The sequence below is a fragment of the Schistocerca americana genome, chromosome X, assembly GCF_021461395.2.
Source record: "Schistocerca americana isolate TAMUIC-IGC-003095 chromosome X, iqSchAmer2.1, whole genome shotgun sequence".
Classification (NCBI taxonomy): domain Eukaryota; kingdom Metazoa; phylum Arthropoda; class Insecta; order Orthoptera; family Acrididae; genus Schistocerca; species Schistocerca americana.
This window is the reverse complement of record NC_060130.1, coordinates 288865320-289009498: the sequence shown is the minus strand read 5'-3', so window position 1 is coordinate 289009498 and position 144179 is coordinate 288865320. Positions and strand designations below refer to the sequence as shown.

The following is a 144179-nucleotide window of genomic DNA, read 5'->3' as shown; positions in this document are numbered from 1 at the left end:
CTGCAGTACATGTTTAAAAATTAACGGTAGAAATTTAAAAACCATCATCATCCTAACTGAGTATTGGTCAATCTGCAGCTTGATAACATCGTCATAACAAATCGGCTCCACTCACTCACATACTCACCTGTTGCCTCTCACTGTCTCTTACTTCCTCACCCACACCATTTATCCAGATACGTCTCAAAAAATAATAAAAAAGTATAAAACAATGCAAATCAGAACAGATACTGTTTGTAACCTTAAACTCATGAAAACTCAGATGGGTGCTAATAACGTGGAATGTATCGACTATAAAATCGTTCAAACCCACTCCACCTCTCATCAGGCTACCGAGCGAGGTGGCGCAGTGTTTATTACGCTGGGCCCGCTTTCGGGAGGACAACGGTTCAAATCTCCATCCAGCCATCCTGATTTAGGTTCTCTGTGTTTTCCCTAAATCGCTCCAGTCAAATGCCGTGCTGGTTCCTCTGAAAAGGGCAAGGCCGGTTTCTTTCCTCATTCTTTCCTCATTCTTTCGTAATCCAATATTGTGCTCCGTCTCTACTGACCGCGCTGTCGACGGGACATTAAACTCTGAACTCCCTCCCTTCTTTTTATTTTTCCTTACCAGGCTCACACGTCAGTTCTCTCTCAACCAAAGGTTCTTAATCAGAAACCCCCATATCAGAAAATTCATGCCAGTCAGTCTTCTTGCTTTTCTGTTCTCTTGGTTTGTTGTTTGTAGTTCATATGGCTCTAAGCACTATGGGACTTGACATCTGAGGTCATCAGTCCCCAAGACTAAGAACTACTTAAACCTAACTAACCTAAGGACATCACACATCCCCATGCCCGAGGCAGGATTCGAACCCGCGACCGTAGCAGAAGCACGGTTCCGGACTGAAGTGCCTAGAACCGCTCGGTCACAGCGGCCGGCTGTTTGTAGTTACTCTTTTGACAGGTTTGTTACACCCTCCACTTCTTCCTATCATGTGCTAATCTTTTAAATCTTGTGCCACCACCTCAGTGAGGTATTTCGTGTGTTCTAATCGTTTAAAAATTAGTAAGTGATGCAACTGAGAATCATCAGGGATGGAACGATATTTTAATATTTATACACCTCTTCTCTCTCTCTACTGCTACTATCACTGTTAAGTTGACTATCCTTGGAAGCGTTAGTATTTGTTTCATAATGTTTTCACCGTAGGATACGGAGATTCAATAGATTTCGTAATGTATTTATTATGATCCCTTCATTTATTTTTAGCTTATATTCCTAAGAAGACAATTTAAAAGCAGTCAGAAGATATGTGCGTCATTGTCAATACTGGTTATACGTTGAAGTGGCCCATGTCTCGCAGAATTACACTTCTGGAGGAAGTTTTACTAATTGAAAAAAAAAAAAATCGTTCGTTTGTTACACAAGAAACACCTGCTTCGCAGTTTTCATTTCAGTTTTTGTATTATTGACACTTACTGAACAGTAAACATCTATTTATTTTGTACAGCATAAACACATTTCTCCGCCAAAAATACGCAGAAGTCGTGTGTTTGTGTCAACCTTTCAAATTAGGCATTCGTATTTTCAGGCTCTAGACTGAATGACTTTCGTGTTAACGAAACCTTTGTAGTAGACAAAGGCTTGTTCTTGTTCGCGGCAGTAACATGCAACACACCACGCGACTGAATTATTTAGCCATCGACGAGCCAGCTAGGAAACAGCTGCATGCGCATCTGATTCTCACGGGGGCCTAAGGGATTAGCTCTCAACTCCGCAGTTCAGTCCGCATGCATGCCCTACAACGAGGGTAAGAACAAACTCATTACTGCTTAATGAAATGAATTACATGCACTAAAATGAAATTAATGGATCGTAACGTATGAAAACAATGAAGATTCAGTGATATGATGATGTATTAGTGCAAACCGTTCCGAAATGCTGAACCAGAACTGTAAAGAATATGCAGTGACAAATGAAAAATCTCTGCCAGACGGGGGATCGAACCCGTATTTCACGCTAATCGCAAGCAGCCGCTACCTGGACACACCTTCAGTATTCATTGACACTGATGCCTCTACCTGCGATTTCCGGATCCTACTACCATAGATTACCCCACGGCGTTCGATCGTCGGACTGGCACTTAATTTCAGTTAATGGTACATACTCATTATTTCTTCTTCTTATTATTCTTCCTCTTATTATTATTATTATTATTAAATATTCCGATAATTTTTATTATAAAAAGGAAGGTATGTCGTTTGAGTGTATCTGGTTTCAGATATTAAGGAGTAGGTCGTCCACGAAAGCTCTTGATGATCATCCCCGCAAACGAAGTTGAAACATTAGGATTTTGAAGCAAAACCATGATACCACAGCATAACAGCCCTACAAATTTTACTTACTTTAATGGTTCTCGTCGTGAAAGAGCCATTTTATAATGACGCGATGTATCTACAGATATCATGTGAACAGTTTTCTCTGCCAAGTTGACTGGTCTGTTGGAGCTCAAATGAGCTTCCGATCAGCAGAAACAGATTCAAACTGTAATATAAAACCAGAGACATTTCTCTAGTTTTCTGCGGTCTACTCAATTTTAGAACGTTATTCATAGAAAACACCCAAATTCTAGCGGTATCTAGTTCTTCGAAATACATCACTATGTCGATGATAAGTCGCCCGTGATTGACGATTGTTTGATTCAATAGTTCGCGACACAATCACAAAATAACACCAGTTTCAGCTGCTCATTCAGTTACCTCAGAACTGTTAAGAACTCATCACTGTATCCGCCACGCACAGTTAGGTGGGCAGCGCAGTTATGATGTAGGTCTGAATACAATCTGCAGTTTTCCATATATATACTGCCTACCCAGTAATGATTTTTCAATAGATGTGAAGACGGTTGCTGTGAGGAACTGAAACCAGTCATATTTTGGGACCATTTTGTTGCTGTCCAGGGCATTAAATAAATATATAAAGACTCTAGATAATCAGTATTTCACACAAAAGACATAACGTAGAACTTAATAACACTTGATATACATCCGAAATTGTATTCCCAGACGACCTCTTATTAATTATTCCAATTAAGGCACTTGTCAACTTCTTATACAAGAGTAGTTATAATTATATACATGTATGCTAAACGATTTTAGGTGCTACTAACGTCGCTGAACTAAAAATTTACGGAGAAATATTTCTTATACTTTGGTGGCTTGCACCAAACAACCTACAAGAGATTTTACGGTTCACGCATTGGAGAGAGTGCGCTTGATGGACGGTCTTCATTCGCTTCCAACTTGCATTTACATACAATGCAACATGAATCCAGCATACTAATTAGAGGGAGGAGCACTTGCGGTTGTCGTTGACGAAACTTACATCTTACAGGTCAAAATAAGGTGAGATAAAAAGGAGAACGTCTGGGTTTTTATGAGGGCAGAACACTTCTGCGCAGTTATCTGCAGTAACTGTATCGGACAATGTCAGTGTGTGACGTGCACCAAGAGGAACGGAGTGCAAAGTGATGATCGTACATACACATGAGCCATGTGTAACAGGACCAACTAGTAGTAACTCTCATCAGCGAACATCCACCACAACGCATCATGGCGGCTGGAGTGATACAAGTGACGCCACAGCTCAATTAAGTTCTCGAACAGGTGATTTCTGCAACCAAAATCCGACGAGAACTAAAAATACTGACCACTGGAATCAGGAGACCATGTCCGTACTTGTGATCACTGTATTTATTCAGTATAGTCGCCCCCTGAATCAATACGTAGCTGAAATCGTTTTAAAAGTGTTCAGAAACAGTCACTTAGTACAACTATCTGCTTCGTAACCGGTGTCCTTTCATTGCCAACTTCATTTTGGGGAACAACCAGTGTTGAAACTTCAACGATCAATCCGCCACGAGATAACATTGCAGTTTGGAATTTAACACAAGCAGTCCTAACGGAACTGGGACACACTGTTTAGAGTACAGGATGTACCAGAATACCCTCGCCCCTTTCCACAGACGGGTAATACGCAGGAAGAAAGTTTGTCGATACCCGTCTATACAAAACTGTACAGTTGTTCAGTTTTATTAAGTAGTCATTACGGAAGGAGAATGATCAATTAAGTAATATGTTTCTTGACTAGTGTGGGAACGTAGGCTCTTGTAATTTATGAACTAAGGCTCTCCACGACTTGCAATGTCTGTCTCGAAGCATCTCTCGCTGTATTTCTGTGACGCTCTCGCTGACTAAATCGCGACGAACGGTCTACTTCCTCTTTGAATCTTATTCCTCACTTCTGTTAATAGAACTTGCTGTCGGTTCCACATCAACGAAAATAAATCGAGGTTTTCTTTTAAGCGGCTTCTTTCATTATGCTCCCTCTTTTAAATCTGAATATGAAATATATTTTTCCCCAAGTCTAAATTTATAATGTCATTAAGCTTAAATCGCCCAGGACAGAATTTTCTACGTACGTGACAGGTACGACTGTTTTTCATATCTGACCGCCGGTCGGGCAACCGAGCGATACAGGGTGCTTTTATTTTCTAATGTGCGTTTCGATACGTTTAAACTGAGGCCCATACGTCAGCTGCCCTAATTTCCAATCATCCGCAAGGCTACTTACAGTTTCTTAACGATACATGCCACGTCTTATATAATTCTTATTCCTGGCACACAGTCACGACACAGCAGTACCTACGGTGCCACTTTGAACAACGAACTGTAAACCATCGATGTGTATTCAGCGGAATCCGCATCTGTGAAATATATCACGTAAACTGAAGGAGGAGGGGGGAAAAACGAAATGGAAGGGATTATTGATTCCAGCTGCAACAGGACTTAGTGCAGCATTAGCGACGACGAATGAAAGTGTCTGCTGGACCGGGATTTGAACCCAGGATCTTCTGCGTTCGAGGTAGTTGCGTTAACCACGGCGACATCCGGAGACAGTGTTTATCGCAAATGCACGAACTATCTCGGCACGACTCTCTGCCGACCCACATACCCACCTAGTGTCACCTATTCGCAACCCCTGTCGGTGTCGTCCATGCTCGCTACTTACAGATTCTCGCAGGAGGACGGATGGCCGGCCTTTGTGGCCGAGCGGTTCTGGGCGTTTCAGTCTGGAACCGCACGACCGCTACGGCCGCAGGTTCGAATCCTGCTTCGGGCATGGATGTGTGTGATGTCCTTAGGTTACTTAGGTTTAAGTAGTTCTAAGTTCCAGGGGACTGATGACTTCAGATGTAAAGTCCCATAGTGCTCAGAGCCATTTGAACCATTTGAGGACGGATGTAATTGTGCATCCGCACTGAATGTGGTGGATCCATTGCCCAGTGAGGCGAATCAGTTATATATGAATGCGTAATGTTTGTTCATTCGGACTTGACCATATCTAAATCAGGTGTTCAAGTCATTCTCCAGAATATTTTGAATAAGACGAAATTGTGCGCAAAGTATGTTACGCACACCTTGACTCCCGAGAAAAAACAACGACGAGCGAATACTTGCCGCGACTTAAGTGAAATGAAGTGAAAACTGGGAAAACTCATCGTGGGTGATGAAAGTTGTCTTTCTTAGTAAGAATGTACCACTAAACGACAAGGTGTAGAATGGGTCTCTGATGGCTCGCAGAAGGTGCGATGTGAAGCGCGGGTTGAACAAAATCCCAAAGGAGGACTTTTCTGGTAGACTGGCATGTTTTATAAACGTTCTGTGCCTTGTACCCAATTGAGGGAAGCGGAAGGCCTCGTACAGAATACTTAAATCAATAAAACCACCATCTTGACTGTTTTCTATTTCTTTATTAATCCAGTCTAGAAACGTTTTGGACTGAGCTCATATCGTGGTGACTTAAGGTGTACCAAATGCTACTTTCGCCTGTGCACTGATTTATGATAAGTAGGAGCCCTCAGGCCGAACACACAGCTGTTCCGGTATTCATTAGCAATGTACCTGATTTTCAAAGCGTCTTTGTTTAGCTGTTTCAAAAATTTCGGGCAAGAAAAAGTCACATTAATCTCGGAAAACAACACGAAAATTGAAAACTTATTTCTACTATATTACGTCTAGTTTACTGCAATCATCTATGATGGTTACCACGTGTGTTTTGACTTCATTGAAAGCGCTAATGTAACTACTCCACGACTTGACTTCTAGCTGACTATAAACAAAAATTGATGGTATAGTTTGGTAGCAACAAAGATATTCGCTTTGACTAAAGAAGAAAAGTTGTGCGTCAAATACCGATGAAAGTGATCAATATAAAATGCGTTCTATCCCGAAAAAATTTCGAAATATACACTCACAGCTAAATGAGTACTCCAGAAGACATCTTACGGTGTGTGGAGAAGTGCACAAAGTCAACCACTACCACTTTCTCCCCATCTTGCTCTATTCATGAATGACACACGAGAAGAGCCTCTGTCAGTATGACACCGTATAACCTCGAATAACCCGGGTCTTAAGCTTGGCGGTAAAAAACTGGTAGTTACATGGAAGGGAAGAATTTTAACAGAAAATCTCTCCTTGACGTAAAACGCCTCCTTTGTAGAGCCTGCACAGAAACTCTACATCTTCGTCTAGGTAGATACTCTACAATTCACATTTAAGTAGTGTTTGTCAGGGGATTCACAGAACTCGTTTCAAACTACTTTTAGACTGTTCCAGTCTCGAATAACACGTGACGAACATGAAAGTCTAAATCTTCTCGTGCGAGCTCTGATTTTTTTTTTTTTATGATTATGATGCGCATTTCCACTTATGTAGGGGCCGTGCGGTTAAAGGCGCTGCAGTCTGGAACCGCAAGACCGCTACGGTCGCAGGTTCTAATCCTGCCTCGGGCACGGATGTTTGTGATGTCCTTAGGTTAGTTAGGTTAAAGTAGTTTTAAGTTCTAGGGGGCGGATGACCTCCGCTGTTAAATCGCATAGTGCTCAGAGCCATTTGAACCATTCGAACTTATGTAGGTGGAAGCCAAGAAAATATTTTTGTATTCGGAGGAGAAAGCTACTGATTGCAATTTGGTGAGAAGACCGTGCCACAACAAAAGATGCTTTTGTTTTAATGATTGCCACCCCAACTCGCATATCGTATCCGTGATACTCGCTTCTCAGTTTCACGATAATATAGCAAGACCTGCCCGTCTTTGAACTTTTTCAATGCCCCCATCAGCACTGTCCGACAAAGATTCCACAACGCACAGCAGTACTTCCGAAGAGGACAGACAAGCGTAATGTAGGCAGTCTAGTAGATCTGTCGCATCTTGTAAATGTTCTGAGAATAAAACACAGTCTTTTGTTCGACGTCCCCACAATATTTTCTATGCGGTGGTTCCATTTTAAGTTGTTCGTAACTGTAAGCCCTAGGCATTTAGTTGAACTGACGACAATTACATTTATGTGATTTACTGTGTAAGTGAAATTTAACGTATTATTTTTAATAGTTATGTGGAGGACCTAACATTCTTCGTGGTGGTAGCTGAAACTTTTCAGGCCATGCAGATATCTTGTCTAAATCATTTCACAATTTGTTTAGATCGTCTGATTACTTTATCAGAGGGTAGACGACAGCATCACCTGCTAAGAGGGCTGCTCAGATTGTCCACTAAATCGTTTAAGTAGATAAGGAACAACAAACGTCCTATATAAGTCCTTAGGGATCGCCAGGTATAGCTTCTGCTTCACTCGATGACTTTCCGTTACTTACTACACTACCGACCATTAAAATTGCTACACCACGACGATGACGTGCTACAGACGCGAAATTTAACAGACAGGAAGAAGATTCTGTGATATGTAAATGATTAGCTTTTCAGAGCATTCACACAAGTTTGGTGCCGGTGGCAACACCTACAACGTGCAGACATGAGGAAAGTTTCCAACCGATTTCTCATGCACAAACAACAGTTGACCGGCACTGTCTGGTGAAACGTTGTTGTGATACCTCGTGCTAGGAGGAGAAACGCGTACCATTACGTTTCCGACTTTGATAAAGGTCGGATTGTAGCCTATCGCGATTACGGTTTATCGTATCGCGACATTGCTGCTCGCGTTGGTACAGATCCAATGACTGTTAGCAGAATATGGAATCGGTGGGTTCAGGAGGGTAATACGGAATACCGTGTTGGATCCCAACGGCCTCGTATCACTAGCAGTCTATATGACAGGCATCTTATCCGCATGGGTGTAAAGGATCGTGCAGCCACGTCTCGATCCCTGAGTCAACAGATGGGGACGTTTGCAAGACAACAACCATCTGCACGAACAGTTCGACGACGTTTCCAGCAGCATGGACTATCAGCTCGGAGACCATGCCTTTGGTTACCCTTGACGCTGCATCACAGACAGGAGCGCCTGCGATGGTGCACGAATGGCAAAACGTCATTTTTTCGGATGAATCCAGGTTCTGTTTACAGCATCATGATGGTCGCATCCGTGTTTGGCGACATCACGGTGAACGCACATTGGAAGCGTATATTCGTCATCGCCATACTGGCGTATCACCCGGCGTGATGGTATGGGGTGCCATTGGTTACTCGTCTCGGTCACCTCTTGTTCGCATTGTTGGCACTTTGAACAGTGGACGTTACATTTCAGATGTGTTACGACCCGTGGCTCTACCCTTCATTCGATCCCTGCGAAACCCTACATTTCAGCAGGACAATGAACGACCAAATGTTGCAGGTCCTGTACGGGCCTTTCTGGATACAGAAAATGTTCGACTGCTGCCCTGGCCAGCACACTCTCCAGATCTCTCCCAATTGACAACGTCTGGTCAATAGTGGCCGAGCAACTGGCTCTTCACAATACGCCAGTCACTAATCTTGATGAACCGTGGTATCGTGTTGAAGCTGCATGGGCAGCTGTACCTCTACACGCCATCCAAGCTCTGTTTGACTCAATGTCGTGGCGTATCAATGCCGTTATTACGGCCAGAGGTGGTTGTTCTGGGTACTGATTTCTCAGGATCTATGCACCCAAATTGCGTGAAAACGTAATCACATGTCAGTTCTAGTATAATATATTTGTCCAATGAATGTCCGTTTATCATCTGCATTTCTTCTTGGTGTAGCACATTTAATGGCCAGTAGTGTATTAACTGTGTCCTTTCTGACTAGACATCACGAATCCAGTCGCACAACAGAGACGGTGCTCCATTGGCACGATATTCGCTTAGAAGCAATTTGTGAGGAACGGTGTCAAAAGCCACAGGAAATCTAGAAATATGGAATTAGTTTGAGATCATCTGTCGACAGAATTCATTACTTCGTGTGAATAAAGGGCCAGTTGTGTTTTACATAAAAAGCATTTTCTGATCCGTACTGAGTGTGCGTCAATATATCATATTTCGTAATATTGGAAAACAGTATACGTTTCAGAATCCTACAGAAAATAGATGTTAGCGACGTGTTACTGTTTCGGTCTTCAGTCCGAAGACTGGTTTGATGCAGCTCTCCAATCTATTCTATCCTGTGCAGGCCTCTTCAAGTCCAAGTAACTACTCCATCTTAATCTGCTTACTGTATTCATCTCATGGTCTCCCTCTACGATTTTGACGCACCACGCTTCCCTCCAATACTAAATTGCTGATACCTTGATGTATCAGAACGTGTCCTACCAACAGATGCCTTCTTCTAGCCAGGTTGTGCCGCAAATTCCTTTGCTCAACAGTTCAGTTCCTTCTCATTAGTCAAATGATCCACTCATGTAATCTTCAGCATTTTGCTGTAGCACCACATTTCATAAGTTTCTATTCTCTTCTCGTCTAAACTATGTGTCGTTCATGTTTCACTTTCATGCATGGCTGCACTTCGTCCAAATACTTGAAAATAACCGAGCGAGGTGGCGCAGTGGTTAGCACACTGGACTCGCATTCGGAAGGACGACGGTTCAATCCCGCGTCCGATCATCCTGATTTAGGTTTTCCGTGATTTCCCTAAATCGCTCCAGGCAAATGCCGGGATGGTTCCTCTGAAAGGGCACGGCCGACTTCCTTCCCCATCCTTCCCTAATCCCATGAGACCGATGACCACGCTGTCTGGTCTCCTTCCCCAAACCAACCAACCAACTTGAAAATAGACTTTCTGACACTTCAATCTATAATCGATGTAAGCAAATTTCTCTTCTCCAGAAACTGTTTCCTTGCCATTGCCAGTCTTCATGTTACATCCTCTCTACTTCAGTCATCATCAGTTACTTTGCTGCCCAAACAGTGAAACTCATCTACTATTAGGAGAACCTCGTTTCCTAATCTAATTCCCTCAGCATGGGTCTGTAATTCAGCGGATTACTTCTATTACCTTTCTTGTGTAATGCTGTGATCTGTGCAACTTTCCAGTATTTAGATACAGATCTTTCGTCGAGTGAGTGGTTCTATATGATTATTAGAAACGTACCTATCTCATCATCATACTCCGCAAAAAACGTTAACTGGCATACCATCTGGACCGGAAGACCTGGGTTTATTATGTGACTTAAGTTGCTGCGCTATACTGAGGATATCTACTTCTAAGTTACTCATATTGGCAGCTGTACTTTAATCGAATACTGGAATATTTCCTTCGTCTTCTTTGGCGAACAAATTTCAGGAAACAGTGTTTAGTAACTCCGCTTTAGTGACACTGTCATCGGTACTATTACCATTGCTATCGCGCTGTGAAGGTAATGAATGTGTCTTGGTGCTGGTATACTTAACATACGATAGAAATATCTTTGGACTTTCGGCCAGACATGAAACTGTTAAAGACATCTCGCATTTAAGTCCACGCTGAATTTAGAGTTTCGGTAAAACAATGCCAAAATTGGAAATTCTATGTTTTTTTAAAGAAAGGCAAGCTATTTTCGTGTTTTCTACAACACCCGACCTGTTTCGTGTTCCATCGGGGATCTGTTCCGTCACTTATTTACACACATCAAAAAGAAGTTTTGCATCACCCCAGTTCCAAGAACTCCTGAAGATAGACGTTGACTGTGGATATTGTATCACATACACAGTCCTTGTTACTGCTCAGAGATGTCACTAAACCCGCCCCAAGATGTAAACAACCATGCATGAGCAGTGCCTATTAGACGGAGGGAGTCCGACAGTCAATCAGTTCCAGTCATTCCACTAGGAAGGAGGTACACGGCTCGTGTTGTCTGTAGTTCAACCATGCCTAGACGGTCAATTCCGTGGTTCGATCGCGTCCGCATTGTTACTTTGTAACAGGAAGGGCTCTCAACAAGAGAAGTGTCCAGGCGTCTCCGAGTGAACCAAAGCGATTTTGTTCGCACATGGAAGAGATACAGAGAGACAGGAAGCGTCGATGACATGCCTCGCTCAGGCCGCCCAAGTGCTACTACTGAAGTGGATGATCGCTACCTACGGATTATGACTCGGAGGAACCTTGACAGCAACGCCACCATGTTGAATATTGCTTTTCGTGCAGCCACAGCACGTCGTGTTACGACTCAAACTGTGCGCAATAGGCTACATGATGCGCAACTTCACTCCCGACGTCCATGGCGAGGTCCATCTTTGCAACCACGACACCATGCAGCGCGGTACAGATGGGCGCAACAACATGCCGAATGAACCGCTTAGCATTGGCATCACGTTCTCTTCACCGATGAGCGTCGCATATGTCTTCAACCAGACAGTCGTCGGAGATGTGTTTGGAGGCAACTCGGTCAAGCTGAACGCCTTAGACACACTGTCCAGCGAGTGCAGCAAGGTGGAGGTTCCCTGCTGTTTTGGGGCGGCATTATGTGCGACCGATGTACGCCGCTGGCCGTCATGGAAGGCGCCGTACGATACGTGACTGCCAACCTCCGATCGACAGTGCAGCCATATCGGCAGCGTATTGTCTAGGCATTCGTCTTCATGAACGACAATTCGCACCCCCGTCGTGCACATCTTATGAATGACTTCCTTCAGGATAACAACATCGCTCGACTAGAGTGGCCAGCATGTTCTCCAGATATGAACCCTATCGAACATGCCTGGGATAGATCGGAAAGGTCTGTTTATGGACGACGTGACCCACCAACTACTCCGATAGATCCACGCCGAATCGGCTTTAAGGAGTGGGGCAATCTGGACCAACAGCGTCTTGATGAACTTGTCGATAGTATGCCACGACGAATACAGGCACGCATCAGTGCAAGAGGACGTGCTATTGGGTATTAGAGGTACCGGTGTGTACAGCAATGTGGACCACCACCTCTGAAGGTCTCGCTGTTGGTGGTACAACATGCAATATGTGATTTTCATGAGCAATAAAAAGGGCGAAAATGATTTTTATGTTGATCTCTACTCCAATTTTCTGCAGGTTCCGGAACTCTCGGAACCGAGGCGATGCGAAACTTTTTTTGATGTGTGTATTTACTTGGTATGAAATTCTCAGTTGCCGTCGATTCTATTTCTTTGAATTTAAGTAATGTGTGGTGTACACTTAGACAGTTTCGAATTAATGGAGACTCTTTCTTAGGCATGCGTAATGCAAATCTTTACAATTTTTTGTGTGCTTCCATAAATAGTTTCAGCATTTCCGTTACGCTCTAGCGCTAAATAAAGGAATGACGTGACTGAAATGAAAATATTGTGATAAGAGCTTATCCTTGATGACGTGCCCAGTCAGTCAGGAAGTAACTAAGAATCTCTCCAATGATGATTTTGTAACCTACCTTCTTCGTGGATGAAATTTCCTTTTAACACTTATAGCGCCCTTACAACTAGGTGTTTTATGGTTTTATTGTTTCGAGTGAGTTACTGTCTACAATGTAATCAAACGCTAATGTGCCGTCTTTTCTCTCTATCCACAATAGGATGCATTTATTTGTGGTGAGGGTCAAATGCCAGTTACTGCGCCAAATATTTCTCAAGAAGTCTTTTTCCATTTACCTTCAATTTTCTTACCATGTGCCTTCCGTACGTACACCAGAATCGTCCATCAACAGGCTATAGATGCTTCCGACGTCATCCAATGTATCATTATATGTATCGTGAACACAGCATATTTCCAGTGAAATTTTTTGCCTGAAGTTATCATTTCTCTCACCACACTGTATACTGACCTTTTATTGCAACACGAGAATTCCAAATAAGAATTTAAAGACGAAATGGGTTTAAGAACCGTGTAGTGCGAATCAAAGTAAATGAGGTCATTTTGTTTTGGCTACGCGTTCAGAGGCGTTTCAGTATCAAGCACAAGCGTCTCGCATTTCTCGCTACAGGAGCGCCGCAGTCTCATATCCCTCGTGGACCGAGTCCGCTCAATTATCTCGCCGCCACTGGTCTCAGAAATTGGCTCCGCACTGTTCGTCTCTAGAGCGCGCGTTTGCATTCGATTCTGCTCCCCGCGAACGACGTTAGCGTGGGTGACACCTGGAAACTTTGCCGCAGAACAAGTAGTTAGTTGGCCGTCGCAGGGGCTTCTACGGTGGGAGTCGCTGGCGCTGCTTTGATCGAGAGAGGTAAATTGCATCCGGCGGTCTGCGAACTAGAGAGCCACTGCTGAGAAAGCGCTTCCACGTGAGCCATTAATGCAGTAATTTGCGTGCCGCCGCCGGAAATAGGCGCCGGGCCGCGGGCAGCCGTGTGGGCGGCGCGCTGCCACTGCATACTCCGCCAGCGCACTCAACGTCATACGAGCAAGCTGCGCGTCTATTCTCCACACATACTAAGGAAGCGCACAACCGGCGGGTCCCCGATTTTGCTCTTCTTTCACAAGACTGAAGACGTAGCGAATATTGCTTTAGCGCGATAAAATTCGAGGGACAGAGCTTTATGAGCCTGCTGAATAACATACGCGAGTGTCAGCCATCGAACAGCGCCGTTGGCACAATCGACTAAAGGCCATTTCATATTGACCCTTCATGTGACGTCAAAACGTTCCACAATGCATTTCGAATGGCGACATTCACACAGGCCGTCAACGGACTGTCACGTCACGTTGAGGTTCTCGGGAAGAAAGTTTCGAGAATGGCGTCGTCTGCTAACATCGGAAGTTAACCTACCTGCACACGCTCATTCATTTTACAGTATCATATGAAACTATATGGTTCCAGAGACCTTTGTAATTCTGAAACATTTATGATGTACATATGCAGACTGAAACGACGAATGACAATTTGTACTAAGGCCGGGAGACGTATAAAGATAGCTTATACGGATATGGTGTCTGTTCTTTCGGACATGTCCGAAAGAATAGTCACCATATGGTTCAAATGGCTCTGAGTACTATGCGACTTAACTTCTGAGGTTATCAGTCGCCTAGAACTTTGAACTACTTAAACCTAACTAACCTAAAGACATCAGACACATCCACGCCCGGGGCAGGATTCGAATCTGCCACCGTAGCGGTCACGCGGTTCCAGACTGAAGCGTCTAGAAGCGCTCGGTCACGACGGCCGGCTCAATGGAGTGTGAAAAAGTCTCACGAAAGAGAACCTCCTCGCTAGTTGTGAAGCAAGGTAGCCGTGATTGGCGTTAAAATGATTTCCCACAGTAGGAAAATAACTTAAAACGAAATGGCCGTGCAATTTCGTCGTGGTATGCTGGTAAGCAATGTAGTGGGTGACGCGCAACATTCAGTAGTTATTGTGCGGGGCACCGCATCCATGTAGCGAGAGCAGCAGCGCGCGTAACAAACGGCACGCTGCGGGCTGCCTGCACAGCATATTTGCGCAGCGCGCCGAACATGCCCGCGGTATTCTCACCTGGCTAAATTCTTTCACGCGCCGCAGTTTTTGCACTGTAAACTTCCATGCAAAATGGATAAATTAATGTGGACGGTAATAATACGTCCCCACGGGTCCGCATGCACAAAATGTTTAGACGAAAAAGCGCACACACGGGCGTGACACGCTGGACGCACAAACAGATCACTTCGAAAAAATAATAATATTGCTCCACTGACTTCTGACAAACACTGGCACCAGAAATTTTTTTATTGATTTGGTACCACACCGTACCCCTCTAGGGCAATGACATACGGCTTGACATCACAAATACGTCTGAGTTACTTTAATTGTTACAGTATTCAACTTTTCCGAAGGCGATTAACACATTGAATTCGTATACAGAACAGTGCAATTCAAATACCAGTCCGGCCATTGTGTTTTCTGTGTTTTTCTGTTTACTAGTACCAGATGAGGAGAGTACCAGGGCGGGCCGTTAAACAAACCAAGCGTCGATTTCCTTCCTCATACTGGTCCAGCGATGCTAATATTCCATTTCGGATTACCTTGATGTTGGCGATACCTTATACTCCAATCTTTGTATGCACATGGTTTCTCAGGCTAAGGGAAATACTCATCTCCAAGCCTCCGATGTCTCAGGAACCGAATATTAAAACCGTGAGAATACTAAATATGGATCATGAGGATATTAAACTTTCAGTTATTAACAACCGATGAATGTGTAGCAGTCTCCCTCCAAGAAAGCAGTCAACCACGCATATTACTAGGTGGCTGACGTCCAATGCAGAAAACAAAGGAAATTTCTAGATCTCTTGGATAGTGTATAGGAAAGACAGATTAGACTCCATGAGGGATAAAGTGATTATAGCAACAAGAAGAAACATTAAACCTAAGGAGGTTTAAAATCACTCCTAACGAGAACACACACTGAAAGAGTGAATGGCAGTTGGGGATTTACATTAGTAGTTTCTAGGGGCCGCCATATTCAGTCACATCTGTCGTAGAGTCACTCCAAGTTAATCTACATCCAATAGCACCACAACCCACGGACTGAACCACAACAGTAAGAGATGACTAGTTTGTCTAGTATGGACTGGGAAAACTACGAATACGTTACCAGCGGTGACCATAAATGTCTTGTGAATTTAAACTGAATGCATTATGTACAGCTTCCTTGAATAACTTAACTGAGATGCAAGACGTGAGTGAAGCGTTCTAGATCTCCTGGCTGCATACACACAAGATATTTTCGAAAGCGACGATAAAGATGGTGAGAGCGTGGGTCTCAGGATCTTCGCCCGACGTTTAACGATTTCTCTGACGTTTCGCTAGCAGGAGTGACTGGCATTGCTGGTAGCGAGCCAGTAACAAGTCATCAGCGACCATACTGCCCAAAAGAGAGCCGATGATCATCAACATGAAGAAGTTAATCGAAAAGATAGAAGTCGTTAGGATCCTCCTTGATGTCGAATAAGACGAGGTGATAAAATACGGAAAAGTTCAATCTTGTTTTGACTTTAAGAAAACAGAGATTTTTCTGAGACGATATTCTGGTAAAAAATTATCTCGGTCGTTCTATCGCATTATGTTTGAGTGGTACCACTGGCTTTCGACGATTCACTCTGTCGTCACCGTCAGAAATTGATGTCCGCAACTCTTGCTGTACTGATATTTTCACTAATGCCGTGCTGGTACTATTTCTGTAATTGTAGCAGAATTACGCCAAGATCACGTCATCCAGGGGTCAATAAATGCACTCATACTACCAGATATTAAGGTGATGACTGACATGGAGGAATGTTAGAAGAATTGTCGATATCGTCGGAGGCAAACATCGCGGCATATTCATCAGCAGCCTCCCAGCACGGCGAGCTCGCTTCCATGTGCCATAAAGTGTGTGTTCATTATACAGATTAACGTTACCGCTGCATTTTAACCGTTCAGCTGATGAAATTTCATCAGTCAAAAGCTTGAAATACCCTTTAAATCCAGCGCGGGAAGATAATAGGTTGAATTTCACTCAAGACACTGCAGCTCGCTATGAAAGAGGATGCAGTGATACCATAAAGAAAACTTAATAGCAACTTGTGCAAACAGTAAAAAGGGCAATAAGTGAATCCTCAATAATTTACAGTCAAATTCATTGCTGTCAGTGTGCGTACAGGACATAGCGGACAGGAGCAGCAGCGCTCAAAGATTTCTTGCAAACGATGCTGCTGCATACAGGAAGTTATCGTCCTTCGGTGATTGCAAGGAAATGTGTAACACTTAGGACAGTATTTGCAGTGGAGTAATAAACTGCAGCTTTCTTTAAATGTTGGTATATGTAAAATAAGGCCTATAACAAAGAGAAAAATTCCGATAGTATCCAATTATTGGATTAGTAGTAGCCTGTCGTACAGTTCCAATATCGAAGGTTTTTACTACGAAACGATATAAAATCGGACGAACACTTCTAATTCTTGGTCTGGAAGGTGAATGGAAGACTTAGATTTGTTGAGAGATTTATGAGAAAGTGCAGCAAATATCTAAAAAGAACTACATACAAATTGTCAGAGTGTACAAATCTGAAATACGTTTCCAGCCTGATAACAGACATCGGAAGTTCAAATGGCTCTGAGCACTATGGGACTTAACATCTGTGGTCATCAGTCCCCTAGAACTTAGAACTACTTAGCCTAAGTAACCTAAGGACATCACACACATCCATGCCCGAGGCGACCGTAGCAGTCACGCAGACATCGGAAGAATTCAGAGAATTGCTGCCAGAAAATAGGAAGAGGAATACTGTGCAACAGTTTTACTGACCACATCGTTTATTTCGTGTACCGTGACTTTAAAATAGGAGGGTTTAAAATGAGTAACGAAACATACAGATAGTCAGTTCTCCCTTAAGCTCACACGCGACAGTCGACATGACGTCTCTCACTCCAAAGGCGACATGGCTCTAGATGGCAATAGTTTCGATTCTACATGTCTCCAAAGATCGAACACATTATGGTATTATCTGCTTTGGTATTCCACTGACTTACTCATTCCAGTATGTACTGTCACACTTATAAGTGCACTTTGTCTTCGCACGGTACAGAAATAACGCCCAGAGCGAAGTACCTTTCCCGAAAGCCGGCCGGTGTGGCCGAGAGCGGTTCTAAGCGCTTCAGTCTGGAACCGAGCGACCGCTACGGTCGCAGGTTCGAATCCTGCCTCGGGCATGGGTGTGTGTGATGTCCTTAGGTTAGTTAGGTTTAAGTAGTTCTGTTAGGCGCGTAGGAACCCACCGGGCACACACTTTTGAGTACCCCAACTAGTAGATAAGAGTGTCTGCACTACCAACAGAGACGTTCAGCTGAGCAGTGAGGTGTTTGTCTGTGTTCCGTCGGTCACCTCGAAAGAGAGTGTCCGCACGTTCCAACATTACAGGACTCACAGCTGTGTGCAGCCAGCCGGTACGTGGGAGATCGGACTGGTTTGTGCGACCTTGTGGCGATGACAGACGCCTCGCCCAGTAACTCACCGTGCTTTTGTTCACTGCCAGGTCTCCGTAGACATTCTACGTGCACCTATGAATATCTGCGATGCTCTGGTCTTTCGCCAAGAGAAACTATTTGACAGCTCTCTGCTTGGAATGCACCTCCGCTGCAGATGCCATTTTCAAGGCTACATATAGCGTCGCCACCTATCAGAACGTCATGAAACTATAGGGGCTGAAGTGGGGATATGCCACGATGTCCCACAACAAATACCGCATTTTTTTATCGAAAGTGGCCGAGAGAAAAAAATTGTTGCATTACTTGTTTAACGCCCCTCGTAACATTATGCGAAGTCAGTGGTGGAATTTTTGAAGATTCGGCTTACACCGTTTGAAGGCATTAGTTTGTTTCCTAATAGACGAATTCACCAATGCGTCCATGTAAGTGTTCCTCATTAGCGTAATACTTTATGTTTAAGTGTTAAACTCATATACCCGTTACCCTGTACCCAAAGACTACTCAACTCATTTCCATGAATCGCTTCCCTCGAAGATAAATTTCTCATCTAATCAAATACATAAATTTTCTCCTGAGCTATCCCGTATAATAATGACTTAAAATTTCTACGTAAAGACGAACGTCATATATTTGAACAGGAAGAGAGTGTGACCGAGATGTGTTATTTCGTAATTAACAGGCAAGACGTGCATATTCAGTTCCTTGCGCAGAATATTCAGCCAACTTTGATCACAAATTAGCAGAGGGCAAATTACAGAGTACAGAGGAAGCGCTGTCTCAGCCAGGAACAAAGCTGTCAAGACGAGACCGCAGCGGCAGCTTCATAGAGGCTTTGTATCTGCTCGCTCTGCCACGCAAGTTCTGTAAAATCTACCGTACTACGGTAGCACTGCCGACTAAGTACTGACGAAAATATCATCTTCAGATATTAACGGTGATAGGGGAAACAAGGAAGAACCCGACATCACCCAATTACAAGACTGGTGGTGAACATCTAGAGCACCCCAGGTTGCAGTTCTTGCGAAACCACCGTGGATGCATGTAATTAACTTGTATTCGAGGAAGACTGTGTGGCCGCATCACTGCACGGGTTGATACAAAAAGATTCATCCGCTTTCTCAAGACCATATCTTCCACATCAATGAAGGTAGAATCCAACTCATGCGAAGGACTATAAATTTTTATTTTCAAAACAACCATCCGATCTGGTAAGGGTACATTTTTTTATGTGCACGCACGTAAAACCTCCTTGGGGTACTTGTTACAACTACATCTCAGATCTGGAGCTAATGCGTTCAGTGCTGTTGCTATACGGCATCGCAGTGCACCCAAAGTTTTTGAAATAGGTAGGACATAAATGCACTCCTTTACGAACTCCCACAAAAAAAGTAACTGACCGTGAGATCCGTAAGGCCCTTACGATCTCCTCCTGTCTTTGAGGCAACTTTTATTAAGAAATGTTCTCACGCTCAGGCACCAGTGTTGGGGTGCTTCGCAGTTGTGCAAATAGCCAGATATCCAACGTTTTCAGGTACATAAGTCAAATAACAGTCTTTTTCGCAAGGAAAAAACATGAGGTCTTGGAGAGACTCTCTCATTCCCAATTATCGTTCCTGGCAGCTGCGTTCCTTTATTCTTAACTTGTGATGTCTCAGTTACCACATAAATGGAACGTAGCTTCATCAATGAGCACTAAACACGAAAGGAAACTTATCTTCCACCTCCATGCCCTGGATGAATTCGCAAAGCTCTAGTGCTGTTCAAGTAACTTACGGGAATCCCTCAGGGTGTCGTCGTCGACAACCACCGATATTTCGACAGGAGTACACCCAGCCATTTTCAAGCGAATTTGAAACTCGGTCCGAAAGAACAGACACCATATCCATATAAGTTCTGGCAATACCGGCCATGACCCTCTTCTTCTTCTGTGCGGATGCACACATATTCCCCGAACTCTTACGGGACTTGGTAAGAATGTCTTCCACGAGTAATGAGTGTGTTGGGGTGGGACACTACGAATGTAGTGTGTGGGCATACAAGGTGAGAATGTGGGTCTCGCGGGAGGCATGAGCGAGATAGTCCCTGCAGTCGCACTATCCACTGTGCCCTCGGTGGCTCAGATAGATAGAGCGTCTGCCATGTAAGCAGAAGATCCCGGTCGGGGCACATATTTTCACCTGTCCCCGTTGATATATATCGACGCCTGTCAACAGCTGAAGATATTAATATAATTCTAATTTCGTTCCAGACGGCTGCAGGTCACCAGTGGTGTCTGTTCTTTCGGGCATGTCCGAAAGAACAGACACCATATCCATATAAGTATATAAATATGACCGACGTCAGAAGTTATCGATAGTGAAATTAATGACAAATCGGTCAGGTACCACAAACTCTATCTCTCAGTTTTTCTGACAACTGAGAGCAGGATTCCACGCAGAATTTAAACAAAAACCACCATATCTACTAATAAGGTTACTTGCTTATTTAGTTTCAACAGCTTCCTTAATAACACTATCTCAATAGGTGGAAGTGCATGCCAGAATCTCCTTGTTGTTAAATCCTACAGGATGAACGGTGCCTAGACAATTTTCTGCGATGGTGGATTTGCTCGGATATTGTAAGCGTTTGTGTCATCTATGCTTAGTACACCTGTCCTCTACAGCCCTGGTAGTCCTACCAATATACGACATGCTGCAACTGCAAGGAATACGGTAGACACCCTCGTTACGCTAAGAAAGATCATCCTTTACGTATCCTGAAAGGACCCTGATCTTAGATAGTGCTCGAAAAACATACTTTACTTCATATTTCCGCAAAATACGACCAATCCTGTTCGCAGTGCTCCCTGCGAAAGGAAAAAGGTCGTAGAGTTTGGTGCCACCTCGGTATTATCATCACTCACCCGGTGCACAGTTTGTCGATACTGCAACGCGCATCTAATCTGTCTTTCGCTATAATCATTCCGACGAAAGGTGACTTAGAGATGGCCTAACTTAGCTGAAAAACTGTCAGGATCCGAGGTGACATTGACCCTGCAAACCAAGATACGAAGCACCCGTTCACGTTGAACCAGGTAGAAACGTCAGTGTGAGTAGGTTTCCTATAAACGGCATGTCCCAACGTACCACCCACCTTTTTCGTGACCAACACATCAAGGAAGGGAAGATAGCCATCCTTTTCCACCTCCACCGTGAAATGAATATTCGGGTGGATTGAATTCAGGTGTTCTGAAAAGTGGTTCAAGTTCTCATTGCCGTGTATATGCCGGGAGAAACTAAGGTCTCTAATGTTGTTGTTGATCACTATCGTGAATCCTGCATCGCTTGAAACATAAACGTCGTGTGGCTGCGAAGCGCTCCAGATACATTAGGAATTGCGTACTCCTGTTGGTAGTGTGGACTACGTGCGAAATTCATCTGAATGCGCTCTACGTATTTAACGAGCATAGGTGAGCAATCTGTGGAGTTCCCGTCCTAAAACAGTGTGTTGGAACCGCCGGTGTCATCGTGAATGCTTTGAGCTGTAGGAGGCGCACTGCCGCACTGTCGACTTAAAACACACCTCACTGTTTTGACTGAATTGCAGCTGTTGCAACGAAGAGCGCAAAATGTCTTTCGTTGCTGCGTTATTGCAATCTCAAATCGACGCATATAATGTAATGACCTAGTTCTATAGGGGAGACCCCATACAGGGAGCCGCATGAACCGGAAACTTACAACTGGTGCAAAGACAAACTTTTTGTTAGGACAGATAGCTTAAAATTCATCCAAAGTTCCTATCGTCATTAATGTAGAATCTATAGTCTCGTGAAATCTGATGAATCTTTTTATAATGACTTTTAGATGTCGCATAGCAATCATGGAAATTTAACAAAGATCACGACCCGTACAGAGGAAAGAAAGCCTGTCATTTTTCCCTCGCATCATACAAGAATTAAACTGCACAGAAAATCGCTAACACTGGTTCTAAGTATCCTCTTCAACGCAAGTACAATGGCTTGCGGAGCGTATAATCAGGTACTGTCGGAGGGCAGATCCGCTCGGTGGTCGTAATTTAGGTTTCAAGCGATTTCCCTAAATCACTTCTACATCGACATCTGTATTCCTCACGGTGCGTGGAGGAGGATACATGGTTCACCTATTTCGCTCTTCCCTTCTGTTTTTTCGTCGATGGATTGTGGAAGAACGACTTCCGGCACCTTCTTTGTAAATCTGAATTTCTGCTTTATTACTGTTATAATAATCAAGTTAAATGCATGTGGAAGAAAGTGAAATGCTTATTCTCTCATCCTCTAATCATGCAGCTTCGGAATTTTGACAAAGTTTTTATGTGGGCACAATGTTTCTCCTTTAACGTTTTCCACCTATGGTTGTTCAGTATTTTTAGGATGCCCTCTCTCTATTTAAACAAAGCAGTGACTACAAATTGGGCAATTCTTCTCTGGACCGCACCGACCCCTTCTGTCACTTAAACTTGCTGTAGGTTCCAGGCTGACTAACAGTTCTTAAGAATATATGTAACAAGAAATTTTTAAGCTACTCCTTTCGTGGATTTACTTTATGTGCTGTACTTCCTAATGAATCCGCCGACATAGGTTTTACCCAGAACTATACTGACGTGGTCATTCCACGTTACATCTTTCAATATGGGTCTCTGACGGATGAGAGTGATTGTACAAGTGATCGATCGACGATGATGAAATCAATAAGTAAAACTCTAATCTTTTCTTCTACTTACTCTCTACATAACATTATGTTGAGTGTCAGTTGACGTGTTCACGCAAAGCATCGATCACCTACAGGTCTTCTTGCATTTCGAAACAATTTTCTGATGATATTATCTCCACATTCACACCTGTAACTACCTTTTACAACGTGTCAAGCCGTTTTTATCAAAAACGCCGCGGCCCATTTCATGAGCCTATATTGAGCTTTTATTCGATAGCAATGCATAACGCATTTTAACTAATCTCAAGGAACCTCCGCTTGTCTTTCCACATGACAGAACATCACCTGCATGAAAATGAAAGGGCTTCATGGAACAATGTCATCACAAGGATTTCCACCAAACGGTCACCAATGTTTTTATATTTAAACTGCGCCTTCACAACCGGAGATAGCGCGTAATGATAACAGAAAAGATAGGAAAGTTTAATGAACCGGATAAGGCGAAGAAAATTAACTTATATCTGAAAATCATTGCTGCTTGAACCAGAACAAATATTCGTATTTTCACGTAACTTATCGAGCCTGTGACGGGTCTAAGTTCGGAGGTTCAACGGAAGCCAATCATTACGGATATTGGCACTAAAATAAATTTTATGTTAGTTACCAGAATGGTCTCTACAGACTGCAAGTAAAGAAATGCCTTGGTGTCAAGATGATAATTTGGTCCGTCAGGCATACATCGTTAGCTAGATTGAAAGATTGCGGCCCGCAAGTGAGAGATATACCAGTTGGGCACTAGATCCAACAACACCATGCATTCCGCTTGTCACGTATGCAGCTCCGAGAGAATACACGACAACTGCGTTAAAAATTTTGTACGTTACTGTCTCAATGTCGATATGAATTCAGAAATACAACAAGATCTAATCGATTCAGTGATAAAAAAACCACAAAAAAATCAGCAAGTGACTTCATCTACATACTGTGAAGCCTCCGTACAGCGCATGGAGGAAGTTATTTCTCAACAGTAGTAGTCACTCCTCGTACTACTCCATTCTTAGAAGAAGCGATAGATTAATCGTACATGACCTAATGTCTCTTGTCTTCGTCTTATTTTTAAATGTACTCAATAGAGTCTCGCTACAACAGTGTCGTCCTTATTCCGGCGATTCCCAGTTAAGTTCTTTTAGCATCTCTCGTACAATTTCGTGTGGCCTAGAAGCACATGTCCGAATTTAATAGACGTTTTCCGTTAGGCCGAACTGATAAAAATCGAAACATTAGTCCTGTGGTCTACGACAAGTCGCACTATAGTCTTTTAAGAGATTTCCTCAACATTTGCTGTGCACTTTCCTACATCCCTTGTGAATACTAAGTCTATAAGCTTATGTCTCACAAAGAAATTTTTTTAAGGTACCTTTCACTTTAAGAACGATTCGGCAAATTTATTTTTGATTAACTATGAGTATGGCTGCCGTACCGGTTCCTATAGTCTTAACATAAGGGAGGGAGTTGTGTGTACCATGTACTTGTGAATCGTGTGAGCTTTATTCTACGTGTTATAATTTATCTGTTTCTGTGTAGTATTTTTGAGGCGGAGATTAGGGACCAGCTTAAGATCAGCCTAAACGAACGCGGAAAGCCGCTTAGAAACCACACTCAGTCTGGCTGGTGAACCAGGAGAACGGTCGTTAATCCGCAGCACGCATTCGATCGGCATCTGGCTCACTTGCCTCCCTTGATAGACAGAGCGCCGCGCATTACGCTGTACGGACAGTTCTTCTGGATACTATCGTCTAGTTGAGTGTTATTTCCGATCGGTGTGCTGCATTTTACGTTTTGCTTTGTCCTTTTTTGTGCAAAGCGAAAAACCTAAGGTTCACTATTAAAAAATATGTTAAGTCAGCAACGTGGATGTCAAATGCGCTAAAAATTCAGCAACTGAACTTTCCATTATCATCAACTGAAAAATGCATAAGGGACATAAAAATAATGTATATGAAAACGAACAAATCTATAAGGCTAAAGTTAGAAGCTAAGAATGCGGTAGTGACTCTTACGAAGTTGAAATGGCTATAGGCAGCGCATTTAGCGAGATGAAATTGTGGTAGGTGCACTGTGGAGTTTCTGTGTGCGATTCTTCGCGATAAGGAAAGACCAGAGGACGACCTATTGTCGGATAGGTCCTCAGCGTAAGGAAACAGGCAGGGCAGAGTTTGATAAAGACTCTTGGAGAATAGGAGGGACGGAAGATTAGCTTTCAACGGTCAATGGCGAGGTTATTAGAGACGGAGCACAAGAGCAAATTGGAGAAGGGTGAGGAAGGGAATAATTTCTATCCTTTTCAAGGAACCATCCCAGAATTCGCCTAAAGCGATTTAGGAGAACGACGGAAAATCAAAATTCTTTATGTCTGGACTCGGTTTTAAACCGCCGTGATCGAGTATCCCAGTCCACTGGCTTACCACCTCGCTCAGTTTGTACGGAGAATTCTGGAAGAGGCCCATATCCAACAGTGGATGATAAACAAATTATGATGATGATGAAGGCTAGAATTAAATTTATACAGTCGCAGACATCGCAACCATTGTAAAATGAATAATAAAGTAAAACTAAGCTTCCCTCCACCTTCCTCACTACTGGTTTCGAAAACCCTTCACACCGCTTCTACGTGGTAACTGAACGATATGGTGTGTCCACAGGAATTGTGTAAGCTATTCAGAAGGAAGTAAGTTTATGGTTTGACGTCCCGTCGACGACATGGTCAGTAGAGACCGAGCGCCAACTTGGGTTGGACACGGATAGGATGTAGGAAATCAACTGTGGCCTTTGTGAAGCACTACCATGTCATTTTCAAATGTTAAAATGTGTGTGAATTCCTAAAGGACCAAACTGCTGAGGTCACCGGTCCCTAGACTTGAACATTACTTAAACTAACTTAACGCTACAGACAGCATTCACAGCCATGCCCGAGGGAGGACTCGAACCTCCGGCGTGAGAGCCGCACGATTAATGACATGGCGCCTCTAACCACACGGCTACTCGGCGCGGCTGTCATTTTCCTGAGGTCATTTAGGAAGATCACAGAAAACAAAATCTTTACTGGCCAAAGCGAATTTCACTATCGACCCTCTTAAATGCGAAACCGATGATTTAAATCAATGCGTCACCTGTCCCACTGAGGACGTACACAGACAAATTTTGAGATTCCGAAATTAGAGGTTGAGGAACTCTCACAACATGAGCGGTGGCAGATCTGACACCAGTAACACAGCTTCTATTCTGTGATATGCAGAGTCTTCCCAGGCAGTTTGACCATATTAATCCACTTGTTCGACACCTAACGAATTGGTGCTACGGTGTCAACAAAGACCCATTAAGATCAGCCATGGATGCTTCGTTAAAGTGACAGAGTCGGGAGTGAGTGGACGCTGTCAATGGTACTGCCTCCAAATTCCGTATGACAAGCTGAGAAACAAGTAATGGCTCACTGAGTGAGTGTACAGTGAAAACATGTGACACGTTGGGACTAGTACTTACGTACCCACACACGTAGCAAGACTATCGTATGGCTTATGCGTGGTAAAATCCTTATCGAACTACAGCACTTACACAGTTTGCGAACTGGATAATTTAACCTTTGCATGATTTACACTGCAGTGGACATTTTTTAATGGTCTCTTTTTTGGGGTTTTGAGTCTGTCCTGAGGCTACAAATTAACACAGTCCACTGCAGTGGGCACTCCCTATTGCTGTTGGGTCCTGCAAACATATGCAGCCTCATGACTGACTAAAAAATAAAATTGTGCACCACAGGGTTAAAAGTAGTTCAGTCTGCCCTACGTGACAGGCGAGTGAGCGTATTGCGTTTTGTGAGGTTACTGTTGTTGTTGATGACGATAAAATTTGTTTCGGCACCACGTAGCCTACTCCTCTCAGATTACAGCAACTGGGGCGCTAAACATAACCACCCCTTCCGATGAACGGGCCGCTAGCAAAAGTGTCACACGGGCTCTTGTCCCTGGGAGTAACTGCAGCCAGATTAGGAAGTTAACCAGGAAATTTTCACACAAGGTGGTGATGCCGTCCTCCCTTTGATGACCAAATACTGTGGAATGAGTGTCCAACCACCAAGAGTATATCTATCCATCTAGTGCTGGCAGAACTCCGTCACACCCGCATTCCTTAATCAGCTCGCCTGCAGGTAATGGTTCTAAGCGTATTTTAATTATTCTTTCGGTTAAAGCAGCTGTTGGATACAAAGAGGGAACACCGCCAATTTCATGGTAAGCGACATTCGTTCAATTAATTCTTTGACTACATTACTAACAGCCAAGTCTGAAACCCGCCATTCGTTTTTCCGTCTACATGCCATGATGAAGACACAACTGGTCGTGTTACCTATGCTCTCCAAACGCTCCCTATGGGTTGTGATTTCCATTCCTGTTTGTGGATTTTATTACTCATTTATGTGAATTCCTTTATTGTTTTCTGGCAACTATGTGGTTCCTGCGTCCGTTATGCGACATAACCGCCGGTTCAGAATTACATTACAGAACTAAGTGACGGATTTTTATCTTACGATATAGTCAGAGCGTCAACATACGTCGGAGGTATCATCATCACTTAATGCAATAAAAAAACCTACTAAAGACAAGATAGCCTAAATTGAGATATTACTAAACTATGCAGTCTGCAAAAATATTTATGTACTGAATGTGCGCTCAGTGAAAATGTATTTATGAGCATTCACACCCTCAACTATCTACCTACAAACGAAGTATTACCTAAGTTATAAACCGGCGAAGTCTGAACATCGGCGAAAGAGATATCTTCCACAGAACTGCAAAACAAAATCTGTCAAATTCTGGATGTAAGCGGACAAACTAATTCTGCCTGAAACGTGGCTCAATAGGTCAGCCAAGTCCCGATATAGCCGTATGCCAGTGACTGATACGGTCTAAGACTTCATTATAATCAGTACGTTAGGGGAAGCGGAATGTTTGCAATAGGCCCATATTTGATGGTGACGTCAGTTCCATTTTAGTGTGATCGTCAAAATAGGGCGCCTAGAACGTTTAACACGATCGGAATGATCATATTTGCGGGTGAGCAGAGTGTGGAATTCTGCGCGAATGCTTCACTGGCAAACTCGGCGACTGCTAATTACGTTTCATTGCAATTCCTCGTCATACGTTGACACCTTATGACACAATTATGTACTGTTTAACACGCAGAAATGTCACAGCCGTCGCGTGCCAACTGCATTTTAGAATCAAAATAGCGTAACCTTTGTGGACGCATAGGACAAGTAAGTTAAAACAGAAAGTTTCACGTTTGCACACGGTCGCTTGGCAGGAGCAGTAAATGAATCAACAAAAGCGGATAATGCGTACTTGACAAAAATTTTGCCAGGTTCTGCTGAAAAATGCAAAGATAATAATTTGGCATCTATATGATCTTCCACATTGATCTGTGTCGTATTTCACAATAAAATTAAGGAGAAAGAGAGCATTGCACCACTTTCGCTTAATTCTCCAATTTCAAACGCAATGAACGAAGACTTACAGGCATTAGAAAACGATGGAGAGGAACTTAATGCAACCTGCTAATACGGCATTCGCTCTGTAACTAGAGGTGGACCTTCGAGCCCAACCTGCGAAAATGGTGTCGGTTTTAAAGGTGTCGTTGCTGCGTGTCTATCATAAATTGCTAAAAAAATAATTCTGGTATGTTTCGTGGATCATATTCGCGACAGATAGCTATAATGTGCCAGTAGGTTCACAAATAAAATTCTCTTCCTCTGTTAAAACATGGCTACACACTGACCATATAATTGGACTTTTTAAAATAGTAATCTAAAACAAAATTCGATAAATGTAGCCACGTGACATGCATACCGTCTACTCAGAAACTGATCTATGGATTAGAAGGAGCTGTCAAGTAGAAATGATTTCAATTCGTTTATAAAAATACATTATCCACCAGCAGTTTTAATTCACGTGGGACGGGTCAAATCTTTTTATGTCAGCATACTTTACTCTTTTCTGTGCAAAGTTGTGGATAGTGCAGAATGTTTTTGTTCCTATTGTTATATTTGTGACTGATAAAATTATTTTCAAGTAATGTCTAATCCCTCATAACAAACTTCACAAGTGAGTAAATGTATTATTTGGGTGTTCTGAGAACAACTTATTTTTTAAACAGTTGGTTACTTGAATTTCGAGGATGGATAACATATATCCCTTACAGCACATTTATGTGCAATGAACATCTTGTGTTTACATGTAAAATTGATCCAGAAAATTATTCCATGTGACATCAATGACTGGAAGTATGCAATGTAAGCTATATGTGACTGTTATCGTACAAATATGCAATGCTTGCATTTTGTAAATCAAGTTACTTGGGAGAAACGTTGCGTAGCCCAAAGCCAATAAAAAAGACAACCATTTATTATTCTTTCTGGCATTTATTTAAAGTCTGTGCTTATCTTTAGTAAATGACAATTTTTACTCTTATAATATGCTAATTGAGTTCAGGGAAAACTCTGTGACAATAAATTTTATAGTAATCCAGAACTAAGTTACACATGGATGCTACTAGGAACAATGAGTGCCAGTTACGTGATATACGCTTTTCATCTACGAAGACACTACCGCCCAAGCTAAATCATAAAAATCTGTGGAGGACTTGGGAAGTCTAGTCAGTTCAAACACAAACTGTATGTGTTCAGAAAGAGTATGACTGATATAAACGAGAGCAAAATCGCTTCTGAAGGTTAACAACAGTCGTTGTATGTTCTTGAGGCATCAATATGCTTTTACAGTTACCAAACCACTGACACATGTGACCTCATGTCACGACGTTTTCATTGTACAGTACCTGCAACTACGTCTGTACTCCGCAAGGTCGGTATGGTGTGTGACGAGTGGTACTCTTCCCTGTTCCATTCACAGATGGAACGTGAGGAGGACTGTCGATATCTGTCAGCAGCAGCCCTACTTTTACATTCGTTATCACAATTCGAGATGTCTACTGGAAAAAATAATGTTCTTTTAATTTGCACTGGAAGAGTAAATATTAGCGGTCGGTCCACCTTAAACCACGTCGGGTAGATATTCCTACTCATTTGACGGTAGCGATTGATTCCAGAAACTGATGGTCTAAAATGAAGTCGATACCTTATCTTTTCAACTATTTACGATGATTAAATTGTACTGTATTTATTTAAGTTTATGGTCAGTTTCAGAGCTTTGTACCAAACGCTAATCATGTACATGTGTCGCTGATATACTCGTATTTTATTTTAGATACTTTTGTTCTAAGCAAAGAAGGGAAAGCAGAAAGGTGGAAGGAGTATATAGAGGGTCTATACAAGGGCGATGTACTTGAGGACAATATTACGGAAATGGAAGAGGATGTAGATGAAGATGAAATGGGAGATATGATACTGCGTGAAGAGTTTGACAGAGCACTGAAAGACCTGAGTCGAAACAAAGCCCCCGGAGTAGACAATATTCCATTGGAACTACTGACGGCCGTGGCAGAGCCAGTCCTGACAAAACTCTACCATCTGGTGAGGAAGATGTATGACACAGGCGAAATACCCTCAGACTTCAAGAAGAATATAATAATTCCAATCCCAAAGAAAGCAGGTGTTGACAGATGTGAAAATTACCGAACTATCAGCTTAATAAGTCACAGCTGCAAAATACTAACACGAATTCTTTACAGACGAATGGAAAAACTAGTAGAAGCCAACCTCGGGGAGGATCAGTTTGGATTCCGTAGAAACACTGGAACACGTGAGGCAATACTGACCTTACGACTTATCTTAGAAGAAAGATTAAGGAAAGGCAAACCTACGTTTCTAGCATTTGTAGACTTAGAGAAAGCTTTTGACAATGTTGACTGGAATACTCTCTTTCAAATTCTAAAGGTGGCAGGGGTAAAATACAGGGAGCGAAAGGCTATTTACAATTTGTACAGAAACCAGATGGCAGTTATAAGAGTCGAGGGACATGAAAGGGAAGCAGTGGTTGGGAAGGGAGTAAGACAGGGTTGTAGCCTCTCCCCGATGTTGTTCAATCTGTATATTGAGCAAGCAGTAAAGGAAACAAAAGAAAAATTCGGAGTAGGTATTAAAATTCATGGAGAAGAAATAAAAACTTTGAGGTTCGCTGATGACATTGTAATTCTGTCAGAGACAGCAAAGGACTTGGAAGAGCAGTTGAATGGAATGGACAGTGTCTTGAAAGGAGGATATAAGATGAACATCAACAAAAGCAAAACAAGGATAATGGAATGTAGTCTAATTAAGTCGGGTGATGCTGAGGGAATTAGATTAGGAAATGAGGCACTTAAAGTAGTAAAGGAGCTTTGCTATTTGGGGAGCAAAATAACTGATGATGGTCGAAGTAGAGAGGATATAAAATGTAGGCTGGCAATGGCAAGGAAAGCGTTTCTGAAGAAGAGAAATTTGTTAACATCCAGTATTGATTTAAGTGTCAGGAAGTCATTTCTGAAAGTATTTGTATGGAGTGTAGCCATGTATGGAAGTGAAACATGGACGATAAATAGTTTGGACAAGAAGAGAATAGAAGCTTTCGAAATGTGGTGCTACAGAAGAATGCTGAAGATTAGATGGGTAGATCACATAACTAATGAGGAAGTATTGAATAGGATTGGGGAGAAGAGAAGTTTGTGGCGCAACTTGACCAGAAGAAGGGATCGGTTGGTAGGACATGTTCTGAGGCATCAAGGGATCACCAATTTAGTATTGGAGGGCAGCGTGGAGGGTAAAAATCGTAGAGGGAGACCAAGAGATGAATACACTAAGCAGATTCAGAAGGATGTAGGTTGCAGTAGGTACTGGGAGATGAAAAAGCTTGCACAGGATAGAGTAGCATGGAGAGCTGCCTCAAACCAGTCCCAGGACTGAAGACCACAACAACAACAACAACTTTTGTAATTCCTCAGTTTCCCAGACAGATCTTGCGGCACGAGGGAAACTTGCCGATTCCTCGTGCTATAACCCGTACGACCCTTCCCTGTACACGTCTGCGTCGTTCGTGAACAGTATCTGTGGCCTTTATCGATCTTCTGGCAGCATATGACAACGTCTGGAGGGAAGGAATGATTTATAAGTTACTGAAAATAATTAAATGCCGCACAACAGCATCTCTTATTAATAACTTGATAAGTAATCGATACTTTCAGGTTGCTTGGATGAACGTAAAAGCTTAATAAGGACACTAAATGATAGTCTTCCACATGGCTCAGTTCTCTCATCTCTCCAGTTCAGCCTTTATATTTCTGACGTTCCAAAGACATCTTCAAGGAAATTCTGCTATGCAGATGATTTCGCTCTGGATTGTCAATCAAAATAACTTGGTCAGTCAGTGGAAACACTAACACGGCACTTAGCGGACGTTAACTTATATTTAAAATGATGGAGACTGAGGCCCAGTACCAATAAGAGCGAGGTTTGAAAGTTTCACCTTAACAACAAACTAGCTAACGCTGAGCTCAAGATGCAATTTGATGGCAATATTCTCCGTCACAACAAGTACCCCAAGTATTTTGGCATCACACTCGACCGCACTCCAACTTATATAAAAGAAAAAATAAATAAAGAAAGACCCATCTGGAAAACACATTAGCAAAGACAAAAACTCGCAACATAATTCAGAGACCGTGTGGCACAACCTGGGGGGGCTTCAATGTAGACTTTGCGTACATCGGCTCTTGCACTGGTTTCTCTCGGCCGCAGAACAATGTGCTTCAGTGTGGTGTAATAGCTGTACTACGAGCATCATCGATGCAGAACTCAACAACACGATGCGCATGATTACAGGTACAATCAGACCAACCCCTCTCTACTGGCTTCCCCTGCTAAGCAATATCTACTACCCACCACAACTTCGCAGAACTGAAACCCTCCTTAGAGATTACCACAATATACGAGATAATAAGATACTACCCATTGCTCACGACATACCTGTCTTACGAAGGAATAGGCTTCGTTAGAGACGCCCGCCACTACTGTACGCTGAATAGCTTGTTACAAGTACCTACAAAGTAGAGATCTCAGATAAATGGGATATTGTGGAGCCTCCGAGTTGTGATTGTGGTGCACTGAAACGATCATCACGTAATTAGAGAGGAATGCGTCCTACGATGCTGTAAGCCCGACCGGTTAGCCGTTCGGTCTAACGCACGCTATCCGGAGTGGGAAGGAGCGTCTGGTCCCCGGCACGAATCCGCCCGGCGGACTTGTGTCGAGGTCCGGTGAGCCGGGCAGTCTGTGGATGGATTTTAGGCGGTTTTCCATCTGTTTCGGCGAATGCTGGCTGATTCCCCTTATTCCTCCTCTCTACACTATGTCGGCGATTGCTGCGCAAACAAGCTCTCCATGTGCGCGTACACGCAAACATAGGGGTTACACTCGTCTGGTGTGAGACGTTCCCTAGCGGGAATGCACTTAGGGCCGAACCGCACAATAACCCTGAAAGAGTGGGGCGGCGGAGGGGTGAAGTGGACAGCGGTAGTCGTCGTGGGGTTGTGGACCACTACGACTGCCGAGGGGACGGAGCCTCTCCGTCGTTTCTAGGCCCCCGCTTAACATACAATACAATACAGTACAATACGATGCTATAAGGGCATGTGGAATCTTTTTATGAATGCCGTTACCAAAATGGTGGAATGGATTACAAACCGATATATTAGTATTTCATGGTTTTATTTTGACTTATGCAAGGACATTCATTACATATTATAAGTGTACTGCATGTGTGCTCCATACGAATGAGGCTGATGAAACATCAAATTACAAATTCTGTCATTTTGACTATATATCCCACGAACCTTAAGCCCGGTTACGAAATTTAAACTGAGATGGGCTGGCCATGAAGCCGGAGGAAACGACGGGAGGTGGGTGAAGGGAACTCCTGTTCTGTACCACAACATTAGAAATAATGCATGAAGGTAAATATATAATTGAAAGTGAATATTATATCTTTTTAAGCGTTTATACTGAAAAAACCTGAACTGTAATTCACATGTTACAGAACTGGTTAATCGTCTAAGGTCTTAAACTTTTGTGTCACGGATAATGTTAAATTTTGGAGCTGAAAATATAAAGAAGTAGGCTACCTTTTTTATTTTCGTTCGCTAGCTTCTTATGGAATCATTTTCTGGAGCAACTCGTCACTGAAGACAAAAGTAATTGTTGCACTGGAGGATGCAGAAACGATAATGTGTGGTATCCACTGCAAAACTTCTCGTAGAAAGCTCGTTGAAAACTTAGGTAATCTTATAAGAGACTCACAGTAGCCTATGCATCTTCCCTTATGAAGTCTATTCCTTATAGTCTGTCACAGTTCGAAACCAATACTAAAATTCATAAATATAATATTAAATTGAAAACTGACTTTCATTAACTTTCACTCAGCGTTAGTGTGGCACAGGAAGGAGTGAAGTATACAGCCGTTAACTTTTCACCATCTACCCAGTGCTGACAACAATTCAATAGCTAATAAAATCAATTTCAAATACAAACTGCAATTGTATTTACTTGGAAACTTCTCCTACTCCACACACGCGACCATCCTGTGTAGCGCGGTGGTGACGGTGGGAGAAGACACCACGTCATGTCCAATCTGTGCAACGAAATATTCGTGACACTGTAGCAGGACTGATCATCATCATCATCCATTTATCATCCACTGCTGGATACAGGCTTATTTCTTTGTGACGTAAATCCACCTTCCTATAGGCCTTTTCCTATCACGAGGAATCTGTCACATTTTATTTCACTTACTTGCTTGTTCCACAAGGCATAATTACGATTCCTCGCAACGATGTCGAACTATTAAGTTTCATACTTAAATATACTCTCTCAGCGAAAGACAAAGCAACATTTGAAGAATTGCGTGTTTGTCTCAAACCTTCATTTCTTTACGTGTAGTTCTGCTTATCTACGTTCATCTCTCTCTCTCTCTCTCTCTCTCTCTCTCTCTCTCTCTCTCTCTCTCTCTCTCTCTCTCTCTCTCTCCCCTTTTAACAAGCTAATAATATTAAGTTGTCTCTTCCTCTATGAATAGATGACGAATGCAGTTAGCCGCTAACTTTGTGTAATGTCTTGTCTGTATAGACGTGTATCTGTTGTCTTTAAGACCCTTTCACCTTCACACATAAATCTATACAGTAATGTAAGGGCCTCCCGTGTCTTGGCTGATCCGTGATACGACAGGCGAAAAGTTATACTAATGGAGGATTATTAATATTATCTCTATTTTCATTCACTCTCTCTCTTTCTCTCCTTTATCTATCTACAGTTTTTATTATAATATTTTATTATGTGAAATCAGCCAAATAGGATCTTTGGTGGAGTCCTTCGTCTTGGTAATCAGCGGCTGGCTTGCTGCAAAAGATCTTTATATTTATTATTATTATTAAACACTGTATTCAGTCGGGAGAATCAATCGTGTGGACAATTTGTTCCTTTTACGAAAGATTGCGAATTCCAGATGTGTACGAAGCCTTTTTGGACGATTTAACACAGACTCAGTGATTGCAGGTTCTCTTCGACACAGCTGAAACTTCCCCACTAATTACAGGGCCAACGTGATCATCAAATGGTTCAGAAAAAAACTCATTCGTTCATTCACTCCGGAACAAAAAGTCACAAACCTTATTTATGAAGGAAACTGTGTATTAAATCCATCTCCATTACATGTCCAGATCTCCAGTGATTCCACGTCTTAATTATTTTCCGTTTACACTCTCTTTCTACTCAAACAAACCGCTAGTGGCACACAAGTTAATTCGCTCGATTTAGCGAGAAGAAAATCAGAATATGTATGTCTCAGAAATACGTCAATCCCTCAATCCCTACTCCAGAAGCTGTCCTAGTTACCACTCTAACAACCATGGAGAATGCATATATGCATTCTGTTATTTCAAAGAATAAACGCGCTAGAAAATACTTTGGCGTCGTCTAGCTGTCGCCGCATATGTTACGAGAAAATCAGATCAGATACTTTTCCAAAGTGAATGAATGTGGATGGTTTGATTGACAATGATTGGTTGGTTGGTTGTTTCGGGGAAGGAGACCAGACAGCAAGGTCATCGGTCTCATCGGATTAGGGAAGGACGGGGAAGGAAGTCGGCCGTGCCCTTTGAAAGGAACCATCCCGGCATTTGCCTGGAGCGATTTAGGGAAATCACGGAAAACCTAAATCAGGATGGCCGGACGCGGGATTGAACCGTCGTCCTCCCGAATGCGAGTCCAGTGTCTAATCACTGCGCCACCTCGCTCGGTGATTGACAATGATTAATTGGTGCGTGGTAGAGGGTATTTTCTGTGGGGACGTTACACCCTCTTCCTCCCTCTTTCCATCTCCATCTCTGCATCTTCCCCCCTCCCTTCCCTGTCTCACCCTCTCTCTCCGTGCTGCACAGAATTTATCGGTGAAAAAACGACGCTTAAATCTCAGGCATTCACTACTGGTGGCGTACGCGTATGGAAGTGAACATACAACGGACGATACGGGGCTGCAGTGTTTAGTGAGGGCTGCTGCTGACAGTCCAGCCGTGTGTGGCACGGGAAGCAATACGCAAACAGATCACTTGGAGGTTGCATTGGGACGATGCCTTCACGACACTGTTATATCGGATTCCCCTTTGATGCACGGCAGAGATATTGATAGTAACCAGCGGCCCCTATGCTGCTAAGGGTGCTCTTTCGCCGAGGGCAGTGCAGATATAGAGGGGAGCTTGCCTCGGCGACCAATCACGCAGCGCTCGGCGGATAACCTGCAACCTGCGTGAAGTCTGTCCTTTGTGTCCGCCGCCAAACTGCTGCACTCATCGTTTCCCCGGACCGTTGGCTGCTATGAAAACCTGGATACGGATAATGAACTGTCTGGCAAAATTACTTTGCCGTAATCTTGGACGCGAGTGTATTATTTTCATTAGGGACTGGTATGTCGCTACATATTGCTTTCTACGTATTATTACTAGCTGCATCCCCCGGCGTAGCCAGGAATGTCTAATATCTGCCGCACAAAATGATTGGCCCTGTGCTTTTTGATACTCGTAGCGACTGCAAGCCGCACGGAAAACCGGAATCGCTTTAAATTGAAGGGCATATTTAAAACACTGGGTATGAACGCAATGCGAGGAATAAATACTTCTTCACCTGCGGCATTATTCGTGATGATGGTGGCCTCCATTACGTTCTGCAAGAGATTCTTCACGACCATCGTTGTTCCGTTGCATATTAACGGCAGTTAATCAGTAAACAAGAATTTGCAATCTAGTGAGTTTTGATGCTACTATCTCCAACATGGTTATTGGCGCTGTAATTTACTCTCCATGTAGGAATTACATTCAGTTTATAACGATATTTTTCCCTTGTTAGGCATTTAATTTTTCATTAATTTTCTCCATTGTTTCATCTGAATGTGGAAATTTGAAGTAAATCGGCTAAGAACTTATGAAGATTTTTTTGCAACAACCTTTCCCCCTTATATGTTACATACATATCTGTTTCAAGTCAAATTATGAAATGTTATGTAGATATACCTCTTGTGTTGAAGGTAAAGAGTGCAAAATTTCATCGCGATCGGAATAAAACTGCAGATACAAACAAACAACCGGACGCTCTTCTTTAGGTACCGCTGTGTTTTGTGATTACACAGCAGATACTGTGCTTTCTCCTTGCGACCGAGAAATTCAATTTTGTCAGGACTCGTCACTCACCGGCCGGTGTGGCCGAGCGGTTCTAGGCGCTTCAGTCTGGAACCGCGCGACCGCTACGGTCGCAGGTTCGAATCCTGCCACGGGCATGGATGTGTGTGATGTTCTTAGGTTAGTTAGGTTTAAGTAGTTCTAAGTAGAGATGGGGGATGCACTCTTGAACTAATTCATAGAGTTGAATCTTTCAAAGGAGTGAACAATCAGTGATTCAGAAAAAAAGAACGGTAGCTCCGTTTCCCACGGCAGAGAGAGAGAGAGAGAGAGAGAGAGAGAGAGAGAGACGGAGCATATCAGCGGCGCCTCTGCTGGTCACAGCACAGTGCACGCCACACAACACAGCCAGCGCCGGCCTCTGCCCTGCTTCTACTTTGGCTGCCTCCATTGTGCAGTGCCCCATTGGATTTAGTGTGTCACATATGCCGTGCCGTCTCTGTGCGTCGTCTGCCGCGCGCAGTGTCTGGCGCAGCTTGACTTCGCATCGCACTCTGTCGGCGATCGTTTCAGTCGCACGTCCTGCCCTCTGGGCAGTTGATGCGAGCAACAGGACAGAGAGCCACCTAGCGGATAACATAGGAACTACTTGCAACAACCTGCTCGCAAGAGAACAGACGATTTGTCTCGGAGCGGGTGAGTTCACCGCTCCCCCCACCCTCGGAACTCGCCCGCTCAACGCTCACCCCACCGTCTCGACTCTAGCCAGAGCGTTGAGCAAAGCGACTCAGGTGTCACTCTGGTCTCTGCGGTCTCGGCTCACGCAGTAATACAGCTCGCGGCTCGACCTGCTCGACTCAGCGGCTCTGCATCGGAGTTCGTCTCTACTGGATATTGTTCTTCGTAGTAATACCGCTACGTATATTACATTATTATGTTATGTATACATCATTTGTTTTTATTTTATTTTTATTTGTTTAAACTGATTAGATTAGGTTCCTGACGACTCCTCTTACTATAGGATTTTTATTATGGACGCTCGAATTTACGCTTTAATTACGAGCGAACCGATAAACGTATCGCAAAATGTGATACACCAATATTTTCCTTGTTTTATTCTGCGTAAGGCTATATGCAGCACTTTCGTTTTACAGTCAAATTTATAGTTTTTTTCTTATTCTGGTACGGATTTTGCGATTTTAGGCGTCTTCGGAAGGAAACGTTCACTTTAAAAATATATGGCTTGCGATGTATTTGTATGAGGTTAATGAAATTTTAATACATTGTAGCCAAATATATTGTTAATGTAAATCTCAAGTTACAACATTTTCCGATCACCCAAAAAACCACGATAGTGCAAAATAAATCAATAATCAAAAACTTTGTCATATCGTGGAAATTTCAATAAACAATACAAAATTCTTACTCATTATCTGTGTTACTTCAAAATAGGATCAAATAAGATCAAAATACAGGTATAGTACTGGAATAAACCAAGTTTAAAGGGCAATGTGCCTTCCATTTATTTTCTATTGTAAATGAGTGGTGAGTCATGAAAAAGAGATAATTCATTTCAGGGAGTGAACAGTTCTGATCCGATCTCTGAAAAGAACAGTTTTGCCCATCTCTAGTTCTAAGTTCTAGGGGACTGATGAACTCAGATGTTAAGTCCAATAGTGCTTACAAGCGAACCTCCCCATCGCACCCCCCTCACATTTAGTTATAAGATGGCACAGTGGATAGGCCTTGAAAAACTGAACACAGATCAATCGAGAAAACAGGAAGAAGTTGTGTGGAACTATGAAAAAATGAGCAAAATATACAAACTGAATAGCCAATGTGCAAGATATGCAACATCTAGTACAAAGTGATCAGGAGCGGCGTGGTCCAGTGGGTAGCGTGAGCAGCTACCGAGCGAGAGGATCTGGGTTCAAGTCTTCCCTCGAGTGAAAATTTTACTTTCTTTATTTCGCAAAGTTATGATCTGTCCGTTCGTTCATTGACGTCTCTGTTCACTGTAATAAGTTTAGTGTCTGTGTTTTGCGACCGCACCGCAGTACCGTGCGATTAGTAGACGAAAGGACGTGCCTCCCCAATGGGAACCGAAAACATTTGATCGCAAGGTCATAGGTCAACCGATTCCTCCACAGGAAAACACGTCTGATATATTCTATACGACACTGGTGACGGCATGTGCGTCACATGACAGGAATATGCTGTCGACCCACCTAACTTATACACTTCGCGAATGGGTAAAAAGATTCTTCTACCTTGCCCGATTTAGGTTTTCTTGTGGATGTGATAGTCACTCCCAAAAAAGTGATGAAAACATAGGAGTTTGTCATGTAAACCGAAAATAAAAAGTTAAAATTTTCACCCGAGGGAAGGCTTGAACCAAGGACCTCTCGTTCCGCAGCTGCTCACGCTAACCAAGGGGCCACGGCGCTCCTCTATCAAGATTTGCCTTGATATTGCGTATCTTGCACATGGACTACTCAGTTTGTATATTTTGCTCATTTTTTCATAGTTCCACACAACTTCTTCCTGTTTTCTTGATCGATCTGTGTTCAGTTTTTCAAGGCCTATCCACTGTGCCAACTTATAACTAAATCTGAGGGGGGTGCGATTGGGAGGTTCCCTTGTTAGAGCCATTTGAACTCATCACATGGTCAGGTGGTATTCGTAGGTCCTTCCACAGTTTAATTTTTCCTTATTTTATCTTACTTAGTTTCTTGCACTACGATCGAGCCGTCTAGGTTGTCGTGTGTAAGCATGCGAAATATGTTTCCAACGCTACCGTAGGTCTGCTGTTGATGATAATAATGGTGTTTGGTTTGTGGGGCGCTCAACCGTGCGGTCATCAGCAGCGCCCGTACAAAGTCCATTTTTTTTCACAATCCAATCTAGTCACTGTCACAAATGGCAGGTCTGCTGTGAAAAGTAGACTGCGGCTACGTTCCCATGTCATACGAGAGGCTTTCAGTAAGTAATGCAACAATTTTTTTTTCTGAAAGCATGTCGGTTTTGTTCAGGATTCCAATACACCATATTATTTCCCTCTCTTCTGGCTGCGAAACTCCGTTTTTCAGCATAATCTCCGTTCAATGCGACGGCCTTACCCCACCTTGCTGTGAGGGTCTGTATGTCCGTGCTTTTGTTGAATTCCACGTCTCCGTAGACATTCTGCAAACGCCTATGAAGATCTGCGATACTCTGGTTTTCGGAAAAAAATCAGTGACAGCTTTCTGATTGGAACGAACCTACGTTACACACGCCATTTTGAAGGTTAAGTATAGCGCCGACACCTACTGGTACTTCATTAAGGTGGGTAGGACGTCAAACGGGCCAACGTGGAGCAGGAGAGGCACCACAGGACATTTTAATTTCCATTGTCTATACTTTTACAAATAAATTCATAAAACTTTGTCAGCATGACCAGGAAGGATTCAGAATTCACACTCATAGCAGTGGACGTTCGAAAACATAACGAAGTAATTTTTTTTTTACATGTAAAATTTCATCATTTTTTCACTTACTAATGGCAGCATTTGTTGCTATAGGTACACTTTTCTTCATAAGTAAGAGAGATGGTTCGATGAATTTTGCAAAGCATTCAAACCATTCTTAAAGGTGTATGAAACTCTAGAATTTTCCAAATCTATTAAAAACTGTGGTAAAAATTGAAGTAATTAACTACAAAATTTGTGTTTTTTCTAAACATGAAGTTTAAAATACAACAGATCATTCGTTTTTTCATAAATTAAATAAATACTAGAGTTTCATACACCTGTAAGTATGGTATGTATGCTGTGCAAAATTCATCCAAGAATCTCTGCAACTTATGAAGAAAAGTGTACCTATAGCAACAAATGCAGCCATTAGTAAGTGAAAAATGATGAAATTTCACACGCAAAAAAATTATTTTGTTATGTTTTCGAACTTCCACTGCAATGACGGTGAATCCTGAATCCTTCCTGGTGATGCTAACAAAGTTTTATGAATTTATTTGTAAAAGTATAGACACTGGCAATTAAGATGTCCTGTGGTGCCTCTCCTGCTCCAAGTCGGCCCGTTTGACGTCCTACCCCCCTTAAACTGTAGGAGCTGAAGCGGAAATGTTCCACAACAAATTCTGCATTTTTTCAAATGAAACCGGCCGAAAAAAGAATGTGTTGAATTACTTATTGAACGCCCGTCGTATAATGAGGTTACGGCGGATAGTCCCTGTTTCGTAAGAGAACGCTGGGAAAGTCTATAATTAAGAAAGTATCTAAACTATAATTGAAACTTCCTGGCAGATTAAAACTGTGTGCCCGACCGAGACTCGAACTCGGGACCTTTGCCTTTCTCGGGCAAGTGCTCTACCAACTGAGCTACCGAAGCACGACTCACGCCCGGTACTCACAGCTTTACTTCTGCCAGTACCTCGTCTCCTACCTTCCAAACTTTACAGAAGCTCTCCTGCGAACCTTGCAGAACTAGCACTCCTGAAAGAAAGGATATTGCGGAGACATGGCTCAGCCACAGCCTGGGGGATGTTTCCAGAATGAGCACTTGCACTTGCCCGTGAAAGGCAAGGGTCCCGAGTTCGAGTCTCGGTCGGGCACACAGTTTTAATCTGCCAGGAAGTTTCATATCAGCGCACACTCCGCTGCAGAGTGAAAATCTCATTCTGTAAACTATGATTAATGTCTTTCATAAGTTGGAGTAGGCGGTAATAGATTTTGTTCCGTCGTATCACGTGAAGTAGATCAATTGTAGGCAATCTGAAATGCAGACTCGGGCACCACATTCCTTGTGAAATTCACTTTGGTGCATGCCTTAGTGGTTACCTTTGTTGGAGTAAATATTCACATTATCTTTAATACAATATCACGTATGCTCATCCATATTCAAATAAATGTATTAACATGAAGGTCTGTATGGCTGGGGATTGGTGCAGACGCGACACTCCCTGTGGCTCCTCGGTTAATCACTTAGAGGAATTTTTGCTGCCGGGATGACCGCTCACATTTATAAAGCTATCTAACCGTACCACCCCAACTGTAGCATCAATAATGCACTCGGACGTGTGTCCCAGATGCCCTTCTCTCCAATCATTTATAAATCTGTTGAAAGGGTACAAATTAGTCCAGTTCTGAGTACGTAGATTTCTTTATCTCCCAGTGTATTTCAGTAATGAATTTTTATGTATGAAACTTAAGCATATCTAATCACTGTTTCGGACTCGATTTCGTCGATGTTCGTGAAACCGTGAAGTGCGACCAGCCTCTTCCCTCACAGTGTGTGAAGTATCGTTGTCCTCTAGATGAATAATGAGTGTTAGCGAACTCAGTCGCCTGAGATTGCAGCAAATACTAGCTGCCAGGGTCTGGCTAATGTTTTGACTCTACTGGGATGACTTCTTTGAAACGAGGAACGTAAATAAGACTCTGTGTGTATGTGTATCTGTAATGAGGTTTGTTTTTATTTTTTTCCGAACGAGAAGAATCGCTACCACGATAAGTTCATCAGGACGAGTTTCAGAAATCCTGAAAATTTAATAAGCAGAAGCTTTATTTCATAAAAATTTAATTCCAAAGCGTCTCGAAACAATTATCAGAGATGAATCTAGTATTCTTCCGCATCTAGTATTCTTCTCTCTATTAAAACCACGAATAAAATACTAAGGCCTATCAGCATTTGTACCCAACCTTCGCCAATCATTAATTCAGCGGGATGAATATTTAGCAGATTGGTGTAACACTAATTTACAGTGCTATTCAACACAGGATAAATCCGAGCATACGACGGAGATGCAGAAGAGCATGTAGAACAGTACTGATTGCGAACACACTAACTGCCATTTACTTTATTCTCGTTTCTCTCTGAGCAATTTAGTTTAACAACCATTTGGTGAAAATGATGAATGATATCAAAAGGTCCCGATATGTTTAGAAGCTCTATAGTCTTGCAGGAAACACATTATAGTGTACTTTCTCCAACCGCTGGCGAAAAGCACGCAGACAAGAGAATGCAGAGTATATCTAATAAAAGGTACGGCAACGTAGCTCGAAGTGAGCACCCGTTTTCCTCTCTGGCCTGTTAAAGGGCTGGTGTTCCGAACAGAGGTCAGTGATATGACCTTTCTTCGCTCCGTCAAACGCCTGTCGTATTAAACCATTGGCCGCGAAGACTTAGCAAGTCTGTCTGCGATGGGCTTTCGGGACAACCACACTACTGATGTAGATGTCAGAACATGTATTTCCCGTTAACAGAGGCATTCCCTCTCCAGGGCTGTGGTCTGCACGTTACCAGCACGAGTAACTGCATGATTTTCGTCGCATTAGCATCGAATAACTTTACAGACACTTTGATGAATCGTTATTTTTCAAGATTAGATGAAATACAGTTCCCATAGACATGCAGATGACCGTGTCGAGAAACAAAGTTTGCGTGTTAGATGATCCGGACGTAACTGCTGTTTGAATGTTCTGATATTCTGTCACTCTTACTAAGCACATGGTTTGATTAGCGAAATTAGGTTCTTTATTAAATTTAGAGCACACAGTGGCGTACCAATATGTTATCCCTCTTTAACAGGTTGTGTTGAGTGTCTATGTATATTTTATGTGTAGATACAAGGTGCGGCGCTTAAATCCGGACATTTTAATTTGAATTTCCCGCCATATCGTAGTTTAGCCCAAGGTCGCAATTGGCTTTGTTGAAGGCCATAGGCATCTAGTAAACAGTCAGAACCTCAAGACTGCCGAGACGTTACGGACAAGTGCGGAAATAGTTCGATTCTTTGGGTATCCGAGATAAACTGTTTACGATATTGTGGCCAAATATAATTCGAGGAAAGGCGTGTCACGAACTGCGGCAGTCATCGAAAAGGCTTTGACGCTGCTTTCTGAGGACCCGGGGCAATAGCTGAGAAAATTAACGTCAGTACAGAATGTCAGCGAGCGAACAATGCGTCAGATGGCGGAGGAGAAACACATTTGAGCTATTTAGCCCAAAACTGGTTCTTGGATAACGCTGACATGTGCTGATCAAAGGAGTTCTCGTTGCCAAATAGCCCGGATTTGTACCCCCTCGACTACTATGTTTGGAGCGTAGTCGAAAAGGTTACCAATAAGACGAGGCACCATGACGTCACATCTCAAGGCATTGCTGTCGAAGCAGCATTCGCGAATCTGGACAGCACTGTTTTAATGAGTGCGTGCAATCGCTTCAGGACAAGACTGGAGGCGGTCATAGCGGCTGAAGGGGGTTATATCGGGTAACGTGGAAAGATATCACTACTTATATGTAAAAGAATTTAATTTGTATTTTGTTTTAGTAAATTTGCTTTTAAAAAAAGTTTCATTTGTCCGGACTTAAGCGCCGCACCCTGTATAAGCCAGACTGACCTGTTCCCATGCTCTACATGGTGGAGGTGCTGATACACTGCAGTTCGTACGCCTATCGATTGCTAAACCATACACCAACCTGTGATTTAACTTTTCTGTTTCAGTACACTGATTGAAATAAAGCTTTACATAGCGCTGTCAAATGTTCAAATGTGTGTGAAATCTTATGCGACTTAACTGCTAAGGTCATCAGCCCCTAAGCTTACACACTACTTAACCTAAATTATCCTAGGGACAAACACACACACCCATGCCCGAGGGAGGACTCGAACCTCCATCGGGACCAGGCGCACAGTCCATGACTGCAGACATAGCGCTGTCAACCAGCAACAGTACTTCATCATTTCAATTTGAAGTTGATAACTTTGCTGAGATACAAATATTTACTTAAAAACTTGAAATTTTCTGTATTGCATAGAAAATGTCTTCCTGGTGCGCTGGTATGACATTGTACACGCATCAAAGAAGAAATACAGGTGAACACGTCAAATATTGGTAACACAGCTTTTAACGGAAAACGTAAGAGGCATGCTATTACGAAAATTTTCGAATTTTCTTGTGTGATTTCAAGTTGTTTTCGATTAACAAATGCACAGTTTTAATGCTATCACAATGTAATGTAAGTCAGAAATTAATCTTGAATTTGTAAATGACTACGTGTGTATGAGCGTGTAACTGATGTGCATTCACGCAGTGGATCACGTACGCTGTATGGAGGGCATAACGTAAAACAGCCAGTATGTGTATTGAGAAAGTAATATCTCTACTTCAGTCATTCAGACTCGTGAAGAAATTGTTACTAATTTTTAGAGAATATATTTTGACAAAATGCGTATTTTCCTTAAAGGCTAATTAATGACTGGTCAAGTAGGTGGAGTATATTGTTATACGAGTTCTGGAGCCGGTAGAGCGATTGCGCGGAATACTGGGGCTTTGGATCCAGTCTGGTACAGTAAGGAAGTACTTTACAGCACGAACATTAATTTCCGATCAGGGTGACTTTTTTACTTAGTTATGTTAGCTAAAGCGAAAACTGCATTTCTTGCTAAACGTCCCAACTTCGCATTGCATTTTACGCGTACTTCACTTAGAAAAACTTATTCGTTACGGATTAAGGAAGTTTTTAATTTTGGCGATCGTAATTAATCATTAAATACTGCGTGAACATCTGTTTGTTAATAAACTGACACTGTTATGAATTCTGATGGGCAGGCCGTTAGTAAGATAAGGATACTAAATTTCAGTATGAAGATGGTATCTGTTCTTTCGAACATGTCCGAAGGAACAGATACCATCTTCATATAAGCTAACCGGCCATTGACCTCTTTCTGTGCTGGATGCACACGCATTGCTCGTACTCTTACGGGACTCGGTAAGATTGTCTGCCGCGAGTAATGAGTGTAATGGGCAGGGGCAGTACGATTGTAGCCTGTGGACATTAACTTGGGAATATGGGTCTCAAGGGGAGCGTGCAATGGATAAATCCCTGCAGTCGCACTATCCTATGTGTCTTCGGTGACTCAGATGGATAGAGCGTCCGCCATGTAAGCAGGAGATCCCAGCATCGAGTCCCAGTCAGGGCACACATTTTCAACTGTCCCCGTTGATGTACTCGTATATCAACGCCTGTCGACAGCTTAGGGTCTTGATTTCATTATCATTTCACTAAATTTCAGGGTGTTTCGTATGAATTAAATGTATAGCGTAGCAGTAAATGAACATTAACTTCTGTACCAACAACTGTGCGTTGAAAATGTGCACATCACCTTTTGTGCAGAGTTAATGGCAGCTTTTCTGTGAATTTTCTATGTAAAAATGTAGCACAGTTATTTTTCAAAGAAATTACTTCATACAGCGAGTGAACCTAGACCAGATGAGTGGAACAAGCTTTCAACAATTAACAAGCTTTCAACAATTAACAACCAACAAAATGCATTCTACGGACATGCCCTGTGCAGTCGGACGTCAGCAGGTTTTCTTGACCGAGTTACACTGTTTTTCAAAGCTTATTTGTGAAGATTACTAAGGTAAGTAAGCAATGAGCTGGAAGGCACCGTCTTGCTACAACAAAAAACACAATCACCGTTTCTTCATTTAGAACGTTTATAAAAGTATACCAGCTACCAGCCACATTTGCTTTTTGGTATATTTTATTGATTAACAAGCTTTTACCCACGGCTTCCCTGCGCATGCGTTTGACACATATAGACCCTACTGAAGACACTTCCTCCTCCTCCTCCCTTCGTTTGTGTCAGTCTCTTCCTCCCTCTAGTCTTTTCTCCACAGCTTTGCTTGCATACAAGTTCAACACATATATTGCACATATCTACTCCTCCTCCCCCCCTTTTTTGTGTCCATTTCTCCCGCCTTCATCTCTCTGTCCACCTCATTCTCCCATTTCTTTCTGTCCCTCTCCTCCTGCCCATTCTGTTCCTCCATTTCCTCCTCAGCCCACTACTGGGCCATCTCCTCTGGAGCCTCTCTTCGACCCCGTCTTCGCCCTCTTCCCTCTGCCCATATCCTCCTCCACATCTTTCTGTCCATCCTCTTCGTCCCCATCTCTCTGTCAACCACCTCCTCCACCCTTTGTGGCTACCAATCTCCTCTTCCCCCTTTCTCTGTTCAAAAATGGCTCTGAGAACTATGAGACTTAACTTCTGAGGTCATCAGTCCCCTAGTACTTAGAACTACTTAAACCTAATTAACCTAAGGACATCACTCATATCCATGCCCGAGGCAGGATTCGAACCTGTGACCGTAGCAGTTGCGCGGTTCCAGACTGTAGCGCCTAGAACCACTCGGCCATCCCGGCCGGCCCTTTCTCTGTCAAATTCCCCCTAACCCCGTCTCTCCCTATGCATTCCCTCCTCTATTTATCTAAACTTTACCTCACCATGCCCATCCACACATGTAGCCCCAACAAAACATGTCAATAAAGCAGGTCTATACTGCCCCAACTTACCTGTCATACAGGGCAGCCCACATGACAAGGGCTTGAAAACAATTGTTTTGCCCCTGACCTATAGGGTGCCATCCAAAACAGTTAGATAAGGCAAGCTGACAATACTACTCCAACACAACACACCTGTCATGCAGGGCAGCATACATATCTGGGGCTGGAAAAAAAGATTATTTCCCCTGACATGTAGGCTGCCCTGCAAAGCAGGTCAATAAGGCAGACTGATACAGTTCCCAAAGAACACACCTGTCACATAGAGCAGCTTATACATCAGGAGCTGTAAAAAGACATTTTTGCTTGTATCTCTACCGCTATTGGAGCTAAGAGGATACAAACCCACAATGTTGATAGTTGTGAGGATTCGAGTTTCTGTGCCAAACTTTGTTGAAATCGATTCAGGGGTTTGGGAGAAGATTCCAGACATTCACACATACACTCTGCTTCATATAAAGAGAGAGAAGAGAATTGCTGAGTATCTGGCATTGCCCAGGTATATATTTACTCCAATCTTCTATTAGTCTATCTCTGCCCTCCCCCTCTGTCTGTCCATCTTCTCCTACTGCCCTCTCTATCTATCTCCTGCTCATCCTCTCTCTGTCTGTCTCCTCCTCCACCTCTCTCTATCCATCTCTGTCCATCTCTGTCCATCTCCTCTGCTTTCCTTTCTCTGCCCATCTGTTTCTTACGCTACAGTCCAACTCCTCCTCTCCTCTATCTTCTTGTCACCCCCAAGCCCATCTCCTAATTACTCCTCTCTGTCTCTCTCTCTATCTATCTCCCTCCCCATTCATTTCCTCCTCCCCTCCATCTGTCTATGTCGTCCCTCATGTGAGTTAACGAGCATTTCGCTCTCATTTAAGTATATGGCCGAAAGAGACAGCCTTCAGGAACTGTGAAACGAACCCTGTCGTCCAGAACCGTTTGCCACAAGCAGCGCAGGTGCACCACGAGATGGGGAAACTCACAGGCGTCTATTGTCTATTGAGGCCCAAGCGCTGTAGTGTGTGAGAGAGACAGACGAGAACCAGTGTCATAGGGAACCTAGCACAAGGCGTTTGTGGCCAGGGAGACGTAGCAGAGTTAAATATGACGGACCTGAGATCGGCCATAAAGGGAAACATTTATGGAAACTATTTAATTCTGTAGTAATGCAGGGAAACAAGCCACAGTAATTTTAATCTACCATCCTTCATAAATTATCATGGTGATCCCAATAAAGCTTGAAAATTGATTTTAGGATTCACTGTTGAAGTGAAATTCACAAGTTTTGTAACAAAGACCTGAGTGCTAAAATCTGAACGCTTTAGTCGATTTTGACGACAGACATTTCATATAGAAGCGCATCATTAAACTGACGAATGTTGTAAATATCAACTCTGTAACTTCATTCGTTTAAAAGACACAGTAAATTTAAATTATCAGTATTTTCAGTGAAGAATCAGACCATCATTTCCTCCACGCAAAACACATTGAACGATGACAGCATGACACCTTACTGAACCGTTACGTAATAGAATATTTGTTGTGAAGTTTAGTGCATAATAGTTACTTTTGTTCTTTATTTATTTATCAGAAAGCACAATGGTGCAAGGCTACCTAGCTGTGACATTAAAAGTTAAGAAGGAAATTGTATTGGTTTTATGTAAAAGAATTTTACGTTTATTATGTAATGGGTATTATTGTTACTTTATTTAGAACGTGAAAGTGGTCAAGCTCTGATTATTGGAATATGTTTAAATCTAAAACAATGTAGAATAAGCTGTAGCCAATCAGATGGACGGCTTCAGAGAAGGAAACTGCCCTATTCAATGAGCGAGGATATTCGGCGCGCGCGAAACGCGGACGGGTACTGGCAGAGGGGACAGTGCTGGTGCAGACACGAGCGGTTCAACACCTAGACGAGTTTGAGCTAAGACATTTCGACGAAGAGGAACCGCATGTGAGCCCGAACATATTTGGGGTGTTAGCTCGCACCCATATCTATGTCCATCTCCTCCTTCTTCCTCTCAGTCTGTCCATCTCATTTCCACCATCTCTTGCGACGTTATCAACCCCTATCCCAATAGGTGGTTTCTGGTTCTCATCACTACAGTATTTCTTTCCAGAGAGTAAGTGGTATGTATGCCAAAATCGATCCAGGGATTTAGGAGCAGCTTTTTCCAGAGCCTTTGCACATTTACCTACATATCACATACATTTCATATATATTTAAAATATTCCACACGTATTTTTACGAATAATGCTCTTGTAACTCAGGCGAATTCCGCCCTGTTGTTTCAGTTTCATGCGGCTAAATGTTTGTGACGTCATATCTCCTGAACTGTGCTTTGTACAATGATGTAACTGTGCAGGTACATTCAGTGTTGTATGTGAATACTGTCTACAAAATTCTCGCTTCCCACGCCCGGGTTCCCGGGTTCGATTCCCGGCGGGGTCAGGGATTTTCTCTGCCTCGTGATGACTGGGTGTTGTGTGATGTCCTTAGGTTAGTTAGGTTTAAGTAGTTCTAAGTTCTAGGGGACTGGTGACCATAGATGTTAAGTCCCATAGTGCTCAGAGCCATTTGAACCATTTTGAACTGTCTAAAAAATGTGTGTAAATACAGTAAGTACTGAATACATAATAAATTAAAACGTCACTCCTGATGCGGCCGTTTTACTGCATAAACAGCGAAGTTATAACTATTTTTTCTTTCATCATTTTGTGGAGATTGATAGCGGCGAAAAATTTCGACAGGTTTGAAATTATGTGTAAAGTTTGTTGCAAGTCACCAAGTGCTCTCCTTCTCAAATAAAGTATGAATGAAATCTGTATATTCGTTCTTCTTGTGCTAAACTTCCTTTCCATCCCCACTTTTTTCGTAGGTTGTTACATACATCCAGTTCTATAATATGTACGGATACAGATTACCGTTATCGGTTTGGAATATACATATTCATCACCAGACTGCTTGAATGATTTTACCGAAACACATACTACGTTGGTTTGCATGTGAAATGCCGTGGGATGCATGCCTCGAACGAGAATTGTACTGCAACAAACTATCCTCTGATGTTATGTTGATAATAACTGATAAAGGGATAATTTAAAATAGAAGCAAGTAGTAAATACTAAAACTTGTTAATATATTAACTTTCGGAGTATTCAAGATGTCTTTTCTGAATCAATTAAAGAGGTGTAGAGTACCACATGCAGATAGTAATTATTTTTTTATATTTTTGGGTCCAGTTACAAGCCGTGTGGGATGCAAGCTGCAAGAATATATCCAGGCACTCTTTATTTCCATGCCATAGTGATTAGAGGCAATGACTGTAGTATGTCGGGGCTTAACACCATATCTTATCTGTGGCATGAAAGTCACTGTTGTCAGATGTAATATTCTTGGTTTTGCAATACTCACAAACATTGTTGTCCCGTATAGGTAGTTCCATGTAACGTGGATATTAGTGTTATTCAATGACCGGTGCAAGATACTATGAAAGCTGGTTTTTGGTATTAAAAGCAAGCAAAGAGGCAAGGCGAGTATTTCGTTCCCTGGATAATACTCTTGCCCTCTTAATCGATCGAAGTACTGAAACTAAAACTTTAGTTTTACTGGTACTACGAACATTTTATTAGTAATGTGCAAGGATATAAAACTGTTATTTTTAAAACGCATAATATCTACAATAGTACGTTTTCATAACAATATTGAGAGAATAAAATATAAAATAAAATATTGGTTTCTTCGCATACTACAAAGTGTTGAATTCCATATTTCAATAGCTTGATACCTTCATTTGCTACCGGGGCCAGGTATGGAAGTATTTATGAACAGATTTTCCTATGCAACTTTGGAGTGGAAAACTAACTACAGGTAAATAGCACTGTTACCACCCTCTACCGAGTTTATGTTATGAGAGAAAATACAAGCGAATGATTGTAAGTTCAACTACTCGCACACTCTTGCACGTCCCCGGTCAGTCACTGTAGCGCATCTGCAAGGTACTGAGAAACATCACCATATCTTCATCCTGCCAGATATAAAATGTATGGTGAAAGTTTGCAGAACGAGAAAGTAAATACCTTAATTTTATAGCTCGTTACCCTTTGCACCTAAAAAAATATAAAGGTGCTACTATTTTCAGCAAATCACTTATGTTTCCGGACAGCAAGGAGCGGGTTGGTGTATGCATCAGCTGCACGTCGCAGACGAGACGGCACGCAGCTTGGGTAAAATTGTTTAGCGCTAAATGGTGGCCTCCCCTCACTCGTACTGTAGGGGCGCAGGCGCACTCCTGTGGCCCCTGCTTTGTCCGGCCAGGAATGCGCGCTGTTCTTGGAACGCGTGGTACGTGAGAGGGCCCGCAGCTCCCTACCCGAGTGTGTGCTCTGGTGGCAATGGCGCGGGCCTATCCTATCGGTCGGTATTCGCTCCGCCGGATTATCTGTTTAATAACATATTACCGCTTAGTGCGGACTGCTCCATATGATGAACTATTTACACTACTTCAGGTGGTTGGCTATCGCTATTGGCACATACATCCGTATTATACTGTCAGTGTTCTTTGAAAGATATTTTATAGAAGCTAGGACTACGCTCTAACTTATATAAAACAAATGATAAAAGTATCCCAGTACACCGTCAAATATTTTATAAAACGTCGTTTATAAAAGATACTTGACAATGATGTTTTACAGCGTATAATGGGGCTTACTCAAAGAACTCTATAGGCAGAAATTATTTATTACTACTACTTATGACACGTTTCGGCATCAACTATCATCAGATCTATAAGAAAAAATTCACATAAAGAGAAACTAATCTTAACGGAACCATCAGTACCTAACAGTGCTAATGATAGTTCCGAAAGACTAGTTAGTCTGTAACTAAGGGAAATTATCTGAAAATCGGTAATAGTGTCCGAAACCGCTCTGTTTGAAATAATTAAAACAGCGATGGAGAGACGGAAAATATGTCTGTTTTCTATAATAAGTATTTATAAATATGCGATCTCGTCACGACTGTGTCTAAGGACTCTAGAAGTGAAAGAGGAGAAAGGGAACGGAAATAATTGGTTCAAATGGCTCTGAGCACTATGGGACTTAACTTCTGAGGTCATCAGTCCCCTAGAACTTAGAACTACTTAAACCTAAGGACATTACACACATCCATGCCCGAGGCAGGATTCGAACCTGTGACCGTAGCAGTCACGTGGTTCCGGACTGAAGCGCCTAGAACCGCTCGGCCAGGAAATAATTGGATTTCTCGCTGGATGTGCCGTTGGGCGCAGAATGGTATCATCTTCAAGTTATTCTAAGGCACTGCAAATCAATTTCGATAGTTACTTGTGAAAAGAAAATTACTGTGTATGTTCTACAGAATTATCTTATTTAGTTATCCGATTTCAAAGAGTCGAAGTCTGATAATGTCTTTATAATCCGAAGACTGGTTACCTAAATAAATTAATCCTGTAGAACATACACAATATCGTGAGCGTCATCTACAATTATGTTGTTCTAGCAAGAAGCGATGGAAAAACTTGTTAACATTATTCAGATATTATTTACTATCAGTGTTTGATATACTGAATGGCAGCTGTCTTTAAATCGAAAGTGATTCCCTATCGAAAACCAATATTAATATTTCGAAACTATACAAAATGTAGGTGACGTGTGAAATTAGTGGTAGAGAAGGCGTAAGACTGATATTTGTTGAGGAGATTATGAGAAGAAGTCGCTTCATTGCGACGTACTCTAGAGCACTACTCCAATATTTGTGGTCCTTATCAAAGCCGGCCGAAGTGGCCGTGCGGTTAAAGGCGCTGCAGTCTGGAACCGCAAGACCGCTACGGTCGCAGGTTCGAATCCTGCCTCGGGTATGGATGTTTGTGATGTCCTTAGGTTAGTTAGGTTTAACTAGTTCTAAGTTCTAGGAGACTAATGACCTCAGCAGTTGAGTCCCATAGTGCTCAGAGCCATTTGAACCTTATCAAACAAAGCACTTGACAGACGTCGAATCAATTAACACACGCTACACTAGGATAAAGCAGATCAACACAGGCCATAAAAATGTGTAATAGATATCCTTAGACATCCAAATGAGAATCTTTGCAAGAAAGACGACGTTTTTCCTGCGAAGCTCTGTTGGGCGAACTGGGACGCGCAGTGATCTTGCTGCTTGCCACACGGGCTTGTCGCAGAGGTAAAGACGATTCCCGTCATACCACTGAAGTTAAAGGCTGTCGGGCTTGGCTAGCACTTGGATGGGTGACCGTTCTTGTTTACCGAGCGTTGTTGGCAAGCGGGGTGCACTCCTCCCTCATGAGGCCAATTGAGGGCTACTTGATTGAGAAGTAGCTGCTCCGGTCACGAAAACTGACAACAGCCGGGAGAGTGGTGTGCTGACCATATGTCCCTCCATATTCGTATCCCATGACGCCTATCGGCTGAGGGTGACACGATGGTCGGTCGGTACCGGTGGGCCTTCCCAGGCCTTTTCGTATTGAGTTTAGTTTGGTTTAGATCTTACTGCTTCCACTATACACCTCATGTAGCGACCGTGAGAATAAGGTTATGGTGATTATAATATATACGAGCAGTCATTTTATCCTTTGTCGCCATATACGGTTTGGAAACGACAGTAATTGCCTGATACTACAAGAGCGTGGCCGTTACAGGGCAGTTTCACTTCCATTCCCTCGTCAACATCGCATAACGGAAATCTGGAGAAACTACGTACTTGACACCGGTTTGCGCATTATACATTTAGATGAGGAACAGACACAATTTCAACACGACCATATAGAAACTGTGTGCACGTTAGAGTTAAGAAATAAATATGTGACTCATCTAGATGTTGGAAAGTTATCGTTCTGCCTTGTTACTTGATACAGAATTAATGTTTTCACGATTTAAAGTCGGGGAGATGACTTTCACAATGATCCCTAAGAAAGTGGGATCTACCATTAACATGTCCACAGCATACGCCCATGAAATCTAAAAAGAATACATCTAAACACAATATGTAAAAATACAATAATTTCATAGAGCTCTAATAAAGTTCACCAAACGCACTGTTTCGTAGCTCTGAGCTATGGAAGGAGTAGGAACTACGTGTTGAGCACAAAAAAATTATGAGCCCGTAACTACTGTAACTGGCACACTGAAAAAGTCTATTTCTCCAACAAAGGTCACGTTGAGGAAATCTTGTGCTCATTCCAAAACGTCATCGATGAGAACGATTCGTGCTGTTGACAAAAATTCCACGTGGTTGTATTGTGGGCCTGCGAAAGACGGGTTGAAAGAACTGCTGATGTGAAGTGTCAGTTGTGATCATTGTTTGTTCCAGGAGACATGGCCATTTCCGTACCCGCCTGAATCACCACATCAGAAGAGCAGCCACTGCTGATCGCATGTCAGCCTACCCAAACCACATACTAGGACCGGCGTTTAGGCCAGTTGGGACTCTCGGGAAGCGTAAGATGGAAGACCGACTACGAGGGAAGTCAACGATCGTCATTTGTGAGTGCAACGTCGACCAGGGCAGCGACAACTCTATCAGTGAAAGACGAGGGAGCAGTCTTCGAGCATAGTGACGTCACATAGCATAGCGTAAAACGATAGTATCCCCTCTGGTGTTTGCTTAGGGATTAATTATCTTTCGCAGGAGACATCTGAAACAACATCATATAATATATGCATAATATTACATTCCTGTTAGATCACTACACAGTGTCAATTTTACCGTGCCGTATTATAATGAAACTTCCTGGCAGACTAAACTGTGTGCCCGACCGAGACTCGAACTCGGGACCTTTGCCTTTCACGGGCAAGTGCTGTACCAACTGAGCTACCCAAGCACGACTCACGCCCCGTCCTCACAGCTTTACTTCTGCCAGTACCTCCTCTCCTACCTTCCAAACTTAACAGAAGCTCTCCCGCGAACCTTGCAGAGCTAGGCTGCGGCTAAGCCATGTCTCCGCAATATCCTTTTGTTTCAGGAGTACTAGTTCTGCAAGGTTCGCAGGAGAGCTTCTGTTAAGTTTGGAAGGTAGAAGACGAGGCACTGGCAGAAGTAAAGCTGTGAGGACGGGACGTGAGTCGTGCTTGGGTAGCTCAGTTGGTAGAGCACTTGCCCGCGAAAGGCAAAGGTCCCGAGTTCGAGTCTCGGTCCGGCACACAATTGTAATCTGCCAGGAAGTTTCATATCAGCGCAGACTCCGCTGCAGAGCGAAAATCTCATTCCGTATTATAATGTTCGGCAAATGAGAGTCGTGGAGGGGCACATATTTTGAATCACGTTTAGTAAGCATAACCATTTATGCTCTAACGTGTTGACGCAAGTACGTTTTGTATTTTTGTGGAAATCTATAATATTTATTACAGTACTGGAATGGCCTTGAAAAGAGGAGTACGTTTACCCAACACTTGCTAATATTTGATGTGAAAATACTCGGAAAATTGAATCTGTTTGTTTCTCTGTACATGTACATCCGTTCCATTCGGATAATTCCTTCGCGGTGTGTCTTTTTTTTTTTCGTTAGAGTTTATAATAAATATGGCGTAACAGGGCAGTTTCACTTCCTTTCCCTCGTAAACATCGCATAACGAAAATCGGGAGAAACTACGTGTGCTGTGCCACATGTCCATATTTACCAAAATTGGCGGCTTTGCTTAAACAATTATCCACCTACAATCAAACATGAAAGGGTTGGAAGAATGAAGCATGTAGCAGTAGACATCTGCCTGTAGGCGTTTGTCTCAGGATCTTCCGAAGAAATTTGTTTTATGCTTTTTCTCACGCTTCGCCAACACAAGTATCCGATCTTTAATTTGGAGATAGTAACACGATTCTTAATTTGTTCTGAAGTGCGGACTCCCGAAACGCTGAGGGTAAAGTTCTAAGGCGTGATGAACAACTGCGCCTCCCATTGGTAATGTTCCTGCGTTAAGTCAAACGCAGGCACGCCGGTCGGGAACGTTGGAGCAGAGAGGGCTGCGAGTAAGACGGCAGCCAATTGCATGCGGACCGACTCCTCTCCAGGACGACAACGCGACGGCAGCGCTCTACGCGAAGAGAACATAAGTGCTGCACCCGACTGGCCGCGGCCAGTTCTACGAGTTCTTCGAAAGCGTCAAGACCAGCGACCTTGATAGAAGCATCCACTGTATTACTTCACTTGTATTGGAATCGTTATACTGAAAGACACTGATTATATTGAATGTCACCGTTTGCTTGTGACACATTTGTACTTCTCTAAGTTAAGTTTTGTCATTTATTTTGTGTAATAAAAAGTCATCAATACGATTCGCTTGAATTGTTTGTCTAGTGATCCGAGAAGCAGGTTTTCTAGACACCCAATCTTTGACAACTGGGCAGTATCCAAAAGGTAATCGTTGAAAATTTCCGTGAAGCTCACATTACTATTATTTGAGGAGTATAAATGACTCCAGTAAGTGATGGTAATGGTGTTGGTGTAGTATAACGGTATTTGGTGATTTCGTCTATTTGCACACATTACGTTAGGCTTAATTATCGAAGAGTTTATCAAACTAGTATTTTAGCGCTTCCTCGTACGGCCAACAAGTGTAGGTTTTCCGTGGCTTCTCTAAATCGCATAAGACAAATTCTGGGAACGTTCTGTTGAAAAAGGACATGGCGAGTTCCTTCCCCATTCTTCACCAGCCCGAGCTTATGAACTGTTTGCGATATCCTGGTTGTCGGCGGAACTGTAAAAGCTGCTCGTGTTATTTTTTAACTAACGTGCCACAAACGCTGATGTCTCTGTCGTTTGTTTGAGCGTTTGTGCGACGCTCTTGGGCTGACTAGGCAAACCCGCAACAGATCGTGCAACTCTTCTTTGAATACTTTCTGCCCCTGCTATTAACTGAACTAGGCAAAGATCTCAGACTAACGAATAAACTTAAGACTTGAACAAACGAGCGTTTTGTAAGCAGCCTCGTTTGAGGATAAATTAAACTTATTTAGGACTATTTTGATAAATCTGAATCTGGCAACTGTCTTCATCACGACAAGATTTTGTGGCGACCCCACTTTAAATCATCCTGGGCAGATATTCAAGACATATTTTCCAAATTCCTTAAAAAGAGTCAACAGCTCTTTCTTTACAAATCTCGGTCTCGTCGGGACACTAAACGAAATGCAGCATAATTTCTTCTCAAAAATAATTGACAGTGTTCTAAGCGACAAAAAATGAAGCTATTAACAGGATGTCTAACATCGGAGCTATTTGTAAGTCTTCTGCGCGAGAAACTGAGGACGTTTGACAAAATAAATGGACCATAAATGGTCGATGTACTGTTTTGTTTCCTGATAAGCACTTGTTTAGCAGTTGTTAAACAATAATCAGCTGAATTTTTGTTTCTGTATGCATACAGAAAAGGGAATTATTATATCACTAATAAAATCGGCCGACCAGTGTGGCCGAGCGGTTCTAGGCGCTTCAGTCTGGAACCGCGCGACCGCTACGGTAGCAGGTTCGAATCCTGCCTCGGGCATGGATGTGTATGATGTCCTTAGGTTAGTTAGATTTAAGTAGTTCTAAGTTCTAGGGGACTGAGGACCTCAGAAGTTAAGTCACATAGTGCTCAGAGCCATTAAAAAAAAAATCGCCCGTAATGACAATTACGTTGTATTTTACTAGTGACATTGCTTAAAACAGAAAAGAACATAATGGCGAAATATATATGACCTTCCTACTGGAACTCCTAGGATTGTGATAATAACGGAATTTCAGAATTAATAGGTACGATACAGTCTCTCATCCGTCGTTTATAAAAAGTAATGACTAGCATATCTACGTGGAGTCGGGGAAATAATTCGTTTTTGTAGGCACAGAGGTATTGCTCCATATTCTGCGTTTAACACTTCATGAGTAACACGCAAAGGGAGCTCGCTGGAGGGCATTTTACGCCGCCAAAGCTGCGTCCACTCGACGCCTATACGGAGAACACCACAGCGCAGTTCCAATTAGACTGCTAGCGAGGCATAAATGGCTCTGAGCACTATGCGACTTAACTTCTGGAGTCATCAGTCGCCTAGAACTTAGAACTAATTAAACCTAACTAACCTAAAGACATCACACACATCCATGCCCGAGGCAAGATTCGAACCTGCGACCGTAGCGGTCACGCGGTTCCAGACTGAAGCGCCTTTAACCGCACGGCCACACCGGCCGGCAGCGAGGGATAAATGGAGCCTAAGTTGTCTTCAAAGAGGGCGGAATTTAATTTGTTAAAACTTTTGCCGCTAGGTAACTTTTAAATACTTCTCCATAGTTACGTATCATAAACCGTCAGAGGCCTTTCATATAAATGAGTACTTGGAAAAAATACACGCACTTCAAAATATGCAGTAGAAACTGAAGTCGAGAACGAACGTTTTCAAATGGGCACGCCATGGCGTTTTACCGCCTGCCTGTATTTGTTTGTACCTTCTGATAATTTATTTTTACACGAAATTTCTCACCTTCCATTATAATTATATCACTTCATGACGTTCCTTCCTTAGCAGTATCCTCAGCAGTTTAAACGACGTGGAAGCCTCCAGTCATTTCACAACAATATTATATAATCATATTGATGTTTCCTGAAGAGCTCAGTAATAAGGTCAGCATTTGCTTACGTATAAAAATATTTAGTGAACTCCGTTCAAGCAAAACACGAGTTCTTCTTTCTCACCTTAATCCATATATTTTAGATGCTGTTGCACCATTACCCGTGAGTTTCTTTTACTGGTGAAGATAAATTATACTGAAACAAAGAATGGGACTGTCATTCCTATCAGATTGACCAATAGTTTCATAAAAACTTACATCCTATCATCAAATGTTTGTGTTGTTGTCTGCCTTGTGTAGTGAGGCAGACTGCAACATTTGTATGCTGCAATCAGTAATGATTTTTATTTTTACATGTATTGCGTGAATGAGAACTTAGGTCTAAATGTTAGTTATTCCAGCGCTTTTTTCACACTTTGCGGTACGGTTTGATACTATTTCTGCCATACTCCTATTATAACAATGATTAATAACTTCACCATCTGCGTTTTCACTTAAGTTTTCGCATTCGCTTGCAGAAGTGTGATTATTCTGAAAATGATTTTCGACTGCTCTCTCGTCTTTGGTGAAAAAAATAATCAAACCACTCCAGTGTTTCACACTTTCCGATTAACTGAGGCGTTTTAAATAAGCAGAAAAATACGTAGACAAGGAGTGATGCTTCCGTTACGGAGTCTGCGGGTAGCCAATACACGCATGTGCTCAGCATGCTTGCGCGGATCGCCGAACGCTGGGATGTAGTTCCTCTACACAAAGCAGTACTTCATATTAATACAGGGTGTACACAAAGTCCGGGAACACTTTCAATAATTTATTGCACAAGAACCAAACATTGTACAGATATCAAACGTGTATTATTTTGAAGAGAAACCCTGAAAGTTTTTTTTTTTATACCGCCACAGCGTTGTTTGGTAATTTGCCGATAGTTGGCGCTAGTCGCAAACATAGCGAGTTCAGGTGCGGAGCGAGCTTTCTGTGTGTTGGAGTTCGACAAAAAAAAGTGTGCTACAGCTGTTCAACGGATGTTTATAACCAAGTAGGGTAAGAAGCCACCAACAAGGTAGGCCATTTACCACTGGCACAACAAATTCGTTACGACGGGTTGCTTGTGCCCGGCAAAGGGAAGCGACTGCCACAGTTGACAATGCCATGCTGGGACGGGTATGGCAAGAATTCGATTACCGTGTTGATGTGTGCCAGGTCACTCATGGTTCGCATATCGAATGCTTATAAAAAAAATTAAGATTTTCTCTTCAGGAAGCAGTATGTATGAGATCTGTGCAGTTTTTAGTGCTTGTGTAATAAATAATTGAAAGCGTTCACGGACTTTATGTACACCCTATATATAAAAACATCCCACATACGTCCTAGGTTTTGTTCATAACGATGATGAAGTCAGTGTAGAAGTCAACCAACAGTCTTCCTATTTGTCATATGTTCATTTAATTGGGAAGGGAGTGAGACAGGGTTGTAGCCTATCACCGATGTTATTCAATCTGTATATTGAGCAAGCAGTGAAGGAAACAAAAGAAAAATTCGGAGTAGGTATTAAAATCCATGAAGAAGAAATAAAAACTTTGAGGTTTGCCGATGACATTGAAATCTGTCAGAGACAGCAAAGGACTTGGAAGAGCAGCTGAACGGAATGGACAGTGTCTTGAAAGGAGGATATAAGATGAACATCAACAAAAGCAAAACGAGGATAATGGAATGTAGTCGAATAAAATCGGGTGATGCTGAGGGAATTAGATTAAGAAATGAGACACTTAAAGTAGTAAGGGAGTTTTGCTATTTGGGAAGCAAAATAACTGATGATGGTCGAAGTAGAGAGGATATAAAATGTAGACTGGCAATGGTAAGGAAAGCGTTTCTGAAGAAGAGAAATTTGTTAACATCGAATATAGATTTAAGTGTCAGGAAGTCATTTCTGAAAGTATTTGTATGTAGTGTAGCCATGTATGGAAGTGAAACATGGACGATAACTAGTTTGGACAAAAAGAGAATAGAAGCTTTCGAAATGTGGTGCTACAGAAGAATCCTGAAGATTAGATGGGTAGATCACATAACTAATGAGGAAGTACTGAATAGGATTGGGGAGAAGAGAAGTTTGTGGCACAACTTGACTAGAAGAAGGGATCGGTTGGTAGGACACGTTCTGAGGCATCAAGGGATTAGTATTGGAGGGCAGCGTGGAGGGTAAAAATCGTAGCGGGGGACCAAGAGATGAATACACTAAGCAGATTCAGAAGGATGTAGGTTGCAATGGGTACTGGGAGATGAAGAAGCTTGCACAGGATAGAGTAGCATGGAGAGCTGCATCAAACCAGTCTCAGGACTGAAGACCACAACAACAACATTTAATTTACCCGTAAAGCATATTTCATATCAGTGTGCGATATACGAAATCTACATCTTTATCTCCACCTATCATCCGTAAGCTACCTTCCGATATCTTTCGGAAGGTACTTTGTATGGTAAGCCTTCGGGTGAGCTCGAATCTCTCTAATTTGACTTTCATGGTCTTTTCCCGAGATATACTAAGAGGAAGCAACATACTGGTTGACTTTTCTAGGGAAACCTTGTCACGAAATTTTAGCAGTAAATCACACTATGACACACAATGCCTCTTTTGTAATGTCTGTCACTGGAGTTAGATGATCACCTCCGTGACACTTCAGCGCTAACTAAACGAACATGTGACGAAACACACTGCTCTCCATTGGATCTTGACCTAATAACGTATGCAACTTGCATCTCAATAGCCGTCCGTGGTGGTCTAGCGGTTCTAGGCGCGCAGTCCGGAACCGCGCGACTGCTACGGTCGCAGGTTCGAATCCTGCCTCAGGCATGGATGTGTGTGATGTCCTTAGGTTATTTAGGTTTAAGTAGTTCTAAGTTCTAGGGGACTGATGACCACAGATGTTAAGTCCCATAGTGCTCAGAGCCCTTTTTGCATCTCAATAACAACATTTGAGAACCATCCATTACCACGTCTTGCAAGGTAACCACGGACGTGTGTTACATGACACGTTCTGGCGAGCGCTGCATCTTCAGTAGAATAATTATGTCGAGTAAGCGTCGTCAAAATCAAAACTAAACTAAATGGGTGCGCACTGGAAGTGGAAAAGAAAAAGGAATATTGAGTTCAGCGCCTCGTAGACTTCGAGGTAATTAGAGACGGAGCAGAAGCTCTGATTGTGTCAAGGATGAGGAAGGAAATCGGCCGTGCCCCTGGCATTTGTTTGGAGCGATGAAGGAAAATGACGGAACACCTAAATCTGGATGGACGGACGCACGTTTGAACCACCGTCCTTTAGAATGCGAGCCCAGTGTGCTAACCACTGCGCTACCTCGCTTGGTCGCGTTGGAAATGTTCAACACAATGTAACGTCCCCTCTCCTATGTCACCCTGAGCGATTGAACAAACTACCCCCCTTGCCGATTTACGTAGGAGTTATAACGCTCAGAGCAGTTTTTTGAAAGCTGCTAGCGCGTGTAGAGGAGAAGACTGACGAGGGAAGCGTAAGCCCGAAGGGAACCGATCTGCGTCATAATCCATAACTACGCTACTCTACTACAATCCACTTCCGTAAGATTTTTTATGAAATCGAGTTTCAGAGATATACAAGTCTGTTGAACACTAAAGGAGAGCGCCAGCAGTCGAACAACGGTCTTAGCGCAACCTGCAATTGTGACATGTAGATGTCTGGGAGTACTGCTTTCGTGTCCCATCGTTTTTTAAAATTTTTTATAATCTTTCACCAAACATTTGTATCTGTACAACGAGTTATGTTTCTTGGCAAAGGAACGTTAGTAATAATGACAACTATTATGGTGCACCCCTGCCGAGGTATAATCGTAATACATTGAGGAATTGTGATGAAATCAACATCTACAGAGTGGCATACTACAGAGCTTATTGGAATGAAGTCATACAGGGCTATGCCTGCTACGAATTTGCTAATGGGAATGAAATCATCAATAAATAAATACTCATTTTATTACGATTCATTACACTATAGTGGTATCACACACCGATCCCACCCTCGCTGGCGTCTCACAAATGGCAACGGAAACACACGTTTCCGACAGATACTGATAGCGGTCGCGCGGGACCCAGCAACTCCAATAATGAGCGGCTGCTGGGCCACGCCTTCAATGGCTGCGCCCTCTGCCGTCGCCACATAAGACGATCGGCGGCAGCTACACGTCCCAGCCTCTGTCGACAATCTTCAGCCTTAGTCAACTTTCCACATATCGCTTGTTCGCTAGTAGTGAGAACCACGCACTGCACGACGCTATTTAGTTTGCTTCTTGCTATAACTTGACTTATCGATGCTTGTTCTTGTGGAAAGTTTCTTGGCAACGCTTGGAGAAAGCTTCAAGTTAAGAAAAACTTCTGTTTACTGTATTTATGACTCCGCTAATGATTTCTGCTCCCGTCGAGCTTATCTACGACAGTTGATGCACCACTCTGTAGCCCACCTCTGCTTATTGTTGTGTACGAAGTACTACATAACGGTCACAGCATACGCTGTATGCACGCATATCACAATGACGTCATGGTGGGCTACACCTTCTGTGAATAATGTACATACATTATGTAATCAAAAGTATCCGGACGCCTGGCTGAAAATGACTTACAAGTTCGTGGCGCCCTCCATCGGTAATACTGGAATTCAACATGGTGTTGGCCCACCATTAGCCTTGATGACAGCTTCCGCTCTCGCAGGCACACGTTCAGTCAAGTGCTTTAAGGTTTCTTGTTGAATGGCAGACCATTCTTCACGGAGTGCTGCACTGAGGAGAGGTATCGATGTCAGTCGGTGAGGCCTGGCACGAAGTCGGCGTTCCAGATCATTCCAAAGGTGTTCTATCGGATTCATGTCAGGACTCTGTGGAGACCAGTCCATTACAAGGATGTTACTGTCTTGTAACCAATCCGCCACAACAATGCATTATGAACAGGTGCTCGATCTTGTTGAAAGATGCAATCGCCATCCCCGAATAGCTCTTCAACAGTGGGAACCAAGAAGGTGCTTAAATAATCAATGTAGGCTTGTGGTGTGATAGTGCCACGTGAAACAAAAAGAGGTGCAAGCCCTCTCCATGAAACATATGATCACACCATAACACCACCGCCTCCGAATTTTACTGTCGGTACTACACACGCTGGCAGACGACGTTCACCGGGCATCGTCATACCCACACCCTGCCATCGGATGCCACATTCTGTACTGTGACTCGCCACTCCACACAACGTTTTTCCACTATTCAATTGTCCAATGTTTACGCTCCTTACACCAAGCGAGGCGTCGTTTGGCTTTTACTGGAGTGATGTGTGACTTATGAGCAGCGCTCGACCGTGAAATCCAAGTTTTGTCACCTCCCGCCTAACTGTCATAGTACATGCAGTGGATCGTGGTGAAGTTTGGAATTCCTGTGTGATGCTCTGGATGGATGTCTGCCTATTACACATTACGACCCTCTTCAACTGTCGCGCGGTCTATGCTGGGCAACCGACGAGGTCGGCCTGTACGCTTTTGTGCTGTACATGTCCCTTCACTTTTCCACTTCACTGTCACATTGGAAAAAGTGGACCTAGGGATGTTTAGGAGTGTGGAAATGTCGCGTACAGACGTATAACACAAGTGACACCCAATTACCTGACCACGTTCGAAGTCCGTGAGTTCCGCGGAGGGGCCCATTCTGCTCTCTCTCACGAAGTCTAATGACTACTGAGGTCGCAGGGCTGCACAATGTACCTCACATGAAAACCGTATGTTTTGGGTGGTGTCTGGATACTTTTGATCACATAGTGTAGTATGTGCAATACGCGCATTATTGTAGAGCAAACTTATTCAACCTTCATCATGTTTTCTTATTATTTATCGATTATTCTTAGCTTCGCATCTACCACAAGAGTTATGAATTTCATTATTTTTCCTCTCTGAAAAAAAAAAAACCACATGATTCGTTGTAGCGATACAAAAATTTGGTGGAAGGCTAGGAAAAAAGGCGGAAAGGACAGATTTTTGTTCGCCTACCTAGCCGGTTGTGCTAATGCCGCTACTAGACTACTTGCGCTCTCGTATCGCAAAAATGTTCGAGAAGCGCAGACCCAGAGCAGTAAGTACTACAATCGTGCGAAAGTAGAGGAAAATCGGTGGCATTCTGGTACGAGCCGCGCGAAGCAGCAGAAGCGAGAAAGCGTCTGGCCGACGAACGAATGTAATGGAAAGCAAACAAGATACGGTCACCTTGTCGGGCGCCGGCGCTCATCGGCGGCGGAGGCGGAGGCAGATGGGCGCAGATAGCGTTTGCCCGCGCCGCCCATGTTGAACAGTAATTAGCGCTGCTTGCTTGCTGAGCGCCGACCGCTGTCACTCCCCACGGGCGAGCTCTTGCCTGCCGCCGCTAATTGCCGCACTCACATCCAATGCCGCTATTCTGCCTTTGCGGATTTGGTCTTCAGTCATACATTAGTGGAAGAAAAGAAATTACATCGTTCTAACCCATGCTCCTACGAAATGCAGTACACCCAGACGCAATCAGCAGCACAATCAGTTTCTTCGCTGGCGATGCTGTTGACCACAGGAAAATATCTTTGTTGGACGACCATAAGGAACTGCAGAGAGAAATGAATGAATGGTTCTGAGCACTATGGGACTTAACTTCTGAGGTCATCCATCCCCTAGAACTTAGAACTATTTAAACCTAACTAACCTAAGGACATCACACACATCCATGCCCGAGGCAGGATTCGAACCTGCTGCCTTAGCGGTCGCGCGGTTCCAGACTGTAGCGCCTAGAACCGCTCGGCCACTCCAGCCGGCACTGCAGAGAGACTAGGACAAAATTTCCATATGAATGACAGCTCCCTTCACGTGGTAAGAATAATCCATTGAGATCCAACTATCCTCCTAATATCGTGTTGGACCTCTTTTTGCCCGGGCAACTCGGCGTGGCATGGACCAAACAAGTCGATGGAAGTCCTCTGCGCCGGCCGCGGTGGCCGTGCGGTTCTAGGCGCTCCAGTCCGGAGCCGCGCTGCTGCTGCGGTCGCAGGTTCGAATCCTGCCTCGGGCATGGGTGTGTGTGATGTCCTTAGGTTAGTTAGGTTTAAGTAGTTCTAAGTTCCAGGGGACTGATTACCACAGCAGTTGAGTCCCATAGTGCTCAGAGCCATTTGAACCATTTTTGAAGTCCTCTGCAGATGTACTAAGCCATGTTGCCTCTATAGCCGTCCGTAATTGCGAAAGTGTTGCCGGTGCAAGATTTTGTGATGATGTCCCGTAAGTGTTCGGTGGGATTCATGTCGAGCGATCTGTGTGGCCAAATCATTTGCTCGAACTGTTCAGAGTGTTCTTCAAACAAAACTTGAACAGTAGTGGCACGGTGACACGGCAATTTTGCTTGGGAACATGAAGTCAGTGAGTGGCTGAAAATTGTATCAAAGTAGCCGGACATAACCATTTCCAGTCGATGATCGGTTTAGCTGGACCAGAGAACCCAGTCCGTTCCATGTACACACAGACCACACCATTATGGAGCCACCACCAGCTTGCACAGGGCCTTGCTGACAGCCGGTGTCCATGGTTTCGTGGGGTCTACGCCACATTCTAACATTACCATCACCTCTTACCAACTGAAATCGCGACTCATCTGACCAGGCCAAGGTTTTACTGCCGTCTAGGGTCCAAACAGACATGGTCACGAGCACAGGAGAGGCGCTGCCGTGCTGTTAGCAAAAGCAGTCGCTTCAGTCGTCAGCTGCCGTAGCCCAGTAATGCCAAATATCGCTGCGCTGACCTAACGGGTACGTACGTCGTACGTCCTAGATTGATTTCTGCGGTTATTCCACGCAGAGTTGCTTTTCTATGAGCGCTGACAACTCTATACAAACGCCGCTGCTCTTGGTCGTTAAGTGAAGGGCGTCGGCCACTGCCGGCCGCGGTGGCCAAGCGGTTCTAGGCGCTTCAGTCCGGAACCGCGCGGCTACTACGGCCGCAGGTTCGAATCCTGCCTCGGATGTGTGTGATGTCCTTAGGTTGGTTAGGTTTAAGTAGTTCTAACAAGGGAACCTCGCCATCGCACCCCCCTCACACTAAGTTGTAAGTTGGTACAGTGGATAGGCCTTGATAAACTGAATACAGATCAATTGAGAAAACAGGAAGAAGTTGTGTGGAACTGTGAAAAAATAAGCAATATGCAACATCATGGAGAGTGTGAGCTCGGGAGCGTCGTGGTCCCGTGGTACCGGGAGTAGCTGCAGAACGAGAGTTCCTTGGTTCAAGTCCTCCCTCGAGTGAAAATTTTACTTTCTTTATTTTTGCATAGTTATGATCTGTCCGTTCGATCATTGACGTCTCTGTTCACTGTAATAAGTTTAGTGTCTGTGTTTTGCGACCGCATCGCAAAGCCGTGCGATTAGTAGACGAAAGGACGTGCCTCTCCAATCGGAACCGAAAACATTTGATCGCAAGGTCATAGGTCAACCGATTCCTCCACAGGAAAACACATCTGATATATTCTATACGACACTGGTGACGGCATGTGCGTCACATGACAGGAATATATTGTCGACCCACCTAACTTGTACACTTGGCGAATGGGTAAAAAGATTCTTCTACCTTGCCCGATTTAGGTTTCCTTGTGGATTTGATAATCACTCCCAAAAAAGTGATGAAAACATAAGAGTTTGTCACATAAACTGAAAATAAAAAATTAAACTTTTCACTCGATGGAAGATTTGAACCAAGGACCTTACGTTCCGCAGCTTCTCACGTTGCCACGAGACCACGGCACTCCTGAGTTCTGGGTGTCCTTGATGTTGCTTATCTTCCCATGAACTACTCAGTTTGTATATTTTGCTTATTTTTTCACAGTTCCACACAACGTCTTCCTGTTTTCTCACTTGATCTGTGTTCAGCTTTTCAAGGCCTATCCACTGTGCCAACTTATAACTAAATCTGAGGGGGGTGCAATGGGGAGGTTCCCTTGTAAGTTCTAGGGGACTGATGACCTCAGATGTTAAGTTCCATAGTGCTCAGAGCCATTTGAACCATTTCGTCGGCCACTAGGATTACCGTGGTGAGAGGTAATCGTTGAAATTTGGTCTTGTCAGCACTCTCTTGACATTGTGGATGTCGGAATGTTGAATTCTCTAACGATTTTAAAACTGTAATGTCCCATGCATCTAGCTCCAACTACAATTCCGAGATCGAAGTCTGTTTTTCCATCATGTGGCCATACTCACGTTGAAAACCTTTTCACATGAATCACCTAAGTAGAAATGATAGCTCCGCTAATGGACTGCCATTTTATACCTTCTGTACGCGGTAATACCGCTATATGTATTTGTGTATATCGCTTTCTCATGGCTTCGTCACCCCAGTGTACATACACTACCTGACAGAAAAAGTGAAGCACCCACAAGACGTTTTCTGATGTAACTTAATACACGCACAGCCCTCGGCGGGTATTGGAGTTGTAATTCTTAATGATATGTAGAACGACCACCAGATTGCATTAGTGTTATTTGTGTTTTGCGTTTCCACCAGATCTGATAGGGTGTATAAAGGGCTTAGATAGCGAGGAGAGAACACTGTCAAGGACACGGAGCTGCCGCCTATTCCCATGAGACAGCGTTATCAGCACCTGGCCATACGGCCAGCCATCCAGGAGTGGTGGTCCGAGATGCCGTTTCATTTCATAGTAGGACCCTTTTGGTTGTCATCCGCAGCACCCTTTCAGCAAAGCGGTACGCCGACGATATTCTACGCCCTTCGTTTCGAGCCATTCTGGGCTAACATTTCAGGAAGATAATACCCGCCGGCACATAGCATAGTGCCCAACTGAGAACATGCAGAGCATTATGGGCAGGGCCCTCGAATCATCTCGAAATTTTGACGATTTCACGTGCCAATTGGACTGAATCTGGCACGATGTCCCTCAGGAGAACATACAACTCTGTCAATGCCGAACCGAATAACTGCTTGCATAAGTGCCAGAAATGGACCAATTTGTGAAGCTTATTCTCTCGAATAAATCATAGAATTTTTATGAAATTGTAATCATTTATTTGTTTGCACTTGTACTGACATCTAACGATTTCCGTCCCATTGGGACATTCCTTCGTGGCGCGTCTTTTCTTTTTTTTTTTTTCCTCCCTTAGAATGTACATACAACAATATGTCCTGTGTATTCCTGTTATTTTAAAGGTAATTAACCAATTTTTGAATCTGTGAATCTATGTAATAGGTCGACGTTCATGTTCCACGTATTCCGATACATGATTTTTGCTGGCCAGGCAGGGCGCCCAAGGCAGGACAGGAAGCCCGAGAGGGGGCAGCCTCCCGAGACCGCTGAAAGAGGCTGACGAGACGCATACCGCTTGGCGCCTGGGCCACCAGCAAAGGTTTGAAGCTTGTAGCCAGAGGCTGAGTGAGGCGCCACAGCCCCCTCCCCCCCCCCCCCCCCCCTCACCACCTTCGAACCCGCGGATTCACTTCAGTGTGTCTCGAAAGGGACTGACTTGACGTAGAGCATCTAGTCAAAATGTCCCAAAAAACGATACTTTCGGATCTTGCAGATGTTGTATCTCAGTTCAGTTTGGGGCATGTGAAGACTGAAGAAAGCAGGAGTTCTAGGACTCCTTTATAACTTCCTCTGAGAAGAAGATGTGCTTCTCTTGAGATCGACAACGGTTTAAGCAATCCACAAGATACTGCTTGGAGAATGAAGAATTCGAGAAAAAGGCTAACCTTGTCTTGAATTTACATGAAGAAGAAGCCTTATAGGAGCAGGAAGGGAAAACGTATGGTGCTGGTGAATTTTAACGGGTACGTGTCTTGTACTAGCATTAATTTTTTTTAACAAAACTTTAAAATTCGTTTCCGGTAAGTTTGTTGTTCTAAGCTCAACACCTACGTTTTTATCCTCAATATTTAACCTATCTCAATGCAATTTTTACAGGAAGTGGCCTTGAGGTATTTCCATACTTCTATGCATTAATATTATCAAAAATTTCGTTTGTCTATTTTATTTTATCGCATTTTTACCGATAATTAAATGATATTTAAGTTTGAAACTTGAAAAACAAAATACTGAGAATAAATTAGTAGGATTTCACATAAAATGACTGCATAGAACTGCTGAGCCACAACTTATGAATGTACCTAAAAATACAGACTATGGAACTTGAGGTCTGAGTACCAAAAGTTGGTTTTCAAAAATACCACTAAAATCATATTAAAAATCCAAAACTCAGAAAACAGAGAAGTTCTGAATTTCAAATCTTGGGTACTCTTTACGCGGTAGATATGATTATAAAATTCGATTTAAATCGACAAATCCGAAGAAAAGTAAAATTTTCGGGTGGAGTCAACCCTTAAGTAATTTTAAAAATATGTTCGGAGTTGAAACCAAAAAAATAGGGCAAGCCTAACCATTATCTGCAATTTTCACAAATTACTCCCTGTTTCACTAATCTGCGGAAACATTCACAACTGTCACATGTGACTGGCTAGATACAAAGAAATAAAAACAATGGATCTAATGAAATAGATATTTATGTTACTCTTTTTGTAGGATTCTCACATGAAAAGTGATGCTTCAAATGACGAAAAATGCACTTTTGACATCGTTTCCCTAATGTAACATGACACTAACGTGTTCGTTAACGTAGCTACATTCATACGTGTGGCAAGAAATAGTTAATTTTACCTTCTAATTTCTTATTTATTCAAAACAGCAGAATTCAAAACGATCTCGACGACAGAGTGTTGCCTAACTTTTCACCATTGTCATAATTCGACAATTCCGTAACATAATAGTTACTGAACGCCATTTGTAAATTTTAGTCACAATAACAGCTCATGTTGTAAGTTGAATGCTGTATGAGCAAACGTACCCTGTAACTAGAAGCTGAGACGCAAGAGTGAAGCAGACGAAAATATGTTAAAGGAAGGAAGAATGATGAGAGTTTGAAGTACTGTCGACGACGTGATCATTAGAAAAGGAAAGAAGGAAGGTAAGTATTTAACGTCCCGCCGAAATCGAGGTCACATTCTGGCATTTGCCTTAAGACACGGAAAGTGCCTTACCAAATCACGTGCAGCGTCTCTAATGACAAAAGAAAGGGAAAAAAATCGACCATGCCGACAGTTAATTGAGCGATTTACAAAGAAAAAAAGACATGGAAAATCCCAATATGCAACAGCGGACACCGCTTGGTCAAAATGGCGTTCAAGTACACTAGGTGATCAAAAGTATCCGGACACCCTCAAAAACCTACGTTTTTCATATTAGGTACATTGTGCTGGCACCTACTGCCAGGTACTCCATATCAGCGATCTTAGTAGTCGTTAGACAACGTGAGAGAGCGAAATGGAGCGCTCCGCGGAACTCAAGGACTTCAAACGTGATCAGGTGATTGGGTGTCACTTGTGTCATACGTCTGTACCGACATTTCCTCAGTCCTAAACATCCCTAGGTCCACTGTTACCGATGTCACAGTGAAGCGGAAACGTGAAGGGACACGTACAACACAAAAGCGTACAGGCCGACCTCGTCTGTTGATTGACAGAGACCGCCGACAGTTGAAGGGGGTCGTAATGTGTAATACGCAGACGTCTATCCAGACGATCACACAGGAATTCCAAACTGCATCAAGATCCACTGCATGCACTATGACAGTTAGTTGGGAGGTGAGAAAACTTGGATTTCACGGTCGAGTGGCTGCTCATAAGCCACACATCACTCCGGTAAATGCCAAACGACGCCTCGCTTTGTGTAAGAATTGTAAACGATTGAACAGTGGAAAAACGTTGTGTGGAGTGACGAATCACGGTACACAATGTGGCGATCCGTTGGCAAGGTGTGGGTATGGCGAATGCCCTGTGAACGTCGTCTACCAGCGTGTGTAGTACCAACAGTAAAATTCGGAGGCGGTGGTGTTATGGTGTGGTCGTGTTTTTCGTGGAGGGGGCTTGTACCGCTTGTTGTTTTGAGTGGCACTATCACAGCACAGGCACACATTGATGTTTTAAGCACCTTCTTGCTTCCCACTGTTGGAAAGCAATTCGGGGATGGCGATTGCATCTTTCAACACTATTGAGCACCTGTTCATAATGCACAGCCTGTAGCGGAGTGGTTACATGACAACAACGTCCTTGTAATGGACTGGCCTGCACAGAGTCCTCACCTTAATCCTATAGAACACCATTGGGATGTTTTGGAACGCCGACTTCGTGCTAGGCCTCACCGACCGACATCGATACCTCTCTTCAGTGCAGCATTTCGTGGAGAATGGTCTGCCATTCCCCAAGAAACGTTCCAGCAACTGTTCGAAGAAATGTCTGCTACAGTGGAAGCTGTCATCAAGGCTAAGGGTGGGCCAACACCATATTGAATTCCAGCATTACCGATGGAGGGTGCCACGAACTTTTAAGTCATTTTCAGCCAGGTGTCCGTATAGTTTTGATCACATAGTGTGTCAGCAAACAGCAACTAGTAAGGATTTTAACAACGAAATTAGCCAAACAGACGTGCAAATTGAGAAATTATTTTATTTACTTTTTCGCTCCCAGTTTCGGGAATTCAATATGCCGTCTTCAGGCTCCATATGCACCTTTGAAACATTATCGATAGTGGCATCCTGGGGCCATCTGTTCTGGACTTCGTGAATTCTCAAATGCTTCCTTCGAAGGCGACCCCAACTCGAAGATAGTATATTGAACTTCACAATTCGCATGTTTGGCGAATTTCTTTGTTACATATTTGACCAACCGCTATCCCACATCTACAATGGATCAACAGAGAGTAATAACGACATCCGGAATGAAGTTAATCTGAAGGTGTATCCCTCTGCATTTAATGTGATAGCGAAATTCTTACCAAAACTATTTTAGTTGTAAGAAAATGGGTCAAGCTGACGCAAAAATTTCATATTGTTTTAATGCAGAGACGGACCAATGAGGAGAAAAGCTGTAGTATACAAGGCACTGATACCTCTATGTCAGATCGAGCAGTTTTTCACCTGGTCTTCGGTCATAGTTTTGTCTTTAACATTCATCCATTTGCTCACCTTTGAAATTTCCGGCCATATTGTGGCATGTGTTCAACAGCAAGTATCAACAGACCTTGGGAATCTGATTTCCTCGTACATGGAAACTGTATAACGTTTTGTCTATATTCCTTTTTTACGCGCTATGTATTCAAGAGTATCGGCTGACATAGCATACAGGGCCACACAGCCGGCTATTGTGACCGACAGCACGTTCTATGCAGGAAACAATGACACAGCTATAGCCGGGGACGTACCTCCATGTACGTATTATCCTGCAAAGCATTGTACTGCGGAAGCTTACCCTCACTATCATATACACTCTTAATCCTGCTTAGTAAACTTAATATTCACGTCCACATCGTGTATTGTCGCAGAATAGAAATTCCTGTTCGGTAATTTTTCGTTGGAGGAATTTCAGAGGACTGTTCTTACGTTGAAGTAGCGGTCGAGTGCCTTCCTCAACTCCCTAAAGCTCTTATGACCTCAATGGTAAGATGTGAGACCTCGTCATTTGTAACACCCTTGGTACGCTCGTTTAGTTTTTCCGGTTTTATGACACACTGTTATTAACATTCAATTTATATAATGTCGAAAATTGCAAAACACTGTGCTGAAATGAAAGCAAACGCGCATGATAGAAGCCATTTCTGAAAGTAGGTTAAATCATTAAAGCTGTAAGAAGCTAAGATTTTACTCTCGACCGTTTTTGATCGTCGATTGGTCTGAACCCAAGAACAGTATTGTACGCAAGGAGAAATAATACATTACTAGAAACTAATGATAAAATGTCTACGGCGAGTGGCACTTGAACAGAATTATTATTAACGTTAAAGTGATTCACGCGTATATATCCGTTTCTTTAGAATTGCCTGTTATTCTCCTTCCCATATAAGAAATACGAAAGAACAGAACTGCTCCTAGCATACTGATCCTCAGTAAGTTCTCGCTTCCTTTTGTCACCGCAGTCGCACGTCTCGCTTTGTCAGCCCATATAACGCCATCAAACTTCCGTTTTCGAATATTTCACTATGTCGTTTATCAACTTCTAATTAGAAATACGACGCGAGAGATATCATTACCGAAACGTGCAGAGAAACCTGTAGTCCTGAGTTCTGGTGGTTAAATCGGTCATATTGTAATTGTGTGCTGCGTGGCTGTAATTAAATATTTAAAAGACTTCATAATCATCTCGTACCTACATACAAATTTCTTCCGTTATTTATGTATGCGGTGAAGTTTTCAATGTCTACTTAGTGTGATTAGTGCGTTATAACAGGACCGCCATGTTAGGAGAACAGTCTGTCAGCTGCTTACACGTGTACTAGGAAATGCCCGTAACCAACAGCTTGCCGACCTGCTCAAGACTAACACGATAGCTGGCGGATGATTTTGTGAACGCTAACGCAGCTAGACAGGAGCGTGACAAGATGCGCTCTGGAGATGGAGACCAGACACAAAAAAATGTGTGAATTCCTAAGGGACCAAACTGCTGAGGTCATCGGTCCCTAGACTTACACACTTCTTAAACTAACTTATGCTAAGAACAACACACACACCCATGCCCGAGAGAGGATTTGAACCTCCGGAGGGAGGGGCCGCGCAATCCGTTACATGGCACCTCAAACGTGCTGCCACTCCGCGTGGTGCCGGCCGGTGTGGCCGAGCGGTTCTAGGCGCTTCAGTCTGGAACCGCGAGACCCCTACGGTCGTAAGTTCGAATCCTGCCTCGGGCATGGATGTGTGTGATGTCCTTAGGTTAGTTAGGCTTAAGTAGTTCTAAGTTCTAGGGGACTGATGACCTCAGATGTTAAGTCCCATAGCGCTCAGAACCATTTTTGAACTCCACGCGGTCACCTGACAGTACTGCAGTACATGGGGAGGTACTGCACGTCAACCATTTGAAATCTTCGCTCCTTTAAATAGCCACTACCTTCTTCAGCCAACATTGCAGCTAAACATATCAAACTGACATTGCATATTTACTAACACGGCAGTATCTATACAATATCCCGGATGCCACAATAACTGGTATACCTCAATCACTGACCGTAGAAATAACACAATGGGACTGGCTTTGGCTAACTACTTTGTCCCTTGAGGCAACTACAAATTATTCTTCATTAGCAATCAGTAGATCAGTAGGTTCACTTGCTTTAGGACTAACTGGTAGCTTGCCATGTGTCACATCTTATTCGACTGCTGTGGGAGACGTTTCCCAGTCGGTCGCATTAGGGCGACCAAATAGCCGGATGAATACGACTGAATTGGCAACTTGTTCCTCCCGAAATGGAAATCCGCGTGGGAGACTAAAAGCAAACTAGAGGCAAACCGAAACTGCAAGGTTAATCGGCGTGCTGTAGCGTGTGGAGGAGGTTCCGGTTACGAAAAATACCTGGTGGAGGCCAACTGTGCATGTCGTGACTGATACATTCGCATGAGAGCTACAAGTAACAGGTGCGCCACATCAAACATCGGAGTCCTTATGCTGGGGCTCACATACGCAAAAATAGTCTGCTACGTTAACAGCTGCTTCAGTGAGGACAGTTTTCTCTGCAAGTGTCACCTGGATTCACGAAGCATCAGATTAGATTACAGAGAGAGAGAGAGAGAGAGAGAGAGAGAGAGAGAGATCTTAAACCATTGAAGCACATAGTAGTTGGAGCCAGTTTTAGTTGTCGTCAGTCCTCTTAAGTTAAAATGTTCCAAAGAAATAAGGGAACACGTTGTTTACAATACACCGCAATGAATAAAACAGTAACTGATAGCTGAGTATCCTTCCACCTACCTTATTCTCTACAGATAATACAAACACGAAGTACAAATTGGTCAGAGTTCGTTCTCCTAACAATAACAGAAATGTCTAAAGAATGTCGAACTAGAAGTTGGAACATCTGCTTTTCCTGAAAAGACAGTTGTCGTCTTCAGAGCTTTAGATCTTCTGTTTGCTCTCCATGAGCGTTTATCGAAGCCTGACACCTACTTGGCATTCTCCATATAAACCTATGGAGGTAACTCTGTGATACGCATAATGATCAACGACTGTCTGTGAGAATTGTTGGCGACATTTTGGCCACGAACACATCCGTCAAGTGTGTCCCACTCGTCCTCTATAGGACTGAGATGCGGAGTCATCGCTATTAACTATAAAAAATAAGAATTAAAAATGGTGTAAGCCAGAGCTCAAAAATTGGTCCTTACGTTCATCAGGGAATACTGTCACCGAAGTTTTTTCCAAGTACGTGGACGGTCCTGGCAGAACTGGAGATGTGAAGGTGGGTAGTGAATAGTCCTGGATGTTCGTTCGGCAAGAGCGTTTTCAACTGCAAGGAAGAAAGGTCATTAAAGTCATGAGCAGAAGTCAGATAGTTGGAGGTAGACGAAGAAAATCGGTCTTATCTTCTCCACGAAAGCTGCTGAAATTCGCCTCAACTTATTCTGGAATCGAAGAAATCCCTAGTGTTGGATAGCCCAATTTGAATATGAATTCCGACATATCCGGATGAGGGTCCACTGTTTAACCTCTCTCGGTCTGCACGTTCCATCTTTTCGTATGTCCAACCTTCGCAAAACACCCCTCCGAAGAGCTGTACACGCGCCTTGGCACCAACTTGCTGGAATGGAATTCAGACCCGACATCGTATGCAGGAGCAAATACATGGTCTGACAGGATCTGTCTGTGGTATGGATCTCGACGTTTTCCGTGGTCATCTTACAGCAGGTGAGTACTCGGATCAATACTGATACCACCACACACCACTACACCACCTTTCTCAGAATGTTTCAGTTTGCTGGGTAATATTTCGACATCCTTGCATATCCATTCGCGTGCGCTTCGATAGCCTTGCCTCGAGGTAAATTTTAAATCTTCTGACGCTCTGTGGCACTAGACTCGAACAAGGCATCTTGGCGGTAAGTTCATCTCTGAAGCCAGCTCCTCGAAGTATGATCCGACACGACTGCATCAGTGGCCCTCGTAAAGTCTTGTTGCATATCTCTAGCAGTGGCCGTCCGACATATAATGGTCACCATTTTGCACTGCAGTCTGTCGGCAACATTGTTCAACCAATAAGATGAAAAATGGAGCAGCTACATTTGCAATAAACGGAGTTAAGTCCCGGACCTCTCAGGTTAACGAATGTTGTGGTGAACAGCTTTTTAAATTCTGAGCCACGTCAGTGGATCAGGAACACACGAGCAAGTACGGACAGTTTGCAGACCACCATCAGGAATGCTTCATAAAGTTGGTAGGAACAGTTTTAATAAAGTTATGTAGTCTTAGTTGAAGAATCATTGTTTGTGGAAAGTTTAGTGTTGATTTTCTGTCAGGTTGCACTGACCGAGGGACCTCGTGTTGTTGAAGTACAGATTTGGATTTTTTTCCCCACAGGAAAATTCCCTACGAGGACTGAAAGGCGAGTGATTGATAATTTGTTTTCAGTCTCATCAATCTGCCGGGATTCAGAAGTACAACCAATAATCAATGGTTTATCTGGCCACAGGGAGCAAAAGGCTATTTACAATTTGTACAGAAACCGGATGGCAGTTATAAGAGTCGAGGGACATGAAAGAGAAGCAGTGGTTGGGAAGGGAGTGAGACAGTGTTGTAGCCTATCCCCGATGTTATTCAATTTGTATATTGAGCAAGCAGTGAAGGAAACAAAAGAAAAATTCGGAGCAGGTATTAAAATCCATGGAGAAGAAATAAAAACTTTGAGGTTTGCCGATGACATTTTAATTCTGTCAGAGACAGCAAAGGACTTGGAAGAGCAGTTGAACGGAATGGATAGTGTCTTGAAAGGAGGATATAAGATGAACATCAACAAAAGCAAGACGAGGATAATGGATGTAGTCGAATTAAGTCGGGTGATGCTGAGGGAGTTACATTAGATTAGGAAATGAGAAACTTAAAGTAGTAAAGGAGTTATGCTATTTGGGGAGCAAAATAACTGATGATTGTCGAAGTAGAGAGGATATAAAATGTAGACTGGCAGTGGTAAGGAAAGCGTTTCTGAAGAAGAGAAATTTGTTGACATCTAGTATAGATTTAAGTGTCGGGAAGCCGTTTCTGAAAGTATTTGTATGGAGTGTAGCCATGTATGGAAGTGAAACATGGACAATAAATAGTTTGGACAAGAAGAGAATAGAAGCTTTCGAAATGTGGTGTACAGAAGAATGCTGAAGATTAGATGGGTAGATCACATAACTAATGAGGAGGTAGTGAATGGGATTGGGGAGAAGAGAAGTTTGTGGCACAACTTGACTAGAAGAAGGGATCGGTTGGTAGGACATGTTCTGAGGCATCAAGGGATCACCAATTTAGCATTGGAGGGCAGTATGGAGGGTAAAAATCGTAGAGGGAGACCAAGAGATGAATACACTAAGCAGATTCAGAAGGATGTAGGTTGCAGTAGGTACTGGGAGATGAAGAAGCTTGCACAGGATAGAGTAGCATGGAGAGCTGCATCAAACCAGTCTCAGAACTGAAGACCACAACATGAACATCTGGCCACGATGGTCAAACTATAAGAACAATATTTACTCCTAAGTTTCGTACAAATCATAAATGAAAAGTGTTGTATCGCAGAATCATAAACAATGACTCGATCAAAAAGAATTCCCTTGTGATGGGACCTGTTACGATGTAGCTGTTTCCCTTCCGCTAAGAGAGAAAGAGAAAGAAAGAGAGAGAGAGAGAGAGAGAGAGAGACAGAGAGAGGGGGACAGAGAGAGAGAGAGAGAGAGAGAGAGAGAGAGAGAGAGAGGGGGGGCGGGGGCAGCCAACGGCTCACCCTCCCGTGACCAAAGCGACTGCCTGTGCAATGCGTACGCCATCAAAATGTCGCGTTGCATGTGGCCTGTTGGACACAATCTCCACAACTGAAAATGCAGTCTGTGGATCTGAATACGACACGCCTATAGACTCTTCATTTTGTCTGGTCACCTGAGGCTACACTGAATGGTTAAGTCTACAGATAAGCTCAGTAGTCTAGGTCTCAAATGCAGCATTAAGGCCATTGCTACCCTCCAGTATGAAAACAGAGTTAACATAGTAACGTTCAAAAACATGTCTCAGTGATTCTTTTGGGTAGTCCCCCATTTGCATCTCCATTTTATAAGTGAAGCAATCGTAAGTCCCAATGTTGACCCGCAACCCAAGCTGCAGGGTTATGTCGTAGATGGTACATCCCACCTTCTCTCTGACAACAGGCTCAACCCTGCCAATGTTTGGAAGACCTACACTTTAACTTGGAATGTAATTCACAGTGAGACTTGATATTTATAAGATAATATGAACTTCTGATTTGCAGTGTGAGACTTTACTGATAAGTCACAAATCACGCTATTATCTTTCATAAACAGACTTCGCTTTCGAACAGTTCAGTCGTGTAAACGCATTATTTTCATGAAGGCTTAATAAAATAGGTAAAAATAAATATATACGCCAATAGCCCGAAAAACACTACGACAATGCTCAATCCGGAGGTATATGGTTTGCACCCTGATGGTCGAAGAAATTTTCATGTACACACGCTGCCAACAGTCGAAGGAGATTTGGTAACGGTGAGTCATGGCCACCCATATATTCCCATTTAAATAAAAGACTTCTCTGCAATGGTTCGTGGATTGAACGTATGTGTACTTATTAATGAGAGTTCGTCGTTGTCTCTCTGGTGCTTTTCCTGAGGAGCAGTCCTTTCATCACCTTATTTTCATTAATTTTCATGTTAAATCATAATATGGCAACACTCGTGTTGAAAAACAATGATACAAACGAGGGATACATTTATAATTTCACACAGAAAAAGAGAGAATAACTGACCTTGAGCACCCACACAATTACTTATCAGCTATGTCGACGACGATGGATGTGGTATTTTAGCGTGACGGCCCATGCATTCGGACTTAACTTTCGTAACTGGGTTCAATTATCGGAGCGTGGAATTCGGGGCCGTATGAGCGGCGTGCAGATTGGCTGCTCGTGTAACGCGGTTAGCTCATCTAGCTATTGGATGCCGTTCGTAACACGAGCGTTACTGTCCAAAACCACTGTACATGATTTATGCTTCTAATAAGCGCGACATTTCTGCCGTATGTAGAGCCACCAAAATCAATTTCAGAAATTCACAAAATATACACACGTGAGGAAAAGTAGGGCAGAAGCTAACACATAAAGTTTTTTTACTATTATTATTATTATTAGTAGTAGTAGTAGTAAACAGCGATTCAATGTTTGTGGGTATTTTATTCGTCGCGTATGAATCAAGATATCACTGAACCCAACATTTATAATTTAAACATTGCATCAAGAAACAACGCCAGAAAAATGAAAATGATTGTCTTCACGTGAAAATGATTCATTTAGAAAACTTGCGGTTTTTATCGATCGAATCTTTATCAAGTGCAAAAATAGTATTCGTAAATATCAGATGACTCTGAAGTGACACCACACACTTCATGTACTTAACTGTCCACGACGAATAATTTATGTAATCTTCGTTATGTGTTTTTCAATATAGACACGCAAGTCATTTTCACTTTACATCCTCTTAAAGTACTTGATGTTGTTTTTATATTTCTTTTATTGTGGCAAATTTCTCTAACGTAGTTTCTTTCACGAGGTATCCTCCTAGTTGTTTTTGTAAGCTGTTAGTTATTTTTTCTTTCAGCTCTGTCTTGTACAGAGTAGAATGCAGTACGCCACATTTTTCAGATTTTCGGAACCGAATAGCTATTAATTTTTTGCCACGGGATCGTATAACGTTAATAAAAGCAGTGGTATCAACTTTATGATGAAGAATTTAACGCCTGGGACTTTCTCATCTCAAGAAACACTAGTATAACTTCACTTCATGCTGTTTGCTTGATGTGTGCCTAAGCTGCAGGCAACCTCGTAGTATCATTTCCAGTTAGTCTACATTAGAGTCCACTGTAATATCAATCACTGACAGACGGGAATCGAAATCCATGAAAATATTTGAAGCAGTTTCGACCCATGACAAAGTGAGAATTTATATTCGTTTATCAGAGCTGTGAGATTTTCAAATAAACGTCCGACGACAACTTCTGTTGACTCGAATGATAATCACTTTGCACATTCTATACAGACCGCCTCATGGCTTTTGAAACCACTTGCCTTCACAGTGTTTTCTAAATACCCAAGATGCTATTGACATCCTATATAAACACAAAGCAAACGTAATTAAAACGAAATTAAAAATTGTGGACTGTACTATACGACACGCACCAAACCATAAAAAGGTTACCGAGCGAGGTGGCGCAGTGGTAGCACACTGGACTCGCATTCGGGAGGACGACGGTTCAATCCCGCGTCCGGCCATCCTGATTTAGGTTTTCCGTGATTTCCCTAAATCGCTCCAGGCAAATGCTGGGATGGTTCCTTTGAAAGGGCACGGCCGACTTCCTTCCCCATCCTTCCCTAATCCGATGAGACCGACGACCTCGCTGTTTGGTCTCTTCCCCCAAACAATCCATCCATCCATAAAAACGTTACGAAACGTTTCAACATATTTATTAATGAATAGTAAGTCGAGTTTCCGCCCTTATGACAATTTTTTTCGGTTGACACAATCAGATCCACAGGAAAAATCTTCCAGCTGCCCTCTTCATAACATAACTCGTTAATAATTCGTCATTTAGCTTCCAACAATCGTCAAGTGCTAAGAGCAAATGTAGATAAAATGTGTATACGTCCATATTTTTTCGTTGTTAAGAAACAGAAATTGACGAATAATGGCCACTGACCACTCTTGTCCAGCCTCCCTCCAATTCTGGGACAGAAACTGAAAATACTGCATCACAGAAACAATGGGTGAATTTTATGTATACTATTAATCTACAAACACAGTCGTGAAAAATAAGCCTTATCAACGACAGAACAGTCCACATTAAGCGAAATGTACAAGAGACTACCACGCTGTTCTTAGAGAGAGGGAAAGGAAGGCATGTTTGCGTAGAAGAGTGCCACGGGATTCCGGATTACCTTTGCGTAAGTAACAGTCTGTGTAAGGTAATAGCACAATTACAATTTTCCACAATGAAAAAGAATACATTTCCTTATTAACGAAAGTAAGGGAATCAAAGAGATAGCAAGAACGTGCCGGTGACGTGGCCGTTTCTACAGTGTCTCACTCAGTACAAGAGCATGAAAAAGCTTTCTGATAGGTTTGGAGGAGCATGTAGGCTATACTACGCGAGAGAACAGCTCCGTCAAACACTGAACGAGCAAGAGACACGTCGCCTATTTTATGAATAATCACTTACCAGCAGAATGTCGCAGCGATTGGACAGGATTTGTCTTCTCGGCGTCGATTAACTGGCTTTTACTTAACATCTCAACAATGAGTGGTTCGTAGCAGTCTGTTCTGCAGCAGCAGTCTGAGCGGTTGGCACGGCTGCGTTATATAGATTGACGAAAATCTTAAGCTCATTGTGGAACGTCGCACTGCCCGATTAAGTGCCACGTGATTGAAAATTAACACCGTTCTACTTCAGCAGTTATTGCTTTACTTGCAAGTATTTTTATATACTGTGTTTCGCACGACTGACCAATTTGCACTAAAGAGAAATACTTACAAATCAACCAATATCAACCGAGGTGGAAGCATGTTAACCTTAAATCAATTCACGATGGTTGTACCCCTTATGAAGAAAAAAAAAAAGCCACTATGTTGTTACGTTTCATCACATACAGATTATAGCACCGTTTAAGATCCGGAACAGTTCTGTTTATATTGATTTTTAATGTGGTCGTGTTTTGTGTATTCTGTTTAAAAGGATGAAACGGAATACCGTAGCGATTTTTTCATGATTTATCGTCAATGGTAATTATTGAAGGTATTCATGAGGTTTCTTTCCCATTTTTTACAGAATTAAGAAACAGGTGGCTAATTTCAGACGTGACTGAATGGCCCCACAACTCTTTCCTATTATCTTTGTCAAGTGTGTTCGGAAATCGCAGCCATAGAGGAAAATATTTAAAAAGGGGGGACGATCAGCGATTGAAGGTGTATGAAACAGATGACGCCGAAGGAATATCTGAAGTAAGTGCAAGTCTTGTCAGCTCAAAAATTAACAATGAGCTACCTTCGTACAGGACGAGTGCCATAATTCTAACCAAAAGGAAATATAAACACGAATTTTGCATTTTTTGGACCCTTTTAAAAAGAAACCAACTAACTTTGAGAGTTGATTTTTTACTGTGGATCAATATGGATCGGCCGTTTCATGCCAGAAAAGTGCCGCAGTTGAACATTGTGAGGAAAAAACAGCCAAAAGCGAGGTAATTTCATCGGCTAGAAAGTTTATTGTAGCATTTAACTGGATGCAAAAGGTAGTATTCCCAATGATTGCCTTGCAAAGTGTAAAACCATAAACAACCGATCACAATTCCCCTCTTATGGATCAAGTAAATGAAAAGTAAGTGACATGAAACCTGAAACAGAAAAAATAGACATCTTTCATAGGGAGAGTTAACTTACCCACAAAGGAGCGAGCATTACAGTGGGAAAATCAAGGGTCTTGAAATTCGGATTGTTGCAACATGGCATCACTGGAACACCGTTGGACAAAGTGCGTAACCTAAAAGTGGATTGTGCCGAAAAAGTAGTCCTCCACTATAAATACAGTCTCTGACTATCACAACGAGAAATTTGACCTTTTCCTCGAACGTGTAGGCCCGCGTTATAAAGCTAGAATTTAGAGTGTGCTGTTTGATCGTGTTAACGAGGAACGCAAAAGGTCGAAGAGCAGGAGGGCATGAACTGTGAGGAAAGAAGAGGAACTTATTTAATCAGTGGAATTTGCTGAAACGAAGAGGTAGAAAAATAAAACGAGCAAAGCACGTGCTTGAGACAAACGTAGGACAAGGAAGTCCTCTGTGCTGACTAAATCTGGATTACACTGAGACCTGTTTCACATGTATGCGGCTCCATTCGGTTCGGTTCGTTTTCGGTTGCAACTGATAACAACTGAAAAGGTTTCACACATACACGATTCATATTTGATTCTGTGTTTTCTTCAGTACACAGGCTCAGTTAGTGATCATGGAGAGAAGTCAAGTTGTTGCCACGTTGTTTCTCTACAGAAAAATAAAAGAAGCAGAGGAGGAATACCAGAATTCATTGGGGGCACCCTCTCATCACATTACGGCAGGAATTTGGAGCACAATACACCGTCTTCCCGAAGGTACGAGCGCAAAACGACAAATTTTTTAATTACTTCAGGACGTAAAAGAAATCATTTCATAAACTGCATGTGAAGCTAAAGGCCCGTCTTCAGCGCCAAGACACATTTATGAGCGAATGTATTCAACCGATTCACATGTCGGTCATAACTTTGAAATAAGACAAGTAACACAATTTTTAAGGAGTCTTTTTTATTTAGATTTTAATAAAAAATTGAAGCCACATAGGTTTACAGGTAATACATCATAGAAAATGTAAGGAAAATTTAAGTTAAATGATGTTTTACAAATTCTGAAACGCATCTTCTGAGCTCTCATCGGAGGAAGAACTGTGGAGACAGTTCAGGCCAAGGTTCTGTGCATCCTCGTAGAACAACAGCAGGCACTTATGACTGAATTGGCTCCTGGCAGGCTGAAGCAGTGTGCTGCAGATTTGGCTGGCGCTGTATATATTGATTAGCGACCATCGGTGGAGTACTATATGGAGAAGCATATCGCGTATCAGATCTAGAAGGAGTACAATGTTTCCGCTACCCGATTTTCTTTACAGCTGTCAATATCTTCATTTCAAATCAAATGAGTCAAATTCATCGAAATCTTCAAGAGAAGGGAGTAATCCTTCTAACAACGAAAGGTGCCGATTTGATGTTCCCTTCAGGGCTAGACTCATTTCTAATTCAAAAGAATACGTTTTCCATTTTTTTGATGCCGGTTGTTTGAAAGACGATACACGTTTTCAGCTACTGCAGCGTCACGTGGTACGCTTGGCGCTTCCTACATATCATTCTTATCATTTTCAACAGTTACACACGCATCACCACCATCATTATCTCAATATTTTGTGAGGCAGTATCCTCCGTTTCTCTTTCTTCAGGTATCTTGTCCAGTAATTGTAACAGACGCATAAATGTCGACTTTTGCTTTCGGCGCCACTGCTCCCGATTTTGTCTTAGTTTTGCAAACTGATTTTCGGTATGAGGCTCTCACTTGCGTCCGCTTCTTCAAAACGTGTTTATTTGAAGGGAAATATTTATCTCGTTAGTCACAAGAACTATCAACCTATCCTTTGTTGTTTTTTGTTACAACTTGTATTACAATATTTTTATCTAGTGACTTTGCGTTTCTGTTTTAGACATTTGGTAAGTGGTTGTACTTCAGATTTTCATTACATTTACCTCCATGGAATTTCGACTATAAGCAACATCGTCACAGAGGTCTGTTGTGCATTCTCGACTGTAATACGATTGTAATGCACTCCTGCTTCATGTAAGAAATGGTAATCAACTGCCCGAAACTTTGAAACTGTTGCTAACTTGCCGAACTGCTTGGGCACCCTTGAAGAGAAACATATAAGGATCGTCCATCCTCTCAACTCAGTGCATATCAAGTATAAAGGACATTTTCTGTAGTTCTGAAGGAGTAACTGATGCACAGCACCGATTTGTTTACGGTCATGTTGGAGCGTGTGGGAAGGACAGCTATGCTACCGTTTTTCAGAACTGACAACTGTGGAGAGCTATCACTAACGGCACCGTGGATCTACCCGAGGACAAATGCCTTCCAGGCACACGGAACCCCAAGGTACCTTACTATCTCATGGACGATGATGCTTTTGGCTTACATAAGTATCTCCTCAAACGGTACAGTGGACATAGTTTGACAGTGGAGAAAACGATCTACAACTATTGTGCGTGCAGAGCTCGCAGGTACGAGGAATGTACATTTGGAAACTTAGCGACAAATGGAGAATCTTCCACAGCGCATTTAACTTGGATCCTGCCTATGCTACGGATGTAGTGAAAGATCGTGTAGTTTTGTACATTTTTGTATGAGAGCCAGATGATTTTGAAATGACACTACGTTGTGCATCTTGGATTTTTAATACGTCCCCTCACTGAAATGAGGAGAAATCAGGCAACTATGTTAGACAAAAATGTAAGAGATGTGTTGAGAGATTACTTCATGACTGAAGTGGGTTCAGTGATGTGGCAACTTCCTAAAACCCGATTTACCTTAATTATTATCACAAAAAATGTTGTAATGTATTATGATTTGATAGATATGTGAAGTAAATGTCACTGATTAATTTCTTAATTTTCAAATATTTTTTTTTAATTTTCTCACAATCGCGATTAGTTTACCCATTGTCCTAATGTACTTAGTCTCTTATTCGACAAAAGTGAATTTCTGAATACATACCAAATTCCATTTTACTTTACTGACGTCACATTCGCCAAAGTCGTTGCAAATTTCAACACAAACGTATTTTCCATGTATCACAAGATTTTTCCCACGGCACTGGACTGTACTGCACTGCGTAGATCAGCCAATCCACAACAACATTTGGTAAATCGCTCATTTTATCAGACAAACTGCTACAACAACTTTCAGGAAATGATAATAAGAGATAATTTTTGAAGATATTCACTCGCTATCAGGTTAAAATAGAAACATAACCGTGCGTGTGTGAATGTCTTGATTGCTTTCTGTTCCCTAGACACGAGTTCGCACCTTATGGAAACCTGATGAATTCTGTTTGTGTCGAGGGAGTTCAAATGGCTCTGAGCACTATGGGACTTAACATCTGAGGTCATCAGCCCCCTATAACCTCGAACTACTTAAACCTAACTAACCTAAGGACACCACACACATCCATGCCCGAGGCAGGATTCGAACCTGCGACCGTAGCGGTCGCGCGGTTCCAGACTGTAGCGCCTAGAACCACTCGGCCGCCGCGGCCGGCTCGAGGGAGTATTCGGTTCTCTGCTGTTTCTGTTAGGCACCGAACAGAAACTGACGCACCGTTTCACACTTGTCGGCAGCGACCGAAAAAGAACCGAAAACGAAACGAAAACGTGTGCAACAGGCCTAAGGATCCAACCAACCATCTCTTTCTTCTGACTGCTCTAAGCTTCGTTAGAAAAACCAATTGTTGTACACAAGAACTACTATTTCACTCTAAATGAGGACTGTGATCAAAAACTAACACTCGCTACTCCAAGGGGCAAGTATCGAAGTGGTGAAAGCTTGAACTGGGAAATGTGAAATTCTCTCGCGCTAAGGATCCTATTGCCGCACTAGTTCGCAGAGATTAGGAGAGAGGCAAATTTGTGGGTAATAACTGTCTAGATGCACGCACTGTAGCCATGGAGATGCCGTCTGCTGCCCACGGCGCGTCACAACATGGCGGCAAGCATAGTCGATACTGGTTCTCCAGAGCGTAACCTCTTACCCAGATGACCGTGACCGCGATACGCCAACACACCCTGTGCCTTCATCATTCGGTTGGATCATTATGGACAATAACTAAAAAGTTACACTTTTTCCTCTCGATTTCATGGCTTTGTACTATCCGTATTCACAATATCTCATTTTCATATTTAGTAACCCCTGAGGTACAGATACTTTTATAATATTCACTGTATACTTTCGAATAAAAGAAATAAGGGGCATGTTTTATGACATGTCTGTATTTCGTCTACATATAATTTTCACAAACATCCACTAGATTAATTACGCAAAAGAAAATGTAGCGCAACATAGTGAACATAAATTTTTGCCACTTTAATATTCTGTCACCTTGCTCTGAAGAAATAAGAATGCCTTCTCATGGCACTAAAAACGCTTCTAAGCACGTTGTTTGGCACCATTTTCTTATTACTGCTTCTTTGAAATATTCATGCCTGTTTCTCGGAACTTTTTGTGTACTCAGGCTGCTTTTTAGTTCCAGTTTTTGTCGAAGCTGCCCTTTTATCTTACCGCTACTTCCAGAGTTCCCAAAAACGCTCAAAAGTATTGATGTACTGATATTTTAGATGTCTTTGATAATCCAAGTTATAAAGTAGCCACATGAGAGCTATATGTTTGTTAAGGATAAAGCATACACTCTATGCTCTTACAGAAAATTTCTTTTACATTTAACGTAACTTACCTCAGTTCCTATATAGCAAACCTAAGACGCATCCTTCTGACAAAGTAGTGTGCTTCCAATTGTACCACAGCAAATTAATACCTAATAGAAATATACCACGCAAAATAAAGGAACATCTCGTTTCGATCACAGAAACAAACTATTTTATATGGAACAAAGAAACTATCAATATCATTGTCAGAATATTCAGGTGATACGGCTTACGTGCGACATCGAAATCAATAAATGATGGTCACTTTCAAAAGTAAATTAAATTTTGATATTTGCAAGCGGATTACACTGATAATAAATGTCAAAACACTATAAATTATATGCTAAACTGAAGCCCGCTCACTATTATTTCATAAGCAAACTGTAATACATAAGAGGATTTCATGTTTTACATGATTAAACAGTAGCGTCCAATATGAGGGCTACACAAATTAGTACAATGTGCATGAAGTTTCCATTTATGACTGCTGTCTTATTTAATGGACCAACAATCGCGCTTTCAAATGGTCATATTTTCTATCCAGAGATCGGGATTTAAAGTCATTTTCCAGTAGGTCAAAAATTGTCGTCAAATGTGAGACGGAGTGAGGTGGGGCAAAGGTTAATGCGCTGGACTTTCAGGAGAACCAGGGTTCAAATTCCAGGTAAAAACTATCCAGATTTTGGAACTATGTGGTTTTCTTTAACCGTATGTTGGAAATTGTGAGGCGGCTCCTCTGAAAACTACAAAATTGATATCCTACCGCAGTCCTAGTTGGTGCACCGTCTCTAATGACCTCGTCCTCGGCGGGATGTTAAACTTTGAATCTCCCTTCATTCAAATGAGGACGGTACATCTTGCTGGGAGGACTTTGTATGACCTGTCATTAGTTTGGGCTGTGTTAGTTTGTGAACATTTACATGTCGACAACGTTATACCGGCTTTTATGTAAAATACTCATTTAGAAATGGAAAAACAATTGCCTTCGCCCATAATCTTAGCTCTCTCCCCCGTTAGCGTACATATATCATTATATTGCCCTTGACGAAATTTGATGTGATCACACGATTATCCTTTTGCAATTTTTCGTTGCCTTGACGTCAAACACGCACGCTAATATCAAATTTCCAGACATTAAACTTACCTTTCGTCCGTAAATACTGATTTCCGCCACCCACGGCTCTAATTAACGAAGCTTTTAGCTACGTTCAGTTTTTCGACGGTAATAATAATAATGGACTCCAATATTGCTCTTCGACGTTTTGTATCTTTGCCTGCACAAAACTTTCTCATCTGTTTGAGTGTTGACTGTGTCTCCACTCTCCTCGGAATGTCCAGTTTTTAGTTTGTACGCGCTAAGGCTTGTTTTTTCCTTTACCTAACGCATGACAAAAGGTTTTTTCCACTCACTAATCTTCCGTGGCTCGTGCATTCCCTTAATGAGTTGATTGTATCTAGTTTCTGTGACAGGGTTGCATGTCGTCAACGGAAAAGCGGAGTTTGTTGAACAAAAGAACAGTTTCTCTGGTGCTGTTGGAAGGAGTTCTGCAATCTCCCCCCCCCCCCCCCCCTACTGCTCGTCTAGCAGAACTGTACCTTCTGTTGGACAGTACGGCAAGAAATAAGACATACGCGTGCAATTAGTTGTTACGTCACTATCTGAACGACAAGAAGAAAGACTATTTGGAAACATACTCTCGTCATGTCTTTATATACTCTGGTGTGAAAAAGTAAAGGACGAAAGTAAGTTTCACATTTTGCAGCAGGGCGCAAAGGAGCTTGTGGCACACATAGTAACAACTGCTGCAGTATAGCTCTGAGGGAGGCCGGCCGGGGCGGCCGAGCGGTTCTAGGCGCTACAGTCTGGAACCGCGCGACCGCAACAGTCGCAGGTTCGAATCCTGCCTCGGGCATGGATGTGTGTGATGTCCTTAGGCTAGTTAGGTTTAAGTAGTTCTAAGTTCTAGGGGACTGATGACCTCAGAAGTTAAGTCCCATAGTGCTCAGAGCCATTTTTGAAGCTCTGAGGGTAAATGAAATAAACACGCAGTGAGTAGAATAGAAATGGCACTTTTATTCAATGACAATAAATACAATAAAGTCATCGTGATTCACGATAGTTCCCTAGACATTGTACCATGTGGAACACAGTTTTTAATAGGGCGTGTGATCACCATGGAGAGCAGTGCGTGCTCTGCAACCTGCTCCCATGCTAGCCACAAAGTTGGTATGGAGTTCTTGCAATAGGTCGTTCCATTCCCCCAGAAATGCTGCTGACAGCCGATGGATTGTCGTTGGCACATGTGGACGTGCTGCAGTACGTCTCCTGAAAGCAAGCCACACGATGTGGCCGGGGTTTAAAAATTCGGGGGATCGAGCAGACCAGTCCTTTCATTGAATATGCTTCTGTTCCACGACCTCCTTCTCCTACCATGTTAGATGCAGTCGCGCATTGTCATCCACAAGAATTAGGTCAGTGGCAAATGCACTAACGAAAAGACGCACGTGAGGAAGGATAACAGTGTCACAGTAATATTGGCCAGTGAGTGCAACATGTTCGAAGGCTTGGGGGTCAGTAAGTCGATGTAACATTTATACCTCCTCACATCGTAACACGTGTACCATCAAAACGATCATGTTCGGCAGTGTTCCTGGGTACATTACGTGCTCCCTCCTCTCGCAATGAGGGTACGTCCAGAGTCACTACTCAGACGATCTCCTCTCATTCAAGAAGAGCATGCCACCCACTTCTGGTTGGTCCCGTACCCATGGTTTTGGCACAATTACAAACGGTGCGGCCGATGTGCGGTGTTGGCGGAACACGACGTACTGGTCGTCGAGCAAAGAGACTGTGCTGGCGTAAGCTGTCGCCAGCACACTGGTCGCAAAGATGAAGCGCGAACATCGATTAGTAGGCGCTGGATCAAGAGCGGCTATCACCAGAGGGACCAGAGACACACCCACAGGCAACATGCCGCCAACGCCCACTCTATAGCATGTATTTTGGCCTCCGCCACTGACCGGAGGGCCTCTCTCAATCATCCAATTTGTCGTGTGTCAGTTTACTTCTAGAGTGGGTTTAGTTCCTCACAGGCTACGACAGTACATAGCGACCTCATTAGTGACCATAGAGGGACTCAATCAGAACTGTACTTTACTAGCAGTGAGCAACTAAAGTTTGCAATAGCAGCATTACCGATATTGACATTATATCAATCTGCAAGAGGACTACTACTGATGAGTTCATATACATAGAAAACCGTATTAATCCAAGTGTGAATTTTTGTTGTAGAAAGAGGATAGCGGCCACCATAACAACATCCTCTCCCTTTCTTCCCTGCGGTACAAAACTCTACAGGCAGCACACCCATGCAGTTACCGCGCTACTCAAATGACTCGAAGCACTATGAGACTTAACATCGGAGGTCGTCAGTCCCCTAGACTTAGAACTAATTAAACATAACTAACCTAAGGACACCAAACACAGCCATGTCCGAAGCAGGATTCGAACCTGCGACCGTAGCAGCACTGCGGTTCCGGACTGAAGCGCCTAGAACCTCTCGGTTACAATGGCCGGCGCCGTGCTACTATGGAACGGGAGATTATCTACCTTGCAGTCCTGTTACATGTGGTTGCAGTTGCACCAGCTGTTTGATGTGGGCCCCCTTCTTGCCTTTCGCACAATGTAGAGCTAATCTGCTGCTGTAACTGACCGAGCTCGACAACCTCCTCTCCTACAACTAACAGTGCCTCTGGTTCGTAATGCTCCCCTTGTACGAGAAACAGCGCTGTGAGTAATACCAATTTCTTGGGCTAAACTCGGCACACTTCGTACTCCTTCCGGTTTCCCGACTACTTTTCCTCTTGTGAATTCATTCAGATGTCTCCGGATAATGTTGTACTGAAGAGTACCACAATGCACCGTACTGGTCGCTGACTCATGAACGCTGTCTTTTCTAGTTCCTTCTACTACCTCTTGTTGCAGTGTCAGCCCCATCTGGCGCTATAGTCATGCTGATCTCTTGCCATGTGAGGACCAACTTTCGGTGCACGACTAGGAGACCACTGGCAACATTTCCAAACTTGCATTCATTTCCACCTTGTAGTTAATGTGCAAGTCGAGGGGCATGAAAGGGAAGCAGTGGTTGGAAAGGGAGTGAGACAGGGTCGTAGCCTCTCCCCGATATTGTTCAATCTGTATATTGAGCAAGCAGTGAAGGAAACAAAAGAAAAATTCGGAGTAGGTATTAAAATCCATGGAGAAGAAATAAAAACTTTGTGGTTCGCCGATGACATTGTAATTCTGTCAGACAGCAAAGGACTTGGAAGAGCAGTTGAACGGAATGGACAGTGTCTTGAAAGGAGGATATAAGATGAACATCAACAAAAGCAAGACGAGGATAAAGGAATGTAGTCGAATTAAGTCGGGTGATGCTGAGGGAATTATATTAGGAAATGAGACACTTAAAGTAGTAAAGGAGGTTTGCTATTTGGGGAGCAAAATAACTGATGATGGTCGAAGTAGAGAGGATATAAAATGTAGATTGGCAATGGCAAGGAAAGCGTTTCTGAAGAAGAGAAATTTGTTGACATCGAATATAGATTTAAGTGTAAGGAAGTCGTTTCTGAAAGTATTTGTATGGAGCGTAGCCATGTATGGAAGTGAAACATGAACGGTAACTACTTTGGACAAGAAGAGAATAGAAGCTTTCGAAATGTGGTGCTACAGAAGAATGCTGAAGATTAGATGGGTAGATCACATAACTAATGAGGAGGTATAGAACAGGATTGGGGAGAAGAGGAGTTTGTGGCACAACTTGACTAGAAGAAGGGATCGGTAGGAAGGACATGTTCTGAGGCATCAAGGGATTACCAGTTTAGTATTGGAGGGCAGCGTGGAGGGTAACAATCGTAGAGGGAGACCAAGAGATGAATACACTAAGCAGATCCAGAAGGATGTAGGTTGCAGTAGGCACTGGGAGATGAAGAAGCTTGCACAGGATAGAGTAGCATGGAGATCTACATCAAACCAGTCTCGGGACTGAAGACCAGAACAACAACAACACGATACTGCAGTGCTTGTATTATTCCTAATTGCGATGCAATGTTACTATGGACACGCATGCTTGTCAAATGTAGCATTGCGTAGTAATTAGGAATAACACAGGTACTGAAGTATCATATTTATCCGCCGATACTGGGCGAGCGACTTTCAAATAAAATGTCTCCCCTGTACGGGAATATACATAATGGATGTACGAGTACAGGCTGTGGACTCATGGTTGACGACATATGGAAGTTTGTGTCTGGCCGTTAGTCTTCCTCCGATAACCTAATGGTAAGCCGGCCGCTCGGGATAAGCGGGAAATCCGGGTTCGAGTCCCAGTCCGGCACAAATTTTCTTTGTAGTCATTCCATTATATAGCTGATGGTTGTCCATATTCACAATTTCGAATACATTTAATGAATGGTAGTTAATCTGTTATGATACTCAGCTTAGGTCGTCCTAAAGTTTTGCAGACCTGTGTACTTTTCATCTTGTTTGATTTAGGAATTTATCCTAATTACACATTGGTTTCATAAAACGGCCGAATATCAAACTTCAATCTCTAACTGTTTAAAGGGAAATTTTATGTTACTGCAAGTGATTAGCTTTGGTAACATCTCATTTCTCTTTGGTACCAAGGTCTTCTGTACAAGCGTACTAATTTTTGTCTGTACCACAATTATTTTTCACATTGCATCTCTCTTCTAGTCTACTTCTGAACGTAACAATGAAGAAATTGTAGCATGAAAAATGATACAGTCAGAAATGGTTCAAATGGCTCTGAGCACTATGGGACTCAACTGCTGAGGTCATTAGTCCCCTAGAACTTAGAACTAGTTAAACCTAACTAACCTAAGGACATCACAAACATCCATGCCCGAGGCAGGATTCGAACCTGCGACCGTAGCGGTCTTGTATACAGTCAGAACAACAAATATAAGTTAACATGTTGCTCTGCAGAAGATGACATCCACAAAAGGCGAATGTGGGTTAAGGCGCGTCTCCGTAGGAATCACGTAGAAAAAGCTTATAAAGATTGTTTTTTTCTCGAACTCGCAGAATGGTTTCTTTCCTTTTGAACACAGGCTGCAGTTGACAGGGACTGCAACAGGCTACCACTGTCGGAAGTAATGGACACTGTTGCGAAACAGCTATTAAGAAAGTTTAAAACTTCGCACATCACTTCCATGGAGCAATATTGGTGACAACAGTGCCTCGGCCACGTGAAAAGTTAAGTCTTCTCTTGTAGAGTCCCCGATCTTCCAGGCACTACACAAAAATAATGTTTGATGGTAAGTCTCTGTTTATAAAGCCGTTTTTAGGAAATTCATTCGGAATATCACGTAGAAGTAAAATTACCTATAGCAAGAAACTGTAGATAGCACACCTCATACGTAACTTTCCAATCAAGACGCTTCTAACTGAAGCCATGCAGCCAGTTTAACTTTTAGTTCGAAGGTGCATTCACGAATCACATAAAAGCTCTGATACTTCATAAATAACTTTTTTATGTATCGAGAAACATAAGCAACTATCTTTTTTAATGGGACGAGTTACTTAAAAAATTCGATAGCACGTAAAAAAGAAGACAGAAATATATCAGAGATCACTATTGACACAAAATTCTAGGAACAGTCCGGGAAATGTGTTGGAGATGAGGCTGAAGTCTGGCGATAGGAAGCCTGGTATCTAGAAGGAAGTGGAACATAAACATCTGCTGTTTCATTGTATACTTATTTTCATTTATTGAATGCTTTCTAAAAAAAAATTCATCGCGATTGAAATAATTTTAGTTCCTTCAGCATAACACTAAATGAGAAACTTTCGAATCTTAACAACACAACGAAGCAACCGCCCCTATGTTTGCTGTTTTTGCCAGAAACCTCGTTCCGATGTTGTGAGTCGATTACGAATTAGAGTCAGTTACGAAGTAGTAGAGCGTAATTTCACGTGCGAGTGAACCAACATGTCGTTTTTCAAAGGTAATACATTCCTCGCGAATTAATAAATCTAGTTTCTTCAGTTTTTAGTAGTTTGCTTTCCAGGCAGTTGCAACTTCAGTTCGATGTAGAAAAGTGATATTTAATTATCAAAATATAGTTTTAAGGAACTCCACTGCAAAAACAGACAAAATACAGTGAAGTAAGCTATTAATTAATGTTAGACTAAGCAGGAAAAAATTCCGCTACAAAGCAGTTACCTAAAATATCTTTGCACTAAATAGACACATAGATCGTCAAGGGAGGATAAATTTCGAATAACGGCTTCCCGTAACGAGTTTGCCGAGCCAACTGATATTCTTCCCCGAAGACCATAAAGCAGATGGTAATCTCTTTTTCTTGCTGGATGGTGCAATTTTTATTTGTATTTGGTGACGTGCTAAACGTGCTGTTATTCTTTGATACGTTGCACAGATGTGCTAGTTGTTTATTATTTTTTCTTGTTTGGACAGGTATGATATGAGCAATAGTGGCAGGTAAACATTTCCAGACATTGCAATAACATGCGCAATTTTCTTAATTTATGAAATATGTTTAGTTTTCCAGACAGCTGAGTCTAATAACATCTCCTGTATCAGGGATTTTAGTGTGCGCTAAACTGTGTTCAGTACGCAAGAAATGAATATTGCAGAAACTAAACGTACTAATGGGAAAGTGAAATGTGCGCATCAATTTCCAGGCAGTCGTAACAACTATTACTCCATCCAGAAAATCGTATATGACTACGTTCAAGTTCCAGTTTCATCAAAGCTTGATGTATGAAAAGGGGAAGACTCTTTCTAATTGTTCTGAAGACATTAAACAATATAATTTATGTTATTGGTGAATGTATACTCATAACAAGTATTTCATCAAAGTCACCGGACATGGTGAAGCAACAATAGGCCACTGGACGCGAATTCGGGAGGACGGTTGTCCAAGTCCTTGCCCACCCATCCACGTTTAGGTTTTCCGTGATTTCCCTAAATCGATTATGGTGAACGCCCTGACGATTCCTTCCAGAGGGTACGGCCGATAACCTTCCACAATCCGAGCTTGTGTACTGTTTCTAACAACTTCGTCGACGGAACGATGAAATGCTAATCAACCCCTTTTCTAACAGAATTTCTGAGAGATCAGTATCAACACACAGGATGATTAGAAATTCCCATTATTCTTGGTCTTATTAGGGGCCCGTATAAAAAATTTCTCACCAGACGCTACGACCGCAAAAGCGTATTACAAGTAAAATGAAATCAGGTCCAGTGTTTAAATCTCCCACTTTTACAAAAATAGAGCGCTGAGGTCAGAATTTCTGAGACCATAACTTTCTCAGGTTCTGTTGGGATATCATAAATTAGATATTTCAAGTGGTCGCACAGTGAAATATCGAGCGGAGTTAAATCCGGCAGTAGTGGAGGCCAGACTCTTGGGCCATCTCAACTTACCAGTTTTTTCCTGCGTGTCTGTTCGAGAGACAGTACATGGCAAGTGTGATCTCACGCCACTGCACTGTACGGTTAGCATAAACATATAGTGATGACTCGCGGACTTCGACAGAGATGATGGTTTTATAGATTTAATTTTACCTTGACCGTAACACTGAAGCAAATCATCTGCATTTCGGATACAAAATAATATCTGCTCACTGCCCATTAAATTTGTGACAGTAATATTTCGTCTTCCTTTCCTTCAGTTAAAGTGTTTTCAGCCGGTTTAGGAGATATTCACTGCATGTACAACCAGAAAATACAGAACACACTAACAAACAGGAAAGTCTGAAAGTCTGTATGAAACTGGCTGCCACTTCACATCCACAGCTTCATTGATACAGTGCAAGTTGCCTTACACACACACACACACACACACACACACACACACACACGCATTTGCGAATGTCTGCACGCCTCCGATAATTTCGAATTTCTCCGATGTTACCTTCCAGCTATTTCGTGAGAGACAGAGACAGACAGAGAGAGAGAGAGAGAGAGAGAGAGAGAGAGAGAGAGAGAGTTGTATAAGACTTCTTGCAAAACGTGACAAAGGTATTTTAACCATATGCCTTTTCGTGATGCACAAGGTATCTCCGGTAACATCTGCTACTGGAGTTGTTTTAGTATTTCAATAATGTTCTCGCGTTTACTAAACGTACATTTGACGAAATTTCTGGCTCCCCTTTGGATCTTCCCTATCTCCTGTATTAACTCTACCTGATATGTTTTTCACACTGAGTTGTAATAGTCTCAGGAACTGATCTATCGAAGATTCTGTAAGCTCCCTCTTTCGTGAATGAATTACTTTTCCTGAAACTTCTACCATTTTATCACAGTCTGGCATTACCCTTTTAAACGATAAGTCTCGTGTGGTCGTTCCACCTCAAGCTGCTCCGGATGCATAATCCTAGATATTTTAGGATTTTGAATGGTTGCAGTGATTTATCACCATTGGTGTGATCAAATAACAACGAACCATTGCCTTCCAACCGAAGCATTCCGTCTGTTCGATTTTCTGTCCCAGCATCCTACCATTTCCTAGTCTTCGGATCAGGGAGGATCCACTTCGGTGGGAGGCGAGTCATAACCGTAGTAAGGAGTAGCACGCCGTCATGGCGCGGTTCCATGAGTTTGGCACACATCTCTTCAAACACGTAACGAATGTTCGAACACACACGACGACTATACTTAAAAATATGTGTAGTAGTGCTACACTACAGTAGACGAACGTACCTGTCTGTTTAACAATATAACGTTAGTCAGCGCTTTTAGTTCCTACCATTTTGAATCACCATCATACAAACGATAACTTGTAAACTAAAGCAAATAAGGCCAATTTTCTTCCGTTTTGGTGTACGTTATCGGCAGGAGACGAGAGGTTCAAGTATTCAGAATTACGTACCACCCGTCAAAAAATACTGCATCAGTTCAGTATTTTTGGTACCTAAGTGCCAGTAACAACGCACCGAGCGAGAGCTAACGGACGTACCGTTTTTGGCGGAACTGTAGCTCCGCGTGTTTGGTCAGAGGGTTAGCTGCACTCTGTAATAAAAAAAACTGAGTTGGCAGATCAACGATGAGCTTGAACTGGTGTCATCGCACGGCCGCCCTGAACAAATGCACGTAGAAGAAGGTGTACGTAGATGAATGACGAGCACTAACTTCACTTAACGAAGGTTTATTCAGCACTTGCACATACAAGAGCGCGGAGCGAACTGCCTCCGGCCAGAACACATACAGTATATATATACAGAACATTCCAGTACAATGTTTCTTGACATTTGTGGATATTTCTAGAATGTACTCGAACCGAATATAGAAATTAAAATGGTACAGTCCAGGTGAGTTTTGAACTCACGACCCTCCATTCACCAGTTTCATATCATAACCACACCACGGTACTTCTCAGCTTCTTCTGCGACAAACGCAACCAACAATAACGAACAAAAGGAGATAAAAATAAACCTTAGAAATCTCTTCCTCAAATTAAGGCCTATGTTAAAAAACTAAAAAAAAGCGAGGTGGCGCAGTGGATATCACACTGGACTTGCATTCACGAGGGCGACGATTCAAAACTGCGTCCGGCCATTCTGATTGATGTTTTCCGTGATTTCCGTAAATCGCTTCAGGCAAATGCCGGTGTAGTTCCTTTGAAAGGGCACGGCCGATTTCCTTCCCCATCCTTCCCTAAACCGAGCTTCTGCACCTCCTCCACTACCGTCGTGTTTACTACAGTGAAAGAGAGAGAGAGTGACACACACAGAGAGAGAGAGAGAGAGAGAGAGACAGAGAGAGAGAGAGAGAGAGAGAGAGAGAGAGAGAGAGAAATAGCCCATCGTGCCCTAAACATCCAGCGACAGTTAAATCTTGGTCTGAAAATTCGTTCGACAATACTTATCACTGACTGTCTTTGCCAGTTTTATTTGGTTTTTGCATATCTATACAAACCACTCCCCGTGTCCACAACGGTGCTATATTTTTTAAATTATCAAACGCCCTCTCTGAAACTATTCTGCCGTTCAACATAAAAGCAATTGTTTATTTCGAGCCGTTTTAAAACTGAATTCCCCTGAGAAAATAATTTTGCTGGCTGTTTCTTTGCTTTCTGTGTAGTCCGGTACCGTGAGATAAAAACTTGAATGTTTTCGCGGCGTTGGTGTTTTTCTTCTATTCTTTGCGAAGTTTTCTGCTCGATGACACATGTCACCCTTTCCGCAACTTTCCTTTCATCGATTTATTTACCTTTAAAATTTTGCAGGCACGTTCATTCGGCGTCCCTGTCGACAATATTGTGTTTTTTTCCTTTGACAGCAAACCGAAGCGACGGTCTGCGAAAACGTTTCTCGCGATCTTTCGTCATGTTGCGCAGCCGGGTAACAATCCGCACTCCCCGGAACAGCCACGTGCCTCTGTGATGTGAAAAAGTCAGAGCCGGCTGTGCAGTTCGCTTTTTCGAATAACACAAGTACAATGCTATCCTGTTTTTTCTTTCGCCTTTCAGCGTAGTCCAGGCACTAATTTTTAATTACGAGTTTGGAATTTTCCCTAATTTCTCCAAATCTTCTGGGATATTTCCCTCTTTCAACCCACACGGAATTAATATACACAACGCTTCCAGATAATCCGCGACCTGCTGGCCTTATAGATGTACGCTCTGACAAACGAAGACACAATAAAAGTAGCGATTACGCAGTATTCCAACCGGTACTCCGCCCTGGCATTTCGTTTGACAAAAATACCTGAATTCTTAGTAATTCCACATGAAGCGTTCTTTGTGAAATCTAATTTAACTCTATTTGTTACTCTAGCTTCCCAATTAACTCACAGTTATCTATTACAGTTCCCCTTTTATTTACCTTACAACTGATGCGAGTCATAATCACACTTCTGTTAAAATACATTTCTGAATTACAGTAATTACGGATTTTCTGTTTTCGTCATATTAGAAGCTAACTTTTGACAATTTTGTTAACGCACATGGCTCTCCATTGGAAGTAAATTTCACATTTTAGTTTCATGATTAGCCTCACCTATTTGAACCCTCTACTGTAAAAGGCCGTTTCCATACCGCTCACGCTTGTTTCATAAGACCGTCTATCCAAACTGCTTTTACGCTCAGCAAAATATTATTCAATAATCATTTTTGAACGCAGGTCCACAGTTGCTAGAAAATTTTTGACATGACTCCATGACTGCGTCTAATTTTCAACTTCTTGGTTTATTTTCAGTAATATTGTACTATTTCGAGCTAATGCCATTTCCAACGACTCTAGACGTAAATAACGATACTGAATAACACGTGATGGCAAATATGAGTAATACTGCCACGTTGATCTTTTTTTTTTTCTTTAATGTGATTTTAAAACCTGTACAACAGGCAGGCTGGCAGCAGCATTCTACGCTGCTCTTCAGCCGTAGAATAGACAATGAGAAAAAAACATAAGGAAAACACACAATTTACACAATGGCGGATAATAAAACAGTAGACACATAAATACAAAACCACGGAGCCGTTCACACTCGACGATAATCCACACTACAAACTGTTGACACGACGCACAAACACTGATGATGTCGATGGCACATGTGAACGATTGAGTGTGACGGTGAACACTAAACACAAAACACGACGGCACACACGAGAAACGGATGGCGATATTCTCCGGCGCGCGAATGTTCACGTAACGTGTGCGAGTCCACGTTGATCTCCTGCACTTCTTGTATATAAATGCGAGTACTGAGGCTGGTACTTTCGAGAGCGAAGTAGTTTATATGGTTCGGTTAAAACTGATATATAATACTGTTGGCAACGTGCCACATTATTAAATTCTGATTTATTTGTAAGTAATATATGTTTACATGCACCGAAAATAAAATAACTTCAAAGAAGATCGAGAGGACACGCTTCAGTTGGTGGCGATGAGAGTTTTAATTACGAGGGCTTGTCGAAAAGTAATAGCTCAGAATATTTATGTCAAAACTCTTAAGGTATTTTAACTGAGTCGGCCGTTGGCGGCCGAGCGGTTCTAGGCGCTTCAGTCTGGAACCGCGCGACCGCTACGGTCGCAGGTTCGAATCCTGCCTCTGGCATGGATGTGTGTGATGTCCTTAGGTTAGTTAGGTTTAAGTAGTTCTAAGTTCTAGGGGACTGATGACCTGAGATGTTAAGTCCCATAGTACTCAGAGCCATTTGAACCATTTCTTTTAACTGAAACAAAAGTTATAAACATTCCCATTCCAAGCCTTTTTTCCTTGGGCCTACGCATTCATTTTTCGGCATAGACACCATGGCGACGAACACATTTCTCCCAACGAGAAACCAGCTTGCTGATACCGCCACTGTAGAATGTTTGATTTTGTTGACAGAGCCACAACCTCACTTCTACTGGCACCGCTTCATTAAAATGAAGTCCTCGAAGGTGTTCTTTAAGTGTCGGAAACAGATTAAAATCGGATGGGGCAAAGTCGGGACTGTTTGGAGGATGGTTCAAATGGCTCTGAGCACTATGGGACCTAACAGCTATGGTCATCAGTCCCCTAGAACTTAGAACTACTTAAACCTAACTAACCTAAGGACATCACACACATCCATGCCCGAGGCAGCATTCGAACCTGCGACCGTAGCAGTCGCGCGGCTCCGGACTGAGCGCCTACAACCGCTAGACCACCGCGGCCGGCGTTTGGAGGATGATCGATGACAGTAAACTGAAGGCGTCTGCCATGCCGAAGGAGACGGTGTTCCATGTATGGACGGACTCATTGAATTCTGAACTCGATTATAACCACGGCCGATTTTACCATTAGGAAAACTAGGAGGCTGCCTAGATCGTCAAAGTTTTGGAAGCGACAAAACTTTCGGGGCGGCAAACGGCGGGAACAAATTAATTTCAAATAGAACAGCGAAAAAATTGAAAAAAATGAAGACAAAAATTAAAAAGGAGGAAATATTAAAACACCGAATTGTTTTCAAAATTATATGGAATAGCTGCTTGATAAGTCTTCACTTACTTTGACAAAAGTAAACACATTTCCTCTACCTCACTCAAAACTACAGCAGCCGCTCCTGAGACATCTGACGACCACTGTGAGCAGCTCGATGGGCTATAAGCAGTTACCCGTCCGTAACGTAGAGCCACTTACTCCAGGGAAGCGAAAGAACCAGTAGCTTTGGACAATCACAATATGCATGCCTCACCTGGTTTCGATCCCGGACTCATCTCGGACGAATGATCAGAAGCCAGTCTCTTAGACCACGGCGCCACCGGGGCGGCTAATAAAAGGCTTACAACTCTCGGTAGAAGATGCAAACTAGGAGTCATTTACTTATTTTGTCGCAAGAAAGTGGATGAAGAAATAGAGGAGAGTTATTCCTTATTCTAAAATTATTTAAATTAAAACAAACAAAATAACACCGCTATTATCCAAATGACTTAGTCTGATGTTTCGGCATGTCTCCCATCAGTATAGTACACTTTCTAAAATCAAGGAAAAATTCATTTGCACCATAAAATAGTTCCAAACCTTTATTAGTTCATTTTCTTGTCGTTAAATATAACAAGAATTGATGCCAAATTTGTTTGCACAAATATATTCAGTTGAGTTTTAGTTTAAAATGTTTAGGGCGTTCTTTCTTTTTCAATTGCCGGCCGCGGTGGCCTAGCGGTTCTAGGCGCTTCAATCCGGAACCGCGCGACTGCTACGGTCGCAGGTTCGAATCCTGCCTCTGGCACGGATGTATGTGATGTCCTTAGGTTAGTTAGGTTTAAGTAGTTATAATTTCTAGGGGACTGATGACCTCAGATATTAAGTCCCATAGTGCTCAGAGCCATTTGAACCTGATTCAATTATTTTGGGAAATTTCAAAAATTGTGGACATTTGTTGTCTTCAATCAGTTTTAAAGTAATTGAGGACAAAGCATGAAAACTGCAGGGTGTCCTCAGAAAATGAAGACATCTGGTCACCTTAGTTTAATGATTAAAAGTATGATAGGAGATTTCCATTGTTCTGCCATTGGATGTTAGCGGTGATGGAGAGGAGGTTATTGGGGAGACCGATGGCAGTAAAAATGTGAGGCATCGTTTTTCAGTTCTTGCCTAGGCGTCAAAACTCCTAGTAAAGACCCTAATTAGTGCACTCTTTTCTCACGAATCGACATACTCTCCTGGAAATTGAAATAAGAACACCGTGAATTCATTGTCCCAGGAAGGAAATCTCTGTCTTACCATTATATAATCTATGTGATACCTTTTAGTATCTCCAGGATTCTTCCATGTATACAACCTTCTTTCATGATTCTTAAACCAAGTGTTAGCTATGATTAAGTTATGCTCTGTGCAAAATTCTACCAGACGGCTTCCTCTTTCATTTCTCTCCCCCAATCCATATTCACCCACTACGTTTCCTTCTCTCCCTTTTCCTCTTCTCGAATTCCAGTCACCCATGACTATTAAATTTTCGTCACCCTTCACTATCTGAATAATTTCTTCCACTCTCAAGGAAAGAATACTTGATCAAAAAATGGTTCAAATGGCTCTGCCCACTATGGGACTGAGGTCATCAGTCCCCTAGAAATTACAACTACTTAAACCTAACTAACCTAAGGACATCACATCCATGCCAGAGGCAGGACTCGAACCTGCGACCGTAGTAGTCGCGCGGTTCCGGACTGAAGCACCTAGAACCGCTCGGCCACCGCGGCCGGCAATACTTGATCACTTGGGTATGGCGGATATGTGAGATTTTAATTGAGGATCTGTTCGTAAAGTTGGGATAGCAAGTGTTTCGTTTGTAGATGAGCAGAGTACTTATGACTACGTATACAGTACAAGTACACACGTAACATTTCAGTGTAGGGCGACACAAAGCACCTACTCCAGGACCTACCTAAGGCCACCAATGTGGGATCCTCACATAATGCTGGTAACTCAGGCAGTACGGAACAACAATGTCTTCGTCTTAACGTCTCAATTGATAAAAGACAAGCAAGAGGGAAAAATCTAGCTGAAAGCCTCGCCGACATTGATATCAGTGAAAACAGGTCTGTCAAGGATGAGAAAGGACAAATCATGGCTTTGATAGAGGATCCATATCGGCATTCACCATGTTACACCTTACTCTGGAGGTACAGTCCAGGAGTTAAAACACAAACTTCTGAGAGAGACAGAACAGGCGTCTCAAACATCATTAATTTATAATGTTACTTTCACCACACAAACCGCCACAGAAAGTGAGATGAATTTTTCGTGAAAACGTTTGTTATATTTATTGCTCACATTAGTGCATGAAATAAGGCAAAGAAAAGTAGATTACAGGGAACATTTACGAGTAAACTATGATTATATTTTACACCACCCTTTAGAAATGTTATTAATGTTTCGATATTTATTTCCGAAATATACATTGGTTTAAAGTCCACACCCGTAACTGATTGGTCAGCAAGTGTGACTGATGCAAGGAGAAGCCACTTTTGATCCATGATAAAAACGAGTATTTTTCCTCACTGACAGGACTAGGACTGAGGCTCGTTAGCATGGGATTAGCAGAGCGGTCTCAGGCGCTGCAGTCAGAGACTGTACGGCTGTTCCCGGGGGAGGTTCGTGTCCTCCCTCGGGCATGGGTGAGTGTGTTTGTCCTTAGGATAATTTAGGTTAAGTAGTGTGTAAGCTTGGGGACTGATGACCTTAGCAGTTAAGTCCCAAGAGATTTGACACACATTTTTGAACTGAGGCTCGTGAGGACAACTAGGAAGCCACTTGCAGGAGACATAGTGGCTCCGGTCCCGTAAGAAAACATCAGATTGCGAGAGACAGGTGGGCTGGCCACAGTTGCCATCAAATGAAGCAGACGCAGCATCGCGTTAAATCCTGTAAACTTGGTTGTCTTACATTTGTTAGCACCTTCTTTCCTAGATCGGACTGTTAAGATATTTGTGTTATATTTCCAAAAAGAAGGTCAGTACTACTATATTGTCAGAATGTGATACACTCCTGGAAATTGAAATAAGAACACCCTGAATTCATTGTCCCAGGAAGGGGAAACTTTATTGACACATTCCTGGGGTCAGATACATCACATGATCACACTGACAGAACCACAGGCACATAGACACAGGCAACAGAGCATGCACAATGTCGGCACTAGTACAGTGTATATCCACCTTTCGCAGCAATGCAGGCTGCTATTCTCCCATGGAGACGATCGTAGAGATGCTGGATGTAGTCCTGTGGAACGGCTTGCCATGCCATTTCCACCTGGCGCCTCAGTTGGACCAGCGTTTGTGCTGGACGTGCAGACCGCGTGAGACGACGCTTCATCCAGTCACAAACATGCTCAATGGGGGACAGATCCGGAAATCTTGCTGGCCAGGGTAGTTGACTTACACCTTCTAGAGCACGTTGGGTGGCACGGGATACATGCGGACGTGCATTGTCCTGTTGGAACAGCAAGTTCCCTTGCCGGTCTAGGAATGGTAGAACGATGGGTTCGATGACGGTTTGGATGTACCGTGCACTATTCAGTGTCCCCTCGACGATCACCAGTGGTGTACGGCCAGTGTAGGAGATCGCTCCCCACACCATGATGCCGGGTGTTGGCCCTTTGTGCCTCGGTCGTATGCAGTCCTGATTGTGGCGCTCACCTGCACGGCGCCAAACACGCATACGACCATCATTGGCACCAAGGCAGAAGCGACTCTCATCGCTGAAGACGACACGTCTCCATTCGTCCCTCCATTCACGCTTGTCGCGACACCACTGGAGGCGGGCTGCACGATGTTGGGGCGTGAGAGGAAGACGGCCTAACGGTGTGCGGGACCGTAGCCCAGCTTCATGGAGACGGTTGCGAATGGTCCTCGCCGATACCTCAGGAGCAACAGTGTCCCTAATTTGCTGGGAAGTGGCGGTGCGGTCCCCTACGGCACTGCGTAGGATCCTACGGTCTTGGCGTGCATCCGTGCGTCGCTGCGGTCCGGTCCCAGGTCGACGGGCACGTGCACCTTCCGCCGACCACTGGCGACAACATCGATGTACTGTGGAGACCTCACGCCCCACGTGTTGAGCAATTCGGCGGTACGTCCACCCGGCCTCCCGCATGCCCACTATACGCCCTCTCTCAAAGTCCGTCAACTGCACATACGGTTCACGTCCACGCTGTCGCGGCATGCTACCAGTGTTAAAGACTGCGATGGAGCTCCATGGCAAACTGGCTGACACTGACGGCGGCGGTGCACAAATGCTGCGCAGGTAGCGCCATTCGACGGCCAACACCGCGGTTCCTGGTGTGTCCGCTGTGCCGTGCGTGTGATCATTGCTTGTACAGCCCTCTCGCAGTGTCCGGAGCAAGTATGGTGGGTCTGACACACCGGTGTCAATGTGTTCTTTTTCCCATTTTCAGGAGTGTATTTACGTTACAAACCGTCATGTTACGCTACAATTTGGGGCCTCTAGCAGTAGATGGCTGCAAATATGTAGACATGAAGAATAAACATGTATAATGTTAATAACGTTGGTTTTATTTTAAGCCGCGCGGGATTAGCCGAGCGGTCTGGGCGCTGCAGTCACAGACTGTACCGCTGGTCCCAGCGGAGGTTCGAGTCCTCCCTCGGGCATGGGTGTGTGTGTGTTTGTCTTTAGGATAATTTAGGTTAAGTAGTGTGAAAGCTTAGGGACTGATGACCTTAGCAGTTAAGTCCCATAAGATTTCACTCAAATTTGAACATTTTTTTTTTTAATTTTAAAAGCTTCAAGAGTTTTCACATAAAAAATTTTGGAGGCTTTATTTTCATCACGCCCTAGTATATAAACTATTTTGCGCCGAAATGACCATACACGGGACACTGGTTTGTTATATAAGGTAGTGCAAGTTGCCTTTCAAAAATGGTTCAAATGGGTGTGAGCACCATGGGACTTAACATCTGAGGTCATCAGTCCCCTAGACTTAGAACTTCTTAAACCTAACTAACCTAAGGACATCACACACATCCACGCCTGAGGTAGGATTCGAACCTGCGACCGTATCAGTCGCGCTGTTCCGGACTGAAGCGCCTAGAACCGCTCGGCCACAACGGCCGGCATGGATGGTTTCGTATTTGCTACTTTGATCTAGTATACCTGCACTGTATTACGTCACTGAAAAAGAAACGAGGCGGAGGTTGTAAAATAAGAAATGCTGAAGAATGTGCGCTCCTTAGTCGAGCGCTGAGGCCATGAAGTCGCCTCAAGAGGGACATGGACGCACACAAAGGTGGCAACAGAGGGGGCATGTGCACGCGCTCACCGCATACTGCGCTCAGTGGCGCTGAAAACAGGAAGTGGAGGTTTCAGAAGAAGAGAAATGGGGCATAGCGCGTTTTCTTAGAGCGCAAGGAGTGCAGGTAACTGAAATTCAGCGGAGAACGGTACAAGTGTACAGAGAGAATTGAATGTCCGTTGCAACTGCGCCGCTCAGTCGGACCTCCGGGGCAATGGATGCCACTGTAACTCGCCAGTCTTCAAAAATGAGTGCATCCAGCTGCTGGACAATGGTGTCAGTAATGCGGCGTGGCGTTCCAGATAGTGCGTCATGGGCCAACAGCATGTGCCACGCCTCGACCCTTCCAACGGGCATACAGTTGAGCACTACTTAGCGCAGTGGACGGTCGACGCGTGCACTGTTCTCTCTGTCGTCACGTGGGTATGCGACCAAGTCCCTCTGGCGACGAGTTTCGGGCCTCAGCACTCTTATAGTGCCTTCCGTAGGCAATAGCATTACGATCCCTTCACAGATTTTCATTTTACGGCATCCGGTTGGTTTCTTTGTCAATCGCCGTAATACAGATGTACTGAGAATAAATAAACTGACAGTTCCTGCACGACCTTCGGCCGATTTTCGACTTCTGTCCTAACTTGTCCACTTCGAAAGCGCAGAAAAAATTGCAACAACTAGAATGAATGGACTGAATAAACGAAACCTGTAAAACAGCAGTAAGTGACTGCGGCTAAACAGCACAGTCAACTGTTGTGTGAGCGTAGAAGTCCATGTTACGCCACGCTCAGCAGTGAAGAGCTGTAAAACGAAGTGGAAATGTGAAGACAACTGAAATATTCTTGAAGGCGAACGGTGCAGTATCTGCATGCCAGGGAGTTCGAAAGGGCAGAAATATCTTTTCCGGGACAAGTGTTTGACTAATCATGGTATTTCGGGACGTATGAGAGTGGTGTGTGTGTGTGTGTGTGTGTGTGTGTGTGTGTGTGTGTGTGTGTGTGACCAGTGGACCACTGTGACGAGAGGGTACTGCATGACATAATGCAACCACAGCACAGACCTTACAGCCGCGTCTGCAGCGTTGGGTAGCTTTTCGAACAGTGTAGCGGATGTGACCTATATACGTGTCGAGATAGACGCCGTCTTCTCAACTGGTGGCACACATGCAATTACTTCAATTTCCATTACCGAGTGAGTCGGCGGAGTCGAAGACATACTTTTTGTGAGGAAAGCGGTCCCAATCTCCGTCCAGAACTTTAGATTAGGATTTTCTGTGGCTTTTCTATATCACTTAAAATAAATACCCCGATTGTTCCTTTGAGAAGGACACAGCTGATATCGTTCACCATCAATTTGTAATTCCAACTGTCCGCCTCATTAGCTGAATGGTCAGCGCGCTGGATTATCACGCACGGGGGCCCGGGTTCGATTCCCGGCTGGAGCGGGAGATATTCTCCCCTCAGGGACTGGGTGTTGTGCTGCCCCCATCATCATTTCATTCCCATAGTCGACGCGTAGGTCGTCCAATGTGGCGTCGCACTCAGTGAGACCTGCAGTTGGCTGCCGAACTTCCCGTCTGGGAACTCCCGGCCACTGACGCCATAGCTCATTTCCATTTTTTTTGTAATTTCAGCTTGTGCTCCTTCTCTAAGGAGCTCGTCGTCGAAGGGACGTTAAAACTATTCTTCCTGCCTTTCTCTGGTTCCACTGTCCAGAAACAACAACGCTTCAGTTTGCCGCTGGCACACGAATGCCGTTACTGGCACACTAAGTGGAAAAATGTACCATTCCTTCTTGACTATCCCTCTGAAAGGCTTTCAAAGTAACATTACCATTTCAACAATTCAGTATTTTGCCATTTTAGGTAACCATGCAATGTTTCCCTTCGAAGAAAACTACGAATTGTCTGGGTTCACGTTTGGCTAGTTGTAGTCTTCAGACAGGGTGGTTGTGGTATTTATCAGCCTCTAAGTGTTTCCATTATTCTGTATCAGTACAGTTGTTTGCGTCCGGAGGAAAGGTTAGCACTGTGACACAAAGCGGCCGGTGATCAGGCAGACAGCCAACAACGCGAGGCTGAGGTTTTCCCTCGCCGCATATTCTGCGCCCTGGCAGCCTCACTGCGTTGCCCTTCCAAAGCAGTCCCAAGATAGCATACATGGCCTCAAGGACAGCACGCCATAGTTAAACCCGATTCGAGACGAGAAAGAAATTGTTTCGCTGCCAGTTTCTATTTTTCTGAAAATGATTACCAATTTCTAGTGAGCTTCGTTAAAATTAAATCCTGACTTCTGAAAAGTAATGCAACCAGTTTCACGTTAATGAAACGATGCGCACCAGTGTCACACCGCTGTAAGCACAAAACACCGAATGGAATTTAATGGAAGACTGGTGCCACTGATTTCACTGGACAGACCATGGAAATACAAGTGTTGTTTACAACTAATGTATACGCGTGTAATATTCCTCGTTGTTGAAGACTACTGACACATCTGTAGTACTGAATAGCAAATGTTGACCGCTACAGTTAATGGTAGAGCAGCAGGAGACTGATTTGAAACTGTGTTATTTTACACAGTTATGTCAAACCATCTAAGGCAGAAAATTATTCCTCAAATACAGCCCTTTTATTGCCGGGACAACATGGTGTTATCAGGCAAGTGATTCTCTCAATATTAGAAGACCAAAACTTTGTATTGTTAACAACGCGTATCCCACGATGGTACAATCACCTTAAAGAACAAACTCAGCTGTTGGTATTTCCGTCTGTTCTACATCCCTATCTTTGACATGCAGCGGGCAAGCCTTGACAACCCAATGTGGTCGGATCATTATCCCATCCAAAATGTTCTCACAGCAGACTTGCCTCCTCTACATAGTTAATTATGCCAGACGAGTGGAAATTTTACGAAGACGACTTGGAGAGATATTCGGGAGGGCAAAAGACGAAATGACTACTTCCCCTCCCCACATAGTTAGATGAATTTCGTGTGATTGGTTCACGAATGCGTTGAAAGTACCAGCTTTTGCGAACATTCAAAAGAAAATTGTTCACCGTCCGTGCATTAAACAGCCTACCATATCGTGGAACCCGGAATGCACTTGGGCTATTACTCAATGCTTTAACGAGAACAGCATTATGAGAATTTAGATAACAGCCCACGAAGTTAATGTGCCTAAATAGAACCAAGTCGACGCCGGGGTATATAAACATCAGAAAAATACGCTTTGAATTTATTATGTGCCTCGCTCAGCCTCGATGTTAATATGAAAAATATTAGCAGAAGTTACAAACTGGAAATAGGCTCACAACAGGGGATACAGCCACGGATTGGACTGAAGACTTTGTGGACTGTATTGTCACATCATCTGCTATCTTCCAAGTAAATTCGTTTGATAAACAAAGCTTAATAAAATGTCCCATTATACAGTATCATTACTATAAACGATATTCATCAGGCAATCAAGAATTCTCCCTTTGTTGATTAGATTTGTTTCCTGATGCTCACACAGTATTGAACATAATCATTACATTACCTAAGCGTGCTCAGTGTAACGTGATCTACGGAATCTGTCCCAAAGACCTGGTCACACAAATCTTTGTACCAATACTGAATCAGAAAAGACCCCTGTCGCCTTGTGTCTCAAAGACCAATTTCCCTATGTATTTGCATCAGGAAAACTCTTGAAAGCATTGTCAAAACGACATTGGAATGGAGTTCGTAACATAATTACCAGATGTCTAGCACTAAAAAAAGATTACATCTTTGTAGATGGAAGAAAAAAAACGCACCTGCAGCTGAAAAATTATCCCTTGCAACTGGACTCCGCTTTCCCAAAGCTGTGATGTTTATTTTTACAGGCAAGTTAAAATTTTCACAAAAAATTTCAAAATGCACCCAACTTGTCACTTCGAGAGAAGGTTCCATAAATGCATGAATGTAGTGCACTTGCTTTCACAGGTTTGCATGGAAGTCGATCGAAGGAAGAACAATCTTTTTGAATATAAAAGAAACGCGTTTTCCGGTATCGCTTCTGAAAAATCTGTATGCCTGCCATGAAGTAGCTCTCATTAAATATGCGTGCTGCTCTACGCATTTGTGTTTCGGTTGCTTCTACGACCAATATCGTCTGGAATTTTGATGTAGCGATGCAAGCGATAGCGAGAAAGAAGGCAATTTTATAATCTTCTCTGTAACACCGTTGGGTGGCTTGCGGAGTATCAATGTAGATGTAGATGAACAAACGGTATGCGCATTTCAAGGAAATTTTCTGTAATGATTGATTTATTAATGAAAAATGACTGTTTTTGAATAATTTTGCATGGAATACACTATTTAATGATATTCTGCAAGATGAAATTGAGAAAGTACACAGTCGGGATTTGAAGTATACCGCCAACATGGCGTCCGCTAACTTTAGCCGCACTGCTACGCTCACCAGGTTGAAACACGACTAAATTCAGAGGTATAGGAAGTACGCATAAAAATTCAACGCCGATTTTATCGAAAACCAGTGACTGTCGTACGAAAACCTGCTAACCTGGTAGTCAGGACAGGTAACTCTATAACATACCTAAGACTCATCAGTATCAGTGATTTACAGGTCTGATGGTCCCCTTGTGAGACTATGTGGTCTTCCCATTTCATATCCCTACAAACTGTTACACTCAGATATTTGTATAAGTTGACCGAGTAGAACTGTGACACAATAAAATAGTAAATATATGACCGTGTGTTTCTTCATTTTGCGAAGAGCAGAACTTTACACTTGCGAAAATTTGAAGGAAATTCTCAAGTCAGACACGTCTGAAATCTTATCAAGAGCTGACTGAATATCTTTTCAGGCAGTAATTCATCGCATATAACTGCATCACCTGCGGAAAGTCTGAGGTTACTATTATCTGCAGCATCATTAATACACAACATGAAAAGCGAGGGTCTCAATTCACTTCTCTTTGGCGAACATGAAGTTACTTCTGCATCTGTCGATGACTCGTCACAAACGATAATATCCTGTGCCCCCCCCCTCTCCCCCTCCCCCCACACAACACACCAAGAAAATCCTCAATCAAGTCATAAACGTCACTTGATACCTCATTGGTGGTACTTTCGACAAGAAGCATACGTGTGGTACTCAGTCAAATGCCTTTAGAAAGCCAAGAAATACTGCGTCTGCCACACTGCCTTAATCTGTGACTTTTAGGATGTCATGTGAGAAAAGTGCGAGTTTACACGACCAAAAATTCTTGTGGAAACCATGCTGGTTGGCATGGAGGAGACGTTCTCAAATCAAATGGCTCTAAGCACTACGGGACTTAACATCTGAGGTCGTCAGTCCACTAGACTTAGAACTACTTAAACCTAACTAACCTAAGGACATCACACACATCCATGCCCAAGGCAGGATTCGAACCTGCGACCGCAGCATCAGCGCGGTTCCGGACTGAAGCGCCTAGAACCGCTCGGCCACAGCGGCCGACGGAGTCGTTCTGTTCAAGCTGCCTCATTACATCTGACCTCAGAATGTGTTCTAAGATTCTGCGACAGACTGATGTCAGGGACATTGGACGGTAGCTTTGTGCATCCCTTGTTCTGTCCTTCTTGTAGATGAATATCAGTTGTGCTTTCTTCCAACTACGGTTGTTTGTTCGAGGGATGCTCGGTACAGTATGGTTAAAAAAAAAGTCTAGCTAAGCCGCAAAGTCGATATAGAATCTTACTGGGGTTCCATCAGGCCCTGGAGCTATGTTCATTACAGGGGTTTCAGCTGTTCTCAACGACACTAACACTAATACATATTTCATTTATCTTTACAGCGGTACAAGAATTACGTTTGGAAATGTTTCTGGGTTTTCCTTTGTAAACGATCACTTGAAAGCATTTCTGCTTTCCTTTCCTTTGCTACCCTCAGTTTCAGATCATGTCCCGTTCAGAAGTGTATGGACACTGACATAGCTGCCATTAACAGCTTTCAGATACGACCAGAATTTCTTCAGGTTTCCTAAGAGGTTTTTCGATGATATTCTGCTACGTTTGTCGTTGGAGGCTCCAAGCATTGCCCTCTTGGGAGCCAAATGCGTTTCATTCAGCATCTTTCCGTCTATAGCCCTACGCTTTGTTTTACACCTAAACTTCCCTTAGAAGTTTCTTTAAAGTGACTGTATATTAATGTAGTGCATGACCAACTATTATTTTAACTTGAGCACTAATACCGCGTCGAAATATTTTTCGGTCAGTTTCTAATAGCATTACCAAATTCGGTGAGTGGCTTTTGTTTCCCCGGTTTATATAATAATCAGGATACTGGTTTGTGTATTTAATGAAAAGTGAAAAATAACTGTGAATGTTGTTTTAGTAACTTTTAATGAATCCATTAAATTATTTGTTCCAATTCACAGCCTGTGATTTACGGTAGTGCTCTTTACCGATTAGCGCTATTTAGTTGGGACCATCGCGGCAGCTAAAAGTTCTCTCCACTACTGACGTAAATTTCATATTCATCGTTTCCGATGTTGGTTAGTTTTCCAACGGTGTCTTTCAATGTCTCTGTGCATCACAAATACGTGAGCCAGTAATAGCCAGTCGAGTTAAAAAAAACACAGAGTTTATTTATGACACTTATTTCCTCCTTGCTAAATATCTTGGTGAATACAGTAAAATAAATTCGAATTATTAACGTAATATGGTAATAGACTTCTCTGTCGGTGCTCTGTCTAACACTTATCGTACTTTTTATCAATGAAAGTCTGAAAATATATGCTATAGAGGATATATTTATCTTTCGAATCATTTTTAGTCTTACAAGACAATCGGCAGAAATAACTGGCTGTCCATTCATGTTGATGAACAATATTAAGAAAGATACGACATATGAAAAGTTCGCCTGAAAACTTCCCGCCCTCACGTAATTTGAAATTATAAAACTGAGAGTACAAAGTTGTTATTCATGTGACTTACTTTCCTTTGATGCAGCAAAGCCAGTCGCTTGGAATATTATTGTACGGAATGAACTGTGTAAAATTATATAGGGAAGCAAAGGCTGATAATCAACACGTCTTCAGTATTCAAACTAAGGCTGACATCATAGATAAAATTAAAAATATTGAAAACTGTGCAGTTCCTTCACTGTCAGACTAATTTCGGATCAGAGTTAGAAAACATAATGCCCGAATAGATAAATAATGTGTGTGTGTGTGTGTGTGTGTGTGTGTGTGTGTGTGTGAGAGAGAGAGAGAGAGAGAGAGAGAGAGAGAGATAGGAGGACCGAAGCCAGCATGGTGGGGGAATGTGTGAGACCTATTAGATCTACGACATCCGAAGTTAGCTCTTCATCCTCACTTAAATAGAGACCAGTACGTTGTCCTGGATGGTGAGTGTTCATCGGAGGTGAGGGTATCATCTGGATTGCCCCAGGGAAGTTTGGTAGGTCCGCTGTTGTTTTGTATCTACATAAATGATCTTTTGGATATGGTGGATAGCAATGTGCGGCTGTTTGCTGACGATGCTGTGGTGTACGGGAAGGTGTCGTCGTTTAGTGACTGTAGGAGGATACAAGATGACTTGGACAGGATTTGTGATTGGTGTAAAGAATGGCAGCTAACTCTAAATATAGATAAATGTAAATCAATGCAGATGAATAGGAAAAAGAATCCTGTAATGTTTGAATACTCCATTAGTAGTGTAGCGCTTGACACAGTCAAGTCGATTAAATATTTGGGCGTAACATTGCAGAGAGATATGAAGTGGGACAAGCATGTAATGGCAGTTGTGGGGAAGGCGGATAGTCGTCTACGGTTCGTTGGTAGAATTTTGGGAAGATGTGGTTCATTTGTAAAGGAGACCGCTTATAAAACACTAATACGACCTATTCTTGAGTACTGCTCGAGCGTTTGGGATCCCTGTCAGGTCGTATTGAGGGAGGACATGGAAGCAATTCAGAGGCGGGCTGCTAGATTTGTTACTGGTAGGTTTGATCATCACGCGAATGTTACGGAAATGCTTCAGGAACTCGGGTGGGAGTCTCTAGAGGAAAGCAGGCGTTCTTTTCGTGAATCGCTACTGAGGAAATTTAGAGAACCAGCATTTGAGGCTGACTGCAGTACAATTTTACTGCCGCCAACTTACGTTTCGCAGAAAGACGACAAAGATAAGATAGGAGAGGTTAGGGCTCGTACAGAGGCATATAGGAAATCATTTTTCCCTCGTTCTGTTCGGGAGTGGAACAGGGAGAGAAGATGCTAGTTGTGGTACGAGGTACGCTCCGCCACGCACTGTATGGTGGATTGCAGAGTTCCCGCGCCCGGGTTCCCGGGTTCGATTCCCGGCGGGGTCAGGGATTTTCTCTGCCTCGTGATGACTGGGTGTTGTGTGATGTCCTTAGGTTAGTTAGGTTTAAGTAGTTCTAAGTTCTAGGGGACTGATGACCATAGATGTTAAGTCCCATAGTGCTCAGAGCCATTTGAACCATTTGATTGCGGAGTATTGATGTAGATGTAAATCATTTACAAACGAAGAAGAGGAGGATTTGGCGGTAATGGTTCGCTATTTGATTAAGAAAGAACACAAAGATTTTATTTATACACAGTCCAGTCACATTAATGTGACCACCGTCTATGGTCGACGCCAACGTGCAATAGCCATTCACAAACACCAACTGGCAGCACTAACAGTGGAAAGTATATGAAGCACGTCCAGGGGACGCGGAGAACAGTGCAGGCGTTGTCGTAACGTGGAGACGGAGCAATTATCTGACATCCAAAAGGACTTTATAATCGGCTTTCGGGCCAAGGGTGGAAGAATTCGGAAATGGCTAATGCTTTAAGCTGTTCGCATGCCGCCATGGCCAAATGGCGCTACCCAAAAACAACGTCGAGGCAACAATGATGCGCGACTGGTCATTGATGAGTAGATGAACGACGGCTGCGGAGATGTGTAGGGGCGAATAGACGTGCAACTACTGAACAACTGACCACCAAAATGAACCAAGGGGCTACCAACAGTGCCTCCTCAACAACCGCTGCTGCGAATGAACGTTCGCAACGGGCGCCTGCTTCATGCACCCATACTGACTGCTGTTCATTGATGGCAAAGGCTGAAATTTGCGCGCCAATGCCGCAACTAGATGTTCAATGAGTGGCGACAGGTGGCCTCTTCAGACGGATAGCATTTTATGCTCCATCGGACACATGATCGTTGGTGTGTATGGCATGAAAATTCTTGAGCAAACACCCTGCAACCAGAAGGGAGTATTATGGTCTGAGGATTATTTTTGTGGTATTCCCTGGGTGATCTCGTCATTCTGGAAGGCACAATGGATGAACAAAAGTATGCATCTATCCTTGGGGACCATGTCCACCTCTACATACAGTTTGTTCTTCATCGCCATGATGGCATTTACTAGCAGGACAATTCAACCCGTCACACAACTCAAAGTGAACGTGCGTGGTTCGGAGAGCACATGGATGATGACCATCAGACTCCCCGGATTTAAATAGGCAATCTGTGGGACCACCTCGATCCATCTATTCGCTGCATGGATCCTCAACCGAGAAATCTAGCAGAGCTGACCAGGGCACTGGCGTCGACGTAGCTTCATCCTTGTCGGTACCTTCCAGAGCGTCACAGTCACTCTACCTGCACGAGTCACCTTGTAAGAGGTGGTTACTCAAGCTTCTGACAGGTGGTCAGATTTATGTGACTGGACAGTGTAGGTCTTTGAAGAGCAAGTGACACTTACCACAGTTTTCTGGTAATTTCTATCTTTCGTAAATATTTATGTTTTGCTTCATCTTAATTACTAATTGTTTAGCAATCACTCGCCTAGATGCCGTCATCGGGAAAGTATTGAGATACCACATATTCAATTTTTGAGACTGAAATATGGAAATACAAAATTATGCTCACATTTTTATCATAAATCTACTCTGTAGGAATCAGCATGGGTTTCTAAAAAGACGGTCGTGTGAAACCCAGCCCGCGCTATTCGTCCGCGAGACTCAGAGGGCCATAGACAGGGGTTCCTAAGTAGATGCCGTGTTTCTTGACTTCCTCAAGGCGTTCGATACAGTTCCCCACAGTCGTTTAATGAACAAAGTAAGAGCATATGGGCTATCAGACCAACTGTGTGATTGGATTGAAGAGTTCCTAGATAGCATAACGCAGCATGTCATTCTCAATGGACAGAAGTCTTCCGAAGTAAGAGTGATTTCAGGTGTGACGCAGGGGAGTGTCGTAGGACCGTTGCTATTCGCAATATACATAAATGACCTTGTGGATGACATCGGAAGTTCACTGAGGCTTTTTGCGGATGATGCTGTGGTATATCGAGAGGTTGTAACATTGAAAAATTGTACTGAAATGTAGGAGGATCTGCAGCGAATTGACGCATGGTGCAGGGAATGGCAATTGAATCTCAATGTAGACAAGTGTAATGTGCTGCGAATACATACAAAGATAGATCGCTTATCATTTAGCTACAATATAGCAGGTCAGCAACTGAACAGTTAATTCCATAAATTATCTGGAGTAGGCATTAGGAGTGATTTAAAATGGAATGATCATATAAAGTTGATCGTCGGTAAAGCAGATGCCAGACTGAGATTCATTGGAAGAATCCTAAGGAAATGCAATCCGAAAATAAAGGAAGTAGGTTACAGTGCGCTTGTTCGCCCACTGCTTGAATACTGCTCAGCAGTGTGGGATCCGTACCAGATAGGGTTGATAGAAGAGATAGAGAAGATCCAACGGAGAGCAGCGCGCTTCGTTACAGGATCATTTAGTAATCGCGAAAGCGTTACGGAGATGATAGATAATCTCCAGTGGAAGACTCTGCAGGAGAGACGCTCAGTAGCTCGGTACGGGCTTTTGTTGGTTTCGAGAACATACCTTCACCGAAGAGTCAAGCAGTATATTGCTCCCTCCTACGTATATCTCACGAAGAGACCATGAGCATAAAATCAGAGATTAGATCCCACACAGAAGCATGCCGACAATCCTTCTTTCCACGAACAATACGAGACTGGAATAGAAGGGAGAACCGATAGAGGTACTCAAGGTACGCTCCGCCACACACCGTCAGGTGGCTTGCGGAGTATGGATGTAGATGTAGATGTAGAATTTCTTCGAGTAAATGTAGTACTTTGTATCCTTCTACTGTTAAGAATCTAGCTGCCGATCATCTTTACAACTGACTTATTTAAGCTTACAGGACACTAGCTTTTCGAAACCATGAACTATATCACGGCATCTACATGTTTGGAAAAGAGGGAGAATAGCTTTCATCGAAAATGCTGTTTACCATACGGCTGAAGACTCTGGCGACTGTTAGCTGGTGGCCAGGATGGACCTGCTCGTCACTTGACCGCAAACGGCGACAATAATTGCACTGAGTTGTGCAACTTCGCCTAACGCAGAGGTAACTCTGTTTGGGAAGTTCGTTCCAATTACGTACTCGAGCTCGCCCGAGGGTTGAGGGAGGCGCTAATGTCGCTTGTTAGCGAGCACAGCAGCTCTCTGTCACGGCTTTTATATCACCTGGCTTGCTTTCACTCGGTCCGCTTCTGCTGCTGAGCGATATACCAATCTGACAGCCATGCTAAGCACTCCTGTTAAATCCCACATATCGTCAAGGATTTTTCTTTGGTAGAAGGTATGGACTGGCGATCATTCGGCATCGAGAGGACAAGTGTCGAGTTGCTTGCAGCAGGAGTAGCGGTTCCGATTTCGAAGGCCGCTGGCAACGATCAGGAAAGTTGTGTGCTGAGCACCTCCCCCCTCCAATATAACCGAGCAATGACAAGCCTTGTTAGCCAACGCAAGAAAGTGAACGGTTATCAGGGCCGCTTTTAGGTACTTCATACGGACTTTAAACTGGCCATTAGGCACGCAAGATCTTTTAAGGGTCTGCGAAACTACTGACCGACTCAAAAGCGAGATATATGTACGAGATATAAATCGTCGCTTGTTCACTAGCAGCAAGAATAGAGTTGCAAATGGAAAGAAACATGAAATGTCTGCGAAATTTAAGTGTTTAGTTCTTAAAAGACACCAATTTGTATTCGCCCAGGAGAAACTGAAGGTTCTACGAGCGCACTGGCGCTTTTGTAGCTGCTGTCACTGTGGGCAATGCACGACCTAATATTTTTGCTTTACTCGTTCTTATCAAAACGGATCGGTTGTGCAACGTCGACTTAAACCCATACATTTAACACAGAATTAATCTGTAACATATTTAAGTAAACAGACAAGTCAGCAAATAGCACATGTGTAAATAACTAAAACGGCTGCATAAATCGCATAGAATAATGAGGTTGATGAAACAACTGAGTTATAGTTTAATCCAAATAAATATTTATTACACCATGATCACATACACATGAACGTTGGATTCACATAAATTGGTGATTGAAATGAAAAAAGCAATAATTAATGTATGCAGTGTGAACAGAACATCATATACAGAGACACGTGCAAGTGAAGTTCATATAACTGCACATTAAATCATGAAAATCAACAGCAAACTTTCGTAGCCCGAAAGCGCTGTTTCTCGTTATAAATTTTGACACAAGAGAAAACTCGTTATCTGGAATACACATCAATATAAATAATATTTGTAGCAAATAATTACAGTTCACTCTGCCTTAAATCCCATTAACGACATTAAAATTCGTATAGCAGCACAAATTCAGTCACCGAAGCGCACAGTCAAATACTGTTAAGTCCAATGTAAAAATAAAGTCCATAGCTAATGCCCACAAAACTATTTCAAGTCTGAGGAAAAGTTAAGGTATTTGACTCACACTCTCAAAATGAATCTAAGTCCAATGAAAAGTTCATGCACTCTGCTGCCCGGCGGCACATCTACTTAACAGATACACTACTGAATCTAAGAATTTAAAGCTAGTCCCACGCATACATGTAAGATACTAGGTAACAGTTTAAATTATTGTGGTCATTTTGCGACTTCTCATTAAAATAACACAATATTAAACAATTTATTAATACAGTTCGCAAAGCATTGCTGAATTCGGTTTTACCACGTACCAGGAATTACGCAAAATTATGAACACACATAAAGTACTAAATCGTGTCTACTTATGAACTCAGAAAAATAGGTAACGATCTGGGAAACTCGCACTGCCTTCATACTACTGTAGAGGGTTTATAGTACTGGCACATTGGCACATTTGCACATAAACTGTCAATAAACTCGTCTGCAACTCCATATATACATGCACGATTTGAAAAATGCTTGGTATTATGTTTACCGATGCCGAAAGCCTTCATTTCATACTACATATGATCGGATAGCTCCAACAGTTCCTTTGTTAATTTTTTTAACCATCATAATTTAAAAAATTTGAACATTGTCAACAGAAATCCCTCAATCATGCTTGAAGTTGCAAAGAGCTCTTCTCATTGCTGCGATTTTTCTGGAGTACTTTGTTTTTCTTATGATGTTTGTAGGGTCCGCGACGTAGTTTCGTTGAAAATACAATATTCATCTTTCATTTCAACGACCTCAGCCTCCACCGATTCGCCTCCACCGTTCAGCTAGCCTTGTGAAGAGCCCGCATCCAGCGGTGAGCCAACTGTATTCCTCGCTGGCCATTCCTAACGTCGTAGTACTTAAAACACTTGCTGTGCTTATGTCGAAAAGTAATTTGTACTGTGCGAATACTGTATATGTGAAACTGTAATTTTTCGTAAGTAATATGTGTTGATCTTCTACATCATAATGTTTAAATACACTGGGGGCTTTCAGTAATGAATGCAACACCTTCTCCTGAAATCAGGTTGCTTTTATTCAGGATTCGAATACGTCGTATTAATTTCCCACTCTTTTGGCTACAAAACCGTATTTCGCAACATGACCTCCGTTCAGTGTGACGGCCTCATGCCACCTTACTGGCCCTTTGTACCCACACGGTACCACTCTACTGGTCGACGTCGTAGTCACGTCGTGCTGCACCCATAACCTACTCATTATCCACTTACTGCTACCCGTGGAGTGCATTCTTCATTGCGCCAACCAGATGTAAGCTGGAACGTGCAAGATCCGGACTGTAGGCTGGATGTGGAAGATCAGTCCAGTGAAGTTTTCTGAGTTCCTCTCGGGTTCGCAGACTTGTGTGAAACTTTGCGTTGTCATGGAGAAGGAGAAATACGTTTCTATTTTTGTGGCAACGAGCACTCTGAAGTCGTTTTTTCAACTTCCTGAGCAATGGACAGTACACACTAGAATTAATCGTTGCACCAGGAGGGAGTAAATTAAATAGAATAGCCCCTCCAGAATATGGAAGAGTGTCGCCATGACCTTACCAGTGAGTTTAAGACTTTGAAGTTTTCTCCGGTGGAGAGGTGATGTGGCGCCACTCCATGTATCTCCGTTTTGTGTACGGTACGAATGGATGAAATCATGTTTCATCGCTTGTGATGATGTGAGACAAAAAATTGTCAGTATCAGCCTCATAACCCGTACACAATTCCGCACAGATTGTCTTTCGTTACTCTTCGTGGTTCTCCGTCAGCCAGAGAGGAACCCAGCGGGTGTACACCTTTGAATACACCTGTTGGTGAACGAGTGCGACAGCACTACTAACAAAAACGTCCAGTTGTTCAGCGAGGTGTTTGTTTGTGATACGTCGATCACGACGAATGAGTGTGTTCACACGTTCCAACATTGCAGGAGTCACAGCTGTTTACAGCCAGCCGGCACGTGAAAGATAGGACAGGTTTTCTCAACGTTGTAACTATGACGACAGACGTCTCTTTTGTGCACTACCAGGTCTCCGTAGACATTCTGCAAGCGGTTACGAGTATCTGAGATGTTCTGGTTTTCCGCCAAAGGATCTCAATGACAGCTCTCCGCTTGGAACGTGCCCCCTTGACAGACGCCATTTTGAAGGCTATGTACAGTGCTGCCACGTATCGGAACCTCATGAAACTGTAGGGGCTGCAGTGGGTATATTCCGCGATGTCCCACAACAAATTCCGCATTTATTTTCGAACGAATTCGGACAAGGAAAAAAGTGTGTTGCGTTACTTATTGAACGCCCCTCGTATCTTAAAGTTTGTTGCCTAAATTAAATGGTTCCCTGAACTTTGCTCGATTTCACAGTGAGATCTAAAGACAATTTGTTATTCGTTTGAAATATAATGTGACTATTGTAACATTCTTATATCAATAGCAAATTGTGCGTCATTTAACCGTGGTAAAAAGGCTGAATTAGTGGTCGCGTTCAAAAGCCATTATACTATACGTCAATAAGTTCAAAGAAGAAATTCAATCACAGATTCGAAACAGAAACGTCAGAGACCAGACTCTCAAATTGGGTGCAGTGTGAAATTAGAAGAAGTGGTGAGCATTCACTCACCGTTACAACAAACAGTGGAGGCTCGATGACAATATGAAAGATCAGTAATGTTCTTCCCATTGGAAAAGCGAGCAGCTATGCACAGGAAAATAAAAAGAGAGATGAATTAAAGCACTCTTGAGTTTTGGAAAAGCGTGAGAGTGTGAATGCTGCAAAAATCCGTTGTAGTTTTCCAACGTGGCTAACCTGGGTAGTTAATAGTTAATGCTGGTCGGAAACGACGGATCAGAGAAGGAAATGGTGAAATAAATTTTTTAGCACACTGCCTGCGAAAAGAAGAGAATGTCATGTTGTGATGGGGGAGTGTGGGGGGGGGGAGGACGATGCTGAAAAAGGCATCGCTAATTCAGGCAAAAATAACGTGAAATAAAATTATCATTACACCGAACACAATCAGCCGAATCATCTACCAGTGCCTGATTTGGCCGAGTCTGTTTCGTTTTACACAATCGGCAGTTTTGGAATACTACACAAATGGAATTCTGCGTTGCAATTTTCTATGACGTGAAAAGTTACCTTACGTTGATTAAAATGAATAGGTCTTACAAGGGGAAGGCCTCAGACACGGCCAACCGATTCGGCTCAAATTTGGCAGGTCGCTTGTGTACAACTTAAAACGAAGAACTCTTAGATATTTTGGGTCAACACCCCCGCAGTTTTGAGAAAATCGCCCCTAAAGGTTATGACGAGCAATCGACTCAAAATTGGAGGGATCGATAGATAATTGTAAATAGAGCATTTTTCATCATCGCGTATGGGGTCCGCAAACGCAATTTTTTCCAGAAATCGAAGAAAGAAACTTCTACACCTGCCGCTTCTGTACCCACATGGTAAACGCATTTCGCCGACACTTCGGAAGCAGTGTAGCTGTCGAAAGATTGCATTCATTACATGTTATTGGTGCCGTGAGTATAATTGTTTCAAATGTTAATATGACAAGTATCACCCATCTAGTTGATCGAAGAAAAGTGAGGACACGTAAAAGTGACTGGAAGAGCCATTGTAAAGTGACCTGGAGTAACATTTTAGTTGTTGGCTATCCCAAGAGGTTTGAGAAATTTATTTGCCTACCTTATTATTATCATTCCTTATTGATTTACTTACCGTATCAACCCTCCTATCCCTATCAATTGAGATATGGAAAAATACAAACGAAAAGAAGAACATCCGCTAGGTTTCTTCGAGATTCGAGCGCGGGTTCTCCGATTCGCAGCCACTTACCTTGGCCGTTGCGCTATATTTTTTTTTTAATCTCATTTTGTTCCCTTTCGTTCGTTGCATCTGCTCGGGGCGGACGTCGTAAGACATCCGTTTAAGTCCGTTGTTGATCCATTAACTCAGTTTTTCTATTACAAAGGGCAGCTAACCCTCTGACCGAACACGCTGAGCTACCGTGCCGGCGATATCGATGCTGTCGATGAGAAGCGTTTACCATGTCGTTACAGAACGGCAGTTGTAAAAGTATCTTACCTCGATTTCTGGAAAACTATGCGTTTGCGGACCCCATACCTGATGATGAAAAATGCTCTATTTACAATTATCTATCGATCCCTCCAACTTTGAGTCGATTGCACGTCGTAATCTTTAGGGGTGATTTTCTCAAAAACGCGGAGGTGTTGACCCAAAATATTTTAGATTCCTTCGTTTTAGGTTGTACACAAGCGATCTGCCAAATCTGAGCCGAATCGCCTGGCCGGGTTTGAGGCCTTCCCCTTGTTAGAAGAAGACGCTACTTCTTAAAACAAATGTTAAAAATGCTATCTGCAATCATGAACGACATGGTGTGGAAGAGCGCGCCAAATGTTAATCGTAATTCTGTGTGAAATATCTGGGCGAAAGGCAGCGTGGCAAAGCGGGTGGAGTGTAATTGCTTGTCCTCTCACATGCCAGTGTTTGCAGGTAAACACCGACACCCAGACCAGTGAGACAGTGCTCCGTGTTGCCACGAAAATTTAGGGCAACTCCGTGGCTACAAATCAGGCGGTGGCTAATTGACTGTCACAACGTGCCGCGTAGGCTGCCCGCCGTGTCCGTGTTATGGACACCCGGAGTCCGTTTCATTGCCGGCATTGTGTCTATGTGGTGTGCTCATGTACGTCTATGCAACTGAAAACATAAGGCGCTAACAGGAGGAGCAACAGCTGTTTACAAACGAGCGAATTACTTTGAAGAGATACGAAAATACGGAATTCTCTCTCCCGTTATACCGACACTACTAAATTTAGTACAATAACGCGAAAAATTACGCGTTAGTGTATTAATTAATAATGACCAGGCTTCAATTACTACAGAATAAGCAGACAAACAGCAGAGATTTTCCCCAGAGGAATGACTTAGCTGCTGTCTCTTCTTGTGTGCTTTCAAGTACAATTAGATATTTTTGGCGAAATACTGGCTGAACATCCAAACTGAATCTAAAATACTGAATCTGTGTGGCGGAACATACACTCGTCGCATTATATTTAATAAAACCAATTTTTTTCAAGAGACATAACATGCCATTATTTTGACGTTACTACAACACTGTCCAAACAGTGACATCTTGGTGCCATCGCAATAAATTCCTGTGTGATACACGTTGAGGACACACCGCCGCAAAATCGCGTTACCCTCTCGAGTAATCAACTATCAAATATTTACCCTCAATTTTAACACCTCTGCAGAAACAAAATACACAACACAAACGATTCTCACATTCTGAATAGCTTTTACATCTTGGTCATACCGCGACGCTGCTCTGTGTTGCAAGCACTCGACCGTGGAATAACCTGCCCTTTGAAGTCAGAAAAGTTGCACATTTCCTCAGATTCTGAAACAAATCATGAACCACAGGCTATTCATAACTTGCAGTGCAGTCATATCTTACAAACAGGCGTAAAAATGCTTGAAAGGCATTGAAGTAAGTCGCGCACTAGACTCAGCAGCCAGATTGACAGGTCAAAAAAATGGTTCAAATGGCTCTAAGCACTATGGGACGTAACTTCTGAGGTCATCAGTCCTCTAGAACTTAGACCTACTTAAACCTAACTAACCTAAGGACATCACACACATCCATGCCCGAGGCAGGAATCGAACCTGTGACCGTAGCAGTAGCGCGGTGCCTGACTGTAGCGCCTAGAACCGCTCGGCCAATCCGGCCGGCCTTATAAACTCAATAAAACCTCTAAAGATGCAAGCAATTACTAATATACTATCTGTATCTCTTCTTATTTGTTCTCTAGGCTGCATTTTTTTCCGTGTAGCGGAATTATTGGATGTTGTAACTATCTAAAGCGTTCGACTTATTGGAACACCTTATGAGTACCTTTATCACTGTTTGTAATCAATGACTTGAGTGTCATATTCTGAATAACATGTGATACAAATATCAGTTTTATAGGAAAACGAATCCTGAAACAGACTATTGACCGTACAAGACATACACCTGTAAAAATCAACTGCATTCACCTACATGCGTTAATAAATCATATTACTGACGCAGATAAATGTTTTATTTTGTTTCGAAGAAAAGCTTTATATTTAAATAACATTAACATGATCGTTTACACTTAGTGCCAGAAAATTTACAAAATGTTTGTGTCTCTACTTTTTGAACTCCTTATACAGCTTTAAGGTTACTGAAGGCCTGTCGCGACTTTGAAAGCGCGTAGGTGTTCACTCAGATCAATTTAGAATAGCGTCAAAACCGTATTTATGTTGGTCGACGGGTCACAGCGAAGACACCTCCGAGCCAGATATTACAACCCAGTCATAGCATTATTTTCGGCTTCTTACGCAGTCCAACATGTCCTACAGCGCCCGGGCGATGTGGGAAGAGCCAGGCGACGTGACGGAGTGGTCAACAGCTGTTCTGTAATCCCTGTCCGGGGCTTTTCAAGTCGGTTTATAATGGTCCGTCTAGCGACAACACCACAAGCAACGGATACTCTTCCAGATATCAGCGAGGGATGGTTTTGAGAGATTTAGAAACATTTATCTGAGTGTTGAGACCTTCTTAACCGCCTCCTGTATTTCACTTCGTCCGTTTGGCTGATTAAAAAAATGGTTCAAATGGCTCTGAGCACTATGGGACTTAACTTCTGAGGTCATCAGTCCCCTAGAACTTAAAACTACTTAAACCTAACTAACCTAAGGACATCATACACATCCATCCCCGAGGCAGGATTCGAACCTGCGACCGCAGCGGTCGCGCGGTTCCAGACTGGAGCGCCTAGAACCGCTCGGCCACCCCGGCCGGCTCTGGCTGATTAGGCCTTCTATAATTTGTCAGACGATGTCATTTTAGGATGTTTGATTTGTCCTCACTTCATATAATTCGAATCCACTGTATTTGCTTCCCACGATCGGATCATACCAGCATTCGAAACAGTCATCCGTTCTGAATCTCTCCAAACGAATACTGGCTTGCCTTACTGATGAAGGATACAGTATGAGTATGTAGGATCTCTCGGCGAACTACATCAAGGCTAATTTTTCTAGATTATGAGCTATTGGCAATGTCGTTTGGATGCAACTTTACAGCGACTTTCCCACTCGTGACTCCCATGAAAATCTGGGGGCTCTGCTTTGAATGTTTGAGTTATGGGCTTATGAAATGTCGGCTTGATCTAAACTATGTTCTTTATGTTTCTGTATAGACATGCATTAATTTATAAAACAACGACTGGTGGTATTCTGAGAATACTTACAACTAACATTGAATCTGGAACTAGCAATTAAACGGGATGGTGTGGTGAATTATCTGAGGTGGAGTACAAAGATTGGAATTTTTGTGGAATGAGAGAGGAGAGAGTTGGCATGTTGCGACTAAATCGACGTTTGCGCACTGTACAAACCAAAGCGTCTCTAATAAAGTTCTAGGAACCTTACTCTGTACGGTCTGCACTTTCTTTAGGTGAGCATCTGGAGCCATACCTCAGATCCCATATCCATATAGAATTGCAGGGAGGACCACCATGGTCAGCCCACTGCCCGTAAGCACTTGATACAGCTGATACAAGGTAGAGGAGACTCGACTTCAGGCGTAGATTACCTTACTGTCCCAAAGCCGTTTTTACTATTAAATTTCAAGCCTACATTTTACCACCAAAAATGGCTCTGAGCACTGTGGGACTTAACTGCTGAGGTCATCAGTCCCCTAGAACATCCATGCCCGAGGCAGGATTCTAACCTGCGACCGTGGCGGTCGCGCGGCTCCAGACTGTAGCGCCTAGAACCGCTCGGCCACACCGGCCGGCATATTTTATCACAGTTGCTGACCCTTTCTCAATGGAAACTATATAATCATGCCTAAATATTTAAACGAATCACATCAGGCAAGATCCCGCCAGTCGATAGCATTATGACGATTGTTATGTCTCTTTCTTTTATCCGAATTAACATTTTTTTCCAAAATTTTCACCACTGAGTAATTTGCTCTAGATGTCTTTAATATTTAAAACGATGTATTGATGTTCGTGCGACTAGTGTACAGAACAGTGTCGTTTAGAAAGAGCGCAAGATACACGCTGTCTGGCTTAGGAATGTGATCAGTGTATCAAACGGATCAATGACAGGACCGAACATTGAGGCACACAGACTTCCATAGAACTGACGTTACTACACTGCGTGGCATTAACATTGCAACACCTTGAAGGCAGCATCCAACAAACGTCAAACTGACGAGAGGTACACTATATGTTTCGATGTGCAAACTACCAGCATTTCAATACAACTGCAAATAGTAGGCAGGGGTACCGCCAACTACTTTATGTATGTAAGGACAAATTGCAGAAGCTTGTCTCTCATTCACGAATCACGTTTGAATGTTGGTTATTTGTGAGAAGATTGTGTAATGCCTCGTGTAAAGCAGTCTGCTCATGGGACAAAGCAGCTAACGCTGACGTGCATGCAGATGGGATATCCAACGTCACGAGACAGCGCCGCTGGCACACGGGACGATCTGGTTAACGTCATTTTGCGCTCTCGGCAGCATTTGTCGGCTTTGTTTGATTCCCAGACAATATATAAGAAGTTTGTTTACAAAGACGGGCGCGCGTAAAATTCCTAGGGTACCTCTGTTAAAACGCTCATTTCTTCTTTTCTCCATATGCTAGTCATGTTGCCCTGTCTTCATTATCTGTGAACATGTAATAAGACAAAATGGAATGATACATGTCCAGTCACTAAGGACATCTGCTTATAAACGTTGATAAAGTCGAACAAACTCACTCTTGACACAGAACGCACTTATATTTACATAACATCTGGAATTACAGAAATTATTTGTGTTAATTTCTTAACAAAGTCCAACAACATTTTGGAAAACGCAAATGTGAAAGAAATAGGTACAACAGGACTCGAACTGTGTTCCAATAACATGGTGCCTCTACTCACTAAGTTAGACTGCAGCATTAACAGCAAAATCATATTTTATATTATTATCTACCATAGGCTCTAATCGCCAAAGTCTTATTAATTTATGATTATAAGAAATTCTAACAAGAACGACACGTTTTTCATGAATCTCCAATGTGCTGTTGCCTTAAGACAGCTTACTCTGATAACATGCGGCTTATTACGAATTGCTAACCAAATATGGAAATTATTTGACAACCAACATGAGGTTTCCTATCGTTTTATTGCAACAAGCCGTACCAATAACGATTCGTTCTCGAGACATTCAGTTGGTGCTTAGAAGCAGCATATATTCACGGTGTGTAAGGTGTAACATAAAAACCACTGAATATCGACTTCTGCTGAACACGAGAAATACAATATGGCGTCTTGCTTTCCGTAGACGTCAACGTGTTTGCTTGTGACGTAGGGAGCGTTCTTACTTTCTACTGTTCTGCTTTGTGTAACACTTCACCGAAATATCGCAGAAGCTATTTTGTGTTTCAAGTGACGAAATGGCTGATCAGCAGTAAGTAGCAGCAAGTGACGTCGCGAAACTCGTAGAGCGCCACATCAACATTAGCTAACTCCTCCCCTGTTGATTGGGATCCCACGACCGTGATGTTAATATGGACTCGTCATGTTCTCACGAGTGCCATACTCAACACCATGTAGAACCTGAATAGCCCCACGTGACTAGCTTCCGAGAGGACAGACATAGTCACTCGGTCATGCAGGAACGTACAGCCACGTCCGACGCCTCTAGTCAGGAAATATGCTTGTTTTCTGCTAAACTAGTATCCACACGGACAATACGACGGTGTTATCAGCGCCACGGACTGTCAGCATGGGGAATATTTTTGGTGTGGCAACACGTATCGATACCACCCCAGGGGGGTCTTTGCAGTGGAACTGCAAGTTTCAGTTAGACGCCGATAGCGATCGTGCGGAATCTAGCGGACCCATTGGTGTGCGCCCGTTGGTGTAGATGTCTGGAGCTGTCAGTCCATTCTATCAGCTGCCTGCCACATTCTCAAATGGTAGTGTTCTTGAGAATTTTGCGCTCACGTCGAGTCCCACACGGAACTTACATGGAAACCGGTGTCCCAGTTGACAAGTTCGTCGCAGTATCTTGAGCACTTTTTTAAAGACGGAGTCCTAGAATCCATTACTGTGACGCAGCACCTGTGACTGTTCAAAATGGATCACGTCCCAAGTAGTTTACAATCAATCCAAGAGATAGCACAGTGGTATGTCGATAGCGCTGCTTCACCTTCAACACCTAGCCCAAACATTCATGTGTTTGTACACATAATGTTGAAATGTCATCTCTGCTTTTCATCAATGAAATTTCTGCAGTGGCGTCATTTGTTGAGATGATCTGGTTAGCCACTCTAATTTGAACTTTCGAAATACCTATCATCCTATGTTCGGTATCCATTCGTAGAGATGGAGGCCCCCGATGTTGAAGATACACACAGTCAAGAATTTGTCGCACCTACAAAGAGCAACGTATTACCCGAGCTATCACACACAATGTTACAAGACAGTTGAATTATCCAGGGGGTCTCAGTGTGTCAGCTCTTGGTTGAATATGACTCGGGGGAGTGAGAGGAAACGCTAAGCCAGTCAGCTGCATGCCAGGTTGTTCTGATCTGCTCAAAGTATAGACATCAGAAACATAGAAACAAATCGCACGACCGATAATGGACCCCCCAAAGAAGGATTCAGCTTAAAGGCTCGTCAACGTTCAGGTAATCATTACATGTAGATCACTAGCTCAGCTTGGTCAAGGGTGGAAAAGGAAGCCAGTCATGACCATCATCAAAGAGCCACCCTGACATTCATCTCAAGAGATTTGAGGCATGCACGGTATCAAAATTTGCAACACTGAAACGGATTTGAAGACCACTGTACCAAAATAACAGACCAGAGTCTTAATAACTACGCCACTGGACGCAGTAGGGTACCACAGACTGGTGACGCTAGTAATGGATGAAGGCAGTTTCTATTGCAGGTCCCAAGTCAACAGACAAACGGATACTGCGGCAGGGACAAAGTCCAACACCCACACCCACGCCCTACCTCACCCTGAACCCAGAATCTTCCACAGCTCCAAGAACAGAGTTGTCCAGGGGGTAAGGGTGGGAGAAGTTGTTAGGGAAGTGGGAGGAGGTGAGGATGGAGGAGTGGGTGGTAGAGGGAGTGGAATTTAGAGACTGCACAAATACCCATTTATCTACGGATTTTTGACCTGTGCTAGAAGCCGCCTCCATCCATTAGAGTGACACCGGATTCCACAGCCATCGAATCTCTCTCAAAAGAATCAACCATTGACATTTCAAGATGCTATCCAGCATCACCACAGTGGCCGATTATAGACCAGTCCCTACAACAGGAAATCTGCAGATAGTGTTCCCTAGCAGGTCGACGGACGAATAAAGCATTTTGAGAAAGCGACGTAATAAGGATATATATAATTTCATTTCAAATCGTTTTGCAACAGTCATTAAAAGCTATGTACCAGATTTTCGTCTTCTTAATCGAAATTGCTCCTTCGGTGAGGTATATGGAAATACAGATAGGAAAAACTTGTTCACGTTACGTCTGCGTTGGGTTACAATTCACACAATACCAGTGTGAGTGAAATTAATGACCTGGATTTCAACGAAGAGTGAGATTTAGTTGTCTTGATATTCAGCGCACACTAATTGTGTGTAATAAGCCGTGGAAAGGACCAGATTAGGCAGAATCTCCGACCAGCAATCTAGCCTTGTAGACAATGGAGCGTTTCAGAGTCCGCTCCACTTGATGGATTTTCGCGGAAGCGTTTCCGAATGTGTTTCGCGTGAAACGCCCTAGTACCATGGGGAGTACCCGCATCGGGGCGCAACGGCGTATACGATTTGTGAACGGACGTCATTAGCGATAACAAACCGCACACTCCGGCGAAAATGGGAGGCTTGTGATAACGTTGTCAATGGATGGAGCTGCAGCAACCTCCATGAAAATCTATGACGGCCGCCGCCACTAACGTATTATAATTACGCGCAGCAATGAGCGTGATAACTGCGAGAACGAACTTTTTCTCACCTCGATAAATCCTGAAGTAGCAGAGGAACCTAAGCGCTTCACTGTCTAAAAGTGAACGAAGGGAGCCCCTTATTCTCGACGCATACAAGAATATATTTCGGTGCCCTTCGATAGAGATCTTGCTGCTGCACTTAGTCACTATATCGCCAGACAGAAAACTCATCGACGTTGGTGATTATACTCCACAACAGAAATTCCTTGATACATGACGTACGAACGAGTTAATTTTCGTCTAGACAGCAGCCTGGCTCTGTACGTGGCGTGTAAATTGACCAATACCTGCGCAGGTTGCGTGCCTACTGGCCAATTACGCGGCGGATAAACCACACAACTGTGGTCTATGTGGGGATAGATGGCTTTCATATAAACCGTATTTTGATGCTTTACGGTGCTGCAGGATGCACAGTAACATCTTAACGTGATCTGCCGGATAGTTTTGTTTATACAGCCTTTTGAAGAGGGCGTGCTGTGTTGAGTCAGTTGAAATCGGTAAGAATCCTTGTTTTGGGCGATTTATCACCGACGGTATTTAAATTGAAGTTCTTGAAGCTTTATAATTAATAATTCCTTCATTTAAAACAGTTAATCAATGAGCGAATTAATTCAAAGTCATCCTGTTTCTCTTTAACGTGATGCACGTGAATCACACTGCAACACAATCGATTATTAACATTGGCAGTACCAACGCATTTTCCGCAACTCCCGTTACCAAAGGGGCAGTACCTTATGCCCATCCACAAAAGCTGAAAAAAGTAAAATTCATTAATTGTTGTTGACTTATATTAACAACATTCTTTTTGAAGACTTAGTGATGAGTAAGTTGTACTAGAGCCTCAAAATACCTTTTAGCACAACCATAGCCTTATGAAGGCGCTTTCAACAACGTTTACCATCAGTTGTTCTATGAGCACCACAAAAAAGTGAAATGCAAATTTCGTTATTTGTTGTTGAGTTTGACTCACAACATACTTTTTAAAGAAGTAAAGTCCAGAATTTGAAAATATTAAATATGACATTCACTAGAAAAAGTGACTTTGGGTTACGTTCAGGTCATTTGTGGAATCTGGTAGGAGACTTCATCAAAAGCAATAAATATTTTTTCGTAGTTTTAAAATAAAGATAAACTGACTAGATCACATCATTTTCAAAAGGTGGGCATAAATTATCCCCTCCCCCTGGTACTGCGAGGATTAAATGCTTCAAATGGCTCTGAGCACTATGGGACTAAACATCTGAGGTCATCAGTCCCCTAGAACTTAGAACTACATTAACCCAACTAATCTAAGGACATCACACACATCCATTCCCGAGGCAGGATTCGAACCTGCGACCGTAGCGGTCGCGCGGTTCCAGACTGAAGCGCCTAGAACCGCTCGGCCACAACTGCCGGCGAGGGTTAAAAGTGTATGGAATAGCTGGCGCCACAGGAATGTCAGAAGAAAGAGTGTGGTACATTTGACACCACGAATAAACTGTGCCGGCCGTTGTGGCCGAGGGGTTCTAGGCGCTTCAGTCTGGAACCGCGCGACCGCTAGGGTCGCAGGTTCGAATCCTGCCTCGGGCATGGATGTATGTGATGTCCTAAGGTTAGTTAGGTTTAAGTAGTTCTAAGTTCTAGGGGACTGATGACCTCCGATGTTAAGTCCCATAGTGCTCAGAAGTCATTTGAACCCCCTTGAAAATGTCCTCCGCAGATAGGGATGAATCGGCGGGTTTAAATGCGAAATCTATTCGACTACGGCATAATAGCCCGGAATATTTTATCCACTGTGACATTTATGGCCGTGGAAGTTTACATTTTACAATCAGCACCTTCTTCAATTTTTTGGCCCGCGATGCACGGATTTTCTAAGAATCACAAAGCAGTGTCCCTTGCCCGATGAAGCAGTTTGCTTGCCTGACAGCTGGTAATTTTTCGGGTCTTGCTCGCCTGCATTGGACGAGGTCGAACGATAGGCCGTATTCGGACGACCAGAGCAAACAGGATGGGCGCGGAGGACGAGGGGAGACGGCAGTGACTCGTCTGGTGGCGCTTCGCGGCGCGGCGCGGCGCGGCGCAGTGGATGCGGGAGCCAGGTGGCTGCAGGGCGGCCCTCGGCCCGTCGGGTCACGCGGATCGAATGCGTGCGGCGGCGGCGGCGCCGACTCCCCGTGCCGCGCCGCGCCGCGCTCGTTTCTGTCGCACGCACAGCCGCGCCGCGCCGCGCCGCCAACCACTCCGCTTTTCATTCCCGCGGCTAAACCTGTCACCGGTGGCAACATCAGCTTTAACCTCACAGTGGCTGCCGGCACGGGCCCAACGTGAGCGAAACAAACTGCAACAATTACCTGTGGAACCACATTTTATTACGCCTTACATACAACCTAAAACATTTTTTTTTTATCTCTGTCATGTACGCAACGCTCCAAAGACAATGGAATTCACATCCGGTAATCTGAAACGTTACTTTCGTCCGTCGTCGGAGCTTGCGTGTGGTCGCGTGAAGTCCTAATCGTGGTCACTCTCAGTTAGGGATGGGGAAACCGACCAATCAAAACTGATACCGGTATTTCAGTTCTGAATAACCGGCATTCTCCGTCATTTGTTTGGTCCCGGTTATAACAAATGTTCAAATGTGTGTGAAATCTTATGGGACTTAACTGCTAAGGTCATCGGTCCCTAAGCTTACGCACTACTTAACCTAAACTATCCTAAGGACAAACACACACACACCCTTGCCCGAGGGAGGACTCGAACCTCCGCCGCGATCACCGGTTATAACATATATTTCTGTTTTTTACTAATAACAGAGTAAAAAAACATCCCGCGAAATTCTAATTGCTCCTACTCTCGCACGAGATTGGAAAGCTGACGTGTTAAAACTGATACCTGCGTTTTAATTCTGAATACCCGGTATTTTTCGGTATTTCTTTGGTCTCGTTTACATCACGTATTTTTTTATTGTTTGCTAATGACCGAGCAAAAAATGGAAATATTAATTTTCTATAGCAACAGTGCAAACATTTTTCGTTCTTAAATACACCTTTTTAAAAAAAAATAAGGAGTAATTTTTAGTCGCAACATGTGCATTGGTTTGAATTTTTGGGTTATTATAGAAAACGAGAAAGGCAATCAGTACTATTTTAATAACAATACCAACAGAAACGAGCAACAAACACGTAACGTAAGAATTGCAAGGCGTTGGTGAGACGATAAAGTCTTTGTTGCCGTGTGGCGTGGCTTAAAGTACGGCGTGGCTTAAAGTACGCATGTACATGCAGTGAGCAAGACTTCCCCACCTAGCCTGTAAGGTACTTTCTCACTGTCGTCGCCGGACATCCATTGTATAGCGGAATGGGTCCAACCATAGTCTGGAAACTTTTTACGAAGTAACGTACCAGTGAAATACAATGCTTAATTTCTTTAAAAGATTAAATACTGGACTGCCATTTCTGTCAAATAAAAATGAAGTAAATGTTGGTAACAGAAAAAAATTAAAGACTTAACAACAATTCATTAATAGTATTGAATTAGCTGATCTGCTTGCAGCCTTCCCAAGACGGAAAAATTAAACGAAAAACAGAGTTCTTTAACCTCAGTTTTCATCCTTCAGCACACATAGTGGCATGATCCCCGATTACAACATGATTTTTAGGCAGAGTTCCAAATAATTAAAATCAATATAACAGTGATTTTTGTAGTATTCAACCGCTTATCACTTTTCGAGAAAATGAACAAATGGTGGAGGACTAAGTTTTCTTTTATTTGCCTATTTAATTTAATATTTTCATTCTATATATCTTCAAACCGTGTGTCGAAATTGTTCGATCTGTCTCCGATTTCTACGTTCATTACAAGAAATAATAGGACTAAAAAACCGGAAACTGGTTATTTCCGATACCGGCTATTTTGAGCAGTTTTAACACTCAGGATAAACTGGTGTGAAAAAAGGATATAACCGGAAACCGGTTGTTTCAACCTTAACGGCCATCCCTACTCTCAGTATCCCAACATTTCCGGGACGCGAGAAAAATTACTCTCCCTCATGCTCTGCATATTTAACTCGGAAGCGTTTATTGGCGGACCTGGGTCAATTCTTTGCATTTGTACACTTATAAAAATACACTTTGACGCCTGAGAGTGAACTAGAGTTCTCAAACCTCTAACTACTTTCACCAAGTTCCGAGATCCGCCCACAGGACTGAAAAATGCCCACCACAAACAGATCGTAAGCCGCTTCCAGCTGGCTTCTAGCAATTTCAGCCCATAATCTTCACAAGCACCAAAATAGAAATACGGTCTGAAGTCTCCAATTCAATAGGGAAAAATTCATTCAAACACACCACAGTCAAATTTCCTCGGAAAGAAACGAAATTTATCAGATTCGATTAAATCTCGCCAAACCCGCTGTGTTCATCACTCCTTCCAACTACCTACTACATAAACTACCTACTACTGCTCAGAAATCGGTCATAGGGTTGGCATGACGAATTGTCGAGGATATCTAACATCAAAGGCAGCCACTACGAACTAATTCATACCACGATTCCAAGAGTATCACGGTATGGTGAGAGACGATCACGGAAGAGCTTCGACACAATTGTAGCACGGCTGAAATATAATCATTTGGAAGTTTAGGAACTGCCTCTATCGGCTCCACCTAAGAGTCGTCCCCTCTGCACGTTTGCAGAGAGGAAGAAGATCTAAACCAAACGTTCCTACAGTGACCCTGGAACACCTATCACATCAACGTCCCTACATGTAATCTTTGGGCGCTTGGTCGCCAGTTCCCAAGCAGCCTACAAACATTGTCAGCTACCTACGATATAGTGACGTATAAAATACTGTACGTGTTCATTAACAGTGCCAACATAAAGCTATAGTTCTTTGCGCTGCTAATCTAGTACTCTTGGTAATGAGAATGCCACGAGAAGACCAAGCACTATTAACTGCGTATATTCCCTCGTGTTGCCCAGCAGGTTGTGGAACGCTCAGCCTGCCACTGAATTTGTCTGTATACTGGTGTACCTAAGCGTATGCCTGTATTTCGCAAATCTGATTATTGTTTACTGTTCTCATGTTCTGTCTAGATGGTTCTTATAGACCTGCACAGATATTCAATTATCTATCCACAGCTTTTGAAACAATTCTTATAGGCCATACAGAAGAAAATTTTACTGTTACTTTAGATACATCGTCATTAATATGGACCGAACTGGGAATAACCCAAATGTGCACCAATGGCGTTTTATCATTTATTGTTGTGTTACCAGTGGGATTTTTATAGCATACGACCTCTATGTATTCTGTCTCTGTCGGCGCACACCACCACCCGTTTAGGAGGAATAAGGAAAGACAGGAATAAAAAAATGGCTCTGAGCACTATGGGACTTAACATCTATGGTCATCAGTCCCCTAGAACTTAGAACTACTTAAACCTAACTAACCTAAGGACAGCACACAACACCCAGCCATCACGAGGCAGAGAAAATCCCTGACCCCGCCGGGAATCGAACCCGGGAAGACAGGAATATCATCCCATGCAGAAGAAAGCCTACTTCCCTCGGGTACACGCTCTAGCGTACACAAAAGCCACAGAACCAGTTCATTGGTGTGAGCAGGAGTTCATATGTCACAAACGTTAATTACACGCGTCAGAAGGAAAACGACTATGGAGGCACGAAAAAATGGAATCCACAAAGGGCAGAAACGCATCAGTTTTCCGCAGATACGAGCTTCAGCCTAGAAATCAGTGCAGATTTGGCTTGCGTCTCTTCCTGATGTAGAGAAGATAAATCTTTTCCAGAAGCATGGCTACTAAATCTAGGGAGCAGAAAAAAATAACATAGGAATACATACGAGGAGCGATCAGTAAGTAATGCAACACTTTTTTTCTGAAAGCAGGTTTTTTTTCAGGATTCCAATACATCATATTATTCCCCAATTCTTTTGGCTACAAAACCCAAAAACATGTTCAAATGTGTGTGAAATCTTTTGGGACTTAACTGCTAAGCTCATCAGTCCCTAAGCTTACACACTACTTAAACCTAAATTATCCTAAGGACAAACACACACACCCATGCCCGAGGGAGGATTCGAACCTCGCCGATCGGGGTGGCCCAGCGATTCTAGGCGCTACAGTCTGGAACCGCGAGACCGCTACGGTCGCAGGTTCGAATCCTGCCTCGGGCATGGATGTGTGTGCTGTCCTTAGGTTAGTTAGGTTTAAGTAGTTCTAAGTTCTTGGGAGCTGATGACCTCAGAAGTTAAGTCCCATAGTGCTCAGAGCCATTTGAACCATTTGACCCGAACCTCCGCCGGGACCAGCGGTACAAAACCCCGTTTTTCAACACAATCTCTGTTCAATGCGTCGGTCATACGCCACCTTACTGGGAGGGCATATATGCCTGCATGGTCCCACTCTGCTGACGATGTAGGAGCCAACGTCTTGCTGCATCAATAACCTCCTTATTATTCACACACTGATTCCCGCGGTGTGCGTCTTTCATTGAACCAAACAGATGGAAGTCGGTTGGTGGGAAACCCAGCGGACACACACCTCTGAAAACCCTAACTGGTGGACGAGTGTGTCATCGCTACCAACAGAGACGTCCAGCTGTGCAGCACGGTGTTTGATTGTGATCCGTCGACCATCTCGAATGGGAGTGTCCACATGTTCCAGCACTGCAGGAGTCACAGTTGTGTGCTGCCGGCCGGCACGAGGGAGATCGGACAGATTTGCTCGCCTTTGCTGCAGCGATGACAGACGTCCCGCCCAACGACTCACCGTGTCTTTGTTCACTGCCAGGTCTCCGTAGACATTACGCAAGCGCCTGCTAATTGTGCTGTGCTCTGGTTTTCCGCCAAAAGAAACTCAGAGACAGCTCTACTTGGAACGCGCCCCCGTTACAGACGTCATTTTGATCACTACGTATATCACCCCCAACAGCGAAACTTCATGGAACTATAAAGGCCGAAGCGAGAATATCCCAAGATGTCCCATAACAAATTCCACATTTTTTCCAAGCGAAACTAGCCGAGAAAAAAATGCGTTGCATTACTTATTGAACGCCCCTCGTATTTGCTGTTAGGCGGCAGGATCCGAGAGGAGTGGACCAGTGCTGCAAGTGTAGCTGCTTCAGCTAAACTCTGTCTCAAATTTTTCATAGTGTGAATCAGATGGTAGGAAGATTTAACAGAATCGTAAAGAAAGTCACAAAAATAATCACTTGGTAATAGATGAGGGACGGTATATGACAGATACAGTATTAGATGACTAGCCTAGTCTTTCGTCCACCAGTATATTTCACGTTACACGAAGGGGCATCTGCTAGTCTGTATACGAAGGTAATTTACTTGGAAAATGTTTCTGCGGCCATGTGCCACGAGACATTCCCAAAACATTAGAAGACTAAGCACACATATGACACATACAGAACAAAATCGAAATGTATAGAACCGTTCACATCTTTGCAAAGATTTCATCTCTCAGCAAGGGAGTACAAATAAAAATAGCGAGTGCCGCAACAATTTCATTTGAACATACAATAGCAGATTTCACAGATTCGATACAAACTAGAGAGAGGATCTTGTTTTGTCAATTAGTCTCTCGATTGAAAAAAAAAATCACCTGTGAACACAATAATATTAGTTTAAGTGACAATCCCATCGGTGTCCAGTATAATTCCTACGAGTTGTCCAGTTATATCAGTAAGCCATCTTCTCGGACATACGCATTAGTTCCTTTGAGATTTACTTATTTACAAGACTCAGCGACGCAAATAGCCAATCGACTGAAGTAATTGTTTCGTTAATCATAGTCGAGAATGTCACGGCGATTTCCCAACACATGTTGGCGCACTGTTAGTCAACAAGAAAGCGAGAGGTAGATATTTCGTCACCCGAACCGAAATGACGTTACCCGTCGTGAGCAATTCTTTGTTTCAGTTAACAACTGAATCACAAGAGGGAAATTGAAAATATCAGCAAAAACACCAGAAAACAAATACCGAATGACTTTTAGGAGAAACGACAATCGGTGTAAGGAAAGTCAGCATAAATCCATGAATAAAACTTTCTGTGGTCTGCCACTCACGTTTCTAATCAAATTATTTTATTTATGATGTCGTTCTTTTCTGCAAACGTTAATGACATTTTACAGGTCACTGATCGCTAGTTGTGTGTTTACGCAGACCAGTGAGTCTTAAGGCATAGAGAATACATTTGTAATGATAACGTGTGGCCATGATGTTGAGCACAGTTACATACAAATCTGTCACCTTGTAGTCGTAATCCCAATGGTGAGGATAGAGGGACTGCTATGTGACTTTCGGCGGTGCAAAACAGAGCATCGTCTAGATTGTTGGGACGCTGAAATGAACAGGTATTCTTCTAAAACCTGTGATACTGGTTGGATACAGATGGCGGTCGGCAACACTGTGTGTTCCTAGATTCTTTCTTCACAGAGCCGACGGAAGAATTGACGGCGAATAGTAGGAGGTTGGTGGGTACGCGTCTGCAACCAGCTCCCTGTAGCTCTCGGCAACTGGCCTCAGCGACCTTTCTTTGGACGCTAGGATCCATACAGTGTTGTTATTATGTTCCTTACATCATCACCTTCTGCAAAAGACAAAATGTTCTCTTTCCTTTTGGATATACAGATAGCGTCGACACCTTTGTGTCATTGTTTATAGTCTTCTTTATTTGAGTAAAAGTATGATACAGATTTGACTGAAATTTTACGTTATTATTTTAGGTCCAAAACTAAAATACGTCCGTGTCTTTTGAATATGTCTTGTCACCAATCAGTTTGACGTGTATCAGTAAAAGGAGGATTTACCATAATGGCACGAAGTTTTACTGTTTACGGCCTGACAGCATGTCGTCTGCGAAGTTGGGAAAAATATTCCACTTCTTTGTTCTAGAAACCATCATTCTTTGTACAAGTTTTCTAGAGAGCAGTAGTGGACGTACTGTACATAATTTTTGCCCTATTAGGCTACCTTGGTGCGCAGTATCTGATGTACACTTAAAACTGTCACCATCAAACTACATTGTCTGTTATGATCAGTTTGCATCAACGAAACATATGGAGCAAGACACAAAGCGACAGACCCAAAGAGAGATACTACGTATTTAATAACGCGCAAAGTTCATTTCTCAGACGAGTTCCGAAATGGGCACTGTACACAAACATATATTACGAACGCCGAAGTACTTTGAGGATACCGCTCTGAGTGGAACTGTTTTTCACTATTTTCCGTTTTTAAGAACATATATTGCGCTGTTGTTACCATCATCATTGGAGTGTTTTATCTACTGGAAAAATTAAGTCACACTGAAAATGAAGTACATGAAACTACGGATATGATCGTCAACGTACCCGCAAAATCTTGCGAAATGTGTTACTTTATTTGTTACTTTTGGTCGTTCATGTGGTTATCTGTCTCGGCTACAACAGAAGACTTTCTTTACAATATACCATCTACAATTAATAATGCTTTTTCTGTAGCTTTACATCTAGCGACGAAAATGTATACATTAAACTGAAATTGCTGGATAATTTTTGTTTCGTGGTCTTTCCATACTGTATGTTACGCTTGATGAGCATCAAGAGACAATATGGTTACTAATTTCTACAGTTTAACTATACTCTATTAGACGAAAAACTGAAATTAAGCAGCATTGTGATGCACAAAATTAGGCCTATAGCAAGTATTACACTGTTTGAAACTACATGTTATTTTTAACATATAACTTTTTTATACTGTAATGTACTCAAGACTAGTATAGACTGCTTAACACGAAGAATAAGGTTCATCTAATACGCCAGAGGTATCACATCATTCGGCATACGTAAGAAACTACGTCGGCGACTGGAATCTGTTCACTGACCTGTGTAGCAATTTTCTTCTTCTTTTTCTCTTATTTGGTTTAGCCTCGCCTGTTACATGAAGAAGGTCGTACAACAAAATATACTTCGCGAAAGAATTCGCAAGCTACAATAACAGATGGGACAGCCATCACTCTCCGTTCCGAGGAAGCATGATTGGAAGAACGGCACGTCAGTGCCTCTCACTAGAATTTAGAGCTCCAAGCACAATTTGAATGGCAAATTGCACAAAGAGAAACGTTCGTTAATACAGAGCAGGGTCTCATGATTGCTGGAATGCAAAGGCGTCGCCCATAAAAGTTTTAACGAAGCGCAAAGTGACGTAAAACTTGCAATTCATAAGGAACTGCTATAAGCTCCACGTATTTCACAAGCGGTTCTAGAAATGTTGGCTTTATGAGGGACAACGAAGAATATGTGGAAAAACGTTAGACTCCCATCCTTTAGGATAAACAAAAACGCTGTAACGCGATAAAATATGACAATATTAAAATCACTTATATTATTAACATTCTGACGAACAAGCAGTCTCCATGAACTATAATTTCGTTATCAGTAATCGCTATGACATCATATACGAAATATTGTTGTTATATTCTAGCATCTTCATGATACTGTTTGAATATTATGACATGAGACATTAATTTTGCTTCCTTTACTATTTTATGTATTCTGGGGGCACAACATGTAGGTTGCCCGAAAAAATTTGGTTCCTCGTCGTCTTTGTAATCCTCGTTGCGCATAGTGGTACAAACTTTTAATAGACCTGCAACTTTCACTGAATCTAGTCAAATTCTGTGCGAGACATCTAGACAGGAGAGTGCGAATCAGTTTTCCTTTCAGTACTGATTTGATGATATATAGCCAGACGGGGTGGCCAAGCGATTCTAGGCGCTACAGTATGGAACCGCGCGACCGCTACGGTCGCAGGTGGGAATATTAATCACAGTGTCATAATACATTTATAAACTCAATAAATATTTTGAAAATAACCATTTCAATTTGAGTATAGTATACAGGGTGTTACAAAAAGGTACGGCCAAACTTTCAGGAAACATTCCTCACACACAAATAAAAAAAAGATGTTATGTGGACATGTGTTCGGAAACGCTTACTTTCCATGTTAGAGCTCATTTTAGTTTCGCTCTTCCACCTACGCTCAATGGAGCACGTTATCATGATTTCATACGGGATACTCTACCTGTGCTGCTAGAACATGTGCCTTTACAAGTACGACGCAACATGTGCTTCATGCACGATGGAGCTCCTGCACATTTCAGTCGAAGTGTTCGTACGCTTCTCAACAACAGATTCGGTGACCGATGGATTGGTAGAGGCGGACCAATTCCATGGCCTCCACGCTCTCCTGACCTCAACGCTCTTGACTTTCATTTATGGGGGCATTTGAAAGCTCTTGTCTACGCAACCCCGGTACCAAATGTAGAGGCTCTTCGTGCTCGTATTGTGGACGGCTGTGATACATTGCGCCATTCTCCAGGGATGCATGAGCGCATCAGGGATTCCATGCGACGGAGGGTGGATGCATGTATCCTCGCTAACAGAGGACATTTTGAACATTTCCTGTAACAAAGTGT

General features: G+C 42.9%; 1 non-coding gene across 1 annotated transcript; it reads right to left on the bottom strand.

Annotated features, from left to right (window-relative positions):
• Window positions 1–41830: 41830 nt before the first annotated feature.
• On the bottom strand, window positions 41831–41905 carry Trnas-aga. Its single transcript has one exon. It is a non-coding gene; the product is annotated as a tRNA-Ser (tRNA).
• Between the last annotated feature and the right edge of the window lie 102274 nt (window positions 41906–144179).